This window comes from Sciurus vulgaris (assembly GCF_902686455.1).
Source record: "Sciurus vulgaris genome assembly, chromosome: 16".
In the NCBI taxonomy this organism is placed as follows: domain Eukaryota; kingdom Metazoa; phylum Chordata; class Mammalia; order Rodentia; family Sciuridae; genus Sciurus; species Sciurus vulgaris.
The window spans coordinates 439,334-561,675 of record NC_136477.1 but is presented as its reverse complement, the minus strand read 5'-3'; the positions used below and the strand labels follow the sequence as shown (position 1 = coordinate 561,675).

General features: G+C 63.1%; 8 protein-coding genes, 2 long non-coding RNA genes and 1 pseudogene across 20 annotated transcripts in view; 4 read left to right on the top strand and 7 right to left on the bottom strand.

The window, feature by feature from the left end:
- The window catches only part of LOC306646470 (WD repeat-containing protein 18-like), a 6,469-nt pseudogene extending 1,222 nt beyond the window's left edge, over positions 1 to 5,247 (bottom strand). The window contains exons 1-8 of the transcript in view: positions 4,977 to 5,247; positions 4,108 to 4,219; positions 1,795 to 1,928; positions 1,532 to 1,676; positions 913 to 1,054; positions 752 to 815; positions 543 to 664; positions 196 to 366 (exon numbers count right to left, since the gene is read on the bottom strand). The product of the transcript in view is annotated as a WD repeat-containing protein 18-like (transcript). The remainder of the gene's footprint in view (positions 1 to 195; positions 367 to 542; positions 665 to 751; positions 816 to 912; positions 1,055 to 1,531; positions 1,677 to 1,794; positions 1,929 to 4,107; positions 4,220 to 4,976) is intronic.
- A 6,239-nt stretch (positions 5,248 to 11,486) lies between these two features.
- Positions 11,487 to 37,097, bottom strand: LOC306647330 (AT-rich interactive domain-containing protein 3A-like). 2 transcript variants are annotated; one of them, XM_079116559.1, is made up of 9 exons: positions 37,078 to 37,097; positions 32,829 to 33,442; positions 32,039 to 32,357; positions 18,301 to 18,373; positions 15,778 to 15,961; positions 15,450 to 15,697; positions 13,556 to 13,852; positions 12,234 to 12,332; positions 11,487 to 11,680 (listed from the first exon to the last, which is right to left on the bottom strand). In XM_079116559.1, exons 2-9 carry the CDS (start codon positions 33,209 to 33,211, stop codon positions 11,499 to 11,501), a joined length of 1,785 nt encoding a protein of 594 aa, XP_078972685.1. In that variant the 5' UTR covers positions 33,212 to 33,442; positions 37,078 to 37,097; the 3' UTR covers positions 11,487 to 11,498. The 2 variants fall into 2 exon arrangements, with proteins under 2 accessions (XP_078972685.1, XP_078972684.1); XM_079116558.1 differs by lacking the exon at positions 37,078 to 37,097 and having other exon boundaries at positions 32,829 to 33,845.
- Positions 37,098 to 41,087: 3,990 nt separating this feature from the next.
- KISS1R (KISS1 receptor) lies at positions 41,088 to 45,871 on the bottom strand. 2 transcript variants are annotated; one of them, XM_079115103.1, is made up of 5 exons: positions 44,496 to 45,871; positions 43,803 to 43,927; positions 43,227 to 43,362; positions 42,712 to 42,944; positions 41,088 to 42,572 (listed from the first exon to the last, which is right to left on the bottom strand). In XM_079115103.1, exons 1-5 carry the CDS (start codon positions 44,737 to 44,739, stop codon positions 42,114 to 42,116), a joined length of 1,197 nt encoding a protein of 398 aa, XP_078971229.1. In that variant the 5' UTR covers positions 44,740 to 45,871; the 3' UTR covers positions 41,088 to 42,113. The 2 variants fall into 2 exon arrangements, with proteins under 2 accessions (XP_078971229.1, XP_078971230.1); XM_079115104.1 differs by lacking the exon at positions 42,712 to 42,944.
- A 449-nt stretch (positions 45,872 to 46,320) lies between these two features.
- R3HDM4 (R3H domain containing 4) lies at positions 46,321 to 55,553 on the top strand. 2 transcript variants are annotated; one of them, XM_079116599.1, is made up of 8 exons: positions 46,321 to 47,277; positions 51,637 to 51,791; positions 52,118 to 52,242; positions 52,666 to 52,789; positions 52,918 to 53,003; positions 53,452 to 53,537; positions 53,615 to 53,670; positions 54,574 to 55,553. In XM_079116599.1, the coding sequence occupies exons 1-8, from the start codon at positions 47,204 to 47,206 to the stop codon at positions 54,675 to 54,677; spliced, it is 810 nt and encodes a 269-aa protein (XP_078972725.1). In that variant the 5' UTR covers positions 46,321 to 47,203; the 3' UTR covers positions 54,678 to 55,553. The 2 variants fall into 2 exon arrangements, with proteins under 2 accessions (XP_078972725.1, XP_078972726.1); XM_079116600.1 differs by lacking the exon at positions 46,321 to 47,277 and adding an exon at positions 47,684 to 47,703.
- Positions 55,554 to 57,712: 2,159 nt separating this feature from the next.
- MED16 (mediator complex subunit 16) lies at positions 57,713 to 72,905 on the top strand. Its single transcript, XM_079116556.1, has 16 exons — positions 57,713 to 57,814; positions 58,255 to 58,643; positions 58,959 to 59,122; positions 59,705 to 59,812; positions 60,032 to 60,201; positions 61,737 to 62,168; positions 62,664 to 62,769; positions 64,366 to 64,521; positions 65,397 to 65,608; positions 66,048 to 66,254; positions 67,503 to 67,713; positions 69,312 to 69,445; positions 70,052 to 70,244; positions 70,635 to 70,851; positions 72,425 to 72,508; positions 72,749 to 72,905. Exons 3-16 carry the CDS (start codon positions 58,990 to 58,992, stop codon positions 72,873 to 72,875), a joined length of 2,490 nt encoding a protein of 829 aa, XP_078972682.1. The 5' UTR covers positions 57,713 to 57,814; positions 58,255 to 58,643; positions 58,959 to 58,989; the 3' UTR covers positions 72,876 to 72,905.
- Positions 72,906 to 75,506: 2,601 nt separating this feature from the next.
- On the bottom strand, positions 75,507 to 77,292 carry CFD (complement factor D). Its single transcript, XM_079116603.1, has 5 exons — positions 77,223 to 77,292; positions 76,656 to 76,812; positions 76,406 to 76,550; positions 75,937 to 76,194; positions 75,507 to 75,724 (listed from the first exon to the last, which is right to left on the bottom strand). The coding sequence occupies exons 1-5, from the start codon at positions 77,275 to 77,277 to the stop codon at positions 75,563 to 75,565; spliced, it is 777 nt and encodes a 258-aa protein (XP_078972729.1). The 5' UTR covers positions 77,278 to 77,292; the 3' UTR covers positions 75,507 to 75,562.
- Positions 77,293 to 78,814: 1,522 nt separating this feature from the next.
- Positions 78,815 to 80,261, bottom strand: ELANE (elastase, neutrophil expressed; the record flags this gene model as incomplete). Its single annotated transcript, XM_079115071.1, is given in 12 exon segments — positions 78,815 to 78,831; positions 78,887 to 79,008; positions 79,010 to 79,042; positions 79,044 to 79,071; positions 79,074 to 79,135; positions 79,137 to 79,165; positions 79,303 to 79,316; positions 79,319 to 79,387; positions 79,390 to 79,512; positions 79,515 to 79,530; positions 79,941 to 80,125; positions 80,222 to 80,261. Coding segments are annotated over 12 exon segments (738 nt in total).
- An 11,756-nt stretch (positions 80,262 to 92,017) lies between these two features.
- PLPPR3 (phospholipid phosphatase related 3) lies at positions 92,018 to 97,556 on the top strand. The gene is given in 8 exon segments (XM_079116557.1): positions 92,018 to 92,119; positions 92,381 to 92,468; positions 94,906 to 95,091; positions 95,168 to 95,309; positions 95,402 to 95,597; positions 95,668 to 95,772; positions 95,774 to 95,966; positions 96,162 to 97,556. Coding segments are annotated over 7 exon segments (2,259 nt in total). The 5' UTR covers positions 92,018 to 92,119; positions 92,381 to 92,393; the 3' UTR covers positions 97,524 to 97,556.
- A 380-nt stretch (positions 97,557 to 97,936) lies between these two features.
- Positions 97,937 to 108,383, bottom strand: PTBP1 (polypyrimidine tract binding protein 1). 3 transcript variants are annotated; one of them, XM_079116575.1, is made up of 14 exons: positions 108,241 to 108,382; positions 107,013 to 107,043; positions 104,030 to 104,105; positions 103,302 to 103,621; positions 103,056 to 103,226; positions 102,875 to 102,985; positions 102,635 to 102,809; positions 102,336 to 102,413; positions 101,433 to 101,581; positions 100,439 to 100,472; positions 99,961 to 100,053; positions 99,667 to 99,883; positions 99,437 to 99,514; positions 97,937 to 99,338 (listed from the first exon to the last, which is right to left on the bottom strand). In XM_079116575.1, exons 1-14 carry the CDS (start codon positions 108,246 to 108,248, stop codon positions 99,206 to 99,208), a joined length of 1,674 nt encoding a protein of 557 aa, XP_078972701.1. In that variant the 5' UTR covers positions 108,249 to 108,382; the 3' UTR covers positions 97,937 to 99,205. The 3 variants fall into 3 exon arrangements, with proteins under 3 accessions (XP_078972701.1, XP_078972703.1, XP_078972702.1); XM_079116577.1 differs by lacking the exon at positions 108,241 to 108,382 and adding an exon at positions 107,150 to 107,292; XM_079116576.1 differs by lacking the exon at positions 102,336 to 102,413 and having other exon boundaries at positions 108,241 to 108,383.
- A 5,047-nt stretch (positions 108,384 to 113,430) lies between these two features.
- On the bottom strand, positions 113,431 to 118,195 carry LOC306646268. 5 transcript variants are annotated; one of them, XR_013759835.1, is made up of 5 exons: positions 117,999 to 118,195; positions 116,220 to 117,106; positions 115,264 to 116,009; positions 114,499 to 114,635; positions 113,431 to 114,139 (listed from the first exon to the last, which is right to left on the bottom strand). It is a non-coding gene; the product is annotated as an uncharacterized lncRNA (long non-coding RNA). The 5 variants fall into 5 exon arrangements; XR_013759836.1 differs by having other exon boundaries at positions 115,264 to 116,390; positions 116,803 to 117,106; XR_013759833.1 differs by having other exon boundaries at positions 115,264 to 117,106.
- On the top strand, positions 117,122 to 119,662 carry LOC306646269. The gene is made up of 3 exons (XR_013759838.1): positions 117,122 to 118,017; positions 118,213 to 118,337; positions 119,600 to 119,662. It is a non-coding gene; the product is annotated as an uncharacterized lncRNA (long non-coding RNA).
- The last annotated feature ends 2,680 nt before the right edge of the window (positions 119,663 to 122,342 follow it).

Below are 122,342 nucleotides of genomic sequence, written 5' to 3'. Positions count from 1 at the left end.
GCACCGTGCACTGTTGAGAGGTTCTGGTATTTACTGGCCACCAGGCCAGTCAGCTGGTGTCTTTCTGAGAAGCTGCTGAGGGGCACTTGGCCTTCTGGCAGGAGGGGTGCTGATGGGCCTGGGCCTGTGCGAGTGGCCGTCTGCAGCTCAGGCGGACTTGCCAGGCACCCTGGAGGCACTGCGGAGCGGGCGCACAGGCCTACCTTGGTGGCGGCCCAGGCGCAGGGGGAGGCCCCCTCCACGAGGCTCGTCCCCAGCTCGGCGCCCAGCAGGTGCTTATTGAAGCGGGCAGCGGCAGGCTGGGCCTGAAGTCGGAGCTCAGCATGCCAACTGGCGCCAGCAGGATGGACGCGTTGGTCACCGGGCCTGTGGGACACCAGCGGTCGCCTGCCCTCACTCAGAGCTCCTTAAACCCAGGGCCTGAATCGTGGGCTGGCCAGGCCCACAGGCCCAGGAGGCTCGCGTCCTCGCGTGTGCCCGTTCCTTCTGTGGATTCCACTGCCCCCCCCTGGTGCACAGGCAGGGGACCCGCTGCCGCCCACCTCTGAGGGCCACGGTACGGATGCACTGCTTGCTCTGAACGTCCCGAGACGCACCGTCTCGTCATGGGAGCCGAGAGCAGCACACTGCCATCAGTGGACACCGACGGCAGGTCACCTGGTTCCTGGGAGGTGGGACACAGACAGGCGTAAGGAAGGACAGTGCACGCCCTGCTCCAGGCTGTGCCTTGGTCCCCCTTCCCCATCCCTACCTGTGCCCTTTGAAACCTTCCCAGGGTCCTGCTCTGGCTGGAAGCTCCTCTCCCTCTGTGTGGGCTGTGGAGGCCAAGACAGCTGTGAGCACCAGGGAGCAGCTGCCTGCAGCCCTTGGGACCCACTGGAACCGTCGTCCACTCTCCTGTCAGCCACTCACCCGAGCACAGAGGTCCACTTGGAATATGGAGCCATCACTGCCACACAGAACATGTGGTGTTCTGCCAGGTCCTGGTCACGGCCATGATGCCCACATCAAACAGGATGGACAGCAGCAGCTCACCAGAGGAGATCTCCCACAGCTGGGTGGGGCAGTGGGTGGGAGGGCATGGGCACCCAATAGGCACAGGGCTCTGGGGTGGGGGCCCGTGAAGGGAGGGGTTGCTGGCCCTCGGGAGGATCCTCAACCTGGACATGTTGGCCCCAGGGTCCTACTCGTGGGAGCTGTCAGGTCCAAGAGACGCGGCCATTCCCGGCATGGAGCTCGGTTCTCCTGCCGGACAATCCCTGCCCCCACCAGCAGAGTCTCAAGGGCAGCGATGCCCTCAAACCTCCATAGGCTTGGCCCAGGGCCTTGGACAGGCACGGCTGGCTGAGCGGGAATTTCCAGGAGACAGAGGCTGGGACTGTCCAGCCTCTCTGGAACGCCCTTGGGGCTTGGAGCATCAGGGGTCACGAGCTGCCTGGAGGCTGACAGCTGGGGCCGGTGGGGGTTGGCTTGCTCCTGCCACCAACACCCAGCGCTCTGCTCGCGGGCCCGGCAGGGGCAGGGGCTCTACCTTCACTGTCTGGTCCAGCGAGGCGGTGGCTACCCGGGCCAGCGGGCCCCCAAAGCCGCAGTGCAGGTCGGTGATGGGGAAGTGTTGTGCTGAGACCAGACATGCCGGGGGGCTGGGATTCTGGAGGGGTCCACCTGCAGCAACGCTGTGTGGGGTGCAGGCCCCTGGAGTTGTGCTCACCACCCAGAACACCTGCCCGCCCACCCAGCCCCACCGCCAGCCCTTCCCGCCGGGGGCCCTGGGCACGTGGGTGGGCATACTACCTGCAGAGGCTCCAGGTTAGCACCAGGCAGTCCCTGCCCCCTGAGAGGAAGTGACTGCTGTCCCCCGTGAACTTCAGGCATGAGACGTCCTGGTAGTGGCGGTTCAGGATGACCAAGAGGTTCCCCGTGGAGACCTGGAGCGGACGGGAGCACCCAAGTCAGGAGGAAGCTGGGCTACTGCTCCCACTCCGAGCTGCCAAGATGCCAGCAGCACATGCAAGGAGTCCTATCCACCCTGCCTGGGACGAGGCCGGCCGTGCAGGGCCAGGTGGTGGCTCTATGGCCCTGGGCATGGTGAGGCCCACCACGCTCCACGGGCAGCACTGCCGGTGCTCCCCTCACTCCCAGCTGCACGGCAAAGACCACGGCGGGGTCACGTGCTGCCGGAGGGGCATCTGCTTTACTGTCACCTGGACTGGTGGTCAACCCTAGGGAAGGCATGGAGCTCCTGCCTGGGTTCCTTGAGGAAGGCTGGGCTTGGGACTTGACCAGCTTGAGACTTGGTCACAGCAGAAATCTCTCTGGAAATCTGCGGATGGGCACACAGGAGACCAGTCTCAAGGAGAGGAAGCAGAGGCAGCTGGCGACAGACATGCCCACTCGCTCACATGGCACGCGGGAATGGCTGAGCTAAAATGGTACCCTGCTGAGTGTGTTCAAGCCCCGACCCGGCCGCAACCTGCAACTATGACCTTCTACAGAAACAGGGTCAAGCTGGGCAGCCCAGGGGCAGAGTGCTGGCCTGACCACACAGGGCCCCCGACTCAATTGCCAGCACTGCAGTAGGAGCAAAAAGAAGAAAAACAGGGCCTTTGCAGACGTGCGTGGTCGGCTGAGGCAGGGCACGGTGCAGCAGGACGGGGCCCTCAGTCCAACACTGGTATCCTCGGAACAACAGGAGCCGGGAGGGTCGCCACCGGTGCTGGCAGACAGGAGAACGTGGCCACACCAGGGGCACCTGCAGCCCGGGCAAGGGAAGCAGCAGGAAGGACCCTACCCACACCTGCACACCCGAGCTTGCTCTGGGCTTCAGGGCTGAGAGGGGCCATTTCCTGCTGTTCTAAGCCGACTATGGTGCCTTTTTGGCAGCCTCAGGAGACTCGCCCAGCCTGGCAGGCCACGTCCCTTCTCTGGCCTCCTCTCCCAACTCTCCCCCACAAGCATTGCTGCCCAGGGCAGTGCAGGACTAAATGATGCCCTCTGCATCATCCAGCTCAGACCTGGAAGAGGGCAGCTCACACCAGCTGGGCAGATGGGGCCACACTGCACTCCTGTCCCTGGGAGCCCGCACACAGGCAGACCCAGGCACCTGAGCTGTCCCATTCTGCTCTACGGCTTCCGGTTCCCTCCTCACACCCTCAACCCCACCCCTCGGCAGTCAGGCCACTGCTCAGAGAGGCTCCAAGAAGCTGCTGCAGCCCACCCTCAGCAAGAAGGTAGCCCTGATGCCTCCCCAGGGAAGAGCCACAGACTTCCTGCCCTCATGCAGCCCACCCTGGGTCCGGGCAAACAGGGCAAGGACTGCCACCCGTCGGGCAGCTGCAAGCCCATCCCCTGTTGTCCTCTCTGTGCCCGAGCCGCTTTCCAGCACTGGGGCTGAGGGCGACGTCCAGCACCTCTGGCCCTTTGAATGGCTCAGAGAACTCTCACACTCTGACCAGTGCTCTGGCCACTCTGAGAGGAGGGACAAGATCAGAGTGGGGGGAGAGAGGGCAAGGTTTGGCCTCGAACCCTGTATCGCCTGCACCCCCTGCTCAAACTGGGTGCAGACCACCCTACACAACTGACAGCTCGTAACAGACCCAGGGCCAAATCCACATGAGGCCTGACTCCACGTAGGCCTCCAGTGGACATCAGGAAACCACGCCCACGGTTACAGGTTACCTAGGACTGTTTCCCCGCCAGGCCAGAGCTGAGCACTTGGCCTAACAAGTCCAAAAACACTGACCCCCTGGCCCTCTGCAGAAGTGGACGAGTGGGTAGGGGCTAGATGGTGTGTGAAGGGGTGGGTGGGGCCATCACCTGGTTTTCCCAATGATAAGAAAAGAGAGGCCTGAACATCACCTGACCCCTTTATGATTCAAAGCCAGGCGATGTCCACTGCTTGGAAGAGACACTGCCCAATGCTGGGACAGCCCTGCAAGATGGCAGTGTGTCCAGGGCCTAGGCTACACTGTGCTCTACCCAGGAGGACTCAGGCTCTTTGGGGACTCGAGATTCTCCAGGGTACTGAGGAAGGAGGAAGCAGGACAAAGTGTGGGTGAGATCTGCACAACTGCCAGGCCCCAGGGTCACTCCGAAGCACCTTCTTACCTCCCATAGATATATACTTTCTGCAATTCCCGCCACAACGTAGAGGCCATTGGGTGATGTGGTCAGGACAGGTGACAGGTCCGGGGCACATGATCTTTTGCTGGAGCTGATCCTGGGGACACACGACAGAACCCTGAGCTTCTGCTGAGAGGCAGGGGAGGGTGAGCAGAGGCCAACTGGTAAGTTCAGAGTGCTAGAAACTGGCGCTGGGGAGGGCGGGGGGCGGGGAGTGAACCAACAGGTCAGCAAGGCGAAGGCCCTGGGACCTGGAGCCCAGCGGCCACTCCAATCCTGCTCACCCGACTGTGACCCTGAGACAGGTAACACGAGCAGCGTTTGCCCAGAGTGATCTCAGCAGGTCTGCGGGGCGGCAAGAAGCTTTGGGGGCTGCATTCTGGGGCTACTAATAGAGAAGACGTGGTGGGAAAGGCTCAGATAACGAAGGTTCTTTTTGTGGGATAAATAAGCTCCTGGGGTTATCCTCCCAGGGGGCTCCCAGAGATTTCGGACCTCTCCCTTTTCCTGCAAAATCACAAGATACAAAGGACCCTACTCTCCCCTTAACCAATTTTAACCGCACTCCGCTGGCTTGCACATCCTCGCAAGAGAACTCTCCCCCCAGCTAAGCATGAGCAACGCCGGGCGCCCAGGACTCGCCCTCAGCCCCAGGGCATGCGCAGAGAGCCCCGCCGCGCCCACCGTCCCGCGCATGCTTCCCTAACTCGACACCCCCCATCCATTCCCCACTAGGACTCCAGGCGCGCAACGCCCTCTGCCTCCCCGCTCCTCTCCAGGCCCCCGCGTCGCCCTGGCCCCAAGCCCCGGTCCCGCGCGCCGCCCTGGCCCAAGCCCCTGTCCCGCGCTCGCACCTTCCGCTGCAGCTCCCAGGCGCTGATGTAGTTCTTTCCCAGCTGAGCCGCCAGGAGGTACTCGCCATTGAGCAACGCCAGGCCGCGAGGCCCAGCTTGGCCGCGCGGTAGGTGATCAGGTTGGCGCCCGAGTGCAGCTCCCACAACCAGCAGCAGTCCACATCTGCGCCGCCGAATCCGTACACACGGCCACCTCCATGGGCGCCGCATCTTGCACACCGCCACTGCCCCGGAAGCGTGTCACCCCCAGCGAGACGCGACCTTGGCGCATCGCGGGCTAGAGCGGCACCTGCACTGTTCCGGGGCGGGGTGGGGGCGGTTTGGAGGACTCGCGCATGCGTACTTTGCCTTAGGTGTGCGCAGCCAAGGCGAGCGCTCCACCGAGAGTCGAGGGTCTCGGGCTGGAGTTGTTGAATGGTCACCTCTTCCGAGGCCTTCTTGCAAGTTGTTAGTCTGATCTGGTCATTTCCTTCTGGCCAAATGACCAGTCTTCCACTTATTATTATTTTGGTACCAGAGGTTGAATCCAGGGCCCCTTAACCACTGAGCCACATCCCCAGCCCCCACCCCTCTTTTTTGAGACAGAGGTTTAAGTTCCCGAGGTTGCTTTTGAGCTTGCGGTCCTTCTGCCTCAGGCCTCCCCGGGCCGCTGGGATTAGAGGCGTGGCCACCACGCCTGCTTCGGATCAATTTTTTTTTTTTTTTAATGTTCAAATATTTAAGTACTCACCTCCCAGGCCCTCCACGAAGACAATGCAGGTAGAACAGACTACACAGCCAGCAACAGCGTGTCTAGGGCTGGGGCTCAGTGGTGGCGAGCTTGCCTAGCATGCAGGAGCTCCTTGGGTTCCATCCCAGCACCATCCAACCAACAAAACGCCCTCTCATAATAGACCTAGTTGGCACGTAGTCCACTGAGATTTAATGCTTACTTTATTGATCAGTGTTTACCTCCCCTTTGACCTACCTCTGGGGCCTTAAAATTAAGTTTTCTACCTGGGCCAGTTGGTGCAAGCTCAACAAGTCACAGCTCCATCCGAGTAGCCACTAGCCTCAGGTCACAGCTGCCAACCTCAGGCCACGTCTATGAACGGAGGTTTTTACATTTGACTTTTTTTTTTTCTTTTGGTGCTGGGGATACAACCCAGCCTTCTGCATGCTGGGCAAGCGCTGGGCCACTAAGCCGCATCCAGACCCCCACCCGTAACAGTGTATAGCGTGGGATAGCGGCTCCGCGCGGAGAAGGGAGAATTCACGCGAAAACGAGTCTCCCGGCCGGGCCCCTGCGGCTAGGGGCCTGCGGTGCGGGCGGTGCGGGCGGCGACGCGCGGCGACGCGCGACCCAGCCGGGCGGGGAGAATTCTGTGCGCGCGGCGCGGGCGCCCCGGGGCGCGCTCGGCGCGGACGCCGGTCGCAGTGCGGTCGGCAGGGGGCAGGCGCGAGCCGCGGCGGGAGCGGGGCGGCGCACCTGGCCGGGCCTGCGGGCGGCCTTCGGGGAGGAGGCGTCCGTGGCGAGCCCGGCCCGAGCGCGGCGTGCCGGGGGAGGCGCGCGCGGAGGCCCTGCGGCAGCACCGAGGCGGGGGCGCTGGGCTACCGGACCCGGGTGGCCATTTTGGACTTTGTTTTCTACTGAGCGAGTCCGGCCCCCAGGAGCGGCTCCTGTCTCCTTCCCCAGAATGTTGAGGGTTGGCGGGGGGTTGATTTGTTCTCCGGTTTGGGGCGCTGTTCCACTGCGCTGCGGCCGCGACCTCGTTGTTTTTATTCCCTCCTCTTAGAAGGTGCTGGATGCAGGCAGGGGTGGCCGACGTGGCCACCGTGTTTGGTTTTGGGTTCTGGGATGGTACTCAGGCCCTGTACCTGCTTTCTTAGTCACTGTAAGAAATAAGAAATAAGAAAAAGAAGAAGAAATCAGGGGCCCGGATGTGGCTCCATCTACACGCGCATCACAACCCGAGACCCCTGGGTTCCATGCAGAGCAGGCAATGGCAGGCTCACCTCCACTGTTAAACTTTGTTCCAAGCACAGCTGGGGACCCTGGGCCGATTTTGCCTCCTCTGCACCTGAGCAGGTCACTGTCCAGCTCTGGGTCCCGGTTTCCCCACCTGTCTGGGAAGATGCTGCTGCTCTTCATGGGGTACTGCCTAGGGGATTCTGTAAGTGCTAATATTTGCCATGGGGGAGTCTGGACTGGAAGCTTCCAAGTTCCTGGGTTCCAGAATCTTAGGCAGGCCCTGCGGGTGTCTAGCAGAGGTGTATGGACTCCAAGCCCAACAGAGGTGCTAGTGGTTGATGCTCCTGTAGGGTGGGCTGGGCAGCTGGACTGCGGTCATCCCCCACACAGGCCAGGCAAGTGTGGCCCTCCCTCCTCCCCTCGGGGAACTGCTGGCTGGGCCGCCTTGTGGGGTCAGAGGTCACCCCACCCCCAGCCTGACTCCTGGAATGAGGACTGACCAGTTGTCAGAGCTGCTGGACAAAAGCCACACTTGGGGGCGTCCCCAGACCACCCACTTACTAGACCTCAGTGCCAGCTGGGCGCCTGTCCCACATCTGAGGCAGGGAGTGTGTGGGGGTGGGGCAGCAGCCAGGGACACTGGAGCACAGACCACCCCAGCAACCCCAGCCTCACTCAGGGCAGCCCCTGGTCCACACGGGGACTGGGGTGGGGGCGGAGGGAGGACAGGTGACTCTCAGCCACCAGCCCCGCCTTGCAACCAGCCCAGCCCCTGGGCTCTGCTGACCCATGTGGGCTGGACCCTGGCTGTATTCCCAGGGCTGTGTGGCCTCAGGGCCCCCCAGCCCCCTCCCTGAGGCACCTGGCTGAGGAATGAAGCTCCAGGACTGGACTGTCTACTTTGCTGGAAAAGGGCCTTTTTTCTTTTTTGATCCCTGTCCTTATCTCCCTGGGGGTCTGGGGGCTGGTGGAGTGGGAAATGCCATTTTTCCCTTTTGCAGGCTTTGGATAAAGGGCCACAGGTGAGCACTCGGGAGCCAGCCGGCTGTGGTGGGTGGAGAGGGAGTTGTTTTTCTCTCCATCACGGCAGCAGCCTTGGGGCAGCACCAGCCCAGGCCAGCCCTGGCCAGAACTTGTGGGCAGGGGAGCCAGGTGGCCACAGTTGGGGCCTGCCCACCTGGCCACGCTGCCCTTGAGTGTGAATAGTGAGGTCAGACAGGGAGGAAAGCCTCTTTCAGCTGGCTCCCAGGACACTGCTCCCGGTTTGGGAGCCTGTTTCCTGGAGGCCATGCCATGTTGCTCCTGGACCCTGGGGTCAGGCAGGCGATGAGCCCTGGAGGGAAAGCAGACCCCAGGGGAGGCCCTGGGAGCAGGGAGCCCCAGGTGTGTCAGCAGGCTGCTGCTGGGCTGTCCCCAGGGGCAGAGGCAGGGAGTCACATGCTCGCACCCAGGGGACAGTGACGTCCTGGTGGCTGAGTAGGAGGAGACTCTGTGTTCGGGTCACACAGGATGAAGAGGAGATTTTCAGACCTGAGAAGAGCAGGACGGTGCCTCAGTCGGCAGGAAGGGCACCTGCCAGGGCATAGAGGCAGGGGCAGGCCACCTGCCACAGAGCGCCGGTCACACAACCTGGAAGCTGCCCAGCACCCACAGCTGTGCAGCAGGGAGTCACCTCCGAGCCAGGGCTTAGACTGGGGCGCTGCAGCAGTGTGGACGCGTGGAGCCCAGTGGGCCCAGCAGGGGGCTGAGCATCCCCCTGGCCTGCACCCACCCAGCAGGGACGCCATGCACACTCCTGTCATGCCAGGGTCATTCCAGGTGGATGCCGCTGGACTGCCCAACCCACGTGGCACAGGCCAAGGGTGCTGAGCCCCAAAACAGCACAGGAGACATTTTTCTGTTAAAGTCAGAAGAGTTTGTCTTGTTTTAATATCTCATCAGCTTTACATGGTTACAATTGTCTTAAATATTTCTGAAGTTTAAATACAATCTGCATAATAATGTTATTATAAAATGTAAACTTTCAGTGTTCTTTTAAATTTCAAAATCACACTTTATTTTTTTGGTCTTTTTATCTTTTTTTTTTTTTTTTTTTTTCCTTTTAATACCTGAATATTCTGCAAAAAACTGAGATGGATGCAGGCCACCCTGCCCTGGCCTCGGTGTGACAGGGGCCCAGCCAGAGGTAGACAGCAGTTTATACCTTTTTTTTTTTTTTTTTTTTTTTTTTAAGTTTTTCCCCCTTTACCTGAGTTCGGGCGTGATCTGCACGCCCTCTGACAAGCCCCAGAGAAGCTGAAATTTTGAACATGAAGAATGAAAGACTGAGTTCATGTTTGCCAAGGAAAAATGCAAAAGTCTAAAACTCAAGGGAAAGACATGAGGGAAGGCGGGCGAAACGGTGGGAGAGAGCCGACTGCACAGCGCAGCTCCAGCAGCAACCCAGCGTCCCCCACCCCACAGTGCTGAGGACAGCCCTGCCCAGCACTGCGCCTGCCCAAGACCCACAATGCCAGTGGGCAGTGCACACACCCAGGTCCCTCAGGCCTTGGATGGGTCGCTCTTTCCATCTGTTAGCACAGGGGGGTGCTGAGCTGTGCCCCAGAAAGACACTCCTTGGAACTCCCACCAGCAGACTGGCCAGGAGACAGGCAGGCTGCTCTGGGCCCACAGCCTCTGCCTGTTGGGACATGGGGTCCCACAGACTACCATTTCCATGGCCAGCCAGGTCCCCGTGTCCTACAATCACTGAGCAGACCAAGGGCCAAGTCCCCTGAGTCAGGATCCAGCCCTGGTGCAAGGCTGGACCTCCACACACCACCGCAGTGGGTCCCCACATGCACACAATACGTGCACCATCAAGAGAGACCCCCATCTGAGGGGCTGGTGGAAGTGTCCCTGGCCCCTTCCTGAGCTGCCAGAGGCCAGAGCCAGGGCCAGGCTGGCATGCTGAGTACCTGGGAGATAGCCGGGCCAGTTTTTGGCATCAAAAGTCAGACCTGAGGTAGAAAGAAATGTGCAGTGGACACTCCCCGTACAGGACCCTAGTATAGGACAAGGGGTTGGAGCCCCCAAGGCAGCTGGCTGCACAGCCATGGCCAGGAGCCTGAGGGAGGCAGATTTTGGACAGAGTCCAGATGGTTCTTGGAGGGGGGCAAGATTGAGTCCTGGGACAAAAAGACCCCCACTCCCAGGAATGATTGTGCGGCAAAGACGCCTGCCTACCAGGCGCAGCAGGCAGAACCTTCCAGAAGAAAAGCGGAGAAAAGCTCTGGAGGCCCCACCCCTCCTGGAAGGGTGGGGGGTGTGTTGGAGGCCCTGAGACCTGGGAAGAAAGGGGTTCCCTCCCCAAAGACAGGAGAGGACTTGGGTGGGGCCAGGAGCCCCGTGGGCCAGCCTGGGAGGCCTCAGCTCCTCCCTGCCAATTAGGTCGGGTGCCCCAGGCCCAATTAACGATCCCAAGCTCACCTGGGCACAGCCTGGTTGCCCTGCTACGCTGGCCTCCAGGGATGATAGTGAGCTGAGCTCTGCTCAAGGGTGTTCCCCAAACCCAGGCTGGATGAGTTTCTGCCCCAGTGGCTATGGCGGAAATGAAGCCCAGCTCTGCCAACACCCACTGACCTGGGTAGGGGGCAGGGTCCTTCAGGGCCTCTGTTTAGTTACTGTGGCAGCAGAACCGCGGGGAACCCCAGCCCCTTGCAAAAGGGGTGAAGAGAAGACAAAGGAAAGATGAGAATGTGGGGGTGGGGTGCTGGGGATCCGTGGCCCCAAATTCCTGACCCTGAGCTGGGCCCGGCTTTACCCCGTTCCCCCACATCGATAGTCCCCAAAAGTAGCCCTTCTAGGCAAGAGTCCAGCGTATTAGTCCCTGAGACAGGAGCCTGGGGGCTGCCACCGTGAAGCCCCCTCCCACGCTCCGGGCCCTTTCTACATCCTGGTTAAGATTCCCAGGTCCCTGAATTGAGGCCCGGCAGCTGAAGCCAGCACCAGAGAGGGTGTTGGGGGAACCCCAAGTGGGCCTCGAACAGCAGTGCGCCACAGGATGGGCGCAGCAGGAGGGTCCCTGGGAGATACAACGTCAGACGCGGTTGCTGTGTTTGCTTTCAAGTCCGTTTCCCTGAATGAACACAAATATATAGATATATAGATATTCCTTTTCCTAAAGTTTGGCCCCCCCAAGAATAAAACAGGATATTTACAAATCCGGAAACCTTTTAAAACCCTATAGTTTGAATGTTGCTATTTCTTAAAAAAAAAAAGTTTCCAAAGCAACAGGAAAAAAAAATCAGTGGCTATGGCTCGGGGGTCTCACAACGCAGGCGGGCGCGCAGGGCGCACAGGTCAGCGGGCTGCGGCGCGGCGGTCTCCTCCGTGGTCCTCGCGAGCCGTCTCGGTGTCTGAAACCTGAGACAGTCAGTGTTCCTTGGTTCTCCCTGTTTTATTAAATTCGCTTTATATATATATTTATATATGTATATATTTTCTTTCCTTTTTGGCGTCGCTGGCTTCCTGGGGCCTCGCCCTCCCGCGCCGCTGCGCGCCCTCCTGGCGCTCGGCGGCGGTGGCGGCGGCTAAGGCGGCGAGGTGTCTGAGGTAGAGGTGGGGGGCGCGGGCAGTCCTGCAGGCCCCGCCTGGCCGCCCGCGCCAGCGCTGGTCCCGCCGCTTCCTCCCCGGCTGCCCGCGGTGCTGCCGCCGCCGCCCTTGCTGGGAGCGGAGGGCGGCGTGGGGGCCGGCGGCTGGGCAAACAGCACTCCTGACGCGGGGCAGAGGGAGAGACGTCACGCAGGTCCCCGCCACTCGGCCGGGCGCGCCTCCCACCCTCCCGGGCTGCGCTGCACCCGCCGCTCCCCACACCGCACTGCGGCCTCTGCGTGCGGCCAGCGTTGGCCAGAGGGGACTGGGGCTGAGGTGCAGCCCAGCAGCTGGCGCCTCCATGGCAGGCCCTGGGTTCCCATCTCAAACACCAAAAGGGAAAAAAAGGAGGTTGGGAGCCCAGCACAGTGGTAAGCACCTACTGTCCAGTTGCCCAGGAGGCTGAGGCAGGAAGATCACCCTGGCCCAGGAGTTTCAGACTCTCCCGGGCAACAAAGTGAGACGCCTGTCTCCAAAAGGGGCGAGAAATTTGAAGTGTCTCCCTCAGGGACCCAGTAACGCACGCTGTGCCTAGCACAGCACTAGGGACACCACCTTCAGGCCTCCCTTGGGGGACCCTCCCTCTGGGGCAGCCTTTGGGGCAGCCACTGGGCCCACCTGGAGCTCCCGTGGCCCAGATAGGCAGTGGCCAGGTGGTGCAGGCTGGGACTCACCTGTGTACATGATGCCGTTGATCTCCACGGACATGCTAATACTGTTGCTGCCATTGGTGCCCGGCAGGTTCACAGCCGATTCCTGGCGGCTCTCAGAGGCTGTGGGGAGAAGAAACCTGTCACGGGGACTGTAAGTACCTGGGCAGTGGTGTCCCCCGACCCCGTGAGCTTTCCAGAGCTGTGTGTGCATGCTTGAGCTCCCAATAAGACTGCATTTGTCAAGCAGAAACAAACAGGCAAGAACTGTCCACAGGCGGCCTTTCCCATGATTCCAAGTCTTAGAAGACTCCAAAAGACCCAACCAGCTCATTCTTTTACAAACAACTTGATGGATTAATCCATGCATGGACATAAAGTGGCTTCAGGGCCTCTTTAGGATGACCACAACCACAATGCACACCCCTAATATGCCACCGGCCCTCCGTGTCCATGGGTTCTGCACCTGCAGATTCAACAACTGTGGGTGGAAAACAATGGGAAGAAAAGCACATCTGAGCCAGGCACTTGGGAAGCAGGAAGACGGTGAATTTGAGGCCAACTTCTGCAATTTAGTGAGACCCTGTCTTAATTAATTTTGTTTTTAAAGGCTGGGTATAGCTCAGTGGTCCCTGGATTCCATCTCCAGCGCTAAAAAAATTTTTTTGCCTGTACTGAACATAGACTTTCTACACTCTGAGCAACACAGTGTAACAACTATGTACCCAGCATTTACATTGTATCCGGTGTTATAAGTCATCCAGAAACGTTCAGTCTCGGGTAGGAGGTGTGCAGGCTCTCTGCACACACTGTGCCTTTCGGACGTGGGGCCTGTGCAGTTCTGAATCTGGAGCCTGCAGTCTGGGAGCCAGCCCCGTGGGTGCTGTGCATTATTAGTGTGTGCACTTGCACAAGTCCTTGCTGTCAATGCCAGTGGGTGGCACTGGGTCACAGGGCAAGGACAGGGTCTGTTTTAACAGGGATTGCCAAATAGTCGTCTACGCACACTCCCACCAGCAGGACCAAGGGGGCCACGTCCCCTCATGCAAGTCCACATCGCTGTGTTAACCTGCAGATCCCCAGCAAGATGGACCGAACAGCTTTCCACGTGAGTTTACTGAATTTACTGAATCTATCTAGCGGCCCCTTTCTGCCACTGGTTTGCCTTTTTTTCTTTTTTCTTTGGTGCTGGGGATTGACCCCAGGGCCTTGTGCACGCGCGGCCAGCGCTCTACCAGCTGAGCTGTCTCCCCAGCCCTGCCTTTCTTATCATTAAACCGTAGACGCTCTACAGACACAGGCTCAGGGGCCCTGGCGGCACCGAGGTCTGGGTGCTGGGTTGGTACCTTGGCTGCTGATCCGGATGTTCATGGGCAGCTGTGCCGTCATGGCCAGGAAGTTCTGCTGCAGGGCTCGCTGCATGAGCCGCTGCTGCTCATCAGTTACCAGGGCCATCTTCTTCTCAGGAGGCTCCCCAGATTCCAGCTTCTCTCGAAGCTGCTCCAGGGCGGCTGCCTGGGCTGCCACGGCTGCCTGGGCTGCTGCGGCTTGCACTGCTGCGGCTTGGGCGGCCACCACAGGATGACCTGCCAGGGACACGGGCAGGCGGCCAGGGACCGTGATGGGGATGGCCAAGTCTTCCTCTAGACAGACAGAAGAGGAGCGGGTGGTCAGAAGGGACCTGGCCTTGTGCTGCGCCCAAAGCAGGATGTGGACAGACCTCTACTGATGAGGCCCTCACTCCCTCTCCCAGGAAGACAGACTCGAAGGCAGATTGTCTGCAGGACACCCAGTTGGTGGCGCTGCCAGCAGGAACCACAGCAGCTGCTCTGTAGTTGCATTTGGCAACTTGGCATTCCCACCACACAGGCGGTGACAGTGACAACGAACAGCAAGAGCTTGCCGAGTGCCCTGAGCACCTCCCAACAACCCGAGGAGGAGGCCCAGCTCAGCGAGGACAGGGCTCTCCCACGGCCACGGGCCGGGAGGGACCCGCTTCAGAACCATCTGGTGGACGCCCCCTCTCCGTGGCTGAACCGGGGTCCCTGGAGTTCCACACAGGTTGCCACTCTGACCCTTGGCACCTCCTCTCTCAGTGGGTCTTCCCAGGCTCCACCTGGGGCTGCCTTTATCTGCTGGGTTCTCCACTCCAGACCTTTGTGGTCACTGTGTCTTCTGCCTCAGAAAGCTCTTCTGGTCTCATGAGATGCTGCCCGTCTCCACCCGACATCTGCAGGCCTCCTGCTGCACAGCTGCTGGCTCTGCCCTGGCTTCGCCAGGCCAGAACCTCCTATCTCGCTCACCTCAGTCTCCCCCATCCCAGGCACGGGGCCTGCACACAGATGCTCAGTAGCCACTGTGTGTCCCACTGGGGACTGTGAGAGGCTGGGAGGCAGCCACAGCCTGCAGGAGGCTGAGTGAGCTAGGGTCAGCCAGTCCCTCACTCTCGGGTACTGTGAGGACCACGCTGATCCTCAGGGTGACCCAGGGCAGGAGGGGTCCCCAGCCTGTATGGCAGGTGGGAAGTGGGAAAGGTGCCCCAGGGCCCCTTGGCAGATGTGCTGTTGGCGCCTGTGAGGAAGGACTCAGGCTCGGCAGAAGAGACACCTGCGTACTAGGGGCACCTGCGTGCATGGGACCCGCCCTGGTATGAGCACTGCTCTGCGCCCAGCCCGACGACCCACAAAGACCAGCAATCTCCCTGTCTTTCCACGTGAGGAAAGCCAGTTCAGAAAGGCACAGTGACCTGCCCGGGGGCATCCAGCAGTAGCTTCGGGATGGCTGAAGGGTCAAGACGACAGAGGTCGTGTCCCTTTGCATATGTCTGCAGGGACGGTGTTGAGGATGCCAAAGCTCAGGGAAGGACTACAGCCATCAGCTGGCAATATCTGTGATGGGCAAGGGACTGAGGCTACCGCTGATCGGCTGTGCCTGGATTAGGAGCGCGTGGTGCTCCTTGTCTGCCTCAGCGTGGGCGAGGAAGGCTACGCGCAGCTGGTAATGTCTGCCCTGGCAGATGTGAGAAACTTGTGCTTGATGAATAATGTCTGCTTTGGAGAGAACTGGGACGTAAGCATTGACTAGTGATGTCTGCGGGCTGGGGTGGGTCTGGACAGGTGGGACTGCGGCAGTGACTGTCCTGGGCACAGCATGGGGGGACGGGCAGCCATCATGGTTACCCAGAGACCAGAGACACCCCCACGTGGAGCTGGCAGAGCCCCAGGCCCCCTCGGCCCCTACCTTTCTTGATCTTGGGGGCTGGGGTGACAGAGCCGCCATTGGTGCTGGCTGCCAGACCCAGGGCGGGCACGGGTAGCTTGGGCGAGGACAGCGAGCCGTGGGCTCCGCCGGGTGAGTAGGTGAAGAGCGAGCCCCCGAAGGCCTGGCGCCGGCCCTCCCTGCGGTTGCTGTCGATGGCGGCCTGGAGCTCGCTGGGGCTGCTGAGGCCCCGCCTCTCGCACTCGTAGGGGTACAGGTACTTCATGTACCTGCGGGCAGAGCACAGGTGGCACTGCTGTGCGGGCACCCAGGACAGCCCGCCCGCGGCCCTCCGCAGTGGCCCACTCACTGGGTCCGCAGGGTGAAGGCGGCGCTGGTGATGGAGGTGGGCAGGTTGAGGCCCTTGGTGATTTCCCGCCAGAGCTTCTTGTTGATGACCTCGACCAGGCCGCCCTTCTCGGTCACCAGCACGTAGAGCGTGAACAGGTCCAGCACCTGCTTGGCCATGATGGGGATCCGGTTCACGGGCGTGCCTGTGGGCGGGCGCGTGTGAGGCGTCAGTGCCTGGCAGCTCCGCCTCTCCAGGCCAGCCCACCTCCCCGCCCTGCCGCCTCATCTCCAGCCACGATGGCTGCCCCGACAACGGGCCTGGGTCCCCAGGGACCCGCCCCTCTGATGGACAGCAGAGCTGCAGTCTGGGGCGGGCGGAGGAGGCTGGCCCGCTGGGTGGCCGTGGAGAGAAGGAGAGGGCTGGCCCAGGGAGGGTCCGCCTGCACCCAGCTCCTGCCCCCACCTCCTCTGCCCCGGCCGGCTGCAGACAGGCCACACGCCCTGCTGGAAGCCCTGGCCTCACGCTCGGCTTGGCCAGCTCCAGGGCAGGGAAGCCCCTTACACCTCCGGCCCGCTGTGGAACAGGGCTGGGAGACTGTCGTCCCCTGCCGGGGCCTGTTGGCGGTCCTGCCTCACAGTCACTCAGCATGGCACCCAGCAGGCTCTCAGTGACCAGCCAGCCCGCTGCAGGGCATGACCCCCTCTGAGTGAGGGGCCAGCCCACCCACCCCGGGCACACAGCAGGACTCCATCTTCTGGGCCCCCAGGCCTGGCAATCAGAGACCACCTCCCGCCACCCCAGCCATTTCCAGGACTTTCTGAGTCGCAAGACCCCATGTGAGATGCTGCGCAGTGGTGCCTGGCTGCCAGCACAGCGACTCGCCAGGCGGAGGCAGGAGGACCCCAGGTGGAGGCCAGCCCGCGCAACTCAGCAAGACCCTGTATCAAGATAAAGAAATCGTAAAAAGGGTCAGGGACTAGGCTGAGAGGTGGGTGCTCACCTGGCACCGGTGAGGCCCCAGGTTCCATTCCCAGCACCAAAAATACACCAGAAGCAGGGAACGGAGAGCCCCTGGGTGGAGGGGCGAACCCAGAGGCACCAGGCCACCCAAACTCCATCGTTCAGCCCAAGAGGGAAGCAGGAAGGCAGCCTGAGCCTCAGGACTGCGGGAAGGCCCTGGTAAAGATCGGGGCCTGCAAGGCTGCACCCGAGGCCCCCTGGCCTGGAGGTTCACGGAAACCCAGGAGCACGACGGGCCGGGGGAGGAGGGGCGGGGGAGGTCGCTGAGAGGCGGGGGTGCAGGCAGGACCCCCTTCAGTCCAGTCCCTACAGAATTCTGAGGGAAATCTGGTGCAGGAAAGACTCCTGGTCCTCGTGCAGTCAAGAGGAGGCTTGTGAGACACAGGGTGGGCGTCCAGGGCTTGACAGACCCCAGCCCCAGATCACAAGAGGGAGCGTCTAGGACCAGGACAGGGAGGGGACTTTGAGGCAGGATCTGAGGGACGCACAGCAGGCTGCTGGGTTTTGCTCTCCAGAGGTGCCCGGCTTGGTGAGAGAGGCACAGCTGGATAAGACCCTCGTGGCCCCATGTGGCCAGGGCCAACCAAAGCCTCTGGGGCCCCTCTCTCGGCCGGCTCACCTCCATTTCTACAAACCTTCAGGACACCAGCACCACCCCGCACTGGGGACGGAGTGGTGACTCTGGATCTGGGAGACGGGAGCCCCTGCAGTTTGGGGGACACGGGCAGGTGTGAATGAGGTGATAAAGACAGTGGGGACATCTCTCCGGCCACATGGGCAACAGGCCTGGCCTCAGAGGATAAGGCCCAGGGCCCCACCCAGGGACCACCCTGAGTTCCCTGCTGGCACAGGAGGGGTTAACTCGAGGCCACTGGAGCGAGGTCTGAGGCTGAGCCCCCTTCTCCTGCCCTTCCGCAGCAGGGCCTGTCGGCCTGTGTTTACAGAGGCCGCGGTGGGCAGAGGCCCTGAGCTGGGGGCTGCTGGAACGCTGTGGGCCTGCCTCTTTCCCTGAAAAGCAGGGGCAGTCTGGGGGCTTGGAGACAGTCCCACTCTGTCCAGCTGACCAGGGCTTGAGGGCTGTGACAGGTCCTGCTGACCCGCTGGCCTCTCCAGGCTGACGGTCAGGCTCTGGAGGCGGCTGCTGGAGACACCTGGCCTCCCCCGTCCTGAGCTGGAGCGTGGGGAGCTGGCCTGCCTCTGGTAGGGTCTCGGCCTCCCCACTGGACGCCTGCCCAGACCTGCCTTTGGCGGTCCCCTCCCAGGCCTGTCACCCTCTGTCCTCAGGGCATAGCTCATGAGGCATTCCCAGCGGTGTCCAGCCCCGGAGGAATCAGGCCGTGGCTACAGACATGCTCAGGCTGGTACTCGGGCGTGAGCGAGGTCAGGGCTGCTGGGTCATCGTGGTCAGACCCCAGGGCAGGACCTCTACCCCTCAGACCCTCCCGGTCCTGCTCGCGCCCAGCCTCGCGCCCGGCCTCCCTGAGGGCATGCCTGCCTCCCACGGCCCAGGCAGGGACTCACCTCGCTTCTGCATGAACGTGAACAGGTCGTCCAGAAACTCCTTCCTCTTGGGGTCCCCGTCAAGCTCATAGAGCTACGAGGGCAGAGGGGTCAGGTTAGTGGGCGCCCGACGCGGGAGCGGGACCACATCCCCCCGCAGCGTCTGTCCTGGAAGCCCAGGGTCCCTGGTTCTGGGGAGGGGATGGAGGCACAGGAGCCCATGGCCCCAGCTGCCTGGTGAAGCCCCCCAACCTGGGGCCTGGAACAAGAGGACTCCCAGTCCCCAGTCCTGCAGGCCGGCTCTGAGGCTCAGTCTCGTCCCCGTGTCCCCGATTCCCCTCCTCTGGGGACCCCACCCACTGGACCCAGGGCCAGCTCACTTGTCTCTCCCCTAATTACTTCTGCAAAGACCCCATTCCCAACTGGGTCCCTTCCAGGCACCTCCGAGCTCATGGGGAGTCACCACAATGCCACACGGTGAGGGGCCCTTCTGGGGGTTGCCCGAGCGCCACGCACACCATTCCCCAGAGGCAGCTCTTGTTAGCAGATGGGGAAACTGAGGCATGCACACAGGTGAGGGCAGAGTCTGGGAACACCGGGGCCTCCTGGCCTGGAGCCCTGCCCTGGGTCCTGCAGCTTCGGCACCCAGACTGGGTCTGGTCTGTGAAGTGAGCACCCCTGGCTCTACCTGCCACGGTCACGGTCAGGGAGGAACCCACGCTGGGCATCCTCTGGGACATGTGGCCCCCAGCCCCACTGGCCACCAGCTGGGGTTTTGTGGGTGAGCAGGGGTGTGTGCTGTGCAGGGGGAGCAGGTGGAGACGGCTAGAAAGGGGAGTCTGGGGGCCCGGTTTATGAGGGGCAGAAGCAAACACCAGGCTTCAAATGACGCTCAGGAACATGCCTGGGACTGTGGGGGGGGCCTTGAAACCACCAATTAGGCCAAGGCAGGAGAAGCTGTCATTAGGTCCCAAGAGCATGGCCAAAGCGCGGTGTTGTCCCCAGGACACCCCTGGCCACCATTCTGCCAAGCTATACTCTCTGGGCCTCAGTTTCCCTATCTGTACCAGAGACGAGGGGCCTCCTGGACAGGGGTGGGGGTGCCATGAGCGCAGACCTCTGCCCTGGGTGACCAAGGCCAAGCAGAGGGCCAGCTGCCGGGCCTTTGTCTGCGCCCCACCCCGGCCAGCGCCAGACTGGCCGGCCCACATTCCTGTGCTGATTTATGGTGGCCAGGGAGGCCCGTTTCCCTCCAACTGCCCGAGGGGTGCGGGGCCTGCAGGTAGGTCTGGCTGGCCACAGCTGGACGGTCCTGTGGACGTGCACAGGCCCACGTGTGGAAGCCTGGCTTCCTCCAGGCTGGCCCTGTGTCTGGGGTCCTGTCTGCCCTGGTCCCAGTCGAGGATGGGGCCCAGAACCCAGAAGTCGCCTAACAAACACTCCAGCCAACCTTGTTTCTTTCTGGCTGCAACGTTGCGGGCTGATCAGAGACTGCTTGAGAGGGCTGTACTGCGTCCCCCCAGAGTTCACAGGCCCCCGCAACCTCAAGGGGCCTGATCCCGAAAAGGAGCGTCTACCGAAGCCACTGCATAAGATGGGGTCACGCTGGCTACCGTGCACTGACCCAGGCCACAGGCTGGGGCCCTGGGGCGCTGGGGGTTGGGAGAGGCAGGAAGGGGCCTCCCTGGAGCCTAGGAGGCAGCACACCCCACAGGGCCCTGGACCCCAGACTGCAGCCTCCCAAACTGAGAAGGAAGAAACCCCCGTCGCTTTAAGCCCCCGGTGTGTGGTCATTTGCCACAACAGCCCCAGCACACGAGAGGCCCAGCAGACCTCAGGCCCTTCCTAGTCAGGTGGGGGTCTGCCCAGCCCCCGTGAGAGGCAAGGCCCCCTTCCTCAGTCTCCCCACTTTCCTTGGAAAGCAGTAAGAATCCATCAGCTGAGGTGAGCGGCCAAGAGGGCCGGCACACCCCCAGGACGGCAAAGGCCGGCGGACAAGTCCCCCTCCCGGGCTCCTGCACCCCAGAGACTGCCCGCCCCAGGTGTGGAAGCGGAGGCTCAGGCCCGCCACGGCTCTGGTGGGCCAGCAGTGGTGGGGGGCAGGGCCATCAGCCTCTGGGCCTCGTGTTGGGCAGGTGGTCAGTGGCAGGGCAGGCAGACCCCCAAGGAGCTGCGCATTGACTCAAGGCCCTAACGGGACCATGCAGGTCCCCAGCTGCCCATGAGGGAGGCCTCTTCTAAAGGCCGTCGACACGCAGTGAGGCCGACCCGGCGTTAAGGGCTCTGGCCCCAGTTCCGCCACCCTGGTGGGTGTGTCTGCCCTGGCCAGCTGGCGGGGCCCCAGGGCCACACTGCTCAGGCACCTCTGGCTGAGGCAGGCCCTGCCCGCTCCAGAGCCCGAAGCCGGGAGGGGCCTGGGCAGAAGCTGGAGCCCCTGGGGCTGAGGCCGGAGATAAGCAGCACCCGAGGCTGCAGCTGGACCCGGCGGGCCACACCCCAGGCTGCCGGCCATAGACAAGCCCAAGCTGTCCACGGAGACCCCTCAAGCCTGCCCTCTGCTGTCCCCCCAGGCACGGCAGGAGGGTGCGCGGGGCGAGGTCCCTCCTCTGGCAGCCCCTTCCCGGTCCCTGACAAGCTCCCCGGAACACCAGGAGCTTTGGTCTGTTTTCCCCCATCTAAAATCAGGTCACGTACACAGTGGTTGCTTAATAAATGCTCACTAAATGAACTGGACTGCTCAGCAGTTGGAGTGCTGCAGGTTCTAGGAGCTGGCAGGTAACCCTGGGCCTTCCTGCTCTGCCCCAGGAGGTCCAAAGCTGGAGGGCTAGGCAGAGGCATCCAGCAGGTGCTCCCTAACCACAGGGCGCCCTGCTCTACTGCCGCCTGGGGAGAGGGGGTGGCCCGCCCTCCTGTCTGGGGTGGCTCTTACTCCCTCCCCATGACATGGTGGGTCGCAATCATCAACAGTGTCCCCAGTGCCACCCACTTCACAGAAGGAGAAACTGAGGCACAGAGGGTAAGGCTGAGCGATCACCCCACTGTCAGACCCTTCTCGACTCGGCACCTGGGGGCCCTTCCCTGCTCTACGGCCTTCCATGGCTCCCACCGGCCTCCCTTCTGCTCCAGCCACATGGGCCTCTCCACTGCTTTTGAGCAAAAATGCATGCTCTCAACCGCAGGATCTTGGCACTGGCTATCGCTACGGGCTGAAATGAGGTCTCAGATCTCCAGGGTCCCTGCTCCTGCTCCTCAGAGGCAGGCCGCCCATCTCCTGGCCCCTCTGTGGTCTGACCCCTCCTTCTGGGCACCTGCACAAGCTACTCAGACACAGAGTGAGTGGCTGTGAAGAGTGACCAGGTCTGCTCCATCCTGGGTCCCTCGCCCTGGGTGCAAGGGAAGGGGTCCAGGGTGGGTGCTGGAAGCTGGAAAGCAGCCCTGGGCCCAGGTGTGGCCTGGGAGGGGCGGGAGAGACAGCCCTGCTCGGCAAGCAGGAAGGGTGCTCAAGTTGTTGACCTGGCTGACACCTGGCCACCCCGAAGTGGGCAGGGGCAGGGTTCAGCTGTCGCAGGAGGGAACCTCTAGGGAATCTCGATGTTCAGACCTGGCTTGGGGTCCCTAGGCCCCCAGGTCTGGGAGGCAGGAGGAAAGGCCAGGGAAAGGCTCCTGAGACCTACAGAAAATCCACCAAGCAACCAGGGCCAGCAAGGGGCCAGCAGCCCAAGTGCCAGTTCAGTCCCCAGTGGGGCCCCACCTGGGTAGCGGTGCCAGTTCCCAGCCTCCAAGGGGCCCCAGTGGCTCCAAAGCCAGGGGGCCCACCTGTAAAGAAACTGCCCCACCCAGGGCCCCCAGGAGAACCTTTGCCCCCAGGCGGTGTCTGCTCAGCCCCCTTGCCGGCTCCCCAGAGGCTCAAAGTCCTTGGGGCCCCATCTTGGGGGCAAGGCCCTGGCTGGGTGGGGAGGACCCCAGGAAGGAGGACATTCAGGTGGGGCCGGTCTGGCTCCAAAGACCAATCCCTTCAGCCACCAGACTCAGGAAGAACCAAGGAGCAGCCCAAACCACCGACCCGGGCTCAGCAGCTGACTGAGCCCCACCCCTGGTCTCTCAGAAAGAGGGCTATCTGCAAAGAGGCTAGTTCCGGGCCGGAGGCCCGGAGCGGAGGCCGGAGAGGGAAGATCTTTACACGTGGCTTGCGGGACAGCAAAGCTCGTTGCCCACTCAGGCCAGAGCCTGCTTGCGAAGGCTCAGGAAAAACGTGGACAAAAGTCAAATCAGATTTGACTCAGCAGCTGCGCCGGGCCGCGCCCAGGTGCCCCAGACACCCTCGGGCCAGGGCCCTGGAGCCAGGCAGGAAGCTCGGCCGGCCCAGGGGCACCCGAACGAAGCAGAAAGTCTCTCTGCGGAGAGCCGCTTCACTTCTCAGGGAAAATGTACTGAAACCCACTAAATGAGACCTGCTGGCCTGGGCAGGCCCCTCGGTGGCCTCCATTCAGGGCAGCCCAGACCACAGTGAGAGGCGGCAGGCACTGCAGACAGCCCCCATGCCCTGGCACCCACTCCACTCAGGGAAACCGAGGCAAGGGCTGTGCTGTCTGGCAGTTCCCGCACCCGTGGAGGATGTGGCCAGGGGACACTTCTTCACAGACCCTGAGGCCCACAAAAGGCAAAGCCAGAGGCCCAAGCCCAGCCAGGCAGATGCCCAGGAGCAGCGGGGGCTTAGGTGGGCGCAGGGCCAGGGCCCCGGCTCCTCCCTGTCTGCTCTCTGGACCCCCGGAAGCGGCGCTGCAGCTCCCCCCAGCTCCGCAGAGCAAGAGGCCGCGGGTCCAGCTCCAGGCCTGGCCAGGACCTGGGGATTTCGAGTCTGAGGGCTCCTTCCCGTTTCGGAAACTCCCAGGAGGAAGAGGGGGACCGTAGGAGCTGCAGCCGAGGGGCCGCTGGCCACCGGCTGTGCCAGGACCGTGAAGGGCCTGTCTGCAGTCACGTGGGAGCAGCTGTGTCGAGGCCAGTCTGACGCCGGGGACACAGCACGTCCGAGACAGACGCAGGGCCCTGTGGGGGAGCCCGGGCCGCAGGGGAGCCCAGAGTCAAACCAGGGCCGCAGGGAACGCGGCTGGGGCCGGGGGCCTGCAGACAAACAGGACACCGAGGAACGGGGACAGCAGGGTCTCCCGCTGCCTGGCAAGCAGGGCCCCAACTGACGTCTGCGGGGTGGGCTCTGGGTCTGCCTGGCCACAGGTCTGCCTCTGGATGCACCTGCCCAGCAGGGGCGTCCCCGCCCGGCCTGGGCCAAGCGCCCTCTGGCTTCCCGTCAGCTCTGCGTGCACCGGGGCCTCCTCAGGCTTGCAGGAAATTGGGGAACTGATTCTGGGCAGGGCAGAAACATCTGGCTGCCCACCACCCCCACCGGCCCTGCAGCCCCTGTAAATACACACGACGCCCCACCCACGAGGCAGATATTAATAGAGCTCCTGAAATGACCAAGCTGCCCGACACGTGGAGACTGGATCTTGGGTCACACGGTCCTGGGGCAGTGTACTGACCCCAGGCACCTCTCTCTCCTCTGGTCATCTTGCCTGTCTGTGATCAGAGGCCACCTTGGACCCTCAGTCTCCTCATCTGTGAAGGGGCAGAGTGTGCACCTGGGACACCCAAGTGGGAGATGAGGGATGGAGGAGGGAGCGGGACACTCTGGAAGAGTTGGGCAGGGACAGGGCGCACGGCCAGCTCACTCCACAGCGGGGGAGACAGGCCCACGGGCGGGTGGTGGCGGGGGCATCACTGAGGATGCAGCTGGAAGGCGGGGCTCCAGACGCTTCCAGGAAGACTGCAGAGGAGGACGGCCGTTGTCCCCTGGCTGGTGCAGAATGACACGGAGCTGGGGGCCAGGGAAGCCCCGCGGCAGGCCCTGAGCAGCCCCGCGGCCCCAGGGCTCCCTTCTGCAGGTGCAGACGAGGCACAAGAACCTGAGACCCTGCTCCCGGGGGGCTGCACCCTGCCCGGGCCACAGGGGGCCAGGTGGGCTCAGGACAGGCACCCCACGCCTGCGGCGGCGCTGCGAGGGGTCGGAAAGACAAAACCCCAGAACCTCCCTCTTGCCAGCTGCTTCTGGGACATTCTGCACAGGGGTCCCGGCCCCAAGGCCTGCCACCCGACCCACACACCTCGGGCTGTCCCCAGCCTGCTTCCCCTGGGGAGTGGGCCCTGGGCCTTCTGCGGGGTCCAAGCCGTTGCTCCACATGCGTGAGGCCCAGGCCCCCACCAGCACCCCCAGAAGCCTGTCCAGAGGGACGCAGGTTTCCCTCAGACGAAACCTGGACAATCCCAGGAGACACCAGAAGGGACCGCCTTGTGGCTAGAGCTGTTCCCAAATGTGGCTCCTGGCCACTGCCAGGCCCCCACGCAGGCATGAGGCCGACAAGTGCTGACCCCAGGGCGGGAAGGAAGGGGCCTGAGGGCCTGGCCTGGGGTCCCACGGGCACTGGACAGCTCTCGCCAGATCCCAGGGGAAGGGAGCCACCCAGGGTGTTGCCCACCCACCCCCGGGGCGAGACACCACAGGGAGGCAGAGGACAGAAACAAGGCACAGTGGCCACTGGGCACGGGCTGGTGCCACTCCGCACTGCCCCGCTCTGCAAGGTAATGACAGACGACAGCAGCCAGCAGTCCTCCTAATGCCACCCTGTTTTACAGATGGGGACACAGAGTCCCCAAAGGAGGACGCGATGGCCGGCTGGCCCAGACCAGGGCACAACTGGGATTGGTGCCTGGCTCAGCAGTCCACGCCTGACCATGGCTAGCATCTAAGAGGTGCATGGCCCCAGAGGTGCCCTCAGTCTGGCTTCTCTGTCCCCCTCATGTCACTGGGCACTAGGACAGGCCGAAGGGGACAAGGAAGACCAGCCCAGTGGCCAGGCAGGGCCCATGGAAGAGCAAGGAGACGGCGGGCCACCCACCCGCAGCCACCTGCCAAGAAAATGGCAGGGCAGAGGGACTGTGGGTGACGTGGGGCCTGCAAGGCCGTGGCAGCCGTGCCCCGGACTCCCCCAGGTTACCCCAGGGCCCAGTCTGAGACTCCAGAGAACTCCCTGGAACGCCCAGGACTGGGCAGAGCAGGGGAAGGGCGGCCGGGCCCAGGGCTGGGCCAGGGACCCCGGCTGCTCAGAAGCCCAGGTGGAAGCTGGGCGCCCAGGCAGGGCCCCACAGCCCACAGAGGGCCAGCCAGAAAACACCGGCACAGCACGCGGCCACTCAGACGCAGGCCCCGCCCGTCCACCCAGACAGAGGCACACCCAGGGAGGTGGTGGCGAGACAGGCCACCCTCCGCCCGGCTGGACGTGGCCCTGTGGAGGCGGGTTCTCCTGCCTGGGCATTCACAGACGCTGTGGAAGGACGGTGCTCAGACACACACAGGTGCCGGACGCAGTGCCCAGCAGCTCTGCCCTAGCCCTCCCGCGCCCACTGGCAGAGGCGGAGTTCCCCGCCCCCAAAAACGCAAGAGGGGTCTGCGGAGGCCTCCGGCGGCCGTGCCGAGGTGCGCAGGGCCCCACCTCACCCCCGGCCAGGCCCCTCCAAGCCTTCGTGACAAGTGACCACAACCGGGGCTCCTCTCCCATCCTGGGACAGCGCCAGACCTGGGGAGCTGAGTGTGGGCCCTCGCTCCCAGGAGGCCTCCTTTCTGCCTCCCCCGCATCGGGGACCCAGGGACCCTGGCTGGTGGCCACGTCACCCATCTGCTCCCTGGTCCCTCTCTCCTAAGGACCCTGCCACCCTGCAGCAGGACCACTCTGCATCTGCACCTTTCATGCACGTCCAAGAGAGCCTGTTTCCAGATGAGGCCCACTCTGAGGTTCCAGGAGGACGTCGATGTGGGGGACTGTCCACCTAGGACAACTTCCTCCTGTCTAGCATCTGTGAGAGTGGGAGGCAGAGGAGTGTCCACTGTGATTGGGCAGCATGGCCTGCAGGGGCAGAGGGAGGCGCCAGCCCCACCTGCTCCCTGCCATCTCTTGCGGGAACACAGACCCTGGCCCAGCCCTGGACAGGGGACGAGGCCACAGCCCGGCGCCTTCAGTGCTCAGAGATTAGTTACCATTTAACCCTGTGACCCCGATTGTCCTGTTGCCTGCACAGCCGAGCAAGCAGAGGAGGGGCGGGCCGCCCCTGGCCCCGCGTGCCCACCCACCAGGCCGGCACCCCCCGGCCCCTGACAAGCTGGCGGCTGGACGGGGCCCGGCCAAGGCATCCCAGCCATAAATGGGGTCGCTGGGCAGCTGCAGGTTCAGGGACGACCCTCACAGTCCAGTCGCTGCTTTGGGTGGTTTCTAGGGCCATGTGGCCTGGGGTCCCAGACCGAGTCGGAGAATTTAGGGGCCAAAGGGTCTCAGAAATCTGTCTTCGAGGCGGAGGCAGCAGGACTGCGAGTTCAAAGCCAGCCTCGGCGACACGGAGGCCTGGCCTCCAAGTCAAAGGCAGGAAGGGCCGGAACAGGCTCAGATGTGTGCGCCAGCACCACAGAGAAAAGGAAGAAGCGAGCAGCAGCTTCGTGGCTGGGCGGACCAGCCCGCAGCCAGCCCGCAGCAGAGGGCAGTCCCAACAGGCCTGTCCACGCCCCAGGGGTCGCTGGAGCTGTGTCAGCAACAGGGGCTCCGACGTGCGCAGGCGGGGCAGCCGTGGACACACCTGTCCAGCCGGCCGGAACCCGGGCCCAGCTGGACGCTCCATGTGGGCAGGAGCAGAAGGGCCACAGGCCCAGTGTGACTCCCGCTCCTCAGGCCATCGGTGGTGGGCACATGCATACCCAGACACACACCCACGGGCCCGAGCCATGCCAGGAGGCCACAGACTGCACCATCAGGGCAGGCGGGCCGGCACCCGGACCTGCGGCAGGCTCCCGCGGGCTGGCACACGCCCAGGGGCGCACACAGCCCCGTGCCCCAGACCCACAAAGCCAGCACACTCAAGATTGTGGGGGACGGCCAAGGGAGGCTCAGGTCGCCCGCCATGTCCACTGCCCGCCGGGCACCGCTCCCTCAGCGCCCGCGTGTGTTATTAGAAAGCGTGGGGTGGGGTGGGGCCGGGCGCTTGGCAGCGGCCACAGCACAGGGAGCCAGACCTTGGCAGTGACCCTGTGGCGGTGACCCGGTGGCCGGGTGGTGGCTCAGGGGCAGATAAGGTGCTTCCGGCTGAGTCAGTGCGGTTCCCAGGGCTGGCACGGGCCGGGGCATAGTGCCAGGGGCTGGCGGGCGGGCACCCTCCCAGTACCCGCCACAGCCTGGCTGGCCCTGTGCCAGCAGCCACAGCAGCTTTGATGAGGCAGGCACTGCCCGCTGAGGGGCTCCCGCCCCCGCCCCCTGGGCTCCTGGAGCCTGGGAGACGTGGGCGCAGGGCTGGCTCAGTCTGCTGGGGAGCCACGCCCCAGTCACGCCAGACCCTGACCAGCACCCAGCCCGGCCCCCAGGCCTCTCCAGCAGTCCTCCCCTGGGAAACTCCCATGTCCCGCCCACATGCTGCTGCAGGGGGCCTCCCCTGCTGCTGCTGACCGTGGATTCCACTCTGTCCCCGCACAGGGCTCCGTGCCCTTTCCAGTGCGAATCCCACACAGAGGCCCCTGAGCCCGGCTCTGGTTTGCCCACCCCTTCCTCTCCACCTCACCTCCAGCCACTGGCCCCAGAAGCAGGCCCTGCCCTGCTCTGTCATGCTGGGAAGCTCCAACGCCCTGTCCTCCAGCCCAGCCCTAGCCCCCAGGCTGTGTCCAGCTCCTTCCATCCTGGGGTCTCCTGTCTGCCTGCCTCTCAGGTCCGTACCAACTGCCCTAGCAACTCTCCTGAGCCCAGAGAGGCTCATGCAATCCAGTCGGACAGCGATCAGCAGGGGCAGCATGCCCACGTGCTGGTGTCCAGTCCCACAAGAAGGTAGTTCACTGCAGCCAGCAGTTTGGGACCGGAGAGCAGCAGCAACCAGGCTCAGCATGGGTGGAGGTTTGGCCCCAGGTCCTGCCTCAGACACAGGTCGGCATCCGGGTGAGAGGGCAGCAGAGGCCCAGAAGGTCAGAGCCTCAAAAGAATGCTGTGGGGGCCAGGCACGGTGGTGCACACCTGTAATCCCAGTGGCTCGGGAGGCTGAGGCAGGAGCATGGGAAGTTCAAGGCCAGCCTCAGCAAAAGCGAGGCGCTAAGCAACTCAGCGAGACCCCGGCTCTAACGAAACCCCACGTGGGGCAGGGACAGCGGCCCAGTGGCAGGGCGCCTGGGTCCAGGCCCAGAACCAGTGCATGTTTCTTATCCACGAGCTGGGTGCCAGGTGCGACCACAGGGCTGCCTCTTGCTGAGGTCCCAGCCGCAGTTTCCGATCCCAGCTGCCCGGGCCCGTGGCCAAGCCAGGGTGTGGGGCAAAGGAGGTTAGGCTGGGAGTCACGGCACCCCTGGGGCCGGGCCCACCTGGCCGGTCCAGCTCTCTGCTCCAGGGGGAGTCCAGGGCCGGGTCCTGAGGCCTGGACATGAGGGTGACCTCTGCCCGGCTCACTGCCTCGAGTCAGAGAAAAACCAAGCGCAGGAGGCTGCTGGCCTCTGAGACCCACAGACGCTCCTGTGTACTGTTCTGCCAGCTGGAGCCACTCTGCTGGCCCCTGGCAAGCCCTCCCGGTGGACTGTGGACAAGTGCCAGGCTGGCCCTCCATGGAGCTCACTGCCATTCCTGAGATGGCAGCGAGGTGGCTCACGGCTACCTCGGGGCCAGAGCGCAGTGCTGGCATTTCCGAGTCCATCCGTGTGGACGGCGAGCAGGCAAGAGAAGCCCGACACTTCCTGCAGATCCACATGGACATGCCACACCACCCTGCCAGGGTGGCCAGAACCCAAAGGCACGGGTGGCGAGCGCGCAAGGCCTGGGGCGCACGCTAGTGTGGGAGGCCCTGGGCACCTTCCCAGTGGGCGCCGCATCGCCGCCGCCCGACAGGGACGCACACGCATCCCCTCGAAAGCCCACAGGCACCACCAGGCCAAGGGGTGGACCAGCCCTGGTCCACTGGATGAAGGATACTGCCCATCCACACAGAGCGTCCTCGGCCAGGGCCACGTGTGTGACCCGGGGACAGGGGAGTCCAGAGGCACATGCGGACTCACGGGTGCAGGGCTGGGCGGCAGTGAGAGGGGACGAGGCCCATTCTGTGGGTAACGGAGCGCATGGTGCACACGCAGGCGTGAGCTGCGTTTCCAACGAAGCTGTTCGTTTGGAACTGATTCAGTGCCCGCCGGGTTGCTGAGACAAGGTTCAATCCCTGAAGTGGCCAAGGATCTGGGCCAAGAGTCTGCCAGTGTAAAATGGCCACGAGGGTGACCGGAAGCCACCCCATGTGCGTCCAGTGCCGAGGGACTGAGACCCCACTCTCAGCCTGTGATGCAGCCTGATCCGCAGCAGCTCTAGGCCAGCCGGCCTCCCTCGGGCCCCGGTTCTCAAGGAACCCACCCTCCCAGCCGGCTGCCCCCGGCCCCCGGCCCCCAGAGGACCTGCAGCTGTTGCGGATCCCAGCCGGAGTCAGCCCCGGGACCTGCCAAGATCAGGGGGAAGAGGCAGGGCTGGTGCCAAGCGGCAGCCGGCCGGCCAGGGCTGCCACGTGCCAGGAAGGCAGTGGGGCGAGCGCCAGAGTCAACACAGCCCGGCGGGGCCCTGACATCTGCCGGGCCGGCTGGGCCTTGGCCACTGTTGACTTCAGCTGTGCAGGTGCCCAGCAGCCAGAGCAGGAGGCAGTGCCAGCCCCTGGGCCTGCCACAGATGGGCAGAGGGTGAGGTCCCAAGACTGCAGGGCCACCCTGTCTGCCATCGCACCCTCCAATTCCATATCCCACAAGAGCGAGCCCGGCTGTGGCTCCTGGCCCTTAGTTCTACCTCGGGGCCTTTGCACAGCTGCCTCTGCCTGGGACCTCTCGTGCACACGCCCAGTTCCTCCTTGCCACACCAGGCTCAGCCCAGGTGTTCCCCGAGGGCCAGCACTGCCAGGAGCAGTCCCACCCGCACCACTTTGGTGCCTATGGACTTGTCACTGAGCACTTCCATCCTGAACATGAGCCCCTGAGGACAGTCACCAGGGGACCTACGCATGTGACAGGCATCCAATAAACCCATGGGCCTGAGAGGCCGAGGGTCCCTCCTCCTCAGGCCTGGTGTCCCCTTCACAGCTTCTAGTGCAGAAAAGCCCCCAGTGGACCCTACCTTGGGGGCACCTTTGACCCGAACCTGGGGGGCTGGACAATGGCTCGGGTGGTCGGCCTCTGCTTCTAACACGCTGAGGGCTCCGGGGTCAAGGAGATAACCTTCGACTCACTGCCCCCTTCACAGAGCAGCCTGGCCACCCAAACCTCCCCTTCAGCACAGAGCCTGGAGCCTGGGGCCTGTGGCCACCCAGGCTACACATGGGGGTCCCACAGGCCCTGGGGACATCTCGCCCCATAGGCCAACAGGGCCCCGCAGCAAGACTTGGAGGGGTGGAGGTACCTGACCTGGGCACCCTGGCCTGGGCCCAGAGCACATGGAGACCCTCCCTCAGTTCTCTGCAGACTATTCCTGCCCTGGGGGAGGGAAATTGAGGCAGAACGGCGGTGGGGGCAGCCAGGGGCCAGCTGACCCTGGGAGCTCAGGGGAAGCCCTGTCCCAAGGGCACCGTGTAGCAGGAACCTCCCCTCTGGCCAGACCCCAAGGGCCCCTGAGCAGCAACAGTCAGGCACGGGTGGGGTGCGTCCCACCCAGGAGCAGGGACAGGCCAGGAGCCCGAGGGCAGGGACACCCGCCCAGCCCTGGACTCCTGGCAGCACCCTCCCTGGCCTGCGATCCTGGGCCACCCAGGAGCTCCAGCCCCACCTCCCTGGGCCCTCCTCTGGCCCAGGCAGCCACTGCCCAGCTCTCTGTTCATCTGCCGGCTTCCTGACCACCAATCCTGCCTTTGGGGGCCGTCAGGTGGGGCTGCCCTCTCCTGCCAAGCACTGGCCACGTGGCACTTGTGACGGGGGCACAGCCAAGCCTGGGGAGCCCACCCCTCCACAGGTCTCGCGCACCACCCTCTGGGAGGCCCACGCTCCAGGTAGGCTGCCCAGGCCTGGGGGTGCGAGGCCGCCTCCCGGGGCCCGGGTTCCCAGCGGCCACACCCGGAGGTCGGGGCAAGGCCCAGCTGGCCGAGGGCCGGAATGCAAGCCCAGCCGCAGCCCCGCCGCCATCTGGTTTCCATCTGCCCAGCCCAGCGTGGCCGACTTCAAAGGCTCCCCGCCAGGCCACTTCCTCCGGCCCACCGCCTTCGGGGAAGGGCCAGGCGGCCTGCTTCCTCCACCCCTCCCAGGGCCCAGGAAGCTTCCCTGGCATCCATGAGACCCCCACACCAGCTCAGCCCCAGGCCTGGCCGTCCACCACGGTCACTGCACACACCGGCACCCAGGGCAGCCAACAGAGACCCCTCCTGGCCCAGCCAGCTCTCAACAGACGGGCTTCCTGTGACACCCGTCCCATCCGGGTCATCCGCAGTGCCCACTGCTGGCAGAGGCTGCCCACCTCGTCCAGCTGCCCCTGGCCTTGCTGCACCCCCGGGGCCAGTCTGTCCTGCAGAGGTCCCGGACAGCTGTCCACACCTGGTGCCCCTCAGCACTGGCCCCACCACCCGGCCAGTGGAGGAAGCTGGGCTGTGATGCCCACAGGAAACTCGGAGCCGGGACCTGGCCGTGGTGTCCTGGCCGGCCAAAGGCCAGCAGCGTCCCCGCACCCGTGCTTGGCGCACAGCCCACCTGCTTGAACTGCTCCTCGTAGGTCCAATCCCCAGGGTCCGGCGGCGGCTGCAGCTGGGGCCCCAAGTGGGCGGCCCCTCCAGGGTGGGCTGGGCCCGGTCCCTGTCGCTCAGGCCCGCCCAGCGCCCTGGGAGCAGCGTCCCCGCGGAAGGCCTGGGCTGGCTGGGCCTTGCGTGGAAAGAGGCCGGCAGAGCCGGGGCCCCCGGGGCCTGGGGGGCCCAGCCCCTCGTCCTCCTCGTCCCCCTCGTCCTCGTAGTCGTCCTCGTCCTCGTCCTCGTCCGCCAGCTCTTCCTCCAGTTCCTCCTCCCACTTCGGTTTCCTGGCGGGGCACAGGGCACAGGTCAGAGGGCAGGACGCAGCTCCTTCCAGCCCCCTGCCAGCCTTTGTTGCCCTCTGGAAGTGGCACACAGCCTGCGGCCCAGGGGACTTACGCAAGGCTCCCAGAGGCCCAGGCGCGGAGCGGGACTCCAGCGCTCCCGCCGCGGACCCTGGCTCCCCTGGCCCTGGGAGCTCTGCCCAGGCCCAGAGCTGACCCCAGCACTCTGCCTGCCTCTCCCCGAGTCCCTGGCAGCCCCTGGCATCACCGCCTCTGCTCCTCACAAGGACCCTGGACAGCTGTGGCTCCCTGAGACCACCAGGGTCTCAGACCCACCTCCCCACTGGGCCTGGGCCCTGCACACACCCGGGAATGTGCTCCGCACGGCTGTCCCCCGGTACGGGCATGTGCTGGACAACCCCTGGCTCATGGGTGGGGCCCGACGCTGCCCACCGCCCACAGACCCCGACTCACAGGTCCTCATCAGAGCCCAGGTCCTCCACATGCACTGCTCCCTCAGGGTGTCGGGAGCCTTCCCGGCCCTGCCCGGGCAGGGCGGGGGAGCCTGGGGCCCCCTCCTGGGCAGAGTCCTCGTCCTCTGAGCCTGGGGGCCCGTCCTCAGAACCGCTGGGGCTGGGGGGATGTCCCAGGCCTGCTGCAGCAGCACGCATGGCGGCCAGCGCAGCCATCTGTGCTCGCTGCACGTGGGCATTCTCGGGCTCTCTGTCCTCGTCTGGCGGGGCCCGGGCCCGGGCTAGGGGTGTGGCGGGGGGTTCAGGTGGGGGCTGCTGCCGGGCCTCCAGCTCCTGGCGTGCCCGCCGCTGCAGCAGGGTCTCCATCACGGCCTGCAGCTTCATGGCCCTGCGGGCCGGGCCGCCACCACCCCGGGCACCAGGGGCGGGGGGCGGGGAGGGGGCCCGGCCACACTGCAGCGTGGGGGCCTCGGAGGAGCCGGGGCAGTGCAGGGTGGCGGGGGAGCGGGGGCGGGCGCCGGCTCAGGCTGAAGGCTGGTGGGGCATGCCAGTGGTGGGCGCAGAGCTCCCGGCTGTGAAGGCTGGCAACGGGCTCGTTCACGTGTGTTCAGAAACCTGCGGGTCAGTGGGACAGGGTGAGACTGTGCCTGAGCTCTGGCCCCATTCTTCCCAAGAACCTCACACCTGCTCTCACCAGGAGGCAACCCTGGTGGCCTCCCCACAGAGGAGGGGTCCCGGCCATCTCCCTGTCTACCCTCCCGCAGCCTTGGCTAGTGGGGTCACCAGCACTGGACCCCAGGAGTCTCAGGGCCCCCTCCTGTCTGGCCACAAGAAACACACTGTCCCCAGCTGTGTCTACCAGGAGACCTGGGTTATTGCTTCATAAGCAGAGCAGAGGGGACCAGGCATTCCTGGCCTCTGATTGGCTATAACCAGCTCCAGACCCCAGAGTCCAGGCAGGTTCTGGGTTCTGGTTCTGAGTTCCAGGTGCTGCCCACACCCAGAGGAGCCCCAGTACTCCCTTCTCAGATTAACGGAGACAAGGGCTGGCCAGACGGAGTGCCTGCTGTCCAGCACCCAGCCCATCCCCCCCATGGCCTCTCCTTCCAGCACCCAGCCCTCCCCCCCCTCCCATGGCCTCCCCTTCCAGCACCCAGTCCCCCCCATGGCCTCCCCATCCAGCACCCAGCCCCCCCCCCCATGGCCTCCCCTTCCAGCACCCAGCCCCCCCCATGGCCTCCCCTTCCAGCACCCAGCCCTCCCCATGGCCTCCCCATCCAGCACCCAGCCCTCCCCCATGGCCTCCCCTTCCAGCACCCAGCCCTCCCCATGGCCTCCCCATCCAGCACCCAGCCCCCCCCCATGGCCTCCCCTTCCAGCACCCAGCCCCCCCCATGGCCTCCCCTTCCAGCACCCAGCCCTCCCCATGGCCTCCCCATCCAGCACCCAGCCCTCCCCCCCCCATGGCCTCCCCTTCCAGCACCCAGCCCCCCCCCATGGCCTCCCCATCCAGCACCCAGCCCCCCCTCTCCCATGGCCTCCCCTTCCAGCACCCAGCCCTCCCCCATGGCCTCCCCTTCCAGCACCCAGCCCTCCCCCCCCATGGCCTCCCCTTCCAGCACCCAGCCCTCCCCCCCCCATGGCCTCCCCTTCCAGCACCCAGCCCCAGGCCCCAGGGCCTCAGTCTCTCCCCGAGAACTGTGCAGCGACACTGCCCACGTCGCCCACTATGCTCAAGGGGTACCAAATCAGTCATGATCATAAAGGAGGGCACACGTGGGGCCACACAGGTGCCAGGAAAGGAGGAGCCAGGAGGTCCGTGTTACAGACAAGGGAAGCCGAGGCTCAGCAGCGCTGTGCTGGAGGGTACCAGGGATGGGGTCTGCACCTGTGTCCAGGTGATGCAGTCTTCCCTCCCCGCCCGTGCTCCCTGCAGAGGAAAGCAGTTTGGAGTCCCTAGTCCTTGGGGGCCCCGCGTGGGCAAACGTTCCAGAATGCAAAGCACCTGCCCAGCCCCTCCACCAACTCTTAATTGTGAGGGTTCCAGCAGGGATGTCCCAGGACCTGGCAGGGGTGACAGCCAGGACCCAGGTCCCACCTTGGCCCCCCACCCAAGCCCAGGCCACACCCCACCCGCCCAAGCCGCCAATAAAACATCAGGCAGAACCCAACAGGCCCTGATGGGGCATCACTGGAATGGGGCCGGGGCTAAGTTCCAACCTCCCTCACGACAGAAGGGTCCAGAACGACACCCCAACCCCAACCTGGCGAAAATCCTCCAGCTCACACACAGCTCTGGGGCAGGCAGGGCCCACTGCAGGTGAGGCCAGGGCCAGCCTCCAGGCCAGCAGGGGCTGGCTGCCCTCTGAGCTGCTACCACCCGGAGGGGACTCTTGTAGTGCAGACCCTCCTGCCTCCTCAGTCATGGAGGAGTCCAGAGCCCCTCCTCAGGCATCCTGTACTCAGATCCCTGGGACTCCCACAGAGGGGAAAAAAGGCAGAGGGGTGCATGGAAAAGTGGGGTGAACACATTCCGGTCTGTCCCTTGAGGGCAGGGGTCCCAGATCATAAGGACCTTCTCTGAGGCCATGCCTGGAGTAACCATCGAAGTCTGGTCTTCCAGAGGCAGCAAATGCACACCCAGCCCCCCAGCCCCAGGGCTGCCGGTCACCCCCTGCCCGACCCAAGAAGTGCTGAGGGGACATTTCTGACCCTGTCTGGTCTGGTCCCTCACCCTTCCCCCACCCTCCACAACTTCAGGAGGAGCCCCTCCCCACGGAAACGCTCCAGGAGACGCCCCCTCTTTGGGGGGGGCAGAAGGAAGAGGCCAGAGGAAGCCACTCCTCCCCATCACCCCCCCTCCGCAGGCCTCCTGGGTTTAATGACCCTTCCGGGTCGCCGGGTGGGGGAGGGGAGCAGGAGAGGCCTCCACGCTGGGGCCTGTGGAGGGGGCAGGTGGGAACCCCGGAGCGCCCCCCCCAGCCAGGCCTGGGTCCCCTGATCCGCTCCATTAACCCTACACTGGTGACGCCCACCCCTGCAGACCCCTCCCCCAGGAGCCCTTTGTCCTCGGCCCCCACCCCCACTTTATGACAGACCCACGGACAGACATTCCTAGGCGGGGACCGGGTGCAGGGTGGTCGCAGGGACCTGGCGGGGTGGGGGCGGGGATCGACTAGGGACCACACCCTCCCCCATGCGTCGGGAGAGAGGTCACCCGCTCCGCCGGGGCTTGCAAAACACGGTTATTTAAAGAGTTGTGCAAGGCTGGGGCCCGCGGGTGGCGAAAGGGGCCCCTCACTCTACAGAAGGAAGAGGAGGGGGAGGGGAGGGGCAGAAAGCTGGGGAAGGGGCTGAGAACGTGGGGAGGGGGGACAGAGGAAGTGAAAAAAGCAAAACCGAAGAAGACTACAAAAACCCCGAGCTGGATTTCAAAGGCTTCTTGGAAAGCGACCGATTTGCATGGGGGGTACGCTTGCGGCCCGAGCGGCTAAAAACGGAAGATATTTGACAAACCCGCCGCCGGCCGGCGCGGACGTTGGAGTTGACACACGCGCGCGCGCCCCGCGCTTCCTGCGCCCGCTTTTGTGTCTGGGGTGCACTGTAACTAGGGAGGGGGCTCTTCCCTAGGACCCCCGCCGGGGCGGGCCCCGGCTGAGCCCACTCCCGGGAACAGGGACCCTGTCTGCACGGGAGCGGACACTTTACAAGTAAAAGTGCTAGGCTGGGGAGGGTCGCTGGGAACTCTCAGAGAGGGCTCGTAAACACACAGCGGTTCCGAGTTAGAAAAATGAAATAAAACCCCCAGCGCAGCGCCCAGAGCGCGCGGAGCCCATTTCCTTCCGCCACGTCCAAGGGAGCGCGCACTCACGACCCTCCGTGGCCCGGCGCACCCCTGTTTGGCCACGAGCAGGAATTTCACCCAGTTTGGTCTCCAAGTCCGACGCAGGGGCAAAAGCCCAAACCGAGACCAGCTAGGGTCGTCCGCCCAGTCCTGGACTCTCACTCGCGCCTCTACCTAACTTCGGGAACCCCTCCTAGGTTTCCACCGCACAGATCGCAGCCGGAGGCCGGAACCCGCGCTGCAAAAGGCCTTACCGCGCGGGGCGGCTCGGGGGGCGCATGCCCGCGGCCCGGCGTCCGGCCTGCCTGGCCCCGCCCGACCTCCCCAGCCTCCCCGGCCTCCCGGGCGCCGGTGCGCAAAGCTGGCTCCCGACCGCCCGCGGGGCTTGTGCCGCGCGCCTACTCACCGACTCTCCAGCAGCGTCCGCGTCTACACCCCCATCCGCCCGGATTGGTACGAGGCTCCCGGCGCGCGGCCGGCCCCCCGCCCCGCCCCTCCCCCACCCGGCTCTCACCGCCCCGCAGACAAATCACCGGGTGACAAATCGCTCTCAGATGCAAATACCTCGCCGGTGATTCAGCGCCGCGGCCCGGGACGCGGGAGGGGTCTCCTGAGGCCCCCTCCCCCTTCCCCGGACGCCCCCCAGCCCTCCTCGCCTAGTCCAACGATTCACAACTAGCCTAGGGGGGTTGGGGAGGGGGAGAGAGCGGACGGAAATTTTCTGGTCCCGGCCCCTTTAAATGATAATAAATAATAAAAGGGAAGGGGAACGGCGCCGCGGGAGCCCCGCCCCCTGCCTAGGGACGGTGGGCAAAGTGCAAGCCGCGGCCCGGAGCGCAGAGGGTGTGAGGGCGAGGCAGGGCCCAGAGCGCCTGAGGTAAGGGGACGGGTTGGGCTCGCCCCGCGCTCCGGCTGTGCTGTAGCTGGGGGACCCCACGCCACCGGGTCCGGGAGCTTTCCCCACCTTACCCGGCACTGAGGATGGACCTACCCGGCCTGGAGTTGCACCTTCGCCCCTTAGGCTGAGCCGCCAGCGCGAGTAACTTCACTGCAGAGCCTCGGTTTCCACGTCTGCGAAACGGGCTCTGAGACCCGCGAGCAGCCGGGCCCCGGAGGCAGGACCAGAGGTCCCGCAGCGGCGAACAGCGGCCCCGCGCGCCCCGCCGGCCGGGGGCCGAGACCCGCACCTGGGGGTGGGCGCCCTGTCCCTGCGGCGGGGGCGGGGCTCCACGGCCAGGCGCCCGCTGCCCGGAGGACCGCACCCCGCGGCACCCCGTCCCGGGGAGGCGAGCGCTGCGTCCGCAGAGGGCAGCGGGGAGCACCGCCGGGAAGGGCGCGGAGCCGCCCCGCAGCGCCGGGCCGCGGTCCCTCCCGCTGCAAAGGAACCACTGCGGACTCAGCCCGCTGGGAGCGGGCAGGATGGGGTCTGGTCACCCGAAGGCCAGGAGGGAAGCTGCTCCCCCACGGGGCGCAGCATCCCAGGCTGGGGGAGGGCGAGGGGCTGCAGCAGCCACAGCTGCCTGCTGGGAGGGGCTCCTATTTGTAGCCCAGGAGGGAGATGGGAGTTTACACAGACTTGCTGGCTCCCCTGGATCCTGGGGTGCCCCGCGATGGGGGGGGGGACTGGCCGCCAGCAGCAAAGTGGGCCTGTGAATTCAGGTCGCTACAAGCTGTGAAATGGGCACTCCAGCCCCACGAGGTTTGGACAGGCCATTTTGTGGTAGCCCTGTGAGTCTGGGGACACCCCCAAAACTCACCCAACCCTGGTCACTCACTATTCTCACTCTCTTCTGGGGGTGAATCTTAAAAATTCACCCAGGCCTGGTCCTCCAGTTTCTTCAAGTTAAAACCCCAAGTGCCCACCTCCCCAGTGCATCCTTCTCAAGCGTATTCGAACCTCTGGGCCTTTGCCCCGGCGCCGCCTGGCCTGCCCTTCCCCAGAGGGCCCCCTGGCCTGTGTCCTCTGGTTCAGGTTGTGTCCTCCTCAGCTTCCCTCCCAGGCCTCCCAGCCCCTCTCACCTCTTCACACCCCCACCATGCCTCAGATCTTCACTGAGACCTTTTCTATTTTGAAACAGCTGTTTATCTACCCCCTGTATCTGGCTTCCAGGAGGGCCCTCAAGTCCTGAGGACAGCAGCGTCAGACGAAGTTGGTTAAATGTTAAATGTCACCTCTCTGCTCCCTTGTTCCCAGGGCTTTGAGTGTCTGTCTACACAGGGCACTTCAAAATGATCTTTTCTCAAAACCTGAAGGGGAATGCTGAGCCTCACCTCAGCGCTTGGCTGTCCGCTGCCACCCACACCTCTCCAGATGCTGCAGTTATACAGTAGGTGCAGGAGGCCAGGGCCCACGGAATGCATTAATTTTATTTGCTTTACAAACATTTTTCTTTAGTCGTTAATGGACCTTGATTTTATTTATTTATATGTAGTGTTGAGCACTGAGCCTAGTGAGTGTCTCACACATGCTGGGCAAGCACTCTATCATTACACTAGGACCCCAGCCCACTATTTATTTACTTTTATTTAATAAGGAGGCCTTAGTGCCCAGCACAGCAAAAAAATACATAAATGAAGACATACCCCAGAACATAATATCATAGACTCTATTAACAACAAATCCAGCCTGAAGTATATTCTCTATACCAATGTACTCCTGAAATATTTTCAACATTTTTTTCACGGAAAGGACCCTCAAAGCAGAAGTGCCTGGGACGCAGGAAATGCATAATGACTGTGCTTATCTCTTTTCACAACGGATACATTTCCAGCTGCGGGGGTCCAGGTTAGGTGCGAACGAGCGACCCCACATAGGAACGAGCAATCCTAGTGGGGTGCCACATAGGAACGAGCAATCCTATGTGGGGTGAAAGGAGCGAGAAGGATTCGCAGGACGCGCGCGCCACCACCTGGGCGCCGGCGGAGCTGCGGCCTTCTGGGCGAGGCTAATATCTGCTGGGCGTGGCTTCATATTGGACCGCTAGGTGGCGCCCTCTCACCTCAGAAAATGAGATTCCCAGGTTTGGGGAAACTGAGGCCCACAAGCCATTTTCTCCTCTACATGTTTTCTTTTTCATTTTCTTCTTTTTAATGGTCACAATACCTTTATTTTATTCACTTATTTTATGTGGTGCTGAGGATCGAACCCAGTGCCTCACACATGCCAGGCAAGTGCTCTGCCACTGAGCCACAACCCCAGCCCCTATATGTTGTTTTTGTTTTGGTATCCATTTCTGGGAATGGAACCCAGGTCCTTGAACATGCTAGGCCAGTACTCTACCACTAAGCTACATACCTAGCTCTTTATTTTGAGACACGGTCTTCCTAATTTGCTGAGCTACCCTGGAATTTGTGATCCTCCTGTCTCCATTTTTTGGTCACTGGGATGACAGGCATGTACCACTACCCTAGCTTTTTTAAATTTTTTTTTTTTTTTTTTGTGGTGCTGGGGATTGAACCCAGGGCCTTGTGCTTGCAAGGCAAGCACTCTACCAACTGAGCTATCTCCCCAGCCCTAAACTTTTTATTTTGAGAGAATTATAAATTCACATGCATTCCTAAGATATCCTGCAGAAAGATCTAGTGTATGCTTACCAAGTCTTCCTAGTAACATCTGGCAAAATTATAGTCCAATTTCACATTACAACGTTGGCCTCAGTGCGATCCACTTATCTTATTCAGATTTTCCATTTTATAGGGCTGTATGTATGCTTCTGTAAGGCTTTATCACGTGTTTATCTCCCGTCAAGTTCAGCGTCCTTCACGCCCACCCATTGTCCCTGACCCCTGATGGCCATTTCCCATCATTCTGTCCTTTCAAGAGTGTTAGGTTATGGAATCCTACATCTTGTGAGCAGGGAGTGTGCTTTCTTCACTCGGTGCCTCTGTTCCTGGAGACCCAGCTCATGATTTCCCACCTCAGCCAAGAGGCCATTGCTCTGTGGCCACCATGTGAAGGCACTAGTGGTGTACTGTCCACTCACTGGAGGACATCTGATTATTTCCAGTTTGGGACTCTTACAAATAAAGCCATGCAGATTTGAGGACAGGTCTCTGTGTGGATGGGGGTCTCGTGTCTGCTGGGTGCCTGGGCCCCGCGGTGTGCTTCCCCCTCTCGTTCTCGCAGGGAGATGGTATTCAGTCCTGTGTGCAGGGTCTTGGGAACACAGTGGGGAGCAGGTACGGCTCAAGGGGACCAGGCCCATAGTGGCCTGGGGAGGTGTCTGACCCAGCCTGGAGGGCCCTTGAAGGGCTCCCAGAGGCACAGGCTGCTGAGCAGAGCCAGGTGGGTCACCGAGCATGTACCCTGGCTGAGCAGAGCCAGGTGGGTCACCGAGCATGTACCCTGGCTGAGCAGAGCCGGGTGGGTCACCGAGCATGTACCCTGGCTGAGCAGAGCCGGGTGGGTCACCCAGCATGTACCCTGGCTGAGCAGAGCCGGGTGGGTCACCGAGCATGTACCCTGGCTGAGCAGAGCCGGGTGCGTCACCCAGCATGTACCCTGGCTGAAAACAAGAAATCAACAGGGTCCAGGCCCAGAGACAAGAAAGAGGAATCTTCTCATCAGATATAGGGAGTTTAGGGAGTTTAAATCTGGGGGCAGAGGAGAGGAGAGGGAGGCAGGCAGGAGCTGTGAGCAGTGGCAGGAATTCGTGCTCATGTCCAGGCTGTCCTGCACACTGGTCTGAAAAGCAGAAGGAGCATGCCTGGTGCCAGAATCGCCTGATGTTCTCACCAGGATCTCAGCCAGTCCAGGTTTCTCCTGGAGATCCTCATCACATCCCTGAATTATCTGGGAGGCCTGGGGCCCTCGGGATTATTGTCCTGCAGGATGACTGAGTGCTGCAGCTCACCACCAGGAACCAGGGCTCTCCCTGCCTGTATGGTTGGGACTTGTGGGACTCCTGAATCGAGAATCCTGGTTTCCTTCTGGAAGCTTCTGCCAAAGAGTAAGTATGGCACCCAAGCCTGCCATGCAGGGAGGAGGCCCAGGCCGCCACACGAGGAGCACTTGCCCCTGCCAGGAGACCAAGCATCCCGAGCTTGCAGGTCCAGCGCAGGGAACCCTGTCAGGACCACACAGCCAGAACCTTCAGCCGAGCACCCTGCACATGTTTCCAAGGTGTATGCTGTTTCCACGTTTAATATCAATAAAGGTGAATGGATCTTATGCTCCTACAGTCAACCACATGACAGTATGAGAACACCTGACCCTTTCTGAAAAGACGGAGAAGCTATGACTGTTAGCACATCCTTGGCTTCAGGAATGACAGAACCCCAAGTGGAGTATCACAGGCAGATCTATGTGAAGGCAATGAGACTGGAACATGTTCACTGATCATCTGGGACGATAATACAAAATTAATAGTAGAATATTAGTTGCTGCTCAAGCACACCCTGCTCCTGAGGGGCCCACGCAGATCCCCAGAAAGTCAAGAAGGCTCAGAGAGGGGCAGTGTGTTCCCCTAGTGTGCACAGCCCTCTCTCTGCTGGCCCACGGCTCCTGGGTTTTGGTGTCCTTGCCGGGGCTGGGCGTGCAGCCAAGCCGTGCAACTCCGTGTTGGGGGGCTCGAGGTCTGAGGGTACAGGCTCGCGGGGCCCCCTCTGGCATCCAGAAGCACAAGGGCACACGCCTCGAAACGCCTGTCGGAAGTGGGAACCCAGGAACGCATACAGTAAGGGATTCAGTGCAGAGTTGCTGTAGGACATGCAGTGTGCCCAGATCTTGAGTGAATAGGCGGCGTAGCTGCGAGGGTGCCAGGTGCCCGTCGGGCCCAGTGCCTGCAGCACCAAGAAGAGCTGGATAGGACCCCAGCAGGCAGCGAAGAGTAGGACCACCGCCGCCACCAGCCTGGAGACCTTGGCGCGCACAGCTCCCTTGCGCTCCGCCAGCAACTGCCCCTGGGAGAGGGGAGCTAGTTAGTGGAAAGAGTTGGGCTAACCCCTCAGAGTCCCCCCGATTGACCTCCTGGGTTCAGGTGCCCCCAGCTGCGCCTCCTGCAGAGCCCCCACCCGGCTCCATCCGCGCCAAGCCGCGCACCTGTAGTGCGCTGTCGGTGGGCGCGGGACGCACCGTGGTCCGGCCCAGGTGGCGCAGCATAGCCCCGTAGCAGGCACAGGTAGCGAGCAGCGGCAGCAGGTAGAGAGCCAGCAGGTTGTAGAGTGCGAAGGCGCGCTCGAGGGTACGGCTGGGAAAGGCCTCGCTGCAGTAGGTGCGAGGTCCCGGCGACAGGCGATGCAGGGCGAGCACCGGCGCAGACACCGCAGCTGAGCCTGTACCACAGGCAGGTCGGGAGGACCCAGCCCCCGGGGCGGAGGGGCGTGGCGCCTGGGCTCCCGCCTCTTCCCCCTCAGATGTCTTCCGGTATTGCATTCACTGAGGGCCTACTAAGTGCCACGCCCGCGTCTGTACCCTCCATGGCCCTCTTTTAGGTAGACCCAGTGTGGCCCATATTCCAAATGTCCAACAGAGGCCAAGAAGGGTAGGGTGGTCCTGGGTAACCAAGACATGCATACATCCCCCCCACCCCCACACGCACCCCGCACCGCACTCACCCACCCAGATGCTGAGGCTGATGGCCAGGGCCAGGCGAGGTGTGCGCCGGTGCAGGGCCCGCAGCGGGAAAACTGTCACATACCAGCGGTCCACGCTCATGGCGGTCAGGGTGGCGCATGTGGCCTGCACGGAGACCTGGAAAAGCCGGGAGGCAGGCGTGTGCCCTGACCTTCGGCCCTGCCTGTCTCCCCACGTCTGACCATTCAGGCACACACAGGAAGTGTCCCAGGAGGCATGTCCAGTGGCCAAGGGTTGAGGGGAAATGGAGGGGGAACCAGAAGAGGAGATCCGGAGAAGCGGAAAGGGGAGTGAGGGAGCCATTGTAGAGTACCCTGATAACCCAAGTCTGACACAGGGTGCTGCAGAACCTTCCCAGGGTGGTGGGGCAAGAAGACAAGAAGCTGCAGAAGCCTGGTTGCCCTCCCCGAGTCACTTGTTCCCCCACCCCGTGACCCCAGAACTTCCTCCTTGTTTTCCACAGCACGTCGGTACCCAGACCCCGCCCACTCCCAGACGCTGGGGTGCACCGCGGTCCGCCCGCGCCCGCCTCCCCAGGTCCCCAACCCTCCACGCACCTGCTGAATGTAGTTGACGAACTTGCACATGAAGTCGCCCAGGACCCAGGCGGGCAGCGGGTAGAGCAGGGCCGTGAAGGGCACGCAGCACAGCAAGAAAGTCACATCCGTGGCTGCTAGGTTGGCTGCGGTTGGCGGAGGGGCAGGCAATGGTCGCGAGCTCGGCGTCTTGGCCCAGCTCCTGGCCCCCAATCTTATCCAAGGATCCCCCCACCCCAGCGTTCCTTGGAGAGGCTAGGGAGCCTCCGTTCTCGGCCCAGAACGGGCTGCGTGGTCATTCTGAGGCGAAACATTGGGTTCTCCCCCGAGCAGGCCTTTGCCCATTTCCTAGTCTCCAAACTGGAGACCGTGGTGGAGCCCCAAAGCCACCAAAGTAAGAACCCTGCGCACACTCCTGTGCCAGGGAGTGCACCCCATCTCACAGTGCACGAGGGAGGCTCGGAAAATCACTGAACAGAGGTGGCAAGGCTGCCTCCTAGCTCACTCCTCCCCTCTAACTCCTCAGCCCACAGGAATTGGAGTTTGCATCGCTAGCTTAAGGTACAGGGACACGAGGGAAAGGACGATGGGGCTCCTGTAGGGAGAGACCGCGTCCGTAACGGACCCCACCCGCCACGGGGGCGCCCCTGGCCACTTGGCCCTAGCAGGGGCTCGGGACCCGTGGGCAGGCGCCGCGCAGCGCGCGACACTCACCGATGTAGAAATTGGTCACAGTGCGCATCTGCTTGTGGCGGCAGATTACGTAGATGACCAACGAGTTCCCGACCAGGCCAAGCAACATCAGTGCGGCAAAGAAGAGCGGCACCAGCCAGGCGTCCAGGAGCCGCGGCGCGGGAGCCAGGCCCTCTGAGGCGTTGACGCCGCAGCCTGGGCAGCCCGAAGCGTTGGCCGGCGCCCACCATGATGAGTTGGGCCCCGACGTAGCCGCGGCGCTCATGGTCTCACGGTCCTCCTCCTCCCTGCTGCCCGCGGGGGTTGCGTCCTGGGACTGCCGCGAGGACCCTCCTCCCGGTTAGAGGCCTGCGGGGCGTGCGTGCGCGGAACCCGGGAAGGGTCTCGGCTGGAGGCGCTCCGGCTAGTGGGCGGCTCCGCTGGGCTCGGCGGCTCCTCTGCTCGCAGCGCGGCGACCGCACGTTTATACTCTGTGCCCTCCCTTGTCCCCGCCTTCGCTCCTCTCCTGCGGCCGTTGGTCTCCTCGCTTGCTCCTCTACGTGCGCGCCCACCATCCACCAGCGCAGCAACCTCCCCCAGTGCCCTCTTGCCCGCGCATCGCCAGGGCGAGATCGCCGAAGGGATGGGCAGGAGCATGGAGTTGGCGGTGGAGCGGGACAGAGGTGGCTGCGTGGAGGCGGAAGGACCCACTTCGCCCGCCGGTAGACTCGCCTTCGGAGGAACTGGGGCTCCAGGAGCCTGGGCCAGGAGGACGGTGACACTGCTTTCAGGACAAGGCTCAAATGAGGGTCTAAGATTTTGCCCCCAGGAGAATAGGAGCCATCAGAGTTCCAGGACAGGTGAGGGACATCCCAGACCTGGCTGGGTTCTGAGGTTGCAAATCGGATCCTTAGTGTCATCTCCCACCCATCTGGCTGCAATTGCCTAATAGCTGCTGGGGACAGAGGGTCTTTTTCAATGCCAACAGGAAACAGGTGGAGCACAGAGTACCAAGGCCAAGGTGGCAACCAGGACCCACAATCCCAATGCACACAGACATTTACCCAGAACTCCCTCTGTGCACTGTCTTGGGTTCTGGGGTGTTCCAGCCACCACAGAGACCCAAAGGAGCAAAGGTCAATGACTAGTTCTCACACAGTACACATATCCCCAGAACCCCTAAGAAAGAAGGCTAAAAAGGAGCGAGGAAAGTAAATATGCATGGCATATAAGTGCATATAAATATCCCCAGAAAATGGAGCCTTGTGGATACAGATGTTACCCTGTTTCACCCTCTTATACCTTTAAAATTTATTCTTATGTTAGGTGTGGTGCTGTTCACCTCTAATCCCAGTTACACAGGAGGCCAAGGCACAAGTTTGAGGTCAATTCAGGAGGCAGGGTCTCAAGAAGATATTTTTTTTAAACCGGGGATGAATCCAGGGCCTCACGCATGCTAGGCAAACACTGAGCTACATCCCCAGCCTTCAAAGTGGAAAACTTTAAAAAGGACTGAGGGTAGAGATCATAGGTCAGTGGTAGAGCAGCCTGGGTTCAATCCTGAGTACCACACACAAAAAATCATTCTTGACAATGGATTGAAAAATTAGAAAAGAAAGTGCAATTCTTTGAGGCAGGAATAGGGAAGGGTTAGGATGAGGGGCTGAGATTACTAGGTGGGTGTGGGGCCTGTTGGGGGAGGGTGGCCTGGGATGGTCCAGCAGGGCACAAGTGGCTGGTGATTCTGGGGCGTGGCACCTCATGTACAGGTTTTGGGGTGAGAGAGCTGGTTGTTTGGGGGCCCAGGAGGGTGTAGGGGAGGTACCGGGACAGGCGTCCTGGGGGCAAGACACCAGACCTGACCCCTCCTTCTCGTGCATTTATTCAGCAGCTCCCTTGCAGGAAGCCACACCTTCCCGCGCCCGCCCCTGCGCAGCCACACCCCAGGGGACACCCTTCCTTCCTGGCTGGTGCCTACGTGGAGTTCTTCGGCCGCTTTCCACACTGATCTCCAGGAGGTCTCACAGTGTGCGCTCTGGGGGTCTCTTCACGTTTCTTCCCCTTGGTCTTTGCTAAAACTGTCAGGCCTCGTCCCACGCCCCGGCTCGCTGGGCAGGATCTGGCAGGTTATATCTTGACAAGGTCCTGTGCTCCCTGCACGTCTTATGGACTGGAAGATGGACTCTAGATTCTACAGTAGTTTTAATCTTACTCTTTAGACTCTCCTATGGCTCCCCATCACCCTCGGGACAAAAAACAAACAACAGAGCGGTCATCACAGGGCACCCGGCTCCCCCCGATTCTGGCTGCCCCTGGGTCCTCCCATTTCCAGGGTCAGCTTCTGCAGGCCACCAGTGCCGCTGCGGAGGCCTGCCCGGACCGTCCCGGGGACCGCCCCCAGCGCGGGAGGGCGTCTTGGTCACTGCAGGTCCCCGGCGCCCAGCACCGCGCGCAGTCCACCGCGGGCCTTCGTCGACGAGTAGATCCTAAAGGCGGAGGCGTGCGGGGCCGACGGCGTCCGGGTGTCAGAGACCGGTGAACTGCGGCCCAGCCGGGACGCGCACGGGGCTCCCGGGGCGCCCGAGGCCCGTGTCGCGTCCGCCGCCCCACCGGGGAGGAGGCGCTCCCCGCCCGGCGCCCGGCGCGTCCCCGCCCCGTGCCGCCCGCGACTCCTCCCCGGCCCGCCCTCGGCGGCCGTCACTTCCGCCCGGCCCGAGCAGGCCCCGCGGCGTCCGCGGCGGCCGCGAGCCATGGTCGCGCTGGAGAACCCGGAGGGCAGCCCGGAGGCGGCGGCGGGGGGCGCCCCGGGCGGGCGGCGGATGCTGTGAGCGCCGGCGGGCGGGGGGTCGGGCCCTCGGCGCCCCGCGGCCCCTGCTCCCCTGCTCCCGCAGGCCCGGCTCCGCGCCCCTGCCCGCTGCCCTGCTCCGCTCCCCCTCCTCCCCGCGCCCCGGCCCCTTCCCGCGCTCCCCCTCCCCCCGAGCTCGGCCCCCTCCTCCCTGCCCTCCGCCGCCCGCGGGCGCCGTCCCCTTCCCCGCCCGGCCCCCTCCGCGCTTCCCCTGTCCTGCCGCTTTCGCTCGCTGTTTGCCCCCAGACTTGGGGGGTGGTCCTGTTATTACCCAGGTGCTGCCCTCTGGCCGGGGTTTGCTGGGGGGAAACACCGCTGACGCCCTTCCTTAATCCCGGGCTGCAGGTGCCCCGTACCTGGGTGTTTGCCGCGGGGTCCTCTGCCTACTTGGCCCAGCTGAATGAGGTGGGGGCGCGTGCCGGGAAAGCTGCGCTGGGTGGGTGGGCATTTGCCCGCCTGCGCGGGTCGGGCTCGGGTCTGGTGCTCACCTGCGCGACTGGTCCTCTGCGCCCCATCTGGGTTACCCGCTCCCACCTTCCTGGTAGACAGGCCTTTTTCCTTCTGGGTAAATTCCCTTATTAAGTGGGGAAGGGGAGTTAACACCTCCCCCCCCCCCACCCCGAAATAGGAGCTTGCCGCCTGTCATCAGAGTGCACCCGGAAGCGGGCAGCGGTGACCATATGTGGACTTTCCCAGGGCGCGGGACTCTGAAACAGGCCACGCAAAAGCCCGGGCAGTCCGCTGTGATCCCCCTGCGCCCCGAGATTCACCGTTGGCGGGCCCTGTGTCGGGCGTGAGGTCCATCTCTGCCTCCTACAGGTGTGGCCTTGCCACCGGGTTGGTTGGTCATCGCTTCACTGCCTAAGTTTCCCAGTCTGTAAAATGGGATGGTGATAGTGGTCTCTTCCGGGAGCGGCTGGGATCAGTCACCAGACAGGCAGAGGTGCCCAGCAAATTGCAGCATCCCTTCTGTAATTTTTTCCCCCTCTGTGCTGGAATGGACCCCAGGGTCTGGTGCCTGCTAGGCAAGTGCTCTACCACTGAGCCCAGTCCTTTTTGTTTTTTGGGACAAGGTCTCAGTTACCAGGTTAACCTGGAACTTTTGATCCTTCCGCCCTAGCTGGCAGTAGCTGGGGTTACAGATGTGCGCCACCTGGACCAGCTGACTTCTGTTTTCAGGCTTATGGTTGCTGTTGGCACCTCCACTGGGAGGCCTCCAGGCCAGAGGACCTCTTCCCTGGGGGCATTTACTTCCCACTGGCTCCAGGCTCCTCCCCATAGATCTTTCTAAAACTGAGGTGTAGGTACCTGTGTTGTGGACATGTAAACTCCTGTGCCTTTGCCGTGCTGTGCACCCCTCCCTTGCAGGTGCCCACCTGCCTGGGGCCCTGCCTTCAGCCCAGGCTGGGTGCTGGGGCCTGCCACACCCGCTGAGTCACCTACTCTTCCTGCTGGAGGAAGTGGCTCCTCCCGACCTGGGGGAGGGGTAGGTGCCCAGGAAGGTGTGTGTTTGCCCAGGGAGTGACTGCCAACAGGTCCCATCACTGAACATGGGATCCAGAGAGAGATGGGGCTGCCCGGCACCCTCGCCTTCGTCCTGTCTGCCACTGTGGTTGCTGGTATAACTTGCGTGGTGTGGACATTTGCCAAGGGCTGCCCACTCCAGTTCTGTTTCCCCATCGTAGAGGGGTCTCCTTGAGTGGCTGGGAAGGCAGAGCAGCTGCTTTGAGTGTGTGGACTGGAATTTAGTCATTTAACAGGCACGGTGAAGCCCCACTGTTGGCTGCTGCTGGGATTCACAGAGACCAGCAGAACCCTGACCCCTTCTCTGGGGGTCAGTTAGCAGTGGTCAGGCAGTAAAGAGCAAAGTGGGCCAGCTTGGAAGGCTGGGAGAACTGAGGGATCAGGTGGGGACAGGCTTTCTCTCCAGGGGTTGACATTTGAAGAGGGACAGCCAGCATAAGCACGGGCCTGTGCAAAGGCCTGGGTGGCCCTCCTGGACACACTGGGGCAGCCCTGGTGGTGGGTGCCAGTGGCCATACCCCTCACTCACAGTCCAGGGCATGCGTGTTTATCTTATTTTTTGTGGTTCTGGGGTTGAACCCAAGGCCGCTTAACACTGAGCTGCATCCAGGATGATGAACCCCTGGGTCACAGTGGAACCAGGTAGGGCTGCATGGTCTGGAGAGCCCAGGAGGTACCAGGGGCAGTGTTGGAGCAAGGGAGGATCTGTGGAGTCCTCGTCACCTTCAGGGTAAACCTGGTGGGATGAAGGGAACAGGGAGGCTGTGGTGACCCAAGGCCAGTCCCAGGCTCACCTGTCCATGTTGGTGGGAGATGGGAGAGGCCTGCTTTCTGGGACCTCAGAGCCCTCCTCTGTAAAGTGGGGGTGAGGGCAGGCCCTGCTGTGGGGATGGTGCTGGGCCATGGACTCAGCCTTTTATCAGCCCTGACCAGCTGCCCGGGTGGGGCCTGGGGCTGGGCAGGGTTGCCCAGGAAGGAGGGGAGCAGCCACAGGGACTATGGCCTGGCACCCAAGGACTTGCTGAGTGCCAGCAACCAGCTGTGCTGAGGACTTGGTTTGCTGCATTCTTGAAGCTGAGGGCCTCTGGGCTGGTGACTGCACCATGGCTGACTAATCTGTGAGGTGCATTTGTCCCTTGGAGTGGTGGGACAAGGGGCGGGAAGTGAACCAAAGCGGAGGAGGCAGTCTAGGGAGCAGTCATCAGGAATGCTGCGTGTGGGAGGAGACCCGTCAAGGAGGAAACCAAGCAGTGTCCAGCCCCTCTTGACTGGGCACCCCCCAGACCCACAGCCACAGGGGAGCCTCCACAGAGCTGCGCCTGTCTCCACCTGCCCCATGTTGACTTCACACGGCTCTGAGTCTCACCAGAGTCATTCTGTAAAGTGCACAGACTTAAGCTTGGGGCTCTTTGCATACATGTAGACTCAGTGGACGCTGGCCTCACTCCTGACCCCACAGATGTGTCCCGTCCTGAAGTTCTGGAGTTTCACGTGTCTTCTCTTTGAAGAGGGAGTGTCTGCCGGTGTGTCTTGGAGGTTCTGGATGGGGGAGTGTCTGCCGGTGTGTCTTGGAGGTTCTGGATGGGGGAGTGTCTTGGAGGTTCTGGATGGGGGTGTGTCTTGGAGGTTCTGGATGGGGGAGTGTCTTGGAGGTTCTGGATGGGGGAGTGTCTTGGAGGTTCTGGATGGGGGTGTGTCTTGGAGGTTCTGGATGGGGGAATGTCTTGGAGGTTCTGGATGGGGGAGTGTCTTGGAGGTTCTGGAAGGGGGTGTGTCTTGGAGGTTTTGGATGGGGGTGTATCTTGGAGGTTCTGGATGGGGGTGTGTCTTGGAGGTTCTGGATGGGGGAGTGTCTTGGAGGTTCTGGATGGGGGAGTGTCTTGGAGCTTCTGGATGTGGGAAGGTGGGTGGAATTTTCTCCTCCATTGTGGAGTTAGGGTACTTCCGGGAGCACCTTTGGGTGGCAGGTGGGGCTGTGAATGAGGCTGGCCCTGTGGTCTGGGAGCCGATGGCCACGGGCCTGAGGGCAGCGGTGGTGGCAGGGAGGAGCCCTGTGTGGCTGAAGCCGAGTGAGTAAGGGAGGTCGGAGGTGGCCCATCCTGGAACCCTGGACCCCAGAGGCTACCTTGGCAGGTGGCAGGTGCCATCAGGGTCTGAGCCTGGGGCCTGGGGTGGGTTGGGGGCTGATCAAGCAGGCTATGCTGCAGTTTCTTCCCACCCCAGAGGCCCCCAGTGCCTCCCTAGACAGCTGCTGTATCTTCTGTGCCCTTGGGTGCCCAGCAGGCCTGGCCACCCTAGCTAATCCGTTCTTGCAATTAGTGCCTTAGCAGGAGAGCCATTAGCTCCCAGGGCTGCTCTGCCCCTCCTTGGCCCCTGCTCCTGGGAGACACTGTGGGGTCATCGCAGGTGGGCTCTGGCATTGCCTTGAGCTCTTTGGGGCTGCTTGCTGGCGTACTTGCTGCCCAGGGTGGGGGCCTTGATGGTGTCAAGTTTCTCAGTTCTCAGTGTCCAGAGGGGCTAGCGTTCAGGTCCTGGAGGCTGTGGGCCTCACTAGCCTGTGACTAGAATCCGGAAGGCTTGGGGTGAGGAGGCTAGTTTTCTTGGCCGCCGCATGTGGTTTGGCTTTGGGCAGGCCTATTTCCTGGTCTGCCATCCCAGGCACACCTGTGTCCTGTGCAGTGAGGACTTAGTGGCCCAGGACTCCACCTGTGAGAGGTGGGAGCTGCTCACCCCCGGGGCGGACCAAGCAGGTGGTGGTGTGGTAGGTTCTGCCTGGGAGCTGCCATGGTCCTGAGGGTCACCTGCCTGCCATAGGCCACTCCCAGACTGCCTGCCCACTCTGGCCAGCTCCCAGGTGAAGAGACTCCCAGCTTCCCGGCGGAAGCAGCACTTCATCAACCAGGCCGTGCGGAACTCAGACCTGGTGCCCAAGGCCAAGGGGCGCAAGAGCCTCCAACGCCTGCAGAACAGTGAGCAGGGGGCAGGGGCCCTCCTGGGGATGCCCAGCCTTGGACAGGAATGCGTGCTGTCTGGCCCTGAGCTCAGCAGGAACCTGAGCCAGACACAGACACCCAGACCAGGGGATCAGGGCTGGGCCAGAGGGAGTTCTGGGCATTGGAGCTGGGACTTTAAAGGGTGTGTAGGAGTTCCATAAGGCAGGGCTCTGGAGGCTGGATGGTCCCTGTACATTTGGGGAAAAATATGGGAGAATGGAATGAAGAGGCTGGGAAGTAGGACGGGTGGTCCTGGGCCCTGAACGCCACCCTCAACCCAGAGACTGTCTCTCCCCACCCAGCCCAGTACCTCCTGACTCTGCTGGAGACAGATGGGGACCCGCCTGGCCTGGAGGATGGGGACCTGACACCCTCTGCAGCACCAGGCATCTTTGCAGAGGCCTGCAGCAATGCCAGCTACGTGGAGGTGAGGCTGTGCTCGCTGTGCCCGCCCTAGCACTGCCTGGCCGGAGCACCCTCCTGCTTCTGGGCCCTGGATGAGGCCCCTCAGTCTCCCTCTGGGTTCTTAGCCTAGGCCAGCTCTCCCAAAAGCTTCCAGCATCCTGACCCATCTGTTCTTCACGCTGAAATTAAGGACTAGATTGTGGAGTGCTGCCCCCACATGCCCCTGCCCTGGTGGGTGTATCCTGGTCTGTGGCTCTCCCGGCACCCAGCTCGGGCCCCACACGCGTCAGTTAGGTGCCCCCTAAATTCTTGGCCAGTCCAGTTGTCAGAGGTATCCACAGCAGTGCTTCCCTGGTTGGGGTGGCCTCAGGTGTCCCTTTGTAGGTGGGGAAACTGAGGCCTGAAGTAGTCAACGCCCAGAGTCTCAGGGCGATGCCTCATCCAGGTCTGGAATGACTTCATGAACCGCTCCGGGGAGGAGCAGGAGCGGGTTCTCCGCTACCTGGAGGATGAGGGCCATAGCAAGGCACGGAGAAGGGGGCCTGCCCGCGGGGAAGACCGGCGGAGAGGTGGGGCCTGGGCCAAGGGGCGGGGTGAACTGGTGGAGGCGGGCCTGCGGGCGGCCCCGCCCACCGGGCGAGGGCGGGGCCGGGTGGGCGGGGCCGGCAGCTGGCATCACTGTCCCTGGACCCTCCAGAGGACCCTGCCTACACTCCCCGGGAGTGCTTCCAGCGCATCAGCCGCCGCCTGCGAGCTGTCCTCAAGCGGAGCCGCATTCCCATGGTGAGTGCCGAGAGCTGGGCCTCCCTCCCAACCCGCCTGGTGTTTTCGGGGGCCTGTTTTACATCAGTTTCTCACTTGAGGATGGGGTGAAGGAGGACCTGTTACCCAGGGCTGGTGATATGGTGAGAGGCAATGGGATACAGACCATGATCATCAATGGTGCAGGACGCACAGATGGACGGGGGTGCTTCTTTGAGAGTAGGAGTCGGGTGAATGAAGGTGGGCACTGCAGGGTGTACAGGAGTTCACTAAGCAGAAGATCAAGGCTGGACACGTTATGTAGATGTATAAGTGCCTGGTATCTTTGGAAAACAGGTGACCTCATGGGTAGGTCAGCGGTGACATTGGAACACTGAATTTGAGCTCTGCCCTTCTTGTCTTGGGCGTCCTGGCCCTTGGGCAGCAAGGCCCCACAGTGGCCTGATCCCTGGGCCCCTTTCTTCTACAGGAAACACTGGAGACCTGGGAAGAGCGCCTGCTGGGATTCTTCTCTGTGTCCCCCCAGGCAGTGTACACAGCCATGCTGGACAACAGGTCGGGGCTGGTGGGCAACAAACCGTGTGTGTGTCCCAGGCTCCTGGCCTGGCCACTCACTGCCCGTTTGTCCACAGCTTTGAGAGACTGCTGCTCCATGCCGTCTGCCAGTACATGGACCTCATCTCAGCTAGTGAGTGCCCGTGCCCATAACCCATACGGTCAGGCCGGAAGCAAAGGGGAGGTGGGAAAGGTGTTCCAGGAGTGGGCGCCCTCTAGCAGAGGGGTGGCTGTGGACTCTACTTCAACTCATCAGAAATGCCCTGTGTGCCAGCCTGTGCTGGCTTTTGCTGCAGACGTAGCTGGACGAGTGGACAGATGCCCACCACCCACAACTCCAGAGCAGGGGAGAGGGCCTGGTGGAGTGGCAAGGCCTGGCTCGGAGGGAGGCACACACTAGAAGCTAGGCCAGCCTAGCCTGTGTCCATAGGCCCAGTGGGGTGGTCTCAGCCCTCCAGAGAGGGACCCAGCAGGACCTGGCTGGCCCCTTGTGGTCCTTGCTTCCCACACCTCTCTCCGTCTCCTGCCTGGAGTTGTTGAGGAGATGGTTTCCATAGCAACCCTGGATAGTTCCTCCCCTGCTCTCTCCAGGAGTCCAGCCCCCTTTGTTCCCTAGCCTGTGGTGGAGGGGCTTGGCTGCAGTCAAGCTGCATCCAGGTCTTGGAGGAGGGCCTAGAGAGATGGGCGGGGGAGCAGGGGCTCCCAGGCCGAGCTCCAGGAGGGGACTGAGCCTGGTGGGCAAGGCCGGTTCAGTTTGGCCCAGAGGGGAGGCACCGCCCAGGGCCCTGGCACTTTGAAGACACCTGTACCGTGTAGGCAGGGAGACATTCAGGAGGCTGGACACTGGGTGACACAGTTGTGAGTGTTCTCTTGGCCTTGAGCTGTGGGTGCTCAGCTCCTCCCTCCCAGGGACCCAGGGACGATGGTCAACCAGACCCGGAACCCAGCTGACAGCAGTCCGGAGGCCACTCCGGTTCACGTGCTCTGCTTGCAGGGCTGGAGTCCTTCAGTTCTCAGCTACTTGTCCCTGCCACAGGTGCAGACCTGGAGGGCAGGCGGCAGATGAAGGTCAGCAATCGGCACCTGCACTTCCTGCCTCCGGGGCTGCTTCTGTCCGCCTACCTGGAGCAGCACAGCTGATGGCCGCATAGTGCCTGTCTGCCACCTCGTCCAGCGCCAAGACCTCGGGGCCGTCTGCTAAAATATCTGCAGTGTTTCAGAATTGTCCTTGACACTTGCTCATCCCTTGGGTGGCTCTCTCTCACCCTTGCCCTGACCGTCCTGCTCTTACACATGAGTTTTGAGGCTAGGGTTGCCCAAACTGTCCCAGCCCTGCAGTGCCCGACCCTGGACTTGAATTTGGGTAGGGAGATCTGCCCTGGGCACTTCAATGTCTCTTCTTTGGCTACTAGCTTTCTTGGCTCAGATGAGGTGGGAGAGGCTGGGTTTTTATCACTTTTAATGAATTTGGCATGATTTGTTGTCAATTTTTAAATTTCCATTTTTGGAGGAAAAAAACCCCAAAACTTGTCCCAGCTGATAAATTGTGGGGCTTGGTCACAGTCTTTGTTTGACTCTTCCCAATTTTTAGCTGTTTGGCAGGGGCGGGGGGTTCTCTGGGACCCTGCCCCCACCCCAGGAGCATTTTGTGTCTGTGTGTGTGTGCGTGTGTGCGCGTGTGCGTGGTGGGCCCTGCAACCCAGGATGTGAACTTTGTCTCAAGGGCTGATTTTATGCTTCCTGATACGTATTTGCCATGTGCCCCCACCCCCCGTGGGCCCCACCTGCTCTTCCCCCCTTTATACTTTTGACCTCCTTTATACTGGGGATCCAGGACTTCCAACCAGAAGCCTCTGTCCCTGGCTACCCCATCCTCCCATGACCCAGTGTCCTCCCTCATGCTGGTGGGCCCAGGGACTCCATGAGGAGCAGGCCTGGCCCCTGCCCCTGCCCTCCTGTGTGTGACTAGTTGAGCTTGGGGAAAGGGAGTGTTTAATAAATTCCTGGTGCTCTGGCTGCAGGCTGTGTGGTGTTTTGAGGTCCTGGTCAGGGAGGGCTGGGCCTTCCACCAAGGCTTCATGGCGAGCATACTGCCAGGTGTTCTCTGAGACACTGCTAGCCTTAGCGCTCTGCCACCCTGGCTGCCTCGTGGGTGCCAGCTGCATGGCCTCAGGCGAAACGCTGTGTGAGTGACAGCCACAAGCCCCAGAGTGTCTCCTCCCCTGGAGCCTGGTCAGGTCCAGGTGGGAGTGGGCAGCTGCCCCAGAGGCTCCAGGGAGGGTCCTTCCTGCCTCTCCCAGGTCCCTGACTTGTGGCCGAGTCACCTGCCTGCCTCCGCTCTGGTAGGCTCCTCCTGGTGTGTCTTCACAGAGTCTCCCCTCAGTTTCCCTATATGAGAAATAGGTCAGCAGATGAAATAGGAGACCTGGTTCTTGTGAGGGAGCCAGTGAACCTGTTCACAGGGAAACATCTCGCGCTGCTCTGTGGCCCCTCACGTTTGTCTTGTTTCTGTTTATAATTCAGCATTTCCCCCAGATCTTTTTTCTTTCTTTTTGGTACCAGGGGTTTAACCCAGGGGTGCTTTACCACCGTGCCACATCCCCTGCCCTTTTTATTATTTTGAGACAGCATCCTGTTAAGCTGCTGAAACTGGCCTGAAATTGCCATCCTTCTGCCTCAGCCTCCCAAGAAGAGGGCCCTCAAATCCTCTTCATTTCTATTTTTCCGAGCCATTTGGAGGGAATTTCAGACCTGCCGCTCTTCACCCAAGTGCTTCAAAGCCCCTGGCTCAGGGATGGGGGCTTCCTGCAAAATCTCTTGACCTCACTAGGGGAACTGGACCCTGATCCTGGGCAGAGTCTGATATCTGCACCACTGTTTTGAATGAGCTTTTAATTTTAGGCCAGTTCCACATTTCAGGAATCCAGGCAGAGTTGGCCACTGCTAAGCCCGTGCTGACGCGCTGCTCTGGGCAGGACCCTGGCTTCACCCAGGCTCCTCTCTCATGCCCCTTTTCTGCCCGAAGACCCTGCATGGCAGGCACCCTTCTTGGGCTCCTCTGGGCTGGGAGGCTCGCCATCCTTGCTTTGATGAGCCCAAGACTTGGGGAGGAGCCTTTGGGATGTATTGCAGATGCTGGGGACTGCTGAACTTCTTCGGGTGGTGCCATGGGCTGGAGCCCACGGGTGCGGGACCGGGCTCCCTCAGAGGCCACGACTCTCCTGACCCCACAGTCGAGTGGCCTGCAGGACGCCGCATTCTCCCGGTGGAGCTGCTCCTGCCGAGGTCTCCTTGCTGGGAGGGAGGCAGCGGGTCTGCGCCCAGTCGGGCTCTGGGCCCTGGGCTTTCCGCCGGGACATGATGATCGACACCCCTGGTGCCTGGGGAAGCTCGTGGGCCGGACCGACCGGGCCTCGCGGGGCTTCATCCACCGGGGAAGCAGCCCTGTCTCCGGGAGCGCGCCCCTCGCCCGGGCCCGGGTCCGGACCCGGACCCGGGGCTGGAAGCCGAGCTCAGCGCCCACTGCAGGTTGCGTTGCAAGGCTCCACTAAAAGTTGGGGCAAGGCTCCACTAAAAGTCGCCGGGGAATGAAGCCCAGGGCGGCCTGGACGCTGGCCTCCAGCGTATCTCTCGATGCGCTCTGGGCTTGCCCACGCACGGTGGTCCTGCACGAACAGACCTGGCTTCATAACGACTGGGACATAGCTGAAGGCCGCCAGGGCTTGTCGGAGCCTCAGGTTCCCCACCCGTGGGCTGGAGAACGGGAGTGTGAACCCAGCAGAAACTGCTCCTCCAGGAGCCTCAGCTTCCCTGCTCCTGAACACCAGGGAGTCAAAAATATGGAACGCTTCACGAATTTGCGTGTCATCCTTGCGCAGGGGCCATGCTAATCTTCTCTGTATCGTTCCAATTTTAGTATATGTGCTGCCGAAGCGAGCACGAAACAGGGTCTGTCCACCGCGGTATTTGAAGTGCAGAAAGCGAACCACCTTAAACTGAAGGTGAATTCTTCTTATGAAATTTGAACAATCACTCCATCCTTTTAATGCTTTACATGAAACACGGCTAAGTCAAGTGAAGTTTTTGGCCATATCTGACAAAAGTATTTGCTTTTTCGACTGAACATGGTAGTTTTCCGACTAAATTCAGCACAGGGCCTGCTAGGAATTGCTGTATGCAAATAAGCCGGAAGCGGGGCGGAGTCGGAGCCGCCGCGTCCCAGAAGTCTCCGCGGAGCGCTCCTGGCTGCGGAGAGCTGCCGGCGGGCGCGGGAGCAGGTGGGCGCGGGTTGCGCGGGCCCGCGAGGCCTGGGGGTCGGGGGCGCGGCCTGCGGGGTCAGAGGGCAGGCTGGAGGCAAAGGCTGCTGAGTCCTGGCGCAGGCGGGGGTACCCCGGTTGCCGCGGGAGTGCCGGGGCGCGGTCCCTGGCGCGCCCAGCAGGCCGGGGTCGGGGTCTGGCGGCGAGGGCCGGGGCCGAGGCGGTGGTAGCGGGTGTGGTGCGGCTCGGTGGCCGAGCAGGGTGTGCGGGACCCCGGGGCGCGGCTTGAGGACCACGGGTGGTGCAGTCCCGCCCTCCGGGCCGCGGCCGGCCGCCGGAGCCGGTGCCCGTCCGCAGGCAGGCCGCGCCCGCGCTGTCCCGGCTTCGGCCTCTGAAGCACAGGGCGCACTCACTTCTCTGTTTCCTTTTCTTTCTGTGAGTGTTTTTATGTGTATTTCCAGGCGTGGGTGGACCTTCGTTTTATTCGCTTGTTTTATGCGGTGCTGAGGATCGAACCCGCTGCCTCCCACACGCTGGGCAAGCGCCCACCACGGAGCCCCAACCCAGCCCCTCACTTCTCAGTTTCTGCACCCCCGTTCTTGCTTATGGGGACCAACCCACTTACCTGACCCATCCAGGGCTGCACCTTGGGCCTCCAGCCTGTCCCTGGACAGCACAGCCTGTGGGCCTGTTGAAACTTACATAGAGCACAGGCCTCCTGGCACCTGCAAGGCCCAGGAGCAGCCCCCTGCTCTCCTGCGCTCACCCCTCAGGCTTGGTCCAGCACCTGGGCTTTGCCTTGGCTGCTCCTGCCAGCTGAACCGTCCTCCCTCTGTTGTGCCTCACTCAGGTACTGCTTCCCTAGGAGGCCTGCCTTGGTGTTGAAACCTAAGCCAGGCAGGTTGCACACCTGTCACTACTGGGTCGGAGGGGAGCAGAGGCAGAAGGATCACTAGAGACCAGGTGTTTGAGACTGGCCTGGGCAGCACAGAGGTCCTGTCTGGAAAAAAAAAAACAAGAATCATAGTCCCCCAACGCCTCCCCTGAAGCAGGGTCTCATCGTCCCCCAACGCCTTCCCTGAAGCCAGGGCCAGGGACTCAGGCCATCTCATTCCCAGCTCCAGTTCAGTCGGCATCCATGGCAAGCCAGACCCCCTTTCTGCAGGACCGGTGACTGTCCCTGCGCACTGGGCACAATGGACCTGGCTTACGTGTGCGAGTGGGAGAAGTGGCCCAAGAGCACCCACTGCCCATCGGTGCCCCTGGCCTGTGCTTGGTCCTGCCGCAACCTCATCGCCTTCACCACGGACCTCCGCAGCGATGACCAGGGTGCGCCCCTGCCTGCCCGCCCACCCGCTCGGCATCACCTACTCCCAGTGCTGGGCATGTTGCCTCGGGGCTCTCTGCTGCTCAGGCCTGGTGGGGAGCCCCTCCCCTGCCCCACTGTCTTCTCCCCTTGGGGTCCAGAGGATTCTTGGCACTGAGCTTGGCATGGGGGCTGCCTTGGCCCATGAGCGGAAGGACTGGGCCTTGGGGTGGGGTTGCTGAAGGCTCATAGGACACTCAGGCTCTGGTTTTCTGCGCTGAGTGTCCAGACATAGCTGTGGGACAGCCTCGGAGGTGCATGGTGACTGTGCCCCACTGTCTGTTGTTCTGGGAGGAGTCACAGAAACACGGGGGTCAGGGCACTGGGAAAGAGCCACCTGCTACCTTCTGCAGCGAGGCGCCTACCGTTAGCTCTTGGGGTCCTTTTCTTCCCATTTCTTTTCTGTGGTGCCACACCATTGACCCAGTTCCTGAGCTGTCACCAACACTGGCTAGACAGTTGGCAGCAGCTCCAGGACTTCCCATGGGTCACGGGTCACCGTGGGCTGGCCACTGGCTGGAGGCTGACCATGCTCTCGTCTTCAGACCTGACCCGCATGATCCATATCCTGGACACAGAACACCCCTGGGACGTGCACTCCGTCAGCTCCGGGCACAGCGAGGCCATCACCTGCCTGGAGTGGGACCAGTCAGGTGAGCAGGGCGTGGGGCCAGGCAGGAGGTTCTGCCGCAGGCTGGCCTTTCCACCCAGGGCCAGCTGTGCAGTCACTGCTGGTCCTGCAGGCCCGTGCTGCTCCTGCTGCGGGTCCAGGTCATTCCCAGTGTGCCGGTGCCCCCGCTGCTGGGCCTGCCCAGCCCGACCTCTACGGTGGCAGGCTCCTCCTGAGCCCCTGCCTGACACCTGTCCCGCAGGCTCCCGACTCCTTTCGGCCGACGCAGACGGGCAGATCAAGTGCTGGAGCATGGCAGGTCACCTGGCCAACAGCTGGGAGAGCTGCGTGGGCAGCCTGGTGGAGGGGGACCCCATCGTGGCGCTGTCCTGGCTGCACAACGGTGTGAAGCTGGCTCTACACGTGGAGAAGGTGGGTGTCGGGCCGAGTGTGCAGGACGGGCAGGTGTCCCAGCCTGTCGTTTGCCCCTAGTGCTTTCTGAGCCTGCAGCCACGCGCCAGCGCTTGTTTAGCAGGCCGCGTGTTAGCTGATGGCCTCAGTCTTCACCATCCACTCTCCTGATGACCGTGTCCTTACAACCCAGCCTACCCTTTGACCTTTGATCAGCAATATTCTGGACTGTGTTCCGCGCTTCAGCCAGTTAGGAATGGGGGCCACCAGGTTGGGGGACATCCTGGTCATTCCCCGACTCCGTGTATCTGTGCCGGTGTCCTGCTTGGGGATCTGGTGAGGAGGCCTGGCCAGGGCCTGTGCTCTGCCTGCGTGGCAGCCTCAGCTGGGCTTCTGAGACTCCTTTTGCCTGTTTGGAGAAGTTTGGTTGAGACACAGTTCTCATAGTACATAACTCACCTATTTAAAGCTCAGGGGGTTTTAGTATTTTCACAAAATGCAGTCATCCCTTCTCATTCCAGAACATTCTATTACCCCCACAAGATAACCTGACCCCCTCGAGCAGCCCTGTCCCTCCCCAGCCCTGCACCCATGAGTCCCTGCACCCACATCCGTCTCTGGACCCCTGCCCTGGACCCTCCATGGTCACACACCATGACCTATGTGTCTGGCTCTCACTGAGCACAAATTCCTCAGGTCTGTCCACCTGCTACTTGGGGCTCTCCTCACACAATCACTCTGCCTTAGTGTGTCCGTAGGGCTGATTAGCCCCTGACCTAGAGCCCCGCTACACCCAGCACCCCCAGGCGCCTGGAGCACACCCCCGGGGGCCAGAAGGCAGGCTTTGTACTAATGCGGATGGGAAGCCTTACAGGTGCCGGGGCTGTGGACCACAGGGACTGGTTCTGCCTGATGACCTGTGAACTCTTTTTTTTTGTTTTTTTCCTATAGTACTGGAAATTGAACCCAGGGCCTTACACAAAGACAAGCACTCTACCACTGAGTCACATCACCAGCCCTTTTCAAAAAATTCTTATTTTATATTGAGACAGGGTCTTACATGGTTGCTCAGGCTGGCCTTGGACTTGGGATCCTCCTGCCTTGGCCTCCTGAGGGGCTGGGTGGTGGGAAGTACCTCTGTGCTGGGCTTTCTGAATGAGGCTTTGTGGATTGTCTGACAATGTCCACTGCTGTGGCTGCTTGTGCCCTCCACAGGCAGAAACAGGCAGGGGCTGCCGCAGGGCTGCCTGGCCCCAGACTGAAAATACCATTTCTGGCCTCTTACTGAGAGAGGTCACGACTTCTGTTTAACCCTTACAGTGGGTCTCCAAAGCAGGCACGTTACTGCTCCCCAGCAGAAGTGGAGGCTGAGGGTCAGGGAGGCCCGTGGCACACAGTACTCCGGTGCAAAGCAGCCTCTGAGCTCAGGCCCAGGGTCGCTTCTGCCACTTCCGATGTGCTGGTGTTTCTGTGGGTGCAGCTCCCCAAAGGGGGCTTGTCGGGTCCTGAGCGGCAGACCCCAAAGACTGAGCGGGCCCCTTGCTCCCTCCCCGCAGGCAGGCGCCTCCAGCTTCGGCGAGAAGTTCTCCCGGGTGAAGTTCTCGCCCTCGCTCACGCTGTTTGGCGGCAAGCCCATGGAGGGCTGGATAGCAGTGACCGTCAGTGGCCTGGTCACCGTGTCCCTGCTCAAGCCCAGTGGGCAGGTGCTGACGTCCACTGAGAGCCTGTGCCGGCTGCGTGGCCGTGTGGCGCTGGCTGACATCGCCTTCACCGGGGGCGGCAACATCGTGGTGGCCACGGCGGACGGCAGCAGCGCCTCTCCGGTGCAGTTCTACAAGGTGTGCGTGAGCGTGGTCAGCGAGAAGTGCCGCATCGACACGGAGATCCTGCCCTCGCTCTTCATGCGCTGCACCACCGACCTCAGCCGCAAGGACAGGTTCCCTGCCATCACCCACCTCAGGTTCCTGGCCCGCGACATGTCCGAGCAGGTGAGGCGCCATCCTCGGCTCAGAGGCTTAGGCACTACGAACCTTCCCGCAGGGGGAGCCGGGAGCCAGACCTGGGTGCAGCAGACCAGGCCTCCCGAGGCCCCAGGGAGAGTCCGCTCCCCTCCTCCAGCTCCAGAGTCAGTAGCACATGTCTTCCAGGCTCTCTGCTCTGGCCCTCCTGCCTCCTCTCACGAGGACCGTGTGGTGACCCTGGGTGTCCCCAGCTCAGGTCCTTCCTTGGTCCCATCTCAGCATCCCTTCTGCCATGGGAGGTGACGTGGCCCCAGGGACACTGTCGCCGTGTCTTGGATGCCCCAGGTCACCTAGATTGCCTGTGTGCTCATGAGTTGTGGGCCATGAGTGTCTGCAAGCCCATGTGGTTCCCTCAAGCCCTCCCCAGGGAAGTCCTGTGCCGTGGGGCCCTCACTGCAGGGTCTGGGGCTGGGAGGGACACTGGGAAGGCTTGTCCTCATGCCTGACCCAGCCACACCCCAGGTGCTCCTGTGTGCGTCCAGCCCGACAAGCAGCCTCGTGGAGTGCTGGTCCTTGCGTAAGGAGGGGCTCCCCGTGAACAACATCTTCCAGCAGATCGCTCCCACCGGTGAGTCTCCAGCCCTGCATGAGCCCTGGCCGTGCCCAGCCCCGGGCCTGTCCTCCCCGCCACCTGTGGTGGGGCTTTCATCCCCGCTCTGGGGAACGACGCAAGCTGAGAGAGGCAGTTTCCCACCCTGTCGCCCACGGAGGAGCAGGCGCCTCATCTCAGGAGGTGCAGGGAGAAAGTCCTGGGCAGGGGTGTGTGGGCAGGTGAGGCGCCAGGCCTGTCTGCAGCATGCAGGCCCGCAGGCCACGGGAGACTGTGTCCTGCACATTGAGGAATCTTCCAGGGACTCTGGTTTGCACGGCCTGGGACACTCACCCTGGCCCACGTGCCTGGGCCCTCCGGAGCCCTCCCAGCACAGCCTGGGCACCATCTGTGTCCACACCACCCCTGCAGCCCCGGGTTCCAGGCTGGCCTGACCTGGAGGAAGGTGTTTTTCCGCTGGCACCCTGGCATGGTCTGTCATTGAGCTTGCTGATCAGAACCTGCTAATGAAACCACGTCAGGAGGACCCTGTGGCTCCTGCTGGCCAGCCGGGGTGGTCATGTGACTGCTTGCTGTGGCTGGGCACCCCGGGCACAGGCAGCCTGGGTGCTTGGGTGGTGGCTGGGACCACACTGCCTGGTGGGCACAGCTGCCAGGCTGCACTGGGGCCTCTGCCCAAGCTCAGCTGGCCTGGCCCTTTCTAGCCATTGTTCTCCGAGCAGCCTTGGGGGCTTGTTTGGCCAGGCCAGGCAGACCTGCTGCCCACACACCAAGGTGCCTGCCCCCAGTGGATCCTGCCTGCTGTCCTTGTCCCTCCTTCCTGTGTCTCTAAGACCACTCCCAGCAGGACCCTCAGGCCCTGTTCTGCCCTCAGCTCCTGCTGAGGTCCAGCTCATGACCAAGGGTGGCCCAGCTCAGGGCAGACCAGCAAGTGGATCTGGGGGACAGGTGGCCCAGCCCCTCGCAGCCTCACTCCCTGGTGGTCTAGACTGGCAAGCATAGGTGGCGCTGGGGGAGCAGGCAGGTCTGAGGTGAGGTCCACAGGTGGACAGCTGCCTGACCTCTGGCCACCTCAGCCACTCTGGGCCTGGCCCCCTGCCCGGGAACAGTCTGGCCTGAACTCCCAGAGGTCAGGGTAGCTGTGCAGCCAGGTGGGCTCGGGCCGAGGGCGCTGGAGTCCTGTGCAGTGGCAGCCTCCACAGCCTCCTGCCGTCTCCCCGTCTGGCAGCGGCCACCTGTCACAGGGCTCCTGTTCTCTCCAAGCCTTGGCCCCGTCCCAGACCCAGGCCCAGGGTCTCCTGACCCTGGGGGCCACCCCTGGAGGGTGGTGGGCCTCCACGGTGTGTCCTGGTCCTGCAGCGCCAGGACCAGAAGACCCAGCTTGGGCTGGCCTGCACCTGGCCCTGGGTGGTGCTCCGCTTTTCTGCTGTGTCCCCCCATCTGGGGACAGGACAGGGTCCTGCTGCCGGCTGCACCCTCCACGTGTGCAGTCCCAGAACCGAGTCCTGTTCTGGGCGGGACCCCAGTGGGGACAGGCGCCCACAGCCAGCCTCTGGACGCTGCCTCCTCCTGTCTCATCTTGCCTCTTCCACTTTCCCACCCCAAACGTTCCAGTCGGTGACAAGCAGCCCATGATCCTCAAGTGGCGGATCCTGTCGGCCACCAACGACCTGGATCGCCTGTCGGCCGTGGCACTGCCCAAGCTGCCCATCTCGCTCACCAACACGGACCTCAAGGTGGCCAGCGACACACAGTTCTACCCCGGCCTCGGTACGCTGAGTCGGGGGGCCCGAGGGTGGGTCGGCAGGTCCGAGCACGTGCAGCTAAGGCTGCCAGTTAGGGTGTTGCAGAGGTCCTGCGAGGGGGGGATGTGGGGCAGGTCCCACGCCAGCCTCAGCACCAGCCCACAGGAGGCCGTCAGCTCACTCCCATGGGAGCCGTGTGCTCAGCCCTGAGGTGCAGACCTGCCCTCCAGCTCCAGCCTCTTCCCTAGCTCCCACTGTCCTCCAGTTCACTGGAGAGAACACTGGTCAGAATTCGCCCTGGTTGCTGGGCATGCAATCCAGCGACTGGGGAGGTCAGGCAGAACGGTGGGTCGAAGCCAGGCTGTGCAGTTTCTCCAGGCCCTGTCTCAGAATGAAGAGCGAATGGCACGCAGGCCCTGGTTCAGTCCCCGGTTCCACCAAGCACTTCTCGTCTCCAGGCCTTTTATTTGGAACTGGAGGTGCAAATGCAGTCTGTTTACAACCACGTCCCCGCTGCTCGGCTCTGCCTGTGAGCCCAGGGCGTGGAGCCGCCTGCCCTCCTGACAGGCAGGGCCAGAACTGGCTGTGGCAAACAGTTGGTTTTCCTGAGACCGCTGCCGGTGCGGGGCACTGGTGGGCAGCCAGCCTGCTCCCACCGTGCCTGGTGATTGCGGGTCCAGGGGCTCCCAGTCCCGTCCAGTGGAGGCTTCCCTGTCCTGTTACCTGGAAGGTGCTGGCGGCCCGTGCTGGCCCCTGGCAACCTGGTGCATGCCTTGGGGCGCTCCCAAAGCCCCGACTCGGGGCTCGGTAGTGCGGCGAGGGAGAGCAGCCGTGGGGCAGGCTGGACTCGGCTCTCGCCCAGAACCTGGCTCCCAACCATGCCTGACCTCGCATCCCCAGGACTGGCCTTGGCCTTCCACGACGGCAGCGTCCACATCGTGCACCGCCTCTCGCTGCAGACCATGGTGGTCTTCTACAGCTCCGCGGCCCCGCGCTCTGTGGACGAGCCAGCCCTGAAGCGCCCGCGCACCACAGGCCCTGCCGTGCACTTCAAGGCCATGCAGCTGTCCTGGACTTCCTTGGCCCTTGTGGGCATCGACAACCACGGGAAGGTGAGTGCCCTCAGGATGCCTGCAGAACGCAGGAGGGCAGGTATGGGTGCCCTCCCCGCCGTCAGCAGCCAGCCGTTAGGCCTCTGGCCTGGTGCGGGCCTGTGGCAGGGCCAGGGAGCAGGGCTCTAGACCTCCTGTCCCAAAGCCTGTGTCCAGGGGTGTCATCCGGGAGCCCTGCGGGGCTCTGGGGTCTGAGGCTGCGTCTGCGCCCCCAGCCCAGTGAGCACATGCCCAGGGAGCCCTCGGAGCTTCCTGGACGTCTGGCCGTGCTTGGGGCTTCAGCAGCCTCCTGGGAGCCCTCGAGGCCCGCCCACGGGGCCTGGAGGGCTCTGTCCACAGCTCCTCCGTGGGGTGACCAGGACGGGCCACTCGCCTCCGCCCACAGCCCCCGCCTGGTGGCGCCGGGCTGACCTGCCTGTGCCCCGTCCCCTCCCGGCAGCTGAGCATGCTGCGTATCTCGCCCTCCATGGGCCACGCGCTGGAGGTGAACCTGGCCCTGCGGCACCTACTCTTCCTGCTGGAGTACTGCATGGTGACAGGCTACGACTGGTGGGACATCCTGCTGCACGTGCAGCCCAGCATGGTGCAGAGCCTGGTGGAGAAGCTGCACGAGGAGTACATGCGCCAGAGCGCGGCCCTGCAGCAGGTGAGCCCACCTGGGGCAGTGAGGCTGCATCTGCTGTTCAAGGCAGGGACCTGGGGTAGGTGAGGTGCTTTGGTGGCATACCGGGGCCTTGCGCTTTGGAAAAGCTCTTTTGCTCGCCTTCATTCTGGGGCTTTTCCTGGTGGGGTTCCAGGGTTGGATCCAGGGCCTTGTCTCTACCTGTGAGCCACACCCTGGCCCTTCCATTTCCTGTGTGAAGTGAAACCCTGCAGGTAGGACTTGTTCCTTCTTGACCTCGCTCTTGACGCTGCTGGCAGCTGTGGGTCTTCTGGACTTCTCCCGGAACACACCAGGTCCAAGGCCTGCCATTGCAGCCTCCGTGTGGCGACGAGAGGAGCGGGAGGCCCGTGGTCTCCCCACAGCCCCGCGGGGCCAGGGAGACAAGTCAGTCGTGTCGTGCGGGAGGCCTGGGTTCCACTCCCAGCAGGAAAAGCACCGTGCTCGTCCTCTAGTCTAATGGTACCAGGAAGGACAGGTGGGGCTTCCCACTCTTAGCAGGAGCCTGGGGGGAGAGTCAGCTTCTCATGGAGGCTGGACTGGAGCTGGACTGGAGTCCGAGCCTCGCGTGCCCGGGCCCTGGGTTCCATCCCCAGCACCACGAGACAGAGTGGAGAGTGCTGGGGCCGCAGCACAGGGCTGGGGGTTGGAACTGGAGAGTGGCCGGCGATAGACCTCTCCCTCTCCCGTGCTGGCCAGTCCTGCGAGCGCACCCGACTCGGAGAACTGTCTTCCCACTCACAAGGTTTCTTCCCTGCCACTGGGTCTGTCCTGTTGAGCAGTAGCCCTGGCTTCACCCATTTATTGCCAGAACTACAGCCTATTGTGACCACAAATGTCCCCAGGCATCCCTGAGTGCCCCCTGGGGGGCAGAACTGCCCCAGGCCGACCCTACCACGACCCCACCACCCATCCCACCACCGACCCTGTGAGGCAAGTTCTCTTTTTTTTTTTTTTTTTTTTTGTGGTGCTGGGGATCGAACCCAGGGCTTTGTGCTTGCAAGGCAAGCACTCTACTGACTGAGCTGTCTGCCCAGTCCAAGGCAGGTTCTCTTACTGTCCATTGGCCATGAGGGGAATGAGGCCCAGAGAGGGTAACCAGCTTGCCTAAGCTTGCCCAGCAAGTGTGCAAGCCAAGGTGCTATGTCCTGCCAGCTGGCTTGTTCTGGGGAGCGTCCACCCAAGGCCCAGGTGCGGTCCCCAGCCCACCTGGCCTCCCATACACATCCCCAGGTGCTCTCCACCCGGATCCTGGCCATGAAGGCCTCACTCTGCAGACTCTCCCCCTGCACGGTGACACGCGTGTGCGACTACCACACGAAGCTCTTCCTGATGGCCATCAGCTCCACGCTCAAGTCCCTGCTTCGCCCCCATTTCCTCAACACGCCCGACAAGAGCCCAGGCGACCGGCTGGCTGAGATCTGTGCCAAGATCACTGATGTTGGTGGGTGAGGCCTCTGGCCAGGGCCTGTGGTTTGTTTTCTTTCCATCGGTAAAGTAATTCAGGTTCTTGGTGGGAAATTTGGACCAAACCCAGTGATGGCTACTTACAGAGGAACAGCCGAGCCTCACAGATCACAAATGTGCGTGTGTGCGCGTGTGGGCTGTGCACATGCAAGGTACCGGGGATTGAACCCAGGGGACTCCACCACTGAGCTACGCTCCCAAACTTTTTTATGTTGTATTTTTCTTTTTGAGAGTCTTGCTAAGTTGCTGGGGCTGGCCTTCAACTTGAGATCCTCCTGCCTCAGCCTCCTGAGTTGCTGGAATGACAGTTCCTCTCCACCATGCCCAGCTAACGCTTACTTTTAAGACTCCATGTCTCTCAGGGTAGGGCTGTGGCTCGGTGGGGCTCAGCGGTAGGTCCTGGCACACACGAGACCCTGGATTCCATGCCCAGGACTGCCAGGAACGATCATTTCTGATTACTGCTGAGTACACAGTCTATTTGTGGCCATGTGACCCTCAGAGGAAATTGGAACTACCTAGAAGAAAAGTTCCCCATCACTGCGTGCACATCAGGGACACTATCCAGCAAGAAAGTGGCCGCTGTCATAATGAGGTGGCACCAGAGGTGTGACCAGCTGCCCCTGTAGCCTCTGTCTCACTGACCTCCAGAAGAGGGGACAGACACCATCTCCTGGCCCCGGCCCCTCCATTCAGGCCTTTTTCTGTGTGAGCGGCACTCCCAGTGCCCACGCACGCACCAGCTCCCAGGTGCCAACGCGTGACACAGGAAACCCGCGGGGCAGGAAGCGGAAGGGAGGCTTTTCCTCCTAGTTGGTAGCAGGGATGGGACTCAGGGTGCTTAGCCACCGAGCCACATCCCCAGCCCTGTTATTTTATATTTCGAGAAAGGGCTTGCCAAGTTGCTGACTAGCCTTAAGCTTGTAGTCCTCTTGCCTCAGCCTCATGCGCCGCTGGGATGACAGGTGTGGCCACCGTCCTGGCTGGTGCTGTCCCTTTTGTTGTGGTGGTGCTGGGGTCTGACCCAGGGCCTTGTGCCTGCGAAGCGAGCGCTCTGCCACTGAGCCACGTCCCAACGCCGGTGCTCCTTTTAAGGTGCTGTGGGTGACTGCTTAGGGTCCCTCTACAGAGGCACCGTTGTTCAGCCAAGTCTCCGGGGCCCACTGGTCGTGCTCACGGGCCTTCCTGTCAGAAGGGGGCTGTGTGTGTTTGTGATTCTTGTGTAGGACCATCCTTGAATCCACCTGAGGAACATCTACGGGTGTAAATAGGTGCCTGGCTAGTGTGGGTGGGCCACTGGTGGTGAGGTGGACGCCATCCTCACTGGTGGCCTTCACCTTTGAGCCAGGACAGATGTTGCTCATGGGGGTCAGGTCTGTAGTCACTGTCCCAAGGGATGTGGAGGCATGGAGGCCAAGAGAAGTCAAGTGGGCAGGCAGCAGGCATGGGCTCTGCCAGGCCAGACAGCAGGGTGCCCAGTCTGTGCAGGATGCAGAGCCTGGGCTACAATGGTGGGGCAGCAGGCAAAGTGTGCACACGTGAGGACCTGGCTGCCCTGACCATCCCCTTTTTCAGATATCGACAAGGTCATGATCAACCTCAAAACAGAGGAGTTTGTCCTGGACATGAACACGCTGCAGGCCCTGCAGCAGCTTCTGCAGTGGGTGGGCGACTTCGTTCTTTACCTCCTGGCTAGCCTGCCCAACCAGGTATGTGAGGCCTGTGCCCACCCAGCCCCGCCTCCCCTCCTCCGGGCCCCGCCTCTGTCCCCACTTGTCCTCCAGCTGTGATGTGCTCTCTCCGTTTGCTTGCTCCTCCCCAGTCTCCTCACCTACCCTCACCCCGATCTTGACTAACTCCTGGGACCTTCTGGGCTTTGAAGTTGGTCCAGGCCCAGCTAGTCGCATGCATTTGCCGCTCCCTGGTCGCTTGCTGGTGCCTCTGCCCTTACCTCAGGGGAGGGTGGCGGGAGCCCTCCACCGCCCCTCAGGCGCTGCAGCTGCCCGCAGATTGGGGTGCCTCCTTTCCCTTCAGCAGGCTTCAGGCTCTGCGGGAACCCAGGCCTGGCTCCTCCATGGGGTCTGCCTCCTGGGGCTCCTGCTCAACACAGTGGGCACTGGGCTGGTCACGCTCAGGGTGGTTGTCCTGGTCCTGCAGGGCACCAAGCAGCCTCACCTGCTTCAGTCACGACAGCCATGCTGCTCAGGGTCCTCAAGTGAGGGGTTCTGCTGACCCCTCGACACTACTGACCCTCTGTCCCGTGGCCTCTTGGGGCTGCACAGGTCTGGTGGTCACCCAGTGCCTCTGTTGAGCAGGGCTCCCCACTGCGGCCGGGCCACAGCTTCCTGCGGGATGGCACCTCGCTGGGCATGCTGCGGGAGCTGATGGTCGTCATCCGCATCTGGGGCCTGCTGAAGCCCAGCTGCCTGCCTGTGTACACGGCCACCTCGGACACCCAGGACAGCATGTCCCTGCTCTTCCGTCTGCTCACCAAGCTCTGGATATGTTGTGAGGCACCCCGCCTACTAGCCCCGTCTCCCCACCACAGTCCAAGCTCTAGTTGAGACTGTGCCAGAACATAAGCACCTGAAGGCAGAAAGACGCCCCACCTCCCGCAGTGGCCAGCGCATCCCAGCCCAGGTCCAGACAGGTCGGGTGTCCTTGGTGCCAGCCGTTAGGTGCCCACTCTGCTTCCTGCTCCTGCCCCTGGTGTCTGGGAAGGGCACTGGCACTTGCAGATAGTTCTTAGGAGGGTGCTCAGCATGTCCCTGCCCCACCAAGGAGGTGAGTGGGGCCAGGACAGGAAGGCGCTTTCCAGGTCACCCTGCAGGTCCCCGGGGACTGGAGCCTGAGCAGGCTGCCACCTGCCACCTGGCTGCTGAGCCCACTTCCCCACAGGCCGCGACGAGGGCCCCACAAGTGAGCCGGATGAGGCCCTGGTGGACGAGTGCTGCCTACTGCCCAGCCAGCTGCTGGTTCCCAGCCTGGACTGGCTGCCTGTCAGCGATGGCCTGGTCAGCCGCCTGCAGCCCAAGCAACCCCTGCGCCTGCACTTTGGCAGGGCACCCACACTGCCGGGCAGTGCCACCGCCTTGCAGCTAGACAGCTTCGTCAGGTGAGTGCCCACCCTGCCCACCACCTCCGAGGAGTGTCCCCAGCCCTGTCACACCCTCATGTCCCTTCCTGGCTTATGGTGGCACTGCATTGGGGCGCCACCCTTGGAGTCCAGTGCAGGTGCTGAGCCAGCCCTGTACTGCACACAGGCACCAAGGGGGCCGGTGAGGGAACTGAGCCTCTGAGGTCACCGGGTGGGGGCCAGGACCCTCCGATGCCTCGAGTCTTCATCACCGAGGAAGCCGTGAGGGCACCCTGAGCGCTGAGTGCTGGGAGGTGAGCAGCATGGGGTGGACAGTGTGGCTCCCGCTGCCCGCTGGGCAAGCACGGCAAGGAAGGGATGCACCCTAGCGCCGCGGCCGAGAAGCAAAGCAGATTGACGGTGGTTTGATTCATGTATCTCGCTTCGAGATTGAGCCACTTTTCCCTTTGATAAAAATAAAACTGGCAATTTTTTTTCTGCTTGGGGAAAAAAAAAAAACCAGGGCTGGGGTTATAGCTCGGTTGGTTGAGCGCGTGCCTCCCACGCGCAGGGCCCTGGCCCCGGGTTCCATTCCCGCACCAAAAAGAAAAGAAAAACCAAAGCCAGAGCGCAGCATGGGAGCTGCCCGCTTGGCTGGACCTCCTGGTGCCTGCTCTGGTTCCCACATGCGGGAGCTGCCCCTTGAGCCTGGAGCCTGGCTTTGGGTCTCGAGAAAGGCGGGGGCGAGAGTGGAGAGGGCGGCAGCCTCACGGTCTGCTCTGGACAGTTTTACCGAGTTTAGTTCAGTAAGAGTGGCTTGAACAGCCGCCCTGGCCCATCGGGCACCGCTGCTCCGGGCTTTCGTGGCATCCAGGGTCCTGGCGCCTCTGGCCTGGGTGCCTGGGCGAGGCTGTGTGCTGCGCTGCAGGGCCGTGCCGCCTCACAGGGGCGTTGCCAGCGCCTGCTCAGTGGTGCAACCAGTCTAACCCCTCAGGCCTGGTGCCCTCCGCTCTGCCTGTCCCAGCGGCTCCCATCGCCCTTGCCAGCATAGGTGGTCTGTGCTAAGTGTCCACACAGCGGTCCTCACAGCCTGGGTCTGCAAGGGGCACCAGGGCCAAGGCCTGTCACAGGGAGGATGCCCACCACCAAGGCCCAGCAAGCGGAAGCACAAAGCGTCCCGTGCTTCTGCCTCAGTCTCCCCAGAAGAAGGATAACAGACTCCGTGGTGTTGTCACCCGGGGACACTGAGGCAGGAGGATCACAAGTTCCAGGCCCGGTTCAACCCCTGGCACACAGAGGGGAAAGCTGGGGCGAGCAGTGGCTGCTCTGCAGCCTGTGGGTGCAGCCTCTGGTGGCGGACGTGGCCCCTGTCCTCACTCCCAAGGGACTGGCTCTGCTCCCGCCCATCTGCATGCCAGGCTGGGGTGAGGCCACCCACTCAGGGAAAGGCCACAGGCGGCTGGCCTGTCTCCTGTGCTCAGGGCACTCAGCCTCGGGCAGAGCTTGTGTCCCAGGGTTGATGGCCAATGGGTTGGAGGCCCCACTGTCCACTGTGGACGGACCTCTGACCTGGCCCTGCGCCCCAGCCTCAAGCCACACCTCCCGTCCACAGGGCACCAGGCCAACCCAAGATGGATCACCTACGGCGGCTGCACTTGGGTGCCTACCCCACGGAGGAGTGCAAGGCCTGTACCAGGTGAGTGTGGGCTCCTGGCTTCCCCTCCTGGGCTGCTGAGGGCCAGTGGCCTCTGGAGGTCCTGCCTGGCTGCGGGGTGGTAAGGCACAGCCCTCGGCATGGCCATACCACCCCATGACCAGAACGCAGGCCAGGGTGGCTCTGGGACCCTCGGGGTCACCCATGGCGCAGAGCCAGGCTGAGGGATCCTGGGAGGGCCTGTGGCGGGGCCCCATGAGCCCACCCTGTGCTCGGCCTCAGGTGCGGCTGCGTCACGATGCTCAGGTCGCCCAACGAGACCACGGCAGTCAAGCAGTGGGAGCAGCGCTGGATCAAGACCTGCCTGTGCGGGGGGCTGTGGCGGCGGATGCCCCTCAGCTGCCCCTGACAGTGCTGCAGCTGGGCGGGACAGACCTGGGTGGACTGGGTGTGCCAACTCTCCAGGGCCTAGGGCTGGGTGCCCTTCCCTGTCCTGGGGGCTGTGGGAGGCTCTGCAAGGCCTTGGGCCTCAGGCCTTGGCTGCTGCGGAGGGTTGTGCACTGCAGGCCACACTGTGGCGTTGCTTTCTTTCCTGTGCCTCAGAGTCCCTTCTGAGCAGGGTTGGGGACAGGGCTCGGCCGGGCCTTATGTCCCCAGGCCTGGGCCTGGGTTGTCACTGAGGGCCCCCATGCCACACCGGGCCATCTCAGTTGCTTTGCTCTGAGGTCAGCCAGCACTTATGGGGCACCAAGTGTATGCACACCAGACCCTGGCATCTGCCTTGGGCAGAGGAGGCAGAGCACAGAGGGAAGGCCGGGAGCCTCTCGCTTGTGGGTCCTGTGCCCTCCACTCTGCCCTCCTCCGCCCACCCCTGCCCGGCCCCTCCCCCACAGCACTGCCCAGCCCAAGGCCCTGGTTCTGCAGCCCTGCCTTGTGCCCCAGGGGTCCGCCTTCTGCCCATTAGTGGCTCCTGCTGCCTCAGGCGGGAGAGGCTTCCAGACGCAGCCTGCCTGCTGAGTGGTAATTGGTGTGCTGGTGTTCTTTCTGGAAGGCTCCAGGGAGCGTGGGACGGGCAGCCGCCCCACAGAGGCCAGCTCAGCATGGCTGTCTGCACTTCATCATGGCCTGCCCACCATCTGGCTGGGCTCCTGAGGGGCCCGGCATGCTAGGCAGCCCACGGCTGCAGGATAGGCACACTGTCCCTGCGCTGTGCTGGGTAGGAATGGGCAGCCGGCTCCGTTCCACTCCTGGCTTCACCCAGAGTGAAGTAGACAGCCTCTCTGGGACGGGCGACAGGACAGGGGTCTCTGCCCAATGACCAGAGCCCATGAGAGGCCTTGCGCCTGCATGGCCCTTCCGCAGGGCCTCCAGGAGAGGCGGGGTCTGGTCCCTCCCTCCTGCCAGGCGTCCTCCCTAGCCTGGGCTGCTGTGTGGGGAGTCTGGACGCCGGGCCACAGGGAAGACACCTGCGGAGGCCTGGATGCAGCAGATGAGGCTGGGGTGGGCCACTGGCCACTCTTGGCTCCTCTCCAGGAGCCCTAAGCCCAAGGGAGTTGATGTCCCTGGATGATCAACTACACCATTTCATAAGTCGCTGTGATAAGCCTCACTCCTGGGCACTGTGGGGCAGGGCCCCTGTGGGCCCTTTCTGGAGTGTTCCATAAGCTGAGCCTCAGGCTCACTCTCCTGCCCTCCAGAGCCCTCTGTGGCTCACTGAGGGCTGTGGGACTGAGGCACTGGGAAGTCTGGAGCTGGACAGGCCAGCCCCCACTCTAGCCCTGTCTGGACCGTGGTTCAGGGCTGCGCCAAGGGCCTGTGGGGTGACGCAGCCCTGGGGCACAGCCGGTCTCCAGGGCCGCAGGCAGCTGGCTCTGCCCTTCTGGTCTGGTCAGGCCACAGGCCAGGGTGCCACTGAGACCCCGTGTCTGCGGCGGCTGCTCGGAACAGCTGCGGCAAGTCAAAGGGTCTAGTTGCTGGGCTCCAGAGTGAGCTCTGATCACAGGAGCCTCCACCAGGGGGGGTGAGCAGTGGACGGAAGGCCGTGCGCCCACTGACCTCCCACACCCCACTCCAGTCTCCCTGGTGTCCACTGATCAGCTCAGGCACAGGCATGATGTGGGAGTCCAGGGATGTGGATCTCAGACCATGACCCCGTAGCTTGGGTCCAAGAGGGGCTTGGGCTGCAGGCTGCTTAGGCTGGCAGCCTCCCGTGGGGCCTGGCAGTGGGTCATCTGTGCTGAGCAGCCTTATGCCCGCCGCAAATGGCATGCCGCACAGTGGGCAGTTTGCCAGGCTCCTCAGGAGGAGCAGGGCTGAACTCAGTTGTGTCTGTGGCCCACAGCCAAGGGCCTGGCACACAGTAGGTGCTCAACAATACTTGTGTATGGATATGATTCCGGGGTGAACGTGCCATAGAATCAGTAAGCCCAGACACGGGTTCCAGTACTTTCTCCCCATTCCCAGTGCAGCCTGGGACTTGAAGGAAAGGGAGATGACATACATAGGCTTGTTTGTGTATCACGCTGAGCTGCCTCACTGACCTCTCCAAGTAGAGGAAGGCCTGGGCCAGGGTTGTCCTGTCCCCTCCCTGTCGTCTGGGCGTGCGGGCTGCACAGAGCTGCCAGCTCAGCAGACCGTGGACAGGTGGAGTTGCTCTGGGCACCCTGACTTCCTCCTCTTGTGGCCCTGCAGCATCTGGCTCTGGTTTCAAATCCAGGCCTCGTCCTGGACTTTGTGTGACTTGGGGCCGTTGTGAGCCTCTTTCCCGTTTGGGACGCAGGTCATACAGACACGATTGTTTAGGCCTCTGGGTAAGGGCCCTCAGTCCAAAGCAGGGCCCAGCACACAGCAGGCCTGCACATTTCACTGGAAAGCACAGGGCGGGTGGGACATGAGCTGGATGGAGAGGGGCGGGGGCCTTGCCGTGTGGCCGGTGCCGGATCAACACCCGGCAGCTTGCTTCCGTGCTGCAAGGGCCTTCAGCATTTAGAGATGCCCCTTGGGGTCTCGCATTCAGTCAGTGCTCAATAAAGATGCCGGACACAGGAACGATCGCCTTTATTACCAGCTCCTAGTGCCCTGCGCCGCAGGTCCCACTCAGATCTCCGCGCCTTCGGCCAGCACGCCGTCGATCCAGGCCGCGTAGCTCGCCACGCGCGTGTAGATACCCGGCTTCTTGCGGTTGCCGCACACGCGCGCCCCCGAGGTGACCACACCTTCAACCACTCCTCCGCACACCAGCGGGCCACCGGAGTCGCCCTGCGGGGCGGGCGGAGCGTGAGTGCTGTGAGCTCGCCTTTCCTCCGCTCTCTCCGCTGGCAGGCCGCACCCCGGCCCTGTCTCGGCCCGCTCCTGCCTCCCTCCCCGTGCGCCCTCCAATCCTGGGTCTCTCGTCCCTCCCTCGATTTGTCCCGGATCCCACCTCTCCTAACGACCCTCCCGCAGAGCTCGTCCCGCCCCTCCGCGCGCACCCTGCAGCTGTCGCGGCGGTTGCTCTCCGCGCACATCATACGCTGGGTGATGGCACCATCGTGGTACGTGCGCAGGTTGCAGGTGGCACGGTCCAACACCGGCAAGAGCACGTGCTGCAGGCGGTCAGGCCGGCGGCCCGCGTGGCTGACCACGCCCCAGCCGGCCACGTCGCAGAGAGTGCCCGGCGCCACGTCGCGGTCCTCGCGCTGCAGGGGTTGGGGACGTACGGCCGGGCCCAACGCCGCCTTCTCGGACAGCTGGGGTGGGGCAGAGGCGGGCGTCAGGTGGCGCGCGGGCGTGAAGCGAGAGGCTGCCGCTCAGCCGCGATGGGGGCGCGCGCCGGGCGGGCGAGGCGAGGCCTTAGCGCGACCCGAGGGAAGGTGACTAGAGTCGGGATGGGGGCGCGGGTCAGTGGGGCGGGAGGTCGCCCCGGCGCAGCAGGAGGGGCTGTGGCTGGCCCCCGCCGACCTGCAGCAGGAGGAGGTCGTGGTCGATGGTGTCCGGGCGGCTGTCCGGGTGCGGCACTGCTCGGCGCACGTCGTACCGGCGCTGGGAGGGTTCGGCCCGGGACAGGGAGTGCGCGCCCAGGAGCACCTGCACCTTCCCGTCGGCCCTGGGGGCGGGGCGGCGTTCTCAGTGCGGCGGCCGCGGCCCCGCCCTCCCCGGGACCCGCCCGCAAACCCGCCCCGGGGCCGGCGGGCGGGCGGTGGCCTCTCACGCGTCCTCCAGGCAGTGCGCGGCGCTCAGCACCCACTGCGCGCTGATCAGGACGCCGCCGCACCGGTGTTGGCCGTTCACTTGCACAGACGCCATGTAGGGCCGCGCATGCGCCTCGGCCTCCCGGCCGCCCAGGATCCGACCGCGGGGCTGAGCGGCTGTGGGCCGGGAGGAGGACGTGAGGACCGCGGGGAGGACGGCGCCCCGAGAGGCGCAGCCGCCGACGCTCCCGCCCCCGGGCCTTCCCGACCCGAATCCCGCCGCTGCCGTGTCGGGTCCTGGTGGAGCAGAGAATGGCCGGGACAGAACCATAGGGGGTCTGCGGCCAACTCCGGCCTCGCACCCTGAGCCTGAAGCCTTGGAACTGAACCTGAGGACGGTGAGCCCACCATCCTTAATGCCCCAAGGGCCGGTCTGAGCTGCAGAACTTCAGGCCTACTGTGGAGGAGGCCCAGATTCACCCAGTGCTTGGGGAGTCCACTCCAGGATTCTGCCCCAGGCCTGGTGGGTCCCCCTACAGGCGGCCAGGCGTCACCCCCACCCCCAGCCGCCTGCCATGTCCACTCACCACAAACGGCTGCCCCCAGGAAGACCAGAGCTGCCAACTGTGGCGATCCGGGCATGGTGACACTGCTGTGTCCTGGACACTGACCTAGGCAGGGGCCCCTGGGCCCTTTTATGAGGGCAGAGGGGCGGGAGCCGGCCATCTGCCAGCTGGGCGGAGGCCCAGCTGGGGAAAGGGGAACTTGCCCTCCCAACCATTACCCTCACCAGAGGGGTCTCCTTCCAGACCCACACCCAGAGCTCATAGCCTTGCTGACCGCTGGGACAGCCCCTGGGGTTGGCGGGAGGAGGGGGAGCGATGGGCCCTCAGCCCCTACTCCCTTGACCCCTGACCAGTGCTCGATTTCACAATAGCATCTGGAGGCCTTGGTTTGTAAACAGCCATTTCCAGCCTCCCCTTTCTTCCTCCTCCAACTTGAAGAGAAGGTCGGGTGGTGGGGGTGAAGGTCACCCAACTGTCCTGTTCCCATCCCTGTGGCCTTGGGGCCAGAAACCCCAACAAGGTGGCACGTAGGAGGAAGATGGAAAGGCCATCGGATACGAGTGACAGAGAAACCAAGTCGGCTGGGCACAGGTTCACTAGAAAAGCAAGGCGGAGAGTCCAGGGTCTTCCTCCAGACGGGTCTTGACCCGGTGCCTGGCCAACACCAGACGTCAGCTCTGGCCTTTTTTCTCTTCTTTGATGGCCTCTCTCCTCACCAGACTCCCCTGTTGGGGACCCAGGATCCCCAGACTTGCTCCAGCAGTGCCCCTGGGCCCTTATAAAATCGTCATCAGGACAGCCAAAACCTCAGGGCTGCCTCTGGTTGACTGAGCCTGGATCCTGAGCTCCCTCTCGGACAACGTCTGTGGGCAAGTTCTGCCGAGCAGATCCTGAGCGGCAGCCCTCTGGGCAGGGCTGTGGTTGGCTCTGGGTGGAGGCTGGGGTGCTGCTGGGGAGGCCTGTGACGTCCCCAGGGGGACGCTGCTCCCTTCCTGCCCTCCCAGGTCCACGGGCTGTTTTGTGCCTGGGGCCTGAGCGGAGGGCCTGTGTGTGCGGGAACTGCAGCTGGGCACGGCCAGCCCAGAGGAAGGGGTGGAGTGGGCCCAGCTGCCTGCTGGCCCTGGGCCTGCAGGGGTTGCTGGGGGACACTCGCGGCCACATGCCCAGCACCCAGGAGAAAGAAAGGTGGCTGAGTTCCCAACAGAGGGCTCTGGGGCCAGGCTGAGGGAAGGAAGCTGTCCCACCTGCTGGGCGCCCTTGCTCCTGGGCTGCCACCTGTCACTCGAGCCATGGTGCCCAGCCCTGGCCACACAGGCTCCTTCGTAGACTCTCCAGTGGTGGGGGCTGCACTGTGCCGGGAAGCCCCGTGCCACCCTCTGCACCGTGGGAGTGGCCAGTCAGCCTGGCCACCCTCCCTGACACCACCCAGCCTCAGCACAGGCACACAGGGACTCAGATGGCCGTGACACGTGCTCCAAGTCAGAACGGCACAACCCAGGCTCTTGCCTGGCCTCTGCACCTCCACCCAGGGTGGCCTGGAGGCGGAACGGCCGCCCATGGGGACACAGGAAGACCTTGTGACTCGGCCCGGGAGCTGGAGAGGCCTGCTGCCCTCACAGAGGTGGGCCTCCTATGGGGAAAGCGGAACCCAGCCTGGAGGCAGCACGCAGACCCCCATGCTGCACCTTGCACGGCCGGCAGACGCCAGATGCATTCCACAAACAGGACTTTTTTTCTGCCCAGTGAGGGAATGTGCTGGGGGTGGCCCTCTGAGCAGGCCCTGCTCATGGGGTCCCTGGGCTGGGGGAGGGAGGTCCTTGTGTCTGCGGATGACAGAGTTCCCAGTCCGGGAACTCTGCTACAGGGCAGAGGCATCCGGGTAGAAGCCAGAGCCACAGCCTCCCCGGATGAAGGAGTCGATGCCTTGCACTAGCGTTGCAGACCAGTGGGCCACCGGAGTCCCCCTGTGGAGGGAGACTGAAGTCAGGAGGCTGGACTTGGAGGCCTCTTGCCCTCCCACTGCCCTACAGGGCTGGGAAGTCCTTCCCGGGGTCTGGCCACGGGCCCTGCTGCTGTAGCACGGGCAGTGTGGGGTACATACAAAGCAGATGCCAGCTGCCGGCCTGGCATGAGCATGCACACGTTGACACGGGGGTGGCAGAGGGACGCCACCACGGTCATGTTTCCTGCAGGATGCTGGGTACCCACTCGTTCGTGCCCAGCCCGCCCCAGCCCATGGCCAGGCATCGTGTCCCGTTGCCCACACCGCGACCCGGGGCTGGCAGCCGGGCCACCTGCACGTTGGCGTTGAAGCAGACCTGTTGAGCTGCTGCAGTGGTGGCACAGGCCGTCACGTGGGCCGGGGCAGCAGCCCCACCTCGTGTGCCCGCCCGGCCACACCATGCTCCAGGGCCTCACAGAGCCGGGCGCCACCCAGCACGCTGTGCCCTGCCCTGTGCCTCAGTTTCCCCAGCTTTCAGTGGGAGTGGCTGCGTGGCCCCAGGCATGGTTGGGGCTGTCCCTGGATGTGGCTCCACCGTGGTAAACAGCAGGCGCTCAGTAAAGCAAGTTGTGCACCACAATGACAACAGACCCTCCTCCAAACCTCCCCAGGGAAAACCGGGGCTCGGCCAGTTGGACACTGGCTCCCTCTGCCGCCTGCCCGCACTCCCGAGACGGACTGCCCTGACCCTGGCCCAGAAGGGAAGGAGGGTCTGCAGACCCACCGGCCAGTCACGCAGTGCGCCACAGACATCGCAGCTGCTGGCGACCAGGGTGGCCTCCCCTCCTCTGCAGAGAGACCATGAAGGGCCACGCGTGAGGCCGAGCTGGCCGGCCACCCACAATCTCCGAGGCCAGCACAGGGCCTGGGGACACATGGGGTGGGAGCACTGAGTGGCCGCGGAACCCCTTCCACCTGGCCACTCAGCCCCCTTGGACCCCAGCAGAACCCACAGGACAAATGAGGGAACTGAGGCAGAGGGGGACTGTGGGGCCAGGGAACAGTCAGGTCCGGGCACCAGGTGGTGGCCTCTCCACTGGGAACTCTCTTCCTGCCATCGTAGTCCCAGCTTCTACCACCGCATGCAGAAGGGGGCGCCCCAGGTTGGTGCCCAGTGAGGAGGTGGGAAAGGACATTCAGGGTCAGACGGCCACCCAGCAGTGTGGCCAGCAGGACTGAGGTGAGGGTGAGGCTGGGGGCTTTGCGGCTGCAGGTCACGGTGGGCCCGGCCCACGCGCCCTCTTACACCCCACACAGGGAGGCAGTGTGTTGCCAGCTTCCTGTCCTGGGGGCCGGGCTGAGGAGGAGGGGCTGGGTGGCTGGGGCGAGGCTCGGCGCCGTTCTCGCTGCACGCGGAGGCTGCGGCCAGCCTGGGTGACTCAGCGAGACCCGGTCTCAGTGGAGAGTACACGGGCTGGGGTGCAGCTCGCCGTGGAGCCCCTGGGTCCAGCCCCCAGCACCACACCCGCTTTTTGAAGGTCACACACGATCCTTTTTTTTTTTTTAACATGTAAGTATGTCCCAAACACTGCAGGGGACACGCTTGTCCACAAGGGAGTGGCTGTGGAGACTGGCCAGGCCCTCCTGCCTGCTCGCTTGACCCTGGAGACAGGGCTGCGTGGCCACCTCCCGTGCCCAGGGCTCTGCAGAGCTGCAGGAGCATCCGTGGTGCCCAGCATGCCGGTGGCCCAGTGAGGGGTGAGCGGTGCAGCCCCGGCCTCCCCGGTCCCAGCTGAGGCTGGCCTGGGCCTGCGCTGGCCGGTCTGGCCCTCCCACAGGGCCACGCTGCCATCCAGGCCCTGTGCCCGCCTGCGGGGGAGGACTTCCCAGGAGGAGCCTTCACCAGGCTGTGGCCAGAGCAGCGTCCCTGGCTGGGAGGGCGCCCCTACCTTGGGCTGCTGCCCTCTCTCCCGGACCCTGCACACAGCGCTCGGTCAGTGCCCCTGGCTTGGTCAGGCACACTGCCCGTCTTGCCCCTCCCTTCTGACAGTCCCCACCCTGCTGCCTTGATATGACTGTGCAGAGTGTGGGGAGCGCCTACTGTATACAGAGCCCTGTATCTTGCTGGAGGCTGGGGACCATGAAGGAGGCTGCAGGGTTTGGGTTGGTAGGATAGAACTCAGGGCCTCGTGAACGTGGCTGAGCCCTCCAGTGGCACTGCCCCAGAGGCCATGTTTGGAGGGTTTGGCGAGGGCACGGAGACCAGACAAGCACAGTCTGCTTATTGAGCACCTCCTGTACACTATGTCCACATGCGATGGTGCGTACGTGTGTCAGTGCTGGGCTCAGGAAGCATCCAGCCACCAAGCTGACCTCTCTGTGACTCAGTTTTCTCCTCTGTAAAGTGGGAGCCATAACAATGGTCTGGCAGAAGTGTTGCCACCTTACAGTGAATCGGCATGTGAGAAGCTCCTGCCTGAGAAAGTGCTGCCTTTGAGACTCTCCTTGCCCCACAGGCAGCGCCGGCCTGGAACCCAGGGCCTCGAGCGCGCTTGGTGAGTGTCCACACAGGCACAGCCTGCCCGTGACCCTGCCACGAGGGCTCGCTGACCGCCGCCTGTCGCAGGTGGGGCCCCTGGAGGCTGGAGGTAAGGTAGGTCCAGGAGGGAGGAGGCAGGGCATATGGGGAGAGCGAGTCACTTGCCGCTGTCTCTCCGCCCGGTTGGGGGCCAGGGCCGCTCACCGCGAGGCCCCAAGCCTCCTGTTTCCTCTGCGTGGGTTCCTCCTTCCCCAGTGTCTACCGCCTGGGCAGGCCTCCAGCAGATGGGGCTGGACCCCCAGCCGCAACTCCCCCTCCCCGTCTGGGCTGAGCTGCACTTCCTTCCAGAACATTCCTGAGTCACGGTTCACGTGGGAGCCCACAGAAGCTGCTTCTGGGCTTTCTCTTCCAAGGGCTAATTGCCAGGCTCCCTCCAGCTACCCTCGGTGACCCTAATGCTGGGCACCAAGAAGTCCCTCTGAGTCTCTCACAGAAACCACCGCGGCCCCGACAGCACCAGCGACCTCAGAAGCCAGCGCGTGCTGCACAGGCTTGGTTCTGATGCTGCTTCTGTGCTGGGCGGACAGTTGAGGAGCCCGCAAAGGGACGGGTCTTGCTCTCCGTCCTGCTTGGACTGGCGTGCTGCCGCCAGGTGGCGGCAGAGCGCGCCCTGAGGAAGGTGCCCGAGTGCGGGCCAGGGGGGCTCCTGCTCACTCCCTGCCCTCCGGAGCGAGGTGGGGTCCCTGCCAGGGCCCTGCAGGCTTGGCGCTCTTCCCGTCCCTTGCCTGCTCCACTCCAGCCGCGGCAGGACCCCGTTCCTCACACCCCAGGGCCTCGGTGCTGGCTGCCCGCGCCCCTGCCCGGCTCCCGTTTGCTCTGACTAGCTCAGAGACTGCCCTCCCTGGGAGCCTTCCTGCCTGCCCCCGCTGGACCAGCAGCACCCAGCCCAGGCTCCCGTGGCGGTGCCGCCCCCGCATACTGATAGCCAGGCTCCGACGTGAGGCCAAGCCCCACGGCCAGGCTGTCTGAGGTGACCCCATTTTCCAGATGAGGAAAACAGCCCAGAGATGAGAAATGACCTTCCCAGAGCCACACAGGAGGGGCTGCACCCAGCCCAGCTTGGTGGGGTCAAGCGTGAGACCTCTGGTCACTCGGTCCCCAACCACCTAAGTGTGGCCCAGAGCCTCAGACAGCGGTTCTGGACGGTGCCCACTCCCCAGGGGAAAGGACAGGCAGGAGGCTGGGGGTTCGACTGCTGTTGCAGGAGTGGGGAGCAGGGTGGCCTGGTCCCCAGAGCCCCGGGCGCTGGGAAGGTGGGTGGCTGCCAGGACAGGGTTCTGGGGAAGGGGGCTTGGGGCACCTGCCTCGGCCTCCTCAGGGCCAGCTGCCAGCCGAGGGAGGGGCGGCCCAGGGGCTGCCAGGCCCCCTGGCTGTGCAGCACCATGTGCATCCAGTCCACATACGGGGACACGCGGGCGAAGAAGTTGGGACAGTGGCGGGGGCACAGTCCTGGATCTCGAAGGAGTCCACGCCCTGCAGGACTCCGCAGACCAGGGCCTCTGAGCCTCCCTGGGAGGAACAGCCCTCAGCCAGACCCGAGGCAATGGGTGGCCAAGAGGCGGTGTGGCAGGAGGCCAGTGCCCCGCTAGCGTCAGGACGGGCGGGCAGGATGGGGGCCCGTACGTCCGAGGCAGATGCCAGTGAGGCAGCACAGGAAGGCGACCACGGTCACCGTGAGCTCCTGGAGGACGTGGGGTGCCTGAGCGGCCCCAGCCCATGGCCAGGCACTGGGCGTCCCGGGACAGCAGCTGGTCCTGCAGGGCAGGTGCACCACGGCCACCTCGGTGCCCAGAGGGGCGGGGCGGTCCAGCTGTGGAGACGCAGGCGGCTCTGTCCTCACCACACAGCCGGCCGGCCTCCCTGCCAAGGCTGTTTCCCCTGCCTGGGCCCCTATGATGTCCATTCTGTGCAGAGCACATCTTGAGTACCAGTTGTATGCCCACCTGTTGTTTGGAGTCCTGGGGCTCCAGGAGGGATGGACTGATCTGGCTGCGCTTGCTGAGGGGCCACAGGGGAGCAGCCCGCCGACCCTGGGTGGAGCCGGGGGGGGGGGGGCCTGCGTGTCCCCAAGCACAGGAGCAGGGCACTGGGCATATTCCCGCCCTGCCATAGCCCGGCAGAGCCAGGCCAGGCACACAGCAGGTGCTCGATGGATGCATGCTGCGCGATGAGCTGCCCAGCTGCAGGAGCAGCACGTTCTGGAAGACGTGGCTGATGCGGAACCTCTGCTGCGTGGGCTCCGGGCTCCGCAGGTCCTGGGCCCCGAGTCACTGGCTCACCAGGCCTGGGGTTTAGTCTCCGAACCTGTGCCCACTGGTCCCCCAACGTGAGGGACGTGGCTGACCCTCCCGAGTGGAGGGGCAGCCCAGAGGGAGGCCCCGACCCCCAGCAGATCACCCGTGGCCACTGCCCCGGCCTCACTGGCACTCAGGAACTTGCATGTCCTGCAGGCAGTGGGCAGCGGTCAGCAGGAAGCTGGGGTGGATCAGCGTGCCTCCGCAGAAGTGGCTGCCCTGGCTCCGTGGGGCCGGGCCTCCCGCCCTCCCCTGGACCTCCGCAGCCTGGCTATGCCTGGGGGAGGGAGGTGGGTGTCGGGCTGCAGCCCTGCCCTGTGGGACCCCCGAGCCTCACCTGAGCTGCATCTCTGTCCTGGGAAGGGGCTTGGAGAGAACCCACCGCCCAGACGGGCAAGCAGCCGGGCCGGGGGCACCAAGAACCCGCCCGGGCACCCTCACCCTGGCATCCAGCCTGGCAGCCTGCTCGGTCTCCCCGGCAGGGCTGGCAGGGCAGGGCACTAGGCCCCGCGGGCAGACACAGGGATGGACGGGAATGTGGCCTGCTCACCTCCCAGCAGAAGGCCAGCAGCATGTCAGAGCGTGCAGGCCTGGGTGGACAGTGGCAGGGGACCTGGTGGGGCTCTTACGGCCACGGCCATGGCCACTGGGGTGGCTCCATGGTGGGTGGGGCACTGCTTCCTCCTCCCCCAGAGGCCGCAGGAGCTGGGGGCCCACAGCCACACCCCAGGGAGGCCCCAGGTCTCTGGGCTCAGGCCTCGGTTGCTGTGGAGGTAGGGAGGCTGGGTGTGCCCCCGGCCATGCCAGGGACCCTGCGGGCAGCGGCCACAGCCTCGGAGGACACCCATCCTGCCACACCTCCAGGAGACTCCTCACCCACAAGGTTCCCGCAGCCCCACCAGCGTGGACGGGGCTGCATGTCCCCCAACAGGAAGGGGACCCCCAGCTACCCCGACCCCAGCGTCTTCCTGTCCAGCCTTGGTCTGGGGTTCTCCCCTAAGAAAGGGTTCTCAGCCAGGGGTAGCGCTGCCCCCAGGGATGCTGGATGTTGTCTGGGGACACTGGTGATGGTCACAACTGGAGACTGCTGACCACAGTGGGTGGAGGCCGGGGACAATGCCCAGTGCCCTGCAGTGCCCAGGACACCCCACAAGGGAAAATCCGGAGTCCCGAGCGAGCATGAGCCCTGCTGCAGGGAGAAGCCCAGGTGGAGAGCTGTCGTGTCTCCAAGCTCCAGCCCCAGAGGGCGCGGGGCCAGGGAGCAGCGCAGGGCCAGCTCCTCTGCCAACACAGCTTTTCTTTCTTTCTTTTGGATGCTGGGTCTTTAACCCAGGGTGCTTTACCACTGAGCCACATCCCTAGCCATTACTATTACTATTATTTTGTTATTTTTGAGGCAGGGTCTCGCCAAGTTACAAGGGGCCGTGCTAAGTTGCCGAGGCTGGCCTTGAACTGACCATCCTCCTACCTCAGCCTCCTGAGTCGCTGGAATGACAGACAGGCACCGTGGTGCCTGGCTTTAATATTTCATTTTTAAGTATCTCAGGCTCACAAGTGCAAGGAGTCTGTCACCCTGGCCACTCGGGGATGACCCAGCAGGGCCTACATTCCAGGCCAGAGCACCCTGACAGTCCCCAGCGCCGACAAAACAAAACACAAGTGTACAAGAAAGAAGTGCAGCTGGCAGGCGCTGGCCCATGGGTGAAGGGACATACCCACCGTCCACCTGGAGCATCCTTGGCCAGGGCAGGAGCGAGGGGACGGCTGCAGTGTGGATGGACCTGAGACCCTGAGAGCTAGACATATGGGCCACAGTGTGACCAGGACAGGAGGGTCCAGGACAGGGGTGTCCAGAGAGGGACGTAGACCTGTGGGAGCAGGGCTAGGGAGACGGGTGCTTGTGGGGACGGATTTCCCTGCAGAATGGTAGAATGTTCTGGAACCGGACAGGGGTGTCACACAATTCTGCTAAGCTGCTAAGTGGGCAAATTGCGTGGTGTGTGACATATCTCAATAAAGCTGTTAAAGGTGGAAGACAAAGAATGGGCCAGCCAGACCAGACAAGGGGCCAGGCAGGGCAGGGGCAGCCCCAGCTTTGCATCCCCTGTCCACCTCTCCCTAGAGGGGACGCAAAGGTTCCTGGTGAGATCACAGGTGAGCCTGGTAAGCAGCAGGCGCTAGGCAGAAAGGGCCGAGGGTGGGTGCAGGGCAGGACCTGGGGCTGCGGGACTGCAGGGGGCACCATCAGTAGGCTGAGGGACGGGCAGCAGGACACAGGGAGGCGGGGCAGGAGGCCCAGGGCTGAGCTGCGGTCTGTCTCATGAATGGCACCAACGTGAGCTCTTCTCTGCGAGGTGTGGATGCCAGTCCTGGGCACTAACCTGCTGTGGGGCCCTGGCAGAGTTGTTTGCCTCTCTGGGTCCCTGGCTCCTGCCCTGCAGAAAAGGAACAGGAATTCTCGCCACAAATGTGATTGGGAGGGTCCAGCAGGACCCTGAAGGCACAGGGCTGCCCGGGAAGGCCCTGAGTTGGACCCTAACGTGTCACAAAGCCAGAACCAGAACAGGGAGCCACTGCCCAACGCACCAGAAGTCACCGAGACCACGGTAGCCAGTGTTGGGCCACGGGCGAGGGGCAGGGTCTGGCAGCCCGGGGAGGACAGGCAAGAACCTGGGGGAAGAGGCCCCTGCGCTTCTCCCCGGCAGCCCGGGGCACCCGCCCCAGGCCCCGGCGACTCCGGGAGACGGGCGCACTGTGGCGCTGCTTGTGTGATTTCACTACTTGCTTATCTGTGTATTTTTGCGGTGCTGGGGAGTAAACCCAGGTTCTCTCCCACAAAGCCAGACCCCAGTCTTGGCTTTTATTTTGAGATGGTCTGGCTGACTTCCCCAGGCTGGTCTCCAGCTCCCAATCCAGCCTCAGCCCCAGGGCCCCAGAGGCAGGTGTGCAGCTCCACACCCGTCTCTATTCTAAAACGACCTAGGCTGTGGTCAAGCTCAGGGACAGACCCCTCTGTGCCCCAAGAGGAGCCCAGACTTGACCCTAAGCCTAAACTAAGTCTAACGCTAACCCCCAAAGATGAAAACTAGCCCTGAACTTGTCCCTAACCCCAGCCTAAGCCCTGCCCGCCTCTAACCCTGACCCTTTGACCCCTTGACCCCAACCCAAAGCACAGACTCTCACCCAGGCCCCTCTGCTCCCCTGTGAGCCTCCACAAGCTGGCTGGTGACTCTGGAGTCCCCTGTCCCCCTCCAGTGAGCCCCTCTCCTCTTCCCAGCGCCCTCTCTGGTCTCCCTGCAAGCCCCCTTTCCCTGGACCCCAAAGGTCAGCTGCAGAGGCAGATAGGCTTGGCCAGCACACACAGGGTGTCCCAGAAGGGGCGCACTGGCTCTGGCTGGCGGCCACAGGACTCGGGCCCAGACTCCCGCCACCACCAAGCTGGAGGGGGCAGCTCTGCTCCCCAAAGCCTGCTCCTCTGCCTTCAGGGCCCCTGCCGTCAGCCTGGGGAGACCCCCCCAGCCCCCATCCTGCTGCGCCCTGAGAGGACAGGGCCCCAACACCCCCGGAGTCCCTGCTGGGTGGCTGTGACCCCACGCCTTGCAGTCCTCCTTCCTCAGCAGGACCTCAGCACAGACGGGAAGCCAGGCAGGTGGGCACTGCAGCCCTGGGGGCGCTGCAGGCACTGGGCTTGCCCAGCAGCCCTGGAGACTGCGACCCAGCCAGAACACGGGGGGTCGCCCAAGTCTCCACCAAACTACTCCCGACCCCCACGTGCCCCAGCGGTCTCCACTGTCCAACAGCCGACGCTCCAAGCGCGGGTGGCCGGGACATCAGCCAGTTACCCCCAGGGCCAGAGCCCCCGCCACTGGCTGAGACCACTGGACTTCTGGCAGGTCCTGGGTGGGGCCCAAGATCTCAGGCCTGGAATGCAGGCCTGGCAGGGCATCCTGCTGCCTGTCTTGCTCGTTTTTTGAGGGTCTTTTTTGTTTTTTTGTTTTGTTTGTTTTGTTTTGGTACTGAGGATTGAACTCGGGGGCGCTCCACCACCGAGCCACACCCCCAGGCCTATTTTGTATTTTATTAGAGACAGGGACTCACTGAGTTGCTTAGTGCCTCACTTTTGCTGAGGCTGGCTTGGAACTCACAGTCCTCCTACCTCAGCCTCTGGAGCTGCTGGGATTGCAGGTGTGAGCCACCGTGCATGTTTCGAACTTTTTTTTCTTTTTTGCAGGTCTGGGGATTGAATCTGGGCGTGCTCTACCACTGGGTACCCAGCCCTCTTTATCTAGAGAGGGTCTCACTAAGTACTTAGCCTGGCCTTGACCTTGCGCCTCTGCCTCTGCGCCTAAGTCACTGGGATTAGGGGCGGGGGGCTTCGTGGTACTGTTTAAACATCGTTTTACCTGTTGAGACGGCTCGCCCCTTGGGTCCGTGGGGTGGACTTTGCTGCAGTCACAGATATGTGGCCATCGCACTTTCTGGATATTCTCATCATCCCGAGAGCCCCGTGCACATGAGCAGTGCTGTCCCCAGCCCACACCCACACGTCCACAGGTTGGTGCCCCTTCTCTGGACACCCCTGTCCAGGTGGCGTTTCCTCCCAGTGGAGCCGCTCGCCGTGTGGCCCTTTGTGTCTGGTTCTCTGAGCACCTGTGGAGGCCCTTGGTCAGTGGAGGATCCCAGAGGTGCTCCCTACACCCCCGTCTGCAGAGGGCCCAGGCCCCAGAGGTCAGATCAGCAGTGAGTCTCCCAAATGCAAAGACTCTCGTACTTCAAAAGCAAAAACCAGATTAAAACAAGGGCAAGGGGTTGAATAGACACTTCTGGCAGGAGAATACGAAAATGCCCAGCAAGCACACAAAAAGATGGTAACTTCCTTAGTCGTCATGGAAACGCAAATCAAAGCCCCAGTGAGGTGCCCTTCACACCCCTGGGACAACCCTGAGGCAGTGCTGGGCAGGAACTGAGAGGCTGGCCTCCTCTCCCGTGGGCAGGAATGGAGACCCTGCAGCGGTGGGGGCAGAATGGCAACTGCAGAGCCCGGAGGGGGGCCACGCAGAGGTGCTGAGGCTGGCCTCCATGTGCCACCCTCCTGTGCAGGCTCCTGGGCAGCTGCCAGGGCAGCGTGCCTGTCACCATCCCATCTTAATTTTTAAAAGGTGCCTAGCAAGGTGGGAGGAGGGCATGGCAGTGGCGCCCCTGTCCTCAGGACACTGGCTCGTATCTGGGGCCTTGGGGGCTTCCCAGGGCAGTTCATCCCCCAGAGGCAGATCAGGTGGATTTTGGGGTCCTCTGTCCAGCCCTGGCATTGGGGTCCTGAGCTCCATCTGGGCTCTTCTGAGCCTCCAGGCCCAACCACCTCGCAGCATCCACCGCACAGCCCCAGGCTTCAGCCCTGACTCTGCTCTGCCTGTGTCCTCCCTGGATCCCACCTGCCCATCCTCTCTCCTGAGGCCCACCTGCTGTCCACCACATTCCTGGGCAAGCTCAGGCCTCATCTCTCCCAGGGCCCCATTTCCTCCCTGCAGATCAACTTGCCCAGAGCACAGTGCTCCCTGTGGACTTGGGGCCCAAGGATTCATTCCTTCCCAGTTGGGTGACCTCTGGGTAGCTCCCCTCTCTGGGCCTCAGTTTCCCTGTCTGTGCAATGGGGACATGAGCTGGCCCTGCCCCAAAGAGCTGTGCTGAGCACCAAGCAGGCTTGTCTCAGTGGGATACACCCACTGTTCTGCTCCGAACAGTGGCCCCAGGACAGGTCACCAGGACAGGTCTGCAGCCCGTGCTCCTCCCCAGGCAGCAGAGAGCGTTGCCACACCTTCCCCTTCCTCCTGCCCCGAGGGCGGTTTGTGCACCTTTCATCACCAGGATTCCCAACAGCCTCCCAGGCTCCTCTCCTGCTGGTGGCTGGGGAAACTGAGGCGCAGTCCCTAGCCAGGGGCGAGGGCAGACAGCCCTGGGGACGGGTGTGCCGTGCCCCCTCCCAGTCTGCCTTCAGGTGCTTCCATCTCTCACCTTGCTGTTGTCCGTGTGGGCAGCAGGCTGGCATGCCGGAACACCACAGGGGCCCTCCTGTGCCCACTTATAGGCCAGGAAACTGAGGTCGGAGGCCAATGCCAGTCGTCAGATGCACTCTTACTGCTACAGAGCTGGGCCTTTGGAGAAACTGAGGCATCAGGAAGACCCCTCTTCAAACCCCCATTCTTGTGATCGAGTCGGAAAGATTCCAGACACGTCGCCCAGAGTGCCAGGAACACGTCTGCTGAAAGGAGAGGAAGGGGACGACGGGACACCCCCAAGGAGAGTGTCCACTCAGACCAGAGGTTCGCTGAGGCCCACCCAGGTCCACGACTTGACTTTTAACAGCAGGTGGCAGCAGACTTCCGAATCCCACAGCCTAGGCAGCTCTAAGCCACCTCGCCCCGCTGACGGTGCTAACAGGACTTTTTTCTTTGACCAGGATCGAGCCCAGGAGTGCTTAACCACTGACCTATGTCCCAGCCCTTTTATTTTTTATTTTAATACAGAGTCTCACTAAGTTGCTTAGGATCTTGTTGCCAAATTGCCGAAGCTGGCTTTAAACTTGCAATCCTCCTGCCTCGGCCTCCCAAGTCACTGGGATTACAGGCCTGTGCCACCAGACCCAGCTTCAAACTGGGATTCTTTTCAGGGGAGTGGGTACTGGGGATGGAACTCTGGGGCACTCGACTACTGAGCCACATCCCCACCCTATTCTGTGTTTTATCTAGAGACAGAGTTTCACTGAGTTGCTTAGCCTCTTGCTTTTGCTGAACTGGCTTTGAACTCGAGATCCTCCTGCCTCAGCCTCCCGAGCTGCTGGGATCATAGGCTCTAACTGGATTCTTAATCGTATACTCTTACAGATAATATTGTTAGAAGGAGCTATTCTTATCTCCCAGAGTTTTAGGATCTGGGCACAAAAATCCCCTGGGTTCCTGCCATTGCCATTATCTTGGGCCTGCAGTGAACAGGTGAGGAGTGACAGGTCCTGCCCACGAGGGTAGGCAGCAAAGCAGGCATATTTCTTCTTGGGAAAGAGAGTTCGTGGGGTCAGCGCTGTGCGTCCACTTACAGAGCGGTTGCCCCAACCCCGTGTTCCCACCGTCCACATCTGTCTGTTCCCTAACATTGCCACAAGGAAGCTCTTTGAAAATATGCAGTTGGGACTGAAGACAGAAGTCAATTTCGGAAAAATATCGTGACTAACAGGACAGACCGGAGAAGGGCGAGGGCGGCAGGGTGGAGAGTGAAGGCCGAGGCGCACACCGGAGGCCCGCGGGCGCAGGTCTTAAGCTAGCGAGGCGACTGCGGGGCTGCCAGGTTATGTCGCCGCTGCCAGCAGCTGTTCAGGCCTGGCGTGCGGTGGGTGTAGAGGGGCTGAAACAGGCGCGCAGGGACCCCTGCCGGGAGGCCGGGAGGCCGGGAGGCCGGACGACCGTGCGCGGTGAGCTGAGCTCCCCGGGTCTCGGTTCCCCGAGTGGAGCTCGGGGGTCGGCCGTGCTCGCCCCACAGGGCCAGGTGCACCGCACCTCCAGGCCTGCGCCCCGGCCGCGGGCGGACGAGGCGAGCCCCGCCGCTCCGGCCAGGCATCTTTGTCTCCGGTCGCTCGGGCGCCCGCGGAGCTCGCCATGGAACCGGCGCCGGCGAGGGCGGGTATCCCGCACCCGGGGCCGCGAACGGGGCCGGGCGGGCGCGAGAGGCCGTGAGACGCGCGGGCAGACGCAGACCGCGCGCCCCACCGTGCGTCCCGGGGCCTCCCAGGAGGCCAGGTGGGGAGCCCGCGCTGCCCGGGCCGCGGGGCGGGACGCAGACCCGGCCCGAGGCCGAGGCCCGGAGGCGGCGGCCGCGCGGGCGAGGGGCGGGGCCGGGCGGCGCGCCCCGCGGCCTGCGGTGGACGCGCTGCGCCCCGACGCGCGCAGACAAAGAGCCCGCGCCGCGCGCCCCGGCCGCCGGGTCCCCGCGACCCGCCCCTCCGCCCCGCCCCTGCGGGGAGCGGCCGCGCTTTGTGCTCGCGACGCCGCAGCCCGGCCGCCGCCAGCTCCGCGGTTTCCGCGCCGGCCGCCAGGTGAGGGGGCTGCGGGCGCCCGCGACCCCACCCCGGGTGCGCCGCGCCGGCGGGGGCGTAGCCCGGGCGCTCTCGCTGGCCCTTCCCGACCCGCGCCGGGTGCGGGGTGCCCGGAAGCCTAGGTGCTGAGCAGGCCCCGGTCGCCCTCCCCTCCGGCTCTTGCGCATCCTTGCCCGACCCTCCCCGCCGGCCACCGGGCACCCCGGCGTCTGACGTCCACCCTCTTGCGCGGCTTTGTTCCTCTCCTCCCGCGGCCTGCAGCGCCCGCGACACCATGATCCACGCCAAGGAGAAGAATAAAACCCCCAAGGACAGCATGACGCTTCTGCCCTGCTTCTACTTCGTGGAGGTGCGTGGGGGTCGCGCTGGTGGGGCCACCGTTCCGCCTACTTTCCGACACCCCCATTTGGGGGGGGCAGGAGCGGGCCCTGCTGCCTCTGGCCTTCTTCGGTGGGGCAGAACGCGGGGCTGGGGTGGGGCCTGGGAAGTGGGTCAGAAGAGTTGGGCCCTGCAGGTCGAGTAGGAGTTCCAGAGGCACCGAAGAGGACAGTGGGGCACATGCTGGGAGGTGGGACTCTCAGGGGTACAGGTCAGTAGCTGGCCTGGAGGGGCTGGTGGCCGGGAAACCACAGGACAGGAGGCGGGGCTGGGTGCTGTGCAGCCCCCACCTCCTGGACTGTGGAGCGGGAGGTCGAAGGTCAAGCCCTCCCCTGCTGCTCATTTGGCAGGTGCAGAGGTGCAGCGGGCCCCTGTCTCCAGGCGGGTATCCCCATTCCTAGAGTGGAGCTGGTGGGAGTTAATATCTACAAAAGACCGAACCAGCGGGGCACAGTTCTTTAAGGGTGGAAGGCAGCGCTCAGGCTGGTGCCCGCTGTGTCCTTGGATGGCGTTCCCAGAACACCCAGTCCCAGGGAGGGTCTTGCCCGGAGCCCCAGGCGCCCTGCAGGCCCCTGCTTGTTTTCCAAGGCGGTTCTGGCGGAGGCCTGCACCTCTGCTCCCTCCCCTCTCCCGGGTCTCACCCTGGGGAAACCCCTCTGAGACCCTCCTCTCCTCACACTTCTTATTCCACCTTTATTCTTACTCCGCAGCGCTGGGGATGGAGCCCAGGGCTTCCTGACAGGAGGCAGGGACCCCACCACTGAGCTGTGCCCTGGCCCTCTGTGTTTTTCTTGAGTCAGGGTCCCACGCAGGCTGGCTTGGACCTCGCCCTCCCGTGCCTCAGCCTTGGAGTCGCTGGGGGGACGGGCGAGGCCAGGCGCTGTTCCTTTTTGCCGTAGCAGCACATGGGCAGGACACGCTTGATTCGGGCAGCCGTGCTCTGGGCCAGTGATGTTCAGCTGAGGGTCTCTGGAGTGAGTGAGGGGTGGGGGTTTAAGGACCTTCCTGGGTGGCAGGCTGTGACATGGGACCCCACATGGCCCATGGAGTCTGGATGCGCACCTCACCACTGCTGCACCCACCTGTGGCCCAGCTGAGGTTCTGCCTCCATCCTGCCCTGGTTTCCCCTCCCCCCTCCCCCTGCTTAGCAGCCCATTTCAGAATTGGCCTCTCTCCAGCCCCAGGTCCTGCTGTGGCTCCCCAGTGCCCCCTTGCCTGCCCTGTTAGCATGCAGGTGAGGAGGGCACTGAAGTCACACCTGCCCGAGACCCAGTGTCAGGGGTGGATCCACAGAGAACTTCAAAGCAGGCTTCATTTCTGAGCCCTGAGGCTTGAAGCAGAGCCCCTCGCGAGCAGGCAGGCACTCTTACCCTTGAGCTGCAGCCCGGCCCCTAAGCAACCTTCTCGTAAGGATTTGATGTTTGTAGGGCTGTGCTCAGGCCCCACTAGGAACTCTGCCTGTGCCCGCTCTGAGTTCCACTGCGGCCAACCACGCGGAAATAGTAAGAGAAGAGTAACCGCAGGGCCACGCACTGGAATCTGCACCCACCCAGCCCTTGCACTGGTGCCCGAGGACGTGGCTACTTTAGCATCCCCAAGTTGCAGCGGGGGAAACCGAGGCATGCTCGGGCCAGGAGTCCAGCCCAGGCAGGGGCTGCCCATGGCTGTCCTGCCTGGGCCTCACACCTGCATGCAGAAGGTGTTGAGGAGCTGCTCCTGGGTCAGAGGCCCGGCGCCCCGATCCCAGCGTGCCCCAGGACATTTGGTTCCAGCTTGGCCCTGGCAGAGCCTGGCCCTGACCTGCGGCCTGGGAGTCTGTCCTACCTCGAACCTGCCGCAGGGCTGGGGCCAGGGCCGGGGCTGCAGGTGGGTGTGGACCTCGGTTCCCTGGGGGCTTCACTCTGGCCCCTCAGACACGCACCCCTTCCCCTACAGGGGCTGCCACACGCATCCCCTGGGACTTTCTCAGGGCTGTGTGGTGTGGGCAGCTCCTGGGAGAGGGGCCTGGTAGAAGGAAGCAGCACAGGGATGTCCAGGGAGGCTGTCCAGGGAGGCTGTCCAGGGTGCCTGGCCAGCGGTGGTGTCTAAGGGAAGCACATCCTGGGTGGGGCAGGGGAGGGGAAGCCCAGTGGGAGGAGAGCCTGAGGCTCCTTGCTGAGGAAGCGGACGGCGGGTGGATGGGTGCTGGGAGGTATGTAGGTGGACAGGTGAGTGGACCATGGGTGTGTGGATGGTGGGCGAAGGTGGACAGGCAGGTGGGGGAGTGGGTGGGTGGCAGATGGAGATCACGACTGGAGGAGCAGGTTTCTGGGTCCTGGAATGGCATGCCAGCTGGACCAAGGGTGGTCACTCGGCTGAGTGAGCACCAGTGGCAGGTGGACAGTGACCTGGCCAGCGTCTGCCTGCAGCTGCCCATCGTGGCGTGCTCCGTCGTGTCCTTGTACTTCCTGGAGCTGACTGACCTCTTCAGGCCGGCCCAGGTGGGCTTCCAGTGCCATGACCGCAGGCTGTCCATGCCCTACGTGGACAGCAGGGAGGAGCTCGTGCCCTTGCTGATGCTGCTCAGCCTGGCCTTCGCGGCCCCTGCTGCCTCGGTGAGTGCATGTACGCCCGCCCGCCCACCCGACGAGGGGGCGCCTGCGGCCTGCCTGACCGCTCCCTGTCGGGCAGATCATGGTCGGCGAGGGGCTGCTGTACTGCCTGCAGTCCCGGCTATGGGGCCGCGGCGGGGGCGCCGGCGGGGCCGAGGGCAGCATCAGCGCTGGCGGCTGCAACTTCAACTCCTTCCTGCGGCGCACCGTGCGGTTCGTGGGTGAGTGCTGGCGTCTCCCTGCTGCCCGGAAGCCCAGCACAGGGCAGGCAGCTCTGCCCTCCCGGCCCTGACACCCGCTCCCCACCCCACAGGCGTCCACGTGTTCGGCCTGTGTGCCACGGCTCTGGTGACCGACGTTATCCAGCTGGCCACCGGCTACCACGCGCCCTTCTTCCTGACCGTCTGCAAGCCCAACTACACCCTGCTGGGCACGTCCTGCGAGGCCAACCCCTACATCACGCAGGACATCTGCTCTGGCCCCGACGCCCACGCCATCCTGTCTGCACGGTGAGCCCCGTCCTCCGCCCGCCCCGCAGGCCGTGGGGCCCCAGGCCCGGCTCACGCCCCGCTCTTGCAGGAAGACCTTCCCGTCCCAGCATGCCACGCTGTCCGCCTTCGCGGCCGTCTACGTGTCGGTGAGTGCCCGCCCCCCGCCCCCGCCCACCGGGCTCCAGCCTGGCCTGACCCAGCCCACCCGCCCAGATGTACTTCAACTCGGTCATCTCGGACGCCACCAAGCTGCTGAAGCCCATCCTGGTGTTCGCCTTCGCCATAGCCGCGGGCGTCTGTGGGCTCACCCAGATCACCCAGTACCGCAGCCACCCCGTGGACGTCTACGCAGGCTTCCTCATCGGGGCGGGCATCGCGGCCTACCTGGTGAGGCGCCGAGGAGGGAGGCTGGCCGTGGTGGGCAGTGGGAGGCCGGCCATGTCCTGGGGACTCCGAAGCGACCTCGTGTCTCAGACCTCAGCGCCCACAGGGAGACCCCAGCCGCCCCTCAGGTTCCAGGGCAGGTCCCCTGCCGGCAGGGCTGTCGCTGGCAGGGGCTCACACTGGCCTGTGTCCCCCTAGGCCTGCCACGCGGTGGGCAACTTCCAGGCCCCACCCACAGAGAAACCCATGGCTCCCCCACCTGCCAAGGACGCGCTGCGGGCCCTGACCCAGCGGGGCCACGACTCGGTTTACCAGCAGAACAAGTCTGTGAGCACGGACGAGCTGGGCCCCCCAGGCCGCCTGGAGGGTGTGCCCCGGCCTGTGGCCCGAGAGAAGACGTCCCTGGGCAGCCTGAAGCGGGCCAGCGTGGATGTGGACCTGCTGGCCCCCCGCAGCCCCATGGGCAAGGAGCACTTGGTGACCTTCAGCAACACGCTGCCCCGGGTCAGCACACCCTCGCTGGATGACCCCGCCCGCCGCCACATGACCATCCACGTGCCGCTGGACGCCTCTCGCTCCAAGCAGCTCATCAGTGAGTGGAAGCAGAAGTCCCTGGAGGGCCGTGGCCTGGGGCTGCCGGATGAGGCCAGCCCTGCCCACCTGCGAGCACCCGCAGAGCCCATGGCAGAGGAGGAGGAGGACGAGGAGGAGGACGAGGAGGAGGAGGAGGAGGACGAGGACGAGGACGGGGAGGAGGAGGGCCCCATCCCACCCTCACTGTACCCCACGGTGCAGGCACGGCCGGGGCTGGGGCCGCGGGTCATGCTTCCGCCTCGGCCGGGACCCCAGCCGCTGGTGCACATCCCCGAGGAGGGGGTGCAGGCGGGCGCGGGCCTGTCCCCCAAGAGCAGTGCCGCCGTGCGTGCCAAGTGGCTCATGATGGCCGAGAAGGGCGGGGCCCCCGTGGCCCCCACGCAGCCCCGCGTGGCCAACCCCCCGCGGCTGCTGCAGGTCATAGCCATGTCCAAGGCCCCGGGCGGGCCGGGCCCCAAGGCGGCCGAGACGGCCTCGTCCTCCAGCGCCAGCTCCGACTCCTCGCAGTACCGCTCGCCCTCGGACCGCGACTCAGCCAGCATTGTCACCATCGACGCGCACGCGCCCCACCACCCCGTGGTCCACCTGTCGGCGGGTAATGCGCCCTGGGAGTGGAAGGCGGCGGGCAGCGGTCCCCGGGGGTCAGAGGGTGAGGTGGGGTACGAGCTGGGAGACCTGGCGCGCGGCTTCCGGGGGGGCTCCAAGCCACCGGGCGTGTCCCCCGGCTCGTCCGTCAGCGACGTGGACCAGGAGGAGCCGCGCTTCGGGGCCGTGGCCACCGTTAACCTGGCCACGGGAGAGGGGCTGCCCCCACAGGGCGCGGCCGATGGGGTGCTGGGGCCGGCCAGCCGAGAATCCACACTGCGGCGGCAGGCGGGCGGCCTGGCGCTGGGCGAGCGGGAGGCCGGTGAGGCTGAGGCCGAGAACTACTTCCGGAGGATGCAGGCCCGCCGGCTCCAGGACTGAAGCACTCCCGCTGTCCAGGCCGCCAAGGGCAGGGGTGGGTGGAAGGGGTGGGGGGCTGCGGGCACCGCGTGATCAATAATAAAGGTGATTCTGACATCAGGGTCCCGAGTCCTCTGGTCTGTGTGGGGCCCAAGGGCAGGGTGAGCCCCAACCCTGGCCCCTGCCACTCCGGGCAGTTAGGACTCAGGCCTCGCCCAGGGGACGTGGCCAGCAGCCCCCAGCCAGGGTCACCCAGGGCAGAGGAGGGAAGCAAGTGGCTGGATTCAGAGAGGAAACAGCAGCAAGACGACAGGCCCAAAAAAGAGGGAAATCAGAAGCGCAGGGTACAGAAGAAATTTATTCACATCCAGTACAGACCGGCCAGCTGCCCTCCACAGCGGACAGCAAAGAAGACGTCTACAGGGAAGCCGAGGTGTTATAAAACTGCTTTAATCGAGTTCTCCGTACAAGCCCTGGGTGGGCACTGGAATGCTCGTGGCCCCGCGCGCCAAACACTGAGCCCGAGTCGCTGCTACCAAAATATACACGTCACCGTAAAAAACCGCGATGCGCCCCTCCATGTCTCAACAGGTATAAAAAATTATAAATATTTACACCCTTGTCACACTCCGCTACGGAATGGGGGTCCGAGGAGACCGGCCCTGCTGCTGGGGCGATGGGACCAGGTGTCCCCCAGGGAGGAGGGTGGTCAGGACCTGGGGGTTCCCACCGCCTGGGGTCCAGCATCAGAGCAGACAGGAACAGAAACACGACTTTGGTCCAAAATTTGAAGGAAAAAACCCCTGAAAGTTCTAGAGCTGGTCTTCCTAGGCAGATCTCGGGAGGCTGGGTAAGGCCACTGCGCACGGGCTGGCGAGGCCCCACGCGTGGAGACGGTCCTGCCTGCGAGTGAATTGATTACAAAGAATAAAATAGAAAGTACAGCATACAAAGTAACACCGAGAAAGCTCACTCATACCGCTGGATCCTCTTGCTATAAAAAGTTACTTAAAACTATTTCTTTTGCATATAAATGAAGAAAAGATTAGGATATTTGGTCAACTGGAAATATTGCTAGGCACAGATGTCGCGACCGCATCAGAACACGATACAAAGATTATAATGAAAGGCTAAGCTGGAGGAGGCCGGGCTGGTGCCCTCTGGGCCTGGCTGGGGGGGCTGGGGGGCCGGAGGACACGGGGAGAATCACGTCACTTGATCACGTGGTGTGGGGGGTGCCAGCCAGCCCCGCTGACACCTTGTGGTCTCTACTCCCGCCCAGCACTGGGCACATGATCCTCGGGAGCAGGAGGCCACTTTGCGTCTGCCTGGAACAGGAGCCCGGCCCCAGGCCCCCTGGGTTGGTGCAAGGCCGCAAGGCAGGCAGGTTTAAGGCACGAGGAAGCCAAGTCGTGGTCGGGGCGCCCCGGACATGCCCTGCAGAGGCAGGGCGCTGGCTCTGGCCTGGCCTGGCCCCGGGCAGGCGGAGGACCCCTGCCGCAGTCCCCGAGCGCCCGAGCCGTCAGTCACCGCAAGGTCAGCAAGGTGAGCTAGATTTAATTTTTTTAAAAACAGGTAAACTGATTTCTCTTTAAAAAAATAAAATCTCTGGTCTGTTAAGGTCACTTCAGCTGCTTCTTAAAGTGGCTTTTCTCTGGAATGACGGAAGCGGCTCCGGGAGCCCGGCTGAGGGGGCTCTGCCCCTAGATGGTGGACTTGGAGAAGGAGACCCGCAGGTGGTGGTTCTCGCCCAGGTCGTGGTTGTGCAGGTCGATGAGCGCCTGCACTGCCTCCTCCACGGAGCCCATCTGGATCAGCGCCATCTTGCGGTCCTTCCTGCAACAGAGCGGGGCCGGCGGCGGTGGGCATGGGCAGGTGGGGCGGGTGGGGCAGGGCAGGGCAGGGCAGGGCAGGCGGGCAGTGGCCCTACTCACTGGAAGAACTTGAAGCCCTTGACCACGCCCCCGTTGCTGGAGAAGAGGGCCTTGAGGTCTTCCTCCGCGATGGAAGGCCTGCAGGGAAGGGGTGTGAGGCCGGGCAGGCCCAGGGACCAGGCGGGGGACAGAGCAGGACCACCACGGCCGGCGGGTGGCTGTGCTCAGGGCTCCAAGGCTCGGCCCACAGGGCCCACCGTGCCCGCCGTGCCGCGGGTGCCTGAACTCACGGGATGTTGGAGAGGTGCAGGGTGGCGGAGGGCGGGAAGATGTTCTGGAAGTTCTTGGAGCCCGGCTTCTTGAAGCGGTGCAGCGGGGAGTTGCCGTAGTCCTTGGTGAGACCCTGGTCCTCCTGGCCCTCCCGCGGCAGCTGGACATTCTGGTGCTTGGACAGTGTGATGCGGATGGGCTTCCCGTGCAGCTTGTGCCCGTTCAGGTGGCTCATGGCTGGGGGTGAGGGGGGACATGTGACCAGGGGCCTGGTGGGCAGCCCCGTGCCCGCCCCAGGGCCGGGCGCCTCTTACCCAGCTGGGCCTGGCTGCCGTCTGCCATCTGCACGAGAGCATTCTCCTTCTTGTTGAACAAGATCTTCACCCGCTGCACGTCCCCGTAGACGCCTTCAGGAGCCAGGGACAAGGCCGTGAGTGCCTGGCCCCACCAAGTGCCAGCCCGAGCCCCTGCGCACCCCTCAAGGGGCTCTCAGCCCGCCGGGGAGCCTGTGCCTAGCAGCCCAGGGCCCGCTAACAGGAGCGCCCACGTCCAGCCAGGTCCTAACGTCCAGGACAGGCCGGCTGTCGAGAACGACCACGTTCACATGCTACTGACACGCTTAACTCTTGGAGAAGCATGCAGGGCGGTAACCATGCGCGTCTACGCGAGACGGTTGCAAACCGGAAGCAGACCACGTAAGGAGGCAGAATGCCAACGCAAACTCAGGGCACATCTCAGGGCGTAAAACCACCAACTAAACGAAAACAAGGTAATAAAGTGGGAATAACATACCGAAAAGAATAAAGAGGCTTTGGGGTGTGACTCTCTTTAGAGGACAGCAGAGCAAGGCAGCGAAGGGACAGGGGGGAGGGAGAGGTCAGGGGGGCGAGTTGCCATCGTCCACCAGGAGGAAGACAGTCCCGCAGGCGAGCAGGTTGATGTGATGAGTTGCCAGGATGTTAATATTCAAGGGCGGGTTGTTCCGGAGAGCAGGGTTTGGGGGGGATTGTTTTTATTTATTTATGTTTTGTTTGTTTCAAGCAACAACAGGAAGCAGAAGAACCGTGCAGTCAGTTGGCAAAGAAATTCCGGATCAGGGCAAGAAAAAAAATAGGGAAAGGGGAGAAAAGAAAAAAAAGTAGCAAAAACAGGTCAGTAAATACGTAAGAAGACCAGGTAGTGTCCCAGTCACGCGCACACGCAGCGCTCCACCTGGGGAGACGCAGGGAGAGGCACCTGGGCGCGGCCGGGAGGGGACCGTGCGGCCACCAGCAGCACGGCTGCACGGCGAGCAGAGGCAGCTGCTGGTCCACCCGAGTGCCCTGGCTCAGGACCCAGGACTGCTGCCAGCACAGTCCTGCCCCTCAGGCCCCGGAAAGCCGCATGAGCACCACAGACAAGGAGCCGTCTGTGACGCCCGTCACCAGCAGGTCCCTTCATGAGGTGAACACCCTGAGCCCCCAGCACCCCGGCCTGTAGGCTGTGCCCACTGGGCCCACAGCTAGCCTAGCTCGCCTTGGTTAAGTGACAGGAGAAATTTCAACTCAACGTCACGGAATTGAAAATGCCAAACGAGACGTCAGAAGACAGGAAACTCAGAGGACCCTGGGAAAGGCAGTAAGCAGGGGGACGTCGCGGGATGGAGCAGACTCCAACACAGTGAGGCCGCCATGCTGGGAGCCTGAGGTCGCTGCGGGGGCTCCAGAGCTGGAGACCCAGACCCCCCATGTGCCCTGCATGCCCTGCTCGTGCTCTAGGAGAAGTGGCCCGAGAGGGACCCACATACCTCGGGGTTGAGGTTGCTGACCAGAAGGACGGAGTTCCCAGCCCCTGCCAGGCCTGGGATGGCAATGCGGCCCGCGGCGGCTGCTGCAGCTGCGGCTGATGGGATGGCCAATGGGGCCAGGGCTCCATGCACATTAGGAACGGAAAGACCTGGAAGGGAAGAGGCAGTCAGGAAATGAGCACAGCCTCCGCCTGCCACAAGGGGGCGCAGACGCCCCTCCTCATGCACAAGGAGCTACGGGAGGCGGCGCCAGGCTCCAGCCCTGTGAGGGGCGCCCATGGGCTCCTCTGGACCCCCGGTGCAGCCACACGGCCCCGGCGGCTCCACCAGTGCACCCGACTCCTCGCAGCACTGAGGTCTGGGCTGTGGACCCTCTGCATGCGCCACACAGCACGGAAGCCTGGGTCCGAAAACGCAGACATGGGCCTCGCAGGCAGGGCCCGACAGGATGCGGCGTGCGTGCAAGTCGCGCCGTCCTCCATGCAGACGCAGCACGCACTGCTCGCCCACGGCCGCAGTGGCCGGAACGATGCACACGTGTGCCGGCCGCCGGCTCATGCTCCTCAGCGGAGGCCACTCGCTTACCAGGCCACTCAAATTCAACTACTAGGGACACATCCCTCCACTGCGTCCTCGTCCGCGCCCGAGTGCTTGAAGGGAACCAGACCACAAGACTGCGCAGTTAGCGGCTTTCGCCAACGCCAACACCCGACTTGCGGGCCCGCTGCCCTGCCCTGCCTCTCCACTGCCGTATCGAGCCGCCTCTGTGGACGCAGCTGCCCCTGCGGCTCCCTTCCCCTCTCCCCGGCACTCGCCAGGGACCAGTCGGCCACGCTGGCTGCCGTGGAGGCAGAGTTACGTGGAAAGGGTGAGGCATGCAGTCGCTGGGGCCGAGGTGAGTACCTGTGGCTTGAGGAATGGCAAAGGTGGGAGGGAACCCAGCTCCTGCATACGGAGAGGCTGAGATTATACCAGGTGCACCTAGAAACAAAGAGACACTAATCACCGCACCCACAACCTGCACCGCCAGCACGGCCGGGGCCTCGCGGGCAGGTCCTTGCTCTCAGGGCTGGCGAGCGTGCGGGAGCTACTCCCTGGGCCTGAGGGCCTGACTGAACTACGCATCCCACCCAGCTAGGGGCCGGACCTGGCTCAGAGCCAACACTGCGCGCACGCTGTGCTGGGGTGGGACGGCGTCTCACCGAAGGCTGCGGCCATGGTCTGGTCCAGCGAGGGCTGGCTGTCCCCGGAAGGCAGGTCTGGGCGCGTGTAGTCACGGCTCTTGTCATTGTTGTACTTGACGTTCAAGCTGGTAAGCTTGGAGAAATCGATGCGCAGCGTGCAGCAGGCGTTGTAGATGTTCTGCCCATCCAGCGACTGCAGGGAGAGGCAGGTGAGCTGCAGCCAGGCCCCAGGGCAAGCCTCCCTGGGCACCCACTCACCAGCTTGGCGTGCTGGGCGCTCACGGGGTCGGCATACTGCAACAATGCCTGGAACTGGTTGTTCTTAGTGAAGGTGATGATCTTCAGAACTGTGCCGAACTTGGAGAAGATCTGCAGGGCAGGACGGTATGAGCCTCTGCCCACCCGAAGGTGGCCCCTGCCTGGGTGCCCACAGCCTCACCTGGTGCAGCACGTCCAGGGTCACGGGGTAGAACAGGTTCTCCACGATGATTCTGAGTACGGGGCTCTGCCCAGCCATCGCCATCCCTGCATCCACGGCCGCGGCAGAGGCGGCCAAGGCCAGGTTCCCCGACTGGACCGAGTTCACGGCCTGCAGCGCAGCCTGGGCCCGCTGTGGAGGCAGTACAGTGAGTCCCGTGGTGCGCCCCCCGGAGGCCGCCCGCCCTGTCCCGCACGCAGGACGCACCGCCTGGTTTGGGGAGCTGTCCGTCTTGAGCTCCTTGTGGTTGGAGAACTGGACATAGATGGGCTGGCCGCGCAGCACGGGTGTCACCGAGGTGTAGTAGTTGACCATGGTGTTGGCCGCCTCCTCTGTGTTCATCTCGATGAAGGCCTGGTTCTTGCCCTTCAGCATCAGGAGGTTGGTGACCTTCCCAAAGGGCAGCCCCAGGGAGATGACCTCGCCCTCAGTGACGTCACTGGGCAGCTTGCGGATGTGGATCACACGGGAGGGGACACCCGCACTCCTGCTGTCACCTTTGAACTTCTTGCTGTCATTTCCGTTAGCTGAAAGAGGTGGGGTGGGCTCCGGGTTGCAGCAGGGTCTGTTCCCCCAGAGGCCTCCTCTCTCTCTGACCAAGACCAGAGCTCCCTTGCCCTGTCCTGGAGGATCCTGCCCTCCAGCTCCCAGGAAAGCTGAGGGAACCAACCTGGAGGCTCAAGGTCAAGACTGCCAGGATCCAGTTTTACACACCTTTGCCTCCATATATCCAAAAGCAGGCCTGACAGTTAAGCATGGCCTGAGGAATTCTGGGCCGCAATCAGCCCTGGAACTGCAGTGTGGCCACAGGCCACGGGGTATGAACTGTGGAAGGAGCAAGCTCAAGTCCAGCTAAGACAGCCACACGAGACTCTATCCAAGACCCACACACACAGCCGGCAGGGTGCAGGTGGGGACTCTGAATGTGGGGTTACCTGCAGAGGCAGAGTTGCTGCTCATGATAAAGGGTCCGTTAGTGACACACGTAGAGAAGAGCTCGTCAGATCCCCGCTGGAAGACAAGAGCAACACCGAGCTGCACTCACTACCAGAGACCCTTACTCACACCACCCCCAGCCCCACCCAAGAGCAGACACCGTCTCAGGTCCCTAGTGAACACCTCTGGAAGCCTGGGGCTTTGCAGGGTTTCAGCTGCAGGCCTAGGCTGCCCCACTAGCCACCCTCACTGGTGGCCTGGGGCACATGCCAGCAGCCACATGGAGCGGGCTAGCTGCGCAGCCCCCACGCGTCTGCCCATGAGAGCACAGCTGCAGCCCTTCAGAACGAGAGCAGGAGGCACCTCACTCCCAGCTGAGCTGCTGGTGGCTTCCACATACACAAAGCCTCGCTGCCCACTGCTCTCCAGCCCCCAAGCCTGTCCTATTTCCCAGCTGCCTGAGGAAATCCAACCCTCAGCCTCGGCACACTTTTACAGCAGTAGAGACACTGCCCCTTTATGCACCAGGCAGGCCGTGCTACCCCGTGGCAGGGAGTGGGGTAACCAATCAACCCTCAGGAATCACCAGGAGACTGATCCTGGGTTAGAAAAGCAAACAACCTTCTGATGAGGGGCTCAGATTCAAAAGTGAAACTGGAGATGATTTGGGGACAATCCTTAGACTCGTTGCCAGGGAAACAAAAATGGGTCGGAGAACGCTGAAGCACAAAACTCTACTGCAAACCTCTGCCCCTGCCTTCTCTCTTCACAGCTGCCCCACTAAGCCCTGGGCCACCTGTGGGGCACTGGGTGGAGGAGCAACCCCTACCTCCTGTCCACACAGGACCCCTCCTGTCGCCCACGGAGGTGCCACTCTGAAGGACACCCTCACCACCGTCCATACAACACTGGGTCCTGCCCTGGCCCAGTGCCTCCTCCCCAGGTCCACTCTGAGCATCAGGTACGGAGACAAGGCGGGAGACACTCAGGGGCTCCCAAAGAGCTGTGGGAGGAGGCTCAGGAACAGCCACTGCCGACCCGCCAGCACCATGCATCACTACCAAGGGAGTAGCCGGGGTCATCACTCAGACCCTCGGCCCTATGCCTACCGAGAAAGCCTGTCTGTCCCCAAGAAGCCTTAGGGCCAAGGAATGCTACAGGATCCAGGGCAGCAAAGGTCAGGTTTGCATAAATGAAGCGTATGTTAGACAGACCTGGGCCCATCCTGGAGCTTCAGCCTGGCCCTGCCAGTAAGCAAAACGGGCATCACAGGAAGCTTTAGGACTGTGGTTGTGTCTGCTGGCACTGACGGCGGTAGGGAACTGGATGACTGGAGAACACAGGAGTACCTCCCTCGGGCAGGCACACCTGAAATATGAAGCTTCACCCCACCCCAGACACTGACCATAGGAGTCACTTCCTGCCCACAGCACACCCTCCTAAAGGACTTGGAGGGGGGGCCTCATGAGCGTGTATCAACCTTAAAGGGACCTCTTCCACCTGGACAGCAGTGGTGGGCGGAGCTGCACTTCCTAGTAGTGGCCTCTTGGCTGCCTGCCTGAGCTTAACCGCCTTCCCACAGGCAGGGTAGGCGCACCCACAACTGTCTGGGGCAGACAACTCCACGCCCACTCGGGGCCACAGGCTCAGTCCAACCGCACTCCACAGAAGTGTGACCCAGGCATCCCAGGTCTTAGGCTGGGCTCAGGGTCTCCACGTAGGACCTTCTGCACCAGCACCCAAGCCCAGCCTTTCCACTGGCTGCAGAGGCAACACACAGAGACCTGCCTCTGTCCTGCCCAGGCTGGTTTTGACGCCTTCTGACCTCTTGAGCAGGAGGTGTAGCCCCCAGGAAGAACCTAGAGCAGAGAGCCTCAGGTGGAAAGTGACTCCCAAAGCAGCCAGGGATCCTTCCAGCCAGACAGTACCCGAGCAAGGGCTTCCCATCAAAGCCCCACTCCCTCTCCTGGCACTGAAAGAGCAGGTTTATCTGCAGGAAGATCCAGTATGTAGAGACCAGCCCACGTGAGAAAGGGAAACCCAGTGCAGGAGTCACCAGGCTGACCACAAACCAGCTATCAGCTGCTCAGGATGCCCCAGTGGGCACATGCCACAGTAGCCTCTCCAGGAACGAGCCAAGGACAGGACGTCCCCCAGCCCCCAGCTGTTTATCACAAGCAGGAAGGTGACACAGCTGCCCGAGTCTGCACACCAAGGCAAGGCCTTTCCTTCAAAGCACAGGCTGGTTCTCAGGTAGTATGGTGCTCAGCCTCCCCGAGAGTCCTGCAGCTCTGGACCTGAGCAACTGCTGGCTGACTAAACATCTATCAATTGGGCAAGAAGGTCCACACCTGCCATCCTAGCTACTTGGGAGGCTGAGGCAAGAGGATTGTTGAGTTTGAGGCCAGCTTGGGCAAATAAATGAGACCCTATTTCAAAAAACCAACCACCCAAAACCACAGGGCCTGATGCTGATGAGGATGAACTCCTCCACTTCTTTTGACCTAGAACATGCTAGGAAAATCTAAGAGCAAAAATAACCTGGTAACTAACAACAGGTCCTCCTGAACCACAATGCCACCAAGAGACACTCTCGTGTCAAACACAGAAACTCCATGCACTGAACCTGGCTCCTCTCCCCAGTGCTCAGGACTCGGTCAACAGCTCCCCTCCACAGCCCAGGGAGCTTTCCTGAATCTGGAGAGATTCCTAGCAAAAAGGTAAGGAGTCCTCATGGTGTGGCACGGAACTTGGAGCCACACTGCACAGACCACCAAACCTGCTGGTTCAGAACTCACGCTGTGGCAGGCAATCTTACAATCTGATGCAGACAGGGCTCAAGAACTCCTGCCTAAACACCCTACCAGCCAATCCAAGTTGCAAACAAGCAGGAGTGCTGCTTTAAAAACAAACACAGTCCTCCACTCTAAGCCAACAGAAGACAAGGCAGTATACCCAAGAAACAAAGTAAACTGTGCCTACCTTCGTGCCAACTGCTATGTCTGGGACGATGCTGTGGAGAGAAGAGGAGAGATGTCAGCAAGGTGTGCAGCCAGGGGCAGAGACCGGCAGGGCCAGCCAGGAAGCTCCGAGGGGCTGAGACGTGAGCCGTCACTTACTCTCAACTTGAAAGGGGCCACCATTGTCCTCCAGCGCCCCTCCCTCCCAGCAGGACCCCAGGCCCCGCCTCTGGACGGTGCCTAGAGGTAGAGACAAAAGACACTCCCTCAAAAGCTGGGGTTTGCCTTTAAAGTTCAGGGCTGCTGTTTGCTTTCTATAAAAATGGAAGCGCTCGGAAAGGCCACAGGCTTCCGCCCCGGTGGGGGCAGGGGAGCCCTGCAGAGGCCGCAGCAGCTGGCAGTTCAAACGGTTGGTTAAAATTAACAAATTTAACAGGCGTGCCAGAATACAATCCCAGTTACTCATCAACCCCGGCTCCGCGTGACTGGACTTTCTCCCTCGCTCGGGAAGGCAGGAGTGCCGGGCCCTCGCCTCCACCACGGCCCCGGGAGGGTCCCCGGCCCGCCCACCGGAAGGAACGCCGAGGCCCGCTTCCACACACTCCGCGCGACGCAGCGAGGAACCGCCTCGCAGACACGCCGGGGGCGCCAAGCACCTCTGGGCTCCGAGCGCCGTGCAGCCGCCCACCGGCAGCTCGCCTGCGGGTGCGAGACCCTGGCCACGCGCGCCCCAGGCCCCGGGACCCCGCCCGGCCCCGGGCTGAGCCCGCGCGGCGGGAAAGGCGCGCGCCCCCGCCGAGGACCGCGCACGCGCAGCGGGGCCCGCGGCATTCGGCACACGGCGCACGCGCGCGCGGCGCCAGACGGGGCGTGCGGAGGGACATCCGCGCGCCCGGAGGCAGCGCATGCGTGTAAGGAGAACGGAAAGCGAGTACGGCCGCGCGACGCCGTGGCAGAAAAGACGCGGAACGTCCGGGCCGCGCGCATGGGAGGGCGGGGAGGGGGCGCGAGGCAGCGTGCGCTCGGAACCCGGCGCGCAGGAGCCGGAAGTGCACCGGGATGATCCGGAGACAGGCCGCGGGGCAAGGGCGCAGCCCATCCTTCCCCGTAGCCCAGGTCCCGCGCGTGCCACGCGGACCAGAGGCCCCGCGCGCGCACCGGCCCGGTAGCAGCGGGGAAAGTCCGGGTGGGGACGAAGGAAGGGTGGGAGCGCGAAGAGAATGGCGGGCGCGGGGCGCGGCGCGACTCACCCGTCCATGGCACACAGAGCAGACCCGCAGGGGACGGAGTGGAGGCGCCGGAATAGCAGGAACCGACCCAACGGCTCCGAGTTATAGACTCACAAGATGGCGGAGACGCCCGCACACGTCCCCCGCGCGTGTTGCTCATTGGCTCCCGCCGCGGCAAGGGGCGGGTACAGCCCCTCTGGCCTTAGCTAGTGCCTCTCAATGGCCAGAAAGTCGCTCGGGGGGTGGGGCTGAGAGAGGGAACAAGCGGCTATTGGAGGAAATGGCCGTCCTTTACGGAAGAAGGCGGAAACGACCTGTGGAATAGGGATAGGACGAGAAGGGTGGGGGCACGTGATGACTTTTGAGCCAATGGGCGAACTGCCACCAGGCTAGCGGCTTTGCGGGAGAAGCCATCTTGAGAGTGGGTACGTGGCGTGTCAGGCGGCGAGAAGCGTGCTTGCCCCGCGCTGCTGCCATCTTGCAAGTGGGCAGGGGCTGTACGCCCGCTGCGTGAGGGCAAAGGGAGGTGTGTCTCCATCTTGGAGTCGGGCAGGAAACCTGCAGCGCTCCATCTTGCTTGTGGGCACATAGCCAAAACGTCGGATTCAAACCGAACTTTTGCTCGGATACTGGCGTAGGGGCCGAGGAACCTGCGGGCGCAGCGTGACCCTGGGATCACCGCTGACCGTCCTTGGCCCGCCCCAGAGCAACTAAGTCCGACCGCGAATGCAGGGGCGGGGAAACTGAGGCCTGGGTCGCAGGGTGGGCGGCTGCCCGCCCTACAGGTGGGGAAACTGAGGCCTGCACGCACTGTCGGCAGAGGAGCGGAATCCCGCCCTCCGCGCCCCCGCCCCGGAACTCCCTGAGCCTGGCCCGGGCCCCGCGGGAGCCCGCCTGCCCCGGCGCTGCTGCCCTGCTGGGGCCTGGCCGCGGCCCAGCCGCCCTGCAGCTCCCGCGGGCCCAGTGCCAGAGGATTCCAGCCAGGATTAGGGGCGGCTGCCGATTTCCACGGAGGCCCCCGCGCCCGGCAGCCGCCCGGACCCCGGAGTCGCTAATCAGGAACGTCCCGGTGGATTTAGGAGAAGCCGCAGTGCACGCCCGTGGATTTGCGCTCCGCAGGACGCCCGTCCGGCTCCTGGCAGGGGCCACCAGGGCCAGCTGCTCGTCTTTGTTCCCGGCGAGGCTGGTGCCAGGGAGGGCCCCACCCTCTCAGACAGGCCTGGGAGGGAGCCCAGGTGGCAGCCAACGTGGGTGGAGACCATCAAGCGCCCAGCCCAGGTCTCAACCGTCAGAAGCGCGTTGAAACCCACTTATGGCCCTCCCGGGGCGCTGCGTTGCGTACACTGAAAGCCCACGTCAGCCTTCAGCGGCCCTCCAAGTTCTGGAGGCCTTTTCACACAGGCCTCCCAGGCAAAGCCATTCCCTCAGGCAGGGTCTTCCTGAAACTTGCCCAGCGCCCCCCTCACGCCCAGCCTGCCCAGCCCCGGCCTTCGGTCTTCACACAAAGCTCCCGCAGCGAAACAGCCTCCTGCGGCCCCTCCCTGAGCCAGGTGAGGGCTTTCCCTTCCCTGCTCTGCTGGAGTGAAGTCTGGGAAGGGGCCCTAGAGCTCAGGACGCGGAGCTTCAGCCAGCTCAGCCAAGGGTCACCTTTTGTTTCCAGCAAGCCCTGGATCCTGCCACTCAGAACTCTGCAGGGAGGGGGGTCGCTAGCCCAGCTGATGAGAATTCCCGATAATTGCCCTCACCAAGGCCAGGGAGTAGAGCCCTGCCCCACAGGAGGCTTCACTGGCTGGGGACAGGGCTTGGAGGGCCAGGCAGGGCCTGGACTCTGACAGGCTGGGTGAAGCAGGATTCAGACCAAAGTACCAAGATTCTTTTGCTTCTGAGTTACATCCTCAGTCCTTTCTGTTTTATTTTGAGACAAGGCCTTGCCAAGTTGCCTGGGCTGTCCTGGAACCTGTGATCTTCCTGCCTCAGCTTCCTGCATCACTAAGATGACAGGCATGGCCACCGTGCCTGGCTCCTTGTGTTTCTTTAGGACTCCTGGCTTTGGAGTGAGGGCCCACCTGGATGATCCCGGGAGGCCTCATCTTGAGACCTTGAGCTGGACCTGCAAAGACCTTCCCCAGTGCATCCATGCTGTGGGGTGGAGCTAGCTGTTTGGAGGCCACCTCAGCACTGTTCATCATCCCAAGCTTCAGAGTGAGAAGGGGCCACAGCGGGCCCTTCATCATTGCAATGGGGCCTGACCCAGGGCCTGAAGCCAGGCGTGCACCCCTCTGGACGGGCCTGGGCAGGACAAGAGTGGGTCCGTTCTTTGCACAGACGAGCTGTCCCCGTGCAGATTGGAGGGCTGCTGTCTGCACCTGGCGCACTGGGTGAGCAGGCCCAGCCTGGCCAGCTGCCGCCTTCATGAATGATTCAGGGCCCCCTTGCCTGTGAGAGCACACCCGCCTGCTTGTCACCATGGAAGATGATACTGTCCTCTGCCACAGGGAGGGTGCATCCAGACCCCACGAGGAGCCATGCAGGCCTTGCATGGAGAGGGAAGGGCCACACCTCAGTTTACCCCTTCCTCAAAAAGAGGGGCAGGGCAAGACCAGCCGTTCCCATGGGCTTTCCAACATTTCTCTTTTTGCAGTGGCTTCGTGTTTGGAGAATGTTTGCTTGTTGCCCAGCGTGGGGCCCATGCCTGCCATCCCAGCTACCCAGGAGGCTGAGGCAGGAGGATCACAGCAACTTAGCCTCAGCAACTTAGTGAGAGCCTGTCTCAAAATAAAAAGGGCTGGGGATGTGGTTCCATGGTGAAGCCACCCTGAGTTTATTCCCCTACAGTACCACCAAAAAAACAAAAACAAAAACCATTTCTGGTGTTGTATGTTTACTGCCTTGATTACAAAATCCAAAGGGCAGGGATCCAGGGCAGGGCCCCAGGGGACCTTCCAGCCTCCTTGACCCATTTCTGAGATTTCTGTTGGACTGAGCTTAGGGTAAGGACGGGCAAGCCGACACCTAAACCCTCCAGGCTGGGGCCTGAGATGAAGGGAGCTCACTGGCCTGAGCACGTCTGGGCCCAGGCGGCCTCCAGTGTCCTGACCAGGTGGTCTGCGAACAACTGACCTTCAGGCCTCCAGTTTGGTGCAGGAAGTGAGGACGGTGGACTTCCTGGAGAGCTCCAGGCCCTTGTCATGCTGGCCAGGCCCCCCTCTGCAGTCTTCCCGCACCACCCTTTCCCCTTCTCAGGCCCAGGTGTCCCTGAAGATGCCAAGCCCCCCCCACCTGCAGGGAGTGCCCTCCCCACCCCAGCCTGGGCTGCACCCGGTGGGAGGCCAGCCAGCCAGGCACCTCCCAGAGGACTTCCTGCTCCAAGGCTCTCTAGTCCTCTGGGTAGGCCCCTCCCGCCCCTCCCTGGGGTCCCTGGGAGAGGCACAGGGCTCAGCCCCAGGCTGACAGGCTTTGTTGCTGCACAGACCGAGGTGCACCTGTGGGCAGAAAGCAGTCTGGCTGTCCTTGGAGGGTTGTGTGGAGTTAGTATAAGACCTAGCCCTGGGCATGGGGCCACAGCTGTCTTCCCAGCAACCTGGAGCCGAGGCATCAGGATGTCAAGTTCAAGGGCAGCCTGGGTGGCTTAGCTGGACTTCACCTGAAGAGGAAATTCAAAGGGCAGACAGCGGTGCTGGGGAGGGCCCTGGGAAGGCGCTGTCGGCCGGTCTGCAGGGCCCCCAAGGCTCCTGTGCCCAGGGCTTGGGCCAGGGAGCAGTGCGGGGAGGGGGCTTTGGGGAAGGGTGTAGACCTGGGGCCCGTGGCTGGGTGGACTGCTGACGGACTGTTGCCGTTTGGATACAAGGTGTCCCCCACAGCTCACTGTAGGCGAGGCCAGAGCAAGGAAGGATGAGCAGAGGTGGCAATGGCCCTCGATCTGCACCCTGTGGCTGGCGGGGCGGCCCACATCTGTGGTGGCTCTGTGCAGGGCCAGGTCCTGAGCTGCTGCCCTCCTCCACCTTCCTCCCATGGCGTCCTGCGCACCCGGGCCCCAATGACCTTGTCCTCTTCTCAACTGTCCTTGTGTCTTTTGGTCACAGCGATGGACAAGCTGCCTAGGGCTGACTGGGAGGTGGAGACGGCAGGAGTGGGACCCAGAGGGAGGGACGGCCCAGGGCTGCCTGGAGGGCACCTCTGCCCAGCTCCTTCCTTCTCTCCTGGGCTCTGCTTCCCTCTGCCTCGCCCTCCGCCATAGCATCCTGCCTCACCCAGGCCCGGAGTGATGTGTCACTGACGGTGGCCGAAACCTCTGTAACCAGGAGTAGTTAAGCCTTTCTCCTCGCAGTGGTTTTCTCGAGTGTCTCCTCACAGCGATGAAAGCTGCCCACACAGGCCCTCAAGACACCCTCCCTCAGCCAGTGCTGGGGGCTGAGCCCAGGGCGCCGGCTCCGTCACCCCGTTCCGCCTGCCGGGGAACCTCCTGGCCCTGCTCTGCGGGGCGGTCTCCGAGAGGACATCTCCTCTTGCGTGTTTTTCCACTTTACTTCTTTGTGGTACCCGTGGTCTAGATGCACTTGTCAAATGCTCCTTGCAATTTCTTTTTTTAAAAAATATATATAGGTGGACGCAATACTTTATTTTTATGTGGTGCTGAGGGTTGAACCCAGGCCCTCACATGTGCTAGGCCAGCGCCAACCATTGGGCCACAACCTCAGCCCCACCCTGGTGATTTCTTGAGCCCCACCATGCACCCGAGCAGTCCTGGCCAGCATCTTGCATCTGCGGAGCTCCCAGGACCTGTCCTGTGCTGGCAGCACCTGGTCAGGGGCATGGAGGCTGCATGGGCACTGCAGGGAGGACGCTGAGCACGGCCCCCAGCAGGAGAAGCCTGGCGTGTGCATCTGCAGAGCCCCCAGTGGGGCACAGTGGGCACACCTGGGGAGTGCAGGCACCCAGGACGAGGCACAGGAGGGGAGACTGCGGGGGGACGGCGCCTGGCACCGGGTCCCATCTGCTCAGGCGTCTGCAGAGTCCAAGCAGCCACAGAGGGACACCCCAGAACCACCCGCCCGGTGCGAGCCCATGCCAGGCGCCCGAGTCACTGTGCAGCGAGGGACTTTGCATGACAGGTTGCTGGCTCTCCATGCTCACTGCCCTCAGCACGGCCAGCTCAAGCAAAGTCCGAGCCTCCAAGAGGAACCTGTCCCCAGGGCAGCCCCTCCGCTCAAGCCCTGCACCACAGGTCCGCGTCCCTCTCTGGACTCTGCTGTCCTGGACGTCTCCAACACTGGTCACACACTGTGGCCTTGTGTCTGGCTGTCACTGGCATGGGGTCTTCAGCTGTGTCACCTCGCTTCTGCCGGGCTGAGGACGCAGCTCTGTGCCAGAGCAGCTGTCACCAGCATCTCCCTGCGGCTGGCATGGGGGCCACACCTGTCACCCCAGCAACCTGGGAGTTGGAGGCAGGCGGACAGCAAATTCAAGGCCAGCCTCAGTGCCTTGGGGAGACCTTGCTGGGGTGTGACTCAGGGATGGAGCACCCCTGAGGTCAATCCCTAGCACCCAAAAAAAAGAAGGGATTCATTGGCCTAAAGACCAGATGCCCATTCTCCCTCGGCTCTGGAGCCAGAGGCCCAAGGCCAGGCTGTGAAGGGCCGGCACTTGGGGCCAAAGGGTCCGGCTGGGACCTGGCAGCTTCACCGTCTTGACGCCTCTCCCCTCTGTGGAGCTTGGTCTGCGTCCTGCTGCCTCCTTCAGTAAGGACACAGGTCGTAGTGGACCAGGGCCCGCGCTCACCTTGATGGACTCTGTAAAGACGGTTTCCAAACGAGGCCTCACTCCCGGGGTGGAGCTGATGTTACCAAGAGCCCTGGGGACCGACCTGTTGGGCCCTGTGTTAGTTCCAGGTGTGGCCCTTCGAGGAAACCCCAGACGTGACCTGCAGCCCAAACAGGGGTTCCAGTCCCTCTGCGTCCTGCCAACGCTTGTGACCACATTCCCGCCCTTCACCTGCCCGGGGTCCCCCACGACTCTGGCGACCCCCGTCAGCACACCCCTCGGGGCTCCATGGCCAGCGCGAGAGGACTGTTGGGGTTCCAGGGCACACTCCTCACTGGGACTGTCAGGTTCTCCCTGCACCTGAGGAGGACAGGGCGCAGCGCCTCTGGGCGGCCCCATCCTCCTGCCCTGTCCTCCAGCCCGTTCAGGGTCTGTGCTCTCAGCAGGTCCTGGCTGCTGCCCTGGCCTCAGTCCCCTCCCGCACTGGAGGGCCCCGGAATGCAAGAATCTTTGTCTCACCTGCCATGGTTTTCAAGGGGTCTGCTGGGCCTATGGGCAGTGCAGGACACCTGGGCCTCTGAGGAGGCCAGATGATGAAAACATGCAGGGGGTGGGCCGCCACAGGCAGCCGCACAGGACACAGACCTCAGGAAGGGCTGGGACACCATCAAGTCCCCCAGGAGAAAGGAGTGAACAAGAAAGAGATTGGTCACTTCGGGAGCCAGGGTAGGTGCAAGAGGGACCCAACTGGGCATGAGCTGTGTGCCCCAACACTGTCCACTGGCCGGCCCAGGCCCCTGTGTGGGCTTGGACTCACGTCTGCAACGTAAGCAGGTAGACCAGGTGCTAGGTGGCCACGTGAGACTGTGCCCCAGCAAGGGGTCGCGGGCAGACCCCAGGGAGTTGAGCCTGGCATGTGGCTCCTACCAGGGGCATGGAGCCTCCTGAAGCCTGGGCTGGCACAGCCTGCCTCTGTCCCCTGCCCTCCAGGACAGTGAAGGTGTTGCTGTGGAAGCTGGCTAGTGCGGTGGGCAAGAACCCAGGGCATGGGGCTGCCAGGCCAGGCCAGTGGAGCAGGGCGGGAAGACGGGAGCCCGCCTGCCAGCTTGCCTCCGCCGCCCTGCAAAATTTATTAAAGGGAGGTGTCCCCGTGTGGGCAGGGAATGTGAGCCTGCTGTAAGTGATCTGTGGCCATCTGCTTGCTGTGCGTCCCCAGGGTCATCTGCGGGGCTATCGGGGAGGGAGATGCTGCCACGACAGCCCCAGCTGCGCAAGGAGACCCACCTGGCCCGTCCATGGAAAGCCCTCCTGGACTCTGTCCCCTCAGCTGCAGACCTTGACTTTATGATGACAGGAACGAGGCCCTGGGTAGGAGAGCGAGCCACATGGGAAATTGGAGACCTCTCAAGTCAGCGACTGCCCTGGGCCCCTGGCCATGCTGGAGATAGTGCTGACTGTCTGGACTGGGGGAGTTCCTGGCATAGGTGGGTAGAGGCCAGGGATGCTGCCTAGCTCCCTGCAGCCCAAGACACCACTGCAGAATGACCCCATCCCACGTCCATGGTGTCCAGGAGAGACCCATTAAAAGCCCCAGCATCCCCTAAAATTGTGCCCCTGGTTTGGGGCCCAATTAAGCAAATTCTGGAGGAGTCTGGTGTAGAAGGCATGCACCCCCAGGAGGCCCCGGCCGATCCATGGGGTCCAGGGCAGGATGAGTGGACACCTCCCAGTTTCGTCAGAGGTGATACAGGAAACCTAAGACAGTGGCCCTCAGTGGTGACGCTCCATCATCAATAGTTAAAGCAGGTAATGGACACTCGGCCTGGGCCTCAGGCCCCGGCTCAGGTGGCCGCAGTGTGGCCACCCACCTGGGCTGCGTCAGAGCAGGAGGGGCAGGGAGCTCCTGCCCACAGGCCCAGGGGCCAGCAGCGCAGTTTCCAATGGACGAGGCCTGGGGGCTGTCAGGTCTCAGCTGAAGGGGGTCCCAAGGCCCTTCCTGCGCTGGCCAGGGCTGAGTCCTCTGCTTACAGCTACCCCAGAGGTGGGGACAGAGGGAGGGAGAAGGGAAGGAGTGTGGCAGAGCCAGCCATTTCTGTAGACCACATGTAGGGGCCAGCCTGCCACCCTGGACAACACAGCAAGAAGGTACCCCCAGCCACAGTGCACAGGACTGAGCTGCAGTCCAGGGGAAGAGCACTCTGGCTCAGTCCCCAGCACCAAAGCCACAGGGAGACACTCACGTGCACTGGGGTGACTGTGAGCCAAAGGTGTCCCTGGGGAGAGCCGGCAGCAGCGTGCAGGGGTTGCAAGCCTCACGGGCACCACTGCTGGACACTGCCTGATGGCTCCAACAAAGGTGCGACGCAGTCCGCACAGGTCCAGCAAGCCCAATCCTAGGCAGACGCCTGGGTCTAGAACACACACCCAACTCAGAAGTGGCACACAGAAGCCAATAGCCACGCTCATCACAGTCATCAGAACACAGAGGCAACCCGAAGGGTCATCCACTGCAGGACAGACCCACAGCCTGGCCATGCACACCTGCAGCATCCTTGGCCAGGGCAGGAGTGCAGTGACACAGCTGCAGCGTGGCTGGACCTGAGGACCTCACGCTCAGTGAGACCCAGACGCATGGGCCACAGTGCGTGACCGGGGACAGGGACGACCAGAACAGCGGATCCAGGGGCAGGATGGGGCCTGCCACAGCAGGGAGGACGGGCTGTGCCTGTTCCGAGGCGTTCATGGATGTGTTTCCCACGGATCCTGGAGATCGTGCCTGCGCTCCCTGTACGCAACCCCAGGACCCAGTGGAAGAGAGCTGACCTGTGTCTGTAAACAGCCACCTTCAATGGCAGATCTCCTCCTTCCAAATGCTTCCTATGGAAAATAAGTTTATGTCCAAAAATAGCATGTGCATGCATGTGCGTGTGCACACGTGCACGCTGCGGGGAACTGTGCTGACGCAGTCTTACAGCGGCCCCAGTCACTCCCGGAGGAGACGGATCCTCCTTCCAGCCTCTCCCACCTCCTTCGCTGCTGGATCTGCAGCATGAGCCAGACTCTGCAGAGCTTTGTGTCCATTTGTCTCCTTGATACATTTGAAAACAAATTCCAAGTCTCCCAGCTGCTAGAAAAACATTTAAAATTAGAATGGGTTACAAAGGAGAAGACAAACACCCCAGTGACCCAAAGACAACCACTGTTGATACTGTGGGCATTGATACATCGTGTAAGTTTTCAAATTTTTATTTTGTAGCTTTAGCTTATTCTCTTTCACCCAAATAAGGCATGTTCCTTCTTTTCTTTTTGTACTGCGAATTTAAACAGAGATGCTGCTACCACTGAGCTACACCCCCAACCCTGTTTATTTTGAGACTGGGGTCTTGATAAGTTGCTAAGGCTGGCCTTGAACTTGTATCCTTCTGCCTCAGCTTCCCCCGCAGCTAGGATTAAAAGTATCTGACCCCCTCATTTTAAGTTTTTAAATTAAAGTCAAGTGACACTGAGCCCTTCCTCCCAGGCCGCTCTGTGGAGCTGACAGGGTCTGAACTCCTGGACGTCCCTGGAGGGAGGCTGTGGGATCACCCGGTCAGCGGCAGGCCTCACCAGCCTCCCTCACCACCGCCCCTCCCTGTTTTCCAGGCAACTTCCTCTTCTTCTCAAGATAAAATAGGTCCCAACAATAAAAACAAACACTCTGAGAAGTTCGTATTTATCTCCAAAGCAGGGCCTCTGGAATGTCCTTTGTCACTTCCAGATATTGTGGGGGATTCCGGCCAGGCACCCAGGCAGCGGGGACATGCCTCAGTTGCTAAAATCCAGTACTTTTCCAGCCTCCTGCAAAGTTCCTGGCTACATCGCCCTACAACTCTTCTGTCTGAGACCCTCCCTGGGGTTCCCTGTTCCCCTGACCCTGGAGAATTTAAAGTCAATAGCCCCAAGTCCCCTGGAGGAGAAGCTGACCCCATCAAGAACCCCAAATGCCTCGGGATCTCTGAAGTGCGTCTTTGATATTTCACCTCCCAGCTGAGAAATGAGGTGACAAAGCAGAGACGGCGAGGGAGAAGGGCCTGGCCGGCTTTTCACATGGGCTCCTGGCACTTAGCGACCCTCCTCCGGGTCCCTGGCCTGTGTGTCCTGCGGCTGAGGGTCCGCGGTCCTGGGTGGAGCAGGACCGTGCATTCCTCCTGTCCAGGCTCCTTCTCACACTGTTTGTTTGTCTGTTTAAACTAGACTCTGCCAGGAATTCCTCTCCGTCTGGACTTGGTGTTTGGCTTCCCCAGCCTGAGCCCTGCCTGGCACCGGACACTGGGTGCCCTCGGTCTCCCCGTGGCACCCCTGGGTGGTGCCCACTCCAGGTACAGACTCGGTGGCTTCTCGGCCCTTATGTTTCTTGGTGCTGGGGCTGGGCCATGGGCCTTGCGCGCCCTGGGCTATGCTGACCACTGAGCTCCATGACCCTGTTTGGTTTTGGTCTGTGCATCCAGTCCCCAAGTCCCCAGGCCTCCCAGCCTCCCCCCGCGGCCCCTGTGGCTCTCTGCAGACCTGCCCTCCCAGGCTCGAGGATGCCCAGCTGTGCAGCCAGCTCCCGCTCCTGTCCTTCCCCACTTTGTGACAGAGGGAGACCAGGATGGGAAGATGAGATTACTGCTGCCCAAACGTCAGGTTGGGTCTCTGTGGACCCTGAGGTCTGGACTTCGGGAGGGGCAGGGAGGCAGACCCCTGGGCAGCGGGCACCACTGAGACCCACATCCCTCACTCCCCAAAGCACTCACTGGGGTCGGCCCAGCCAGTCCCCAGAGCCTGTGCTTGGGCCTAAGACTGCCCTGGAGAATCCCAGCAGGTGGCCAGTGGTGGGAGCCACCCTGAGGAACTGGCTTGTGGACCCCGGGTGGTGAGCTGTGGTAGAAGCAGGCCCCCTCTGGGTGATGCCCATACCCATCGGCCCTGCTCCTACTGGAGCCCCTGCATGTGGGGGCCTGGGCTTCCCCTAGGAGACTAAGGGGCCTGCTGTGGCCCCCGAGGGGCAAGGGGTGGACGCCCTTCCTGCGTGGCTTGGACCCCTCGCATAGGAAAATAAGGTTAACTGGGAAGCTAAGGGTTAGGCCTCAGCCTGGAGCCAGAGCTTAGCCAGAGCACTGGACAGTGGCCTGTCCTTGTCCTGGGGTGGGCTGGGCTGTTGTGGGGTGGGAGGACATGTCCCCAGCATGCCCCAGCCCCGAGGTCTATCCCCAGCACTGCCGGAAAACAGAAGAAAAGCAGGCAGTTGTCCTCAGAAAACTGGGGACTGAGGATCAACCTGCAGCCTCCCCTGGTGGCTAGTTCCATGTCCCCAGTGCATCAGTCCCTGGGCTCATCACCCACTGGGGGACACTTGCTGGGCCTCAGCCCCTCAGCTGCCCCAGGATGGCCAACACAGACCTGAGGCCACTGGGGTGCACCTCCCCGTACCCTGCGGCCTCTGCTCCCCTGCTCCGGGATCAGTGGGTCAAGTGGCCCCAGACCTGACCTCTGAAACCAAGAGCCAAAGCAAACCTTTCTTCCTCTAAGTTGATTTTCGTTTTTGTTTCGTGTTTCTCTTTTTTGTTTCTAAGCTGATTTTCTCACGTATTTCTCACAGCGATGGAAACGAACAGTGAACAAACAAGCCACTGAATTCAGGGTCCATCTGGGTAAAGCTACTTTGATCTTAGTAGGTGACGTTGGCACAGTCCGGGGGCACTCAGCACATTCAGAGGTGTGCGGAAATCACCTCTACCTAATTCTAGAGCATCCTCGTCACCCTAAAGACCAGACTCCTGCCCCTGAGCAGTCCCCTGTCCCTCCCGGCCCTGCGTCCACCAGTCCAGTCCACACCCTGTCTGTGGACTCTCCTGTCCTGGAACCTCCTGTCACTGGGTCGTACACTGTGTCCTGTGCGTCTGGCTCTCACTGAGCACGAGGCCCTCAGGTCCATCCACGCTGCAGCTGTCACCTCCTTCCTGCTGGTGGCCAAGGGACGCTCCAGGTGGCTGGCCGGTGTCTCTCCACCTGGCTTCCCCTCCTCTGTGTGTGGGCTTTTTTTCAGGCATCTGGGGTGCACCCCAGGAGCAAGGCGGCTGCACAGCTCGCCTGGTCCCCGAGGAGCAGTGTCCGCACCGCGAGGACAGTCCTGAGCCGGGGCTCTAGCCTGAGGCCCCACCCGCCACCAGATTCCCGTGGCCCCACCAGCCCCTCCTGGAGCGGTCAGGGATGGCCTTGAAGCCGCATGTCAGATGGCAAAGCACCTTTCTGTCTTGTGCCCAGCAGGGAAATTGAGAAATTTCAGCAAGTCCAGGCAAGCCCACGGCGAGCGGCTGCCCTGGAAAAACCTGCCTGGGTTGTTTGTGCCCCAACTCTGAGTCTGGAGGTTCCTGTTCCTGAGAAGTGAAGACTCCCCAGGTTGGTGAGCGTCCACCGGGGCCGCCCACGGCGCGAGAGAGGGACGGGAGGTCCCTGCCTGCTCCTGCCCCGGTCCTCGCCCCTCCAGGCCTTCCTGCAGCTGGGGGACTGAGGTTGGGATCAGTCTCTGGGGGTCGGGGTGGTGGGAGCCGGCGGGAGTGCCGGCCTGGTTCACGGCAGCCCAGACCTGGGGCATTCTAGACTCCTGGCAGGAGAGGCCACCTGGTCCAGCCAGACGGCAGCCTTCACTCAGCTGGAAAGAAGGAGCTCGGAGCCCAGAGACCAAGGACCTCACAGGCAGGCTGCCAAGAGAGAGGAGCAGGGCTGCAGAGGGGCCCGCTGGGCGGGGGCCGGGCAGGCAGGCGGGCCTGGAGGACTCCGAGGGCCCTGGAACGCCTGGTCTGTGTGGGGACAGGTGTCGTCTGGTTACCAGACCAGCAGCGTGCGTGCCGGGAGAGACCCTGGAGTGCACTCATGACTGTGTCCACAGTGCTCACCCCGGAAGGCCGGGCACAGGGACGCCTCCTACTCCGCCCTACTCTTCTGTAAATTTAAAACTGCTCAAAAAATAAAGCCTCCAAGAAAGGGGTGCTGGTGAGGCCCAGTGCTGGGCTCTCCCGGCATGGACGAGCCCCAGGCGGCGGTGTCGGGCAGCTGCCCTAGGTGGCTGTCCATGGCCAGCAGCCCTGCACCCCGGGGGCACCGGCTCCTCCCTCTGCCCAGCTCCCTGCTGCTGAGGAAGCACAGGTGGGACTCTTGAACAGCCCAGGAGGGGAGGTGTGGCCACATGGGTGGCTTTTGCCCACAGGGCCAGCCCTTCACCGTCTGCTGGCCACATCGCAGGAGGGGAGGTGTCCGCTTCTGCTGTTCCCTGTGGGATCCTTCATCCTGCCAGGACTTACTGACCAGGGCCGCTCGGTAGCACCTGGAGAACTTTCCGTGGTCCCCGATACAAATAGGGCTGCGTGACAGTGTCCAGCTGCCAGGCGGCCAGGTCTGGGCTCCCGGGCTCCAGCTGACACTCCAGTTCCAGCCCCTTCCAGCCGCCTAAGTGGAGTTGGGGTCCAGGTGCCTGGAAGTCGCCTGCCCTGGAAGAGACTTGCACGCCTCCCCAGCGGGTCCTGGGCGTCGGCCTCGGGGCAGAGCGGGGACTTCCTCCCAGTGGGAGGTGGGGGTCCACCCTGACCTGGGCCCCACCCTCACTCTGCATGGTGGCTGGATCCCAGCCTTGGGTCCCAAGGGCCAGACCCAGGCAGCCGTGTTCTCTGTAGCTCTAAGAACTTCTCACAGCCGAGCCAACAGCTGATGGAGTCTCAGCACAGACAACCACAGCCGGGGGCGCATCCTCTAATGGAGGACCCTCCGGCCGTGGGCAGGAGCCCGGGGAGGAGGTCCTTGCCCTGGCCGGGCTCCTGCAGCAGAGCCCAAGCCCAGGGCACAGGTCCAGCTGGCCGTTCTGCAGGCCAGGACCAGGAGCTGCCCAGGGGTCATCCCTGCCCTTTGGCCTCAGGGCTCCCCTGGTGGCCGAGGGGCGAGGGGCCGCACTCAAGGGGAGATCCCAGCAGAGCCCTGCCCTGCCGCGTGCCTGCCTTTCCCGGGGGCTCCGCTGGGGCTCCCAGGGCTGTAGGGGACCTGGGCCCGGCCTTGGGGAGGCACAGCAGGGCCAAGGGGTCAGGAGCAGGCACGAGATCTGGTGGGTGGGCAGCTCCAGGGGCCTTCTGCCAGGACTGGGGCTGCAGTGAGGCCGGCGGCCCAAGGCAGCTGGCGGCGGGGGCGGCCTGTCTCCCTGTCCCTTCGGGGTGGGAGGAAGCAACAGAAGGTGCCCGAAGCTTCAGACCCTGCCGCTGGCATCGCAGGGTCCAGGAATAGGGCCAGGACTCGCTGGGTCTTTTCTGTCCTGCCCCCGAGGGAACTGGCTGCAGGGTGTTCCCCTGCTTACCCTC

Excerpts from the sequence above, each read along its gene's own strand:
- LOC306647330 (XM_079116559.1), bottom strand. The coding sequence starts at position 33,211 with ATGAAGCTGCAGGCCGTGATGGAGACCCTGCTGCAGCGGCGGGCACGC. Across the intron at positions 15,962-18,300 it reads CACGTTCATGCAGAAGCGAG|GCACGCCCGTGAACCGGATC; the intron begins GTGAGTCCCTGC and ends GCCCGCCCACAG. Across the intron at positions 11,681-12,233 it reads CAACGGCATCATGTACACAG|GAGTGCTGTTTGCCCAGCCG; the intron begins GTGAGTCCCAGC and ends GCCCCGCGTCAG.
- KISS1R (XM_079115103.1), bottom strand. The coding sequence starts at position 44,739 with ATGAGCGCCGCGGCTACGTCGGGGCCCAACTCATCATGGTGGGCGCCG. Across the intron at positions 43,363-43,802 it reads TCGTCAACTACATTCAGCAG|GTCTCCGTGCAGGCCACATG; the intron begins GTGCGTGGAGGG and ends CGGCTTTTCCAG. Across the intron at positions 42,945-43,226 it reads CAGCCTCAGCATCTGGGTGG|GCTCAGCTGCGGTGTCTGCG; the intron begins GTGAGTGCGGTG and ends CCTGTGGTACAG.
- R3HDM4 (XM_079116599.1), top strand. The coding sequence starts at position 47,204 with ATGGTCGCGCTGGAGAACCCGGAGGGCAGCCCGGAGGCGGCGGCGGGG. Across the intron at positions 47,278-51,636 it reads CCGGGCGGGCGGCGGATGCT|GCCACTCCCAGACTGCCTGC; the intron begins GTGAGCGCCGGC and ends TGCCTGCCATAG. Across the intron at positions 51,792-52,117 it reads CCTCCAACGCCTGCAGAACA|CCCAGTACCTCCTGACTCTG; the intron begins GTGAGCAGGGGG and ends CTCCCCACCCAG.
- MED16 (XM_079116556.1), top strand. The coding sequence starts at position 58,990 with ATGGACCTGGCTTACGTGTGCGAGTGGGAGAAGTGGCCCAAGAGCACC. Across the intron at positions 59,813-60,031 it reads CCTGGAGTGGGACCAGTCAG|GCTCCCGACTCCTTTCGGCC; the intron begins GTGAGCAGGGCG and ends CCTGTCCCGCAG. Across the intron at positions 70,852-72,424 it reads CAGCTAGACAGCTTCGTCAG|GGCACCAGGCCAACCCAAGA; the intron begins GTGAGTGCCCAC and ends TCCCGTCCACAG.
- CFD (XM_079116603.1), bottom strand. The coding sequence starts at position 77,277 with ATGCCCGGATCGCCACAGTTGGCAGCTCTGGTCTTCCTGGGGGCAGCC. Across the intron at positions 76,551-76,655 it reads GCGCACTGCCTGGAGGACGC|GGCCGACGGGAAGGTGCAGG; the intron begins GTGAGAGGCCAC and ends CCCCGCCCCCAG. Across the intron at positions 76,195-76,405 it reads ACGACCTCCTCCTGCTGCAG|CTGTCCGAGAAGGCGGCGTT; the intron begins GTCGGCGGGGGC and ends GCCCCACCCCAG.
- PTBP1 (XM_079116575.1), bottom strand. Across the intron at positions 100,054-100,438 it reads AAGCCTCTTTATTCTTTTCG|GCGTCTACGGGGACGTGCAG; the intron begins GTATGTTATTCC and ends TGGCTCCTGAAG. Across the intron at positions 99,515-99,666 it reads CTGCACCTCTCCAACATCCC|GCCTTCCATCGCGGAGGAAG; the intron begins GTGAGTTCAGGC and ends CCTTCCCTGCAG.